This window comes from Pelobates fuscus, chromosome 7 (assembly GCF_036172605.1).
Source record: "Pelobates fuscus isolate aPelFus1 chromosome 7, aPelFus1.pri, whole genome shotgun sequence".
NCBI classification, from domain to species: Eukaryota; Metazoa; Chordata; class Amphibia; order Anura; family Pelobatidae; genus Pelobates; species Pelobates fuscus.
The window spans coordinates 10,950,723-11,094,901 of record NC_086323.1 but is presented as its reverse complement, the minus strand read 5'-3'; the positions used below and the strand labels follow the sequence as shown (position 1 = coordinate 11,094,901).

The 144,179-nt window shown below is 42.0% G+C and overlaps 1 protein-coding gene across 1 annotated transcript; it reads left to right on the top strand.

The window, feature by feature from the left end:
- The first annotated feature begins 33,300 nt into the window (after positions 1–33,300).
- On the top strand, positions 33,301–84,419 carry LOC134568517 (G-protein coupled receptor 54-like). The gene is made up of 5 exons (XM_063427149.1): positions 33,301–33,580; positions 77,295–77,419; positions 78,221–78,356; positions 80,454–80,692; positions 83,338–84,419. Exons 1-5 carry the CDS (start codon positions 33,331–33,333, stop codon positions 83,710–83,712), a joined length of 1,125 nt encoding a protein of 374 aa, XP_063283219.1. The 5' UTR covers positions 33,301–33,330; the 3' UTR covers positions 83,713–84,419.
- The last annotated feature ends 59,760 nt before the right edge of the window (positions 84,420–144,179 follow it).

Below are 144,179 nucleotides of genomic sequence, written 5' to 3'. Positions count from 1 at the left end.
TGCTCAACACCAGGGGGCGTGTGGTTACCCTGCACCAGACCCTGTTTGTTTCCACGCTGAGACTCCTATCTTCATCATTAGGCATACAGGGGTCCCGGTCTTCAGACTGCCACCTGTTACAAACAGCAGCAACAGGGAGGAAGAGGAGGAGACTGAATGGAGCACATGGGTGGTTAAACTTCTGCTACCAGTTATTGTGTTAGTCTGGGAGGGTGGGTCTGTCCATCTATTGCTCTGCTGTGTGCTTAGTAATAACACACTCTGAGAGACTGCATGTTCATACAAACGCTATAAACCCTGGGCTGCTGTCACCCACTACCAGCTGGCTCAGGGTACATAGGGAATTGTAGTCTAGCTAAGCTGGAGAGTCAAGGCTGACCGCTTGTGAGTACAAAACTTACCAGTAACTGAAATGGCACAACTTGCAGAGATGCCACATTGGACAACAAATCAATTAACTAGCGGTCATTTACAAGCTGGATCACGTTTGCAGCTGGACCGCACATTCTTCAATGCAGGACCTCCTTGGTGGCCTGAGGTTGGGAGCTGGTATCTTGGAGGTCGGTAATGGCAAACTGACCTTTAATAGGGAATTGGTATAAAGAACAAAGTCAGAGGTATTACTTACCTCCCAACTCTGGGTGGAACAGTGACTGGTTCTGCCTAAAGGGGATCCACCCGAATTGCTGGCAAGTCAGCCTGGCGTGAATGCATCATGAACCACAGTATAATCCAGTTCGGTGTCTCGTGTCCTTGAACGTTATACAGCATAGTCCCAAAATATTAAAGTCTTATTTATACCTATTTAACCCATTTTCTCAACCTCTTGATCCTCTTCAATCTGAGTTTTAATTTATACCTTAAATAAACTCTATAGTGACGAACTATAGGTTCCTAAAGTCACCCCCTCCCGCAGTGCTGAACGGGTTAAAAGCCCTCTATTCACTTACCTGAATCCACTGTCAATGTCCCTCAGTGCTGGGTCAGGCTCCACCCAAGCCCCTCCCCCACCGACATTGGCAATGGGCGTGCATGCATTAGGATTTCACCACAGGAAAGCATTAATCAATGCTTTCTTATGGGGATTCCCGCGACGCTGGAAGTCCTCATGCATTGCGTGAGGACATCCAGAGTCATTTGGATGACCAAAAGTCGTGTAAGCACCCGGACGTCCCTCTAGTGGCTGTCTGGTAGACCGCCACTAGAGGAGGAGTTAACCCTAGCAGGTAATTATTGCAGTTTCTCAGAAAGTGTAAGGGACAAGGGACATTGCACCCAGACCCACTCAATGAGCTGAAGGGGTCTGGGTCCCTACAGTGTCCCTTTAATGGCTCTTAATAAAGTTACCGATGGCTTAATGATGACTAATCCAAAATGCACTAATCCCTACTAATTCTTAATCCCTCTCCTTATTTTGACACTTTTTTTGATCTCTGTATGCCTGTTCTTTTCTGGTTCTCGTTCTCTTTCTGCTCCTTCAGAGAGTTTCTTATTCAGGTAGTATCTTCTGCCCTTGACTTGTGTCACTGGGCGTTCCTCAAGACTCCATTCTTGGTCCCCTTCTGTTTTCTCTCCATAATGCCTCTCTAGGCAAGCATTTTACTTCCTTTGGATTTCAGTTTTCTTCTGTCTTCCCACTGGTGTCTCCGAAGCCCATACAGCGACAATCCTGTCCTTAGTGAATGGTGCTGCCAGACTTTTCTTCTTCACCTGGTCTTCCTCTCACAAATCAACCTTCTGCCAATCCTTACATTGGTTTCCACTTACCTGTAAAGCTAATAAAAACTCTAACTCCTTGAGCAGACCCCACTTTAAAGGGTTGCTCCAAACACAATGCCCATGTCCGTTATTTGAAGTGGTCATGGTGCCTGGAGTTTGTATGTGGAGCATTTCGCTATGAATTGCTGCACATAGAGAGATTAACCACTGCAGCAGTAATACTAGTAAATTGGAAATTACAATCTGATAACCGAATGTAGGAAGAGGAGATCCTCACCCGTCAGTCCCCGAAGGTCCGGGAAACAAGGTTGACTCTGTCACAGTGGGATGGTCAAGGTGTTGTTATTCGCTGAACAGCAAGACGATGGAGAATTTTCACGATCGTTGCAAAGGGAGGAAAAGCATACGTCCCCTGAAGAGGCCCAGTAGGACGGAGTGTGATCACCATTGTGATCACCATTGTGCACCATCGTGCATTGTGCCAATTGAAGAACACTGCATTCTGGCGGTCCCTCCAATATGTGTCTCCCCATATGAAAGATACCTTTCATGATGTCTGATAGAAGACGGGAGTTGGTTCCGTCCTGGCGATTGGTATACCTGACTGTCGACGCTCTGTCCATCCGGAGTAGGATGCCACCAATTGAATATCCACTAATACGACATTATTTCAAAACACATAGATGTGTTTCTAAAAAGGAGAAAAAGAAGTTGGGGAGGAGGGGGGATGTGTGGAATGCATAACCCCATCCTTGTTACACTCATGAGAGATCAATGTCGGTGAAATTAAACTCTGCACTTACTGACATGTGAATAGTGTAGCAAATGGCACCACTGCCAAAAAACATGTTTATATTGAAATAACCTATTGTGTGCTACAAACAGCATTACAAGCTGTGTCTAAATAAATGTAAGGCTCACAAAGAGTGACTTCACAAAGAATCTCTGTGTAAATAGCAGTGTTAGGTGGGCGTTTACACACGTATCTGGGGGGAGAGAGAAATTAACACAGCGTAGCCATCATGGAGTTCACATAATTAATGAGGATAATGTAACGCGTACCAACTGACTCATAGTTACAACCGAGTCTTACAAAAGGTGTTTAGACTGCCTTTGATATCCACATAAAGCTCAGGGATCCTCTGACATTTCCGTTAAACATATATTGAATCACTAGCTGACAAAATCTAAAAATAGCCATTTTACCAAGTTAAGTAAAATTACCAAACCAGGTTATCTGGATATTTCTCCTTTAATGAGACATATGGTTCAATAAAATACTTACAGTTAAAGAAAAATAAAACTTTATTTCTAACCATGGGCGTCCGCAGAAATTTTTCCAGGGGGGGTGGGGGTGGGGGTGGGGATATTTTAATGACATCCATGATTGGCCCCTTTTTGACAGTGTCATTATTATTATTATTTTATTATTTATATAGCGCCGTCAAGTTCCGTAGCTCTGTACAATGGGTGGACTAACAGACATGTAATTGTAACCAGACAACTGGACGTACAGGAACAGAGAGGTGGGGGGCTCTGCTCAATGAGCTTACATTCTAGAGGGAAATGAAGGGGAGGGGCATAGTCATTATCACAGAGTAAATAGCGTTTTCACAACTATTTTGTCAGTTATACATGTATGTATTCCTGACACTACAGTGTTCCTGTAATCAAATTAAAGGAACATTCTGGTCACCATAACCACTTCATCTAAATTAAAATGCTATGATGCCAGAAGGCCCCTGGCTGCTCTCTTTCCTTTAAGGGGTTAAACCTCTCTCAAATGGTTTAACCCCAAAGACTTCCTTCAACTCCAGGTTGCTCAGTGGTATTCGGCTTCTGAAATGGAGTGTCAGGAAGTGCAGATTGACGTCAGGCATGGGTGGCACTGATTGGCTAGAGTCAGCTAACTCTAAGTCAATCACTAGTTCCCGGTTCATAAAAATGTTTTACTTATTTATGAATGGGGAGCTACTGATAGGCTTAGAGTGCAAGCTGACCGCTCTAGCCAATCAGTGACACCCCTCCCCAGCGGCCTTCTGTGCTTCCTGACACTCAGTAAATAAAAGTGAACACATTAACGCTGATATTTTTTTACCTGGGGAGATGAGAAGGTCCAAAGTTTCCCTGCCAGGCCCAGGTATCAAAGCCTTATGAAGTGGTGTCTAGAATTAAGCGGAGGAATCACTTCACTTGTCCTTTTTGCTCCAATCTTTTCATTTGACACAGTCTTCTTTTTCTTCTGACACTGTCTTCTCTTATCCTTGGCTTCTTCTACTCCTTTACCTTTCTGCTACTTTCTGCTTCTTTTGCGCCCTTCTGCTCCTTTCCCTTTCTGATCCTTCTCTGCTCCTTGCAGACCATTTCTGCTCCTTCTCCTACTTTACCTTTGTGCTCCTTCTGCCCCTTTCTGCTCCTTGCTGTCCCTTCCTGCTCATTTCTGTTCCTTCTCCTACTTTACCTTCCTGCTCCTTGCTGCCCTTTCTGCTCATTGCTGTTCTTTTCCCCTCCTTTACCTTTGTGCTCCTTCTAATTCTTTCTGCTCCTTGCAGACATTTTATGCTCCTTGCTGACCCTTCCTGCTCATTTCTTTTCCTTTTTGCTCATTCTCCTACTTTACCTTTGCACTCCGTCTGCCCCTTCCAGCTCATTACTGCCCCTTTCTACTACTTGCTGTCCTTTCCTGCTCCTTGTTGGCCCTTTCTGCTCTTTCTTCTACTTTACCTTTGTGCTCCTTCTGATTCATTCTGCTTCACCTTTGTGCTTTTTCTGTCCCTTCCTGCCCCTCCTTCTCCTTGCAGACCCTCCCTGCTCCTTGCTGTCCCGTTCTGCACCTTCTCCTCCTTTACTGCTGTGCTCCTTCTGCCCCTTCCTGCTCTTTGCAGACCCTTCCTGCTCCTTGCTGCTCATTTGTGTTCCTTCTTCTTTCTGCTCCTTCTCCTACTTTACCTTCCTGCTCCTTGTTGTCCCTTCCTGTATGCTGCCCCCACCCCTCACTTACCTGATCTGTAGGCTACCGCCCGTGCCTCACTTACTGGATCGGTATGCTGCCCCATCACTCTCTTACCTGATTTGTAGTCTTCCCCATGCCTCACTTACCCAATATGTAGACTGCCCCCCATGCCTCACTTACTTGATCTGTAGGCTGCCCCCCGGTTCCCCCCGCCTCACTTCCCTGATCTGTAGGCTGTCTCCCAATCCCTCACTTCTCTGATCTGTAGGCTGTCTCCCAATCCCTCACTTCTCTGATCTGTAGGCTGTCTCCCAATCCCTCACTTCTCTGATCTGTAGGCTGTCTCCCTCCTTCCCTCACTTACCTGATCTGTAGGCTGCCCCCATCCCTCACTTACCTGATCTGTAGGCTGCCCTCCATACCTCACTTACCTGATCTGTAGGCTGCTTCCCCCCCATCCCTCATTTACCTGATCTGTAGGCTGCTTTCCCCCCATCCCTCATTTACCTGATCTGTATGCTTCCCCCCATCCCTCCCTTACCTGATCTGTAGGCTGCCGCCCATGCCTCACTTACCTGATCTGTAGGCTGCCGCCCATGCCTCACTTACCTGATCTGTAGGCTGCCGCCCATGCCTCACTTACCTGATCTGTAGGCTGTCTCCCCCCCCCCGTCCCTCACCTAACTGATCTGTAGGCTGCCACTCCATCCCTCACTTACCTAAACTGTAGGCTGCCCCCCCCCATCCCTCACTTACCTGATCTGTAGGCTGCCCCCCCATCGCTCACTTACCTGATCTGTAGGCTGTCTCCCCCCCCATCCCTCACCTAACTGATCTATAGGCTGCCACCCAATCCCTCACTTACCTTATCTGTAGGCTGCCCCCATACCTCACTTACCTGATCTGTAGGCTGCTTCCCCCCCCATCCATCACTTACCTGAGCTGTAGGCTGTCTCTGCTGTCTGGGAGTTGCTGGCTGCACTCTGTGCTGCTCTCCTGCGGATTCAATCAGGAGAGAGAAGCAGGGATAAGATGTAGTTTCCTATCCTGGTCTTTCTCCATACCGGCACCGGTATTGCAGTGTATTTTGAATCTCAAAAGAAAAATACCGGCACAAGCTGAAAAATCTAACACTAAATGCTAGAAAATAACTTCATAGGACATTTTAATCAACGAAAAATGACATTTCATTTGCACAATCTAGTTTTCCTTTGCTGCCTCTAAGCTGTGGTCTTATGAAGACATTTAGTGATAGCAACACTCCTATAACTACATTGTTAACATTATTTTTCAATTCATTGTCATGGAGCCTGTGATACTTTGTGACATTAGTACATTATATTTTATTAGGCATGGCAATACATGACTGGGCCACACATTTCACAATTATACAGGATTTTGCTGATTAGTCTGTCTATTTTCTAACCCCACATGGACAATTGAACTCCAGCCATTCTTTCTTCCCATTCACCCCATCACTATTAAAGGACCACTATAGGCACCCAGACCACTTCAGCTTAATGAAGTGGTCTGGGTGCCTGGTCCCGCTAGGTTTAACCCATTGTTCTATAAACATAGCAGTTTCAGAGAAACCGCTATGTTTCTAATAGGGTTAATCCAGCCTCTAGTGGCGGTCTCATTGACAGCCGCTAGAGGCGCTTCCGCACTTCTCATTGTGATTTTCCCAGTGAGAAGACGCCTGCGTCCATAGGAAAGTATTGAGAATGCTTTCCTATGGACTGGCTGAATGCACGCGCGGCTCCTGCATTCAGCCGAGGAGGAGGAGAGGTGGAAAAAGAGGTAAATTTAACCCCCTAAAGCCCGGCCGGAGGGGGACCCTGAGGGTGGGGGCACCCTCAGGGCACTATAGTGCCAGGAAAACGAGTATGTTTACCTGGCACTATAGTGGTCCTTTAACCCCTTCAGGACCGCTGACGGTTCAGGACCGTCAGCGGCAAAACGTGCGTTTGGACCGCTGACGGTCCTGAACCGTCATAACGGTTTTGGGCTACTTACCTGATCGCCGTCGGTCCCACGGCGGCGATCAGCTCTCCTCCCGGTCCAGGGGGACTGCCTGTCTGCCCGGGCAGTCCCCCCTCGGCAGATCAGGACCCCACGGCCATGTGATCACTCGATCACATGACCGCAATAGGGGTCTTTGTATCTGCCTGCAGGGGGACTGTCTGTGCTGACAGGCAGTCTCCCTGCAAGTGTAAAATAAAAAAATAAAGTGAAAAAAAAAACAATCAGTGTAAAAAAAATAATAATATGTGTATATATATATGATATATATACATGTATTATATCTATATATATAATATATGTATATATATCATATATATAATGTCACACTAAGTGTATTTTTATATTTATATATACGTATATTAATATAAAAATACACTTATATTTAAATTACACACGAATATATACAATATATATAATAACTATATATATGGTATATATATTATTATAAAATACAAATAATATGTTAATAAAAATAAATAACAAAAAATAAAAATAATTTTTAATAATTAAAAAAAAATTATATATATATATTCAATTTTATTCTAACAGTATTTTGATATTGATATATATATATTTATATCAAAATACACTTAGAATGTAATGATATATATATCTATGTATAAATAAATAAATAAAAATAATACAAAATATACATATGTCCACATACAAAATTACATTAATAATTTCATAAATATACACGTAGACGTCAAATATATAAATATGTATATATATTAAAATTCTACGTGCATATTTATGTAATATTTGTACCTAATTAAGTAATTTTAATGATTGCAATTTGAGGGACCTGCCTGCCAACCCAGGCCAAAAGTCCAGATAATTTAATTTGCTAGCACTGTGCTTAACCCTGTAACTTTCTATGACACCCTAAATCCTGTACATGGGGGTACTGTTTTACTCGGGAGACTTCGCTGAACACAAATATTAGTGTTTCAAAACAGTAAAACATATCACAGCGATGATATTGTCAGTGAAAGTGAAGTTTTTTGCATTTTTCACACACAAACAGCTCTTTCACTGAGGATATTATTGCTGTGATATATTTTACTGTTCTGATACACTAATATTTGTGTTCAGCGAAGTCTCCTGAGTATAACAGTACCCCACATGTAGAGGTTTTATAGTGTTTGTGAAAGTTACAGGGTCAAATATAAGGCTTGATTTTACTTTTTTTTTTTTTATTGAAATTTGTCAGATTGGTTAGGTTGCCTTTGACAGCGTATGGTAGCCAAGGAATGAGAATTAGCCCCATGATGGCATACCATTTACAAAAGAAGACAACCCAAGGTATTGCAAATGGGGTATGTTCAGCCTTTTTTAGTCGCCACTTAGTCACAAACACTGGCCAAAGTTAGCGGTTTTTGCATTTTTAACACACAAACAAATATAAATGCTAACTTTGGCCAGTGTTTGTGACTAGGTGGCTACTAAAAAAAACTGGACATACCCCATTTTGAATACCCTGGGTTGTCTACTTTAAAAAATATGTACATGTTAGGTGTGTTTCGGGGATTTATGACAGATAACGGTGTAACAATGTCACTATTGATACATTTAAAATATATATATATTGAAACAGCAATTTCCTACTTGTATTTATAGGCCTATAACTTGCAAAAAAAAGCAATAAAGCATGTAAACACTGGGTATTTTTAAACTCGGGACAAAATTTTGAATCTATTTAGCAGTTTTTTTCATTAGCTTTTGTAGATAAGTAAAAGATTTTTCAAGTAAAAGTCCAAAAACATGTTTTTTTTTTTATTTTTCACCATATTTCATTATTTTTTTTAAATACAATATATGACATAATATAAATACTGGTATGTAAAGAAAGCCCTTCTTGTCGTGAAAAAAACAATATATAACTTGTATGGGAACCGTAAATGAGAGAGCGGAAAATTACAGCTAAACACAAACACCACAAAAGTGTTAAAACTGCTCTGGTCCTTAACGTACAAACATCGCAAAAACAGGCCGGTCCTGAAGGGGTTAACAGAATGCAGAAATCACTACTTCAATGTTCCAAGAAATGTTTACTCAGAATTGCAGACTGAGACATCGGCAGGAGGAGGCGATGGGAGAGCAGCAGTAACTCAGCCAAGAAATGTCAAACAAAACAAAAACAAATTATTCACTATTCAGAAAGTATCGAATAATTGGTAACAATAAAATATTCAGGACATTGCAGCAGGCAGGACAAACAGACTTTGGAAGGCATGTCACAATTCATTCTGATCCTGTGGTGTAGCCGGATCAAACGGGTTATTGGATTTGGGGAAAGATTTGATAAAAACGGCCTCACAAGACACAAAAACAGAACAAATGTTTGCCCTTAAGGACAGAGGCAATTGTACACATTGTGATCAAAACAAAACCTAGAATGTGAGCTGTATGTCTATTCCACTATAAATGACCTCTATCATTACCTGCACTTATTTTATATCATGTTATTCAAGACAAACAGGGCTTTCATTTTACATCAAATATTTATATATGAAACATCATTTTATATGAATAGAATCTAACAAAAAAGTGTGAGATATGACATTTTATTATTACTGCATGTCATTTCAACTGTGAATGCGATAAAGATTGGTAGCTATTACTGCAATAAAATACCCATGTATGGGTATATGGTATCTTCGAGAGTTACAGGGTTAAATAAAATCAAGATTGCAAACATATACAGGTAGAATAAAAATATATATATATAAAATTGCATTATTGGTGTGATATAAAAATATACATATTTATTTGTTAGTATGATCACATGGCCAGGGACGGCCAGAATTGCTGGAGGTTGTCAGGCAGTCCCTTTAAATGGATCGCTGGGGTAGGTAAGTACCCATCAGCTCAGGGTTTTAAAGCCGTTACGGCATTCTATGTCATAGTAATTGCGTTTAAGCCCACTTAATGTGGAATAGAACGCCGTAACGGCATTAAGGGTTTAATCTTGGAGATTTCTACATGTCATCTTTTGTCATGAAAAATACAGTTTTGGAAATGAACCCAGTTTTTCCAGAAGCCTTTATAATTCATGAAAGGACATTTCAAAAAGTTGTGAATTACTTAAATCTAAAGGAAATTCAAAATATTCCATTTGTGACTGAATGCGAAAAAATGAATTCTTAATGCTGCAAACAATGTGGCACCATCGACTTCACTTGTTTTATGTGGAAATCACAATTTGAAAGATATTGAGTATTGAGTGAAATCTGTCAAGAAAAAAAACGATGATATAAAGGTATGGAAAGAGCATGTGGAACTGCTTAAAAATTCTAAAATTGCAGAAGAACGGAGGAATAAATATGAAGAGTATAGAATGTTGTGGTCATACTCGTTTACTGAATATTTAGAAAATTATTCGCATGAACAGATGTTCAAATTTGCAAGCCGGTTTTATACAAAGAAGTTTCCAGCATTTCAGAATAGGTCGCCAATGAATAATGCTAATGAAAGAGTGAACAAAATACTGACAAATGCTACAGAGTGGAATGAATTGTCTATGGAAAGCTGTCTCCTGTGTTTACTCCATTTCCAATTGTTTTGCCTGTGTGAGTTCCTTAGGGCTTACTATAGCCTTGGGATGTACACATTGAAAGAAACATTCAATAAGCTGCAGAACGTCCCAAATGAGTACACACACTTCCCATTATATCAATCAGCTGAGAAAATTGTGAAGGTGTAATCGGAAAATCCCACAATGGTTTCTAGACTTAAACAATGATCTGTTCACAGAATGACAGCAATTGCAAATTTGGCTTCTCTGCATGGACAACTGCAGGAGTTTTTTCAAAATCTATTTAAAAATGAGAGGGACATTCAGTGTGATTGTCAGGGGCGGGCTGGGACGAGGGGACGATTGCCCCCGAGGCCGCCCTAAATCCAGGGCCGTCCGCATTCAGCAAAAAAAGGAAAAATCTGAATCCTCTATCTCTGGCTCTGGCTCTACCTCTGGCCCTTGATCTGGCTCTGGCTCTCTCCCTGTCTCTGGCCATGTCTCTTGCTCTCTCCCTGTAACTGGCCCTGGCTCTGGCTCTCTCCCTGCCTCTGGCCCTGGCTCTGGCTCTCTCCCTGTCTCTGGCCTTGGCTCTGGCCCTCCCTCTGGCCCTGCCTCTGCCTCTCTCCCTGCCTCTGGCTCTGGCTCTCTACCTGGCTCTGGCCCTGGCTCTGGCTCTCTCCCTGCCTCTGGCCCTGGCTCTGGCTCTGGCTCTCTCCCTGTCTCTGGCCCTGGCTCTGGCTCTGTCCCTGTCTCTGGCCTTGGCTCTGGCCCTCCCTCTGGCCCTGCCTCTGCCTCTCTCCCTGCCTCTGGCTCTCTACCTGGCTCTGCCCCTGGCTCTGGCTCTGGCCCTCCCTCTGGCTCTGGTCCTTCCTGTGAGTGCCAAATGCCCGAAACCGACTGGACTTGGATTGTGAGTGCCAACTGCCCGAAACAGACTATACTTGGATTGCGACTGACGAAACTGACTGGACTTGGATTGTGAGTGCCGACTGCCCAAAACAAAGTAAGTCTTATGATTGTGGAGTGCATGTCATCATAAATTTGTACATTTTATGTAAAGTATTAAGGGATCACTATAGGGTCTGGAACACAAACATGTATTCAGTGTGATTGTCAGGGGCGGGCTGGGACGAGGGGATGATTGCCCCCCAGGCCGCCCTAAGTCCAGGGCCGTCCGCATCCAGCAAAAAAAGGAAAAATCTGAATCCTCTATCTCTGGCAGTGGCTCTATCTTTGGCCCTGGATCTGGCTCTGACTCTCTCCCTGTCTCTGGCCATGTCTCTGGCTCTCTCCCTGCCTCTGGCCCTGGCTCTGGCAATCACAGTGCTTCCCCATAGGATTGGCTGAGACTGACAAGGAGGCAGATCAGGGGCAGAGCCAGCACGATTCAAACACAGCCCTGGCCAATCAGCTTCTCCTTATAGAGATGAATTGAATCAATGAATCTCTATGAGGAAAGTTCAGTGTCTGCATGCAGAGGGAGGAGATACTGAATGTTTGGATGCATTTTAGGCAGCCATGACCAAGGAAGCACCTCTGGCAGCCATCTGAGGAGTGGCCAGTGACGTTATCACTAGGCTGTAATGTAAACACTGCATTTTCTCTGAAAAGACCGTGTTTACAGCAAAAAGCCTGAAGGTAATGATTCTACTCACCAGAACAAATTCAATAAGCTGTAGGTGTTCTGGTGGCTATAGTGTCCCTTTAAATTCATTTAGAGTTTTGACAGCAATACAGTTAGACAGCAGATACAGCAGGATTCATAACAAATTATCCAAAACGTGTGAGAAGAAGGGCACTTAATAATTATCAAACTAATAATTCAATAAGAAGCAGCTATATTGACTATTTTTTCCAATTATTTCTATATAATTTACTACGATTCCATCATACAACTGTATATATATATCAGCAAGTGAACAGTTAAACATCTGAAAAGACTTTTTGCAACTTAGTACCAATCACTGCAAAATACATTTTGAGTTACAACAGAGTCATTACCATGTATGTGTGTAAAAAGTATACTGACACCTAGTGATAATGCTGAGCATTGCAGCCAATCATCCCATCATCCCCATGTTCTGTTTTGTATGTCCCTTTTTTAATTTTTAACGTTTTCTGCAGTGGGTATAGTGCAATTGGCGAGTCCAATTACTTTTTGACATCAGACGTTTTCCTTGAGAAAGGTTACTAGCTGAAATGTTGTGGCTGTGGTCTCCACTGTCTTGCTACAATTTTCTGAAGGTAACACGGACATTTAAAGGACCACTATAGGCACCCAGGCCATTTCAGCTCAATGAAGTGGTCTGGGTGCCAGGTGCCAGGTCCCTCTAGAGTTAACCCTGCCTGCTGTAAACATAGCAGTTTCAGAGAGAAACTGCTATGTTTACATTAGGGTTAATCCAGCCTCTAGTGGCTGTCTCATTGATAGCCGCTAGAGGCGCTTCCGCGCTTCTCAAAGTGAAAATCACAGTGAGAAGATGCTGTCGTCCATAGGAAAGCATTGAGAATGACGTCCGATGGAGTAGGAGAGTCCCCAGCGCCGAGGGAGCCCAGCGCTGGCGAAAGGTAAGAGATTAACCCCTTCCTCCCCCTTCAGCCCGGCGGGAGGGGGTCCCTGAGGGTAGGGGGGACCTATTAATACTATAGTGCCTATAGTGGTCCTTTAAGTGTGTGTTTGTTTATCATCATAACATTTATTTTTGTTCTTAGATGTACAACGTATTAGTTAATTTTAATATCGATTAAGTGTATTTATATTGTATATTTATTTTGTACTAATAAAGAACTGTGTGGATAGAAGAGGTGTATTCAGACCACATTTATTAAAAATGTAATATAAATGTATATAAATATTCTGCTGCATGATAATATATACTGTATTGGAAGATAAAGGCTAATACAATACCAGATATTATCTATTCATATTACGCTTATTAATGAATGATAGTTGATATTCGTTATTCATTGTTGAGTGAGGTTAATAATGCCAACATCCTGATGGTTTATTCACTAAACATCGATTTGTCACAGTCAACAGAATTAAACAAATTGTCCAATGAAAGAGAATTAAATGTATCCAACGTGTCTATAGTGGCCGCTCACTGCACCTCACTGGCTAATAGATAGAGCCCGTGGTTATTAACATTTATACAGAATAAGGACTAAAAATACACACAGCGGACATCAATTTCCTTATTATCTGCTCGAGAAATAAATCCCGTAAATGAATCTATTGTTCACTAATAGCAGAAACTGCAAACTATCAGCACTGTTACATTTATATTTTCTTCTAATAATTTATCTTTTCAATCTTAATTTGTCATTAAACTCTGAACATACAAATCGTTATCACCTTGCTTTGCCCACAGATTACCTCTCCATGGGTGCATATTACGTAAAATGTATAAAATTAGCCAGTAATTCCAGGTTTTGTTAATAAACGAGATATTTCGAACACTCCGTCGATGATTGCCTACAAGGATGTTCGAGACATAGCTAGTATTAGAATATCGATCAATGCTGCGTCCCCTGACGTGTTGTTAAACGAGTAATGATGCAGTATTGTGGGGCGTTTTATAATGTAGCAACAAAGTACGGAGTTTATTCAATAATCAGTAATTGTTGGAAATGTTTTTTTACATTGTCACGGAAACAGGATCTTCGGACCAAAACCACTTCATTAGGGTGACGCACCTTTTAGTGCTCACACCATTGGTTTTCACGCTTCAATCAGATCTAAATTCCCAAGGCACACCTATTGTATTGCATTTATTGGCAGCTTAACGTTATAAGATTTACTTCAAGCCTTACTGGAAAGATGCATGCCTCTACAGAAATTAACGTATTAGTTTTAATTAATTGCTAGATCAGAATCCCAATTTTAATGCTGATACGTATTAAAAAACAGATTAAATAGTATGTACTAACCGGTTTAAAATTCTCCTTTAATAACATTAAATCTAGACACTATTGCTATATGAATATTATTATTGATAAGACCCTGTAAGATCTAGGAGTATCTAATCACAAGGATACGAGAGACAATGACACGTTTTGGATGTTTCCATTTTATCTGTTAGTGCCGTGCTGGTATCACCACATATAATTCATTCTGTGAATGCTGCATCCGTCCCTTTAATTCTCCTATCATTCCAAACTGGAATCCATACTTTATTTATCTGCAAATTAAATGCATTAAAACATACAAAATAAAAAAGGCTTTCTAGTGCAAAGTCCCCTGATATACTGATCAAGACACACACACTGATCCAGACAGACACACACTGATCCAAGCAGACACACACACACATCGATCCAGATACACACACACACTGACCCAAGCAGACACACAAACACACTGATTAACACACACACACCGACTCAAGCAGACACACACACACACTGATCCACACACACACACTGACTCAAGCAGACACACACAAACACACTGATACACACACACACACACTGACCCGAGCACACACACACTGACCCAAGCACACAGAACATACTGACTGAAACAGACTAACACACACCATGAAGTCCCCCTCTTGCCTTCATTTCATGTTAGCTCTCTGTGGGACCCAGTCCAAGCCTGGATGACTTCTTAGCTCTGCCCCGCGATCCTCCCACCCATGGGACCCCGAGTACAGGGGAAGGGACGGGAGCGATGGTAGGATGCACTCATGCACTGCCGGGATAGGAGATATGTAGGGGGCGGCGGCTCTCAACGCTCTTTGCGTGCTGAGGTTGATGGCACCGGGCGCTAGTTTGCCCCTATGTAAGTGCTCCCTAGCGCCCGGAATGCAATACTGAATGTGTCCCACATAGAGGCAGCGGCCCAAACCAGCAGTAAAGCAGCTGCCAGCGCCCCCCCTTTAATCGGCCTATAGGGCCCTGTTCAAGCAGCCGAACCTAATAAACATTCGGCAGCAGAAATAAATGTGCATTGGAACTCCTTTATCAGCCTTTTTAAATGACCAGCCCTGTTAGTAATTCAAATTATGTAAATAAAAAGCTGGGGAGGGGGGCAATATGCAGCATGGTTTCTCGATTTGAACCGATAATATCAGATTCCGATAAGCCTTTAACACAGGTAATTTAATTAATCAGCACCAATACATTGCTGATCGGGAGCTGCGGAACGCGATGAGCTCTTATGTAAATTGTTACAATGTGAGACAAACATGCTGTCAGGGTAATTTACTAAAACTTATAGGGCAAAATAATAACGTCGGCTATGCTTTCATTTCGACTACTCTGGCCCTAAATGTGAAATTGACTTTGAGTTGTCACTTTATTGAATAACCCTGCGTGTTATCGGTCAGATCCATTACATCGGAGTGTGTGTGGGGTGCAGGTTAATAATGATTTACCAGACTTCCCGAGGCTGTTTGTAACCGGAATTACCCAGTGTGTTAAATGAATGTAACCTTTACTTCTCAATGTCAAATGAAATGAAATCAAATCAAATTGTGTTTACCTGGATGTAATCTCTTCCTTTTAGCAAAGCATGCTGGGGTGGGAGACAGACAGACAGACAGACAGATCGATCTCCATTCGTGGGTTTATTTAGCAGACATTGCTTTCATAATAAATGGAAAACCATATCTGCAAGCTATTTCCAAATGGATGATTTACACACCTCCGTGATGTTGGCCTTAATCTTGCAAATTTCTTTCAGTTTAATTGAAACTCCCAGTCTGACGTAAAATCTTAGGAAAAGACAGTTCTACAAATTACCACTAACATATGGAATGTGGGAGAGCGCTAGAATTGAAATGCGTTGGGCTATATGTACCGTGAATGTGTGATTCATTCTAACAGGAGAAATATTGCGTGTAATTCATCATGCTTGAAGTCAATTCAAAGGCTGGGTGCTCTGGGAAGTAAAAAAATAAAAAATAAAGACAAAAATAAGAAGCATTTATATTGTTCATGAATAATCCAATTATTTTATGTAAATAGGTTCAATTTTTTGAATTTTTTTGTTTTTTTTGTTTAATAATCATGTAATCAAAAAGTCAAAGTTCGGTAAAAACAAAAGGGGAAAAAAAAACCTAAAGTGAAAAACAGAGAAATGCAATCAGCAACACACAATATGTAAAGCGAATTGTGTGACATCAAAGCGAAGCAATCAGCGGCGGCTGGTGAAGGATTAAGATGGTTGGACGCCAGACTCCTCCCCCAGAGTTATACTCCTAACTATACAGTACTGAGATCCTATACAGAGAGCGTAATACAAAGACACTCATACAATACAGAGAGCGTAATACAAAGACACTCATACAATACAGAGAGCGTAATACAGAGACACTCATACAATACAGAGAGCGTAATACAGAGACACTCATACAATACAGAGAGCGTAATACAAAGACACTCATACAATACAGAGAGCGTAATACAGAGACACTCATACAATACAGAGAGCGTAATACAGAGAAACTCATACAATACAGAGAGCGTAATACAGAGACACTCATACAATACAGAGAGCGTAATACAGAGACACTCATACAATACAGAGAGCGTAATACAGAGACACTCATACAATACAGAGAGCGTAATACAGAGACACTCATACAATACAGAGAGCGTAATACAGAGACACTCATACAATACAGAGAGCGTAATACAGAGACACTCATACAATACAGAGAGCGCAATACAGAGACACTCATACAATACAGAGAGTATAATACAGAGACACTCATACAATACAGAGAGCGTAATACAGAGACACTCATACAATACAGAGAGCGTAATACAGAGACACTCATACAATACAGAGAGCGTAATACAGAGACACTCATACAATACAGAGAGTGTAATACAGAGACACTCATACAATACAGAGAGCGTAATACAGAGACACTCATACAATACAGAGAGCGTAATACAGAGACACTCATACAATACAGAGAGCGTAATACAGAGACACTCATACAATACAAAGAGTGTAATACAGAGACACTCATACAATACAGAGAGCGTAATACAGAGACACTCATACAATACAGAGAGCGTAATACAGAGACACTCATACAATACAGAGAGTGTAATACAGAGACACTCATACAATACAGAGAGCGTAATACAGAGTATAATACAGAGACACTCATACAATACAGAGAGCGTAATACAGAGACACTCATACAATACAGAGAGCGTAATACAGAGACACTCATACAATACAGAGAGCGTAATACAAAGACACTCATACAATACATAGAGTATAATACAGAGACACTCATACAATACAGAGAGCGTAATACAGAGACACTCATACAATACAGAGAGCGTAATACAGAGACACTCATACAATACAGAGAGCGCAATACAGAGACACTCATACAATACAGAGAGTATAATACAGAGAGCGTAATACAGAGAGTATAATACAGAGACACTCATACAATACAGAGAGCGTAATACAGAGACACTCATACAATACAGAGAGCGTAATACAGAGACACTCATACAATACATAGAGTATAATACAGAGACACTCATACAATACAGAGAGCGTAATACAGAGACACTCATACAATACAGAGAGCGTAATACAGAGACACTCATACAATACAGAGAGCGCAATACAGAGACACTCATACAATACAGAGAGTATAATACAGAGAGCGTAATACAGAGCCACTCATACAATACAGAGAGCGTAATACAGAGAGTATAATACAGAGACACTCATACAATACAGAGAGTATAATTCAGAGATATTCATATAATACAGAGAGCGTAATACAGAGACACTCATACAATACAGAGAGCGTAATACAGAGACACTCATACAATACAGAGAGCGTAATACAGAGACACTCATACAATACAGAGAGTGTAATACAGAGACACTCATACAATACAGAGAGCGTAATACAGAGACACTCATACAATACAGAGAGCGTAATACAGAGACACTCATACAATACAGAGAGCGTAATACAGAGACACTCATACAATACAGAGAGTGTAATACAGAGACACTCATACAATACAGAGAGCGTAATACAGAGACACTCATACAATACAGAGAGCGTAATACAGAGACACTCATACAATACAGAGAGCGTAATACAGAGACACTCATACAATACAAAGAGTGTAATACAGAGACACTCATACAATACAGAGAGCGTAATACAGAGACACTCATACAATACAGAGAGCGTAATACAGAGACACTCATACAATACAGAGAGCGTAATACAGAGACACTCATACAATACAGAGAGCGTAATACAGAGACACTCATACAATACAGAGCGTAATACAGAGACACTCATGCAATACAGAGAGCGTAATACAGAGACACTCATACAATACAGAGAGCGTAATACAGAGACACTCATACAATACAGAGAGCGTAATGCAAAGACACTCATACACTACAGAGAGCGTAATACAGAGACACTCATACAATACAGAGAGCGTAATACAGAGACACTCATACAATACAGAGAGCGTAATACAGAGATACTAATACAATACAGAGAGCGTAATACAGAGACACTCATACAATACAGAGATCGTAATACAGAGACACTCATACAATACAGAGAGCGTAATACAGAGACACTCATACAATACAGAGAGTATAATACAGAGACACTCATACAATACAGAGATACTCATACAATACAGAGAGTATAATACAGAGACACTCATACAATACAGAGAGCGTAATACAGAGATACTGTTACAATACAGAGAGCTGAGTATAATACAGAGATATTCATACAATACAGAGAGCGTAATACGTAGTGGGCATTGGATAGCATTCCCTTCATCCCCCATAAAACCATAACTTACCCCTTCAAATAACGACAGACAACTTCTTGGAGAAAACAGGCCACAGCATTTATTAACACAACCAAATACTGTATAACTCCTTTTAACATATAACGAAATAATAAATGTCATAAATTAACACAAACAATTTGCATATAGTCATACAGTAACCAAATAAACCGTCCTTGCCAAACTAACTTCCCCAAGGCTCTCACTTCCCCCCCTCGGCATAATAAAAACATCTTCCTTTTCAGGGCTCCCCACCAACTCGGTGGGGCCAACCATAATGCTACCCACTGGTCAACTTACAACCCAGTGGGGGCACGTCCAACCTGGTACCTCCTCCAGGTTCACCATAAGAGACAGGGGGAGGATGAGACCAGGCCATTATCCCCCTTTTTCATCTAATCTACCAAACCATCCCTTATTTGGCAAGGACACACCCCCCGGGCCCAAAGCAGCAAAGGGAGGGTGGGCGGGAAACTTGTTGCTGGCCCGGCTCCTAAGTGGCACTGAGGTCAGTCTGATCTGTCACCACCCACTTCCTCACATCTCACACTCCCACATGTAGCATATAGCCAATCATGCATCATCCATCCCACACTCAACATGTGCCCCTGTCCGCTAAGCTGCGCACTCTCCCTGTGGCATTGTATGTACGTAGTGGGCATTGGATAGCATTCCCTTCATCCCCCATAAAACCATAACTTACCCCTTCAAATAACGTCAGACAACTTCCTGGAGAAAACAGACCACAGCATTTATTAACACAACCAAATACTGTACAACTCCTTTAACATATAACGAAATAATAAATATCATAAATTAACATAAACAATTTGCATATAGTCATACAGTAACCAAAGAAACCGTCCTTGCCAATCTAACTTCCCCAAGGCTCTCACCTCTCCCCCTCGGCATAATAAAAACATCTTCCTTTTCAGGGCTCCCCACAAACTCGGTGGGGCCCAACCATAATGCTCCCCACAGGTCGACTTACAACCCAGTGGGGACACGTCCAACCTGGTACCTCCTCCAGGTTCACCATAAGAGACAGGGGGAGGATGAGACCCAGCCATTATCCCCCTTTTTCATCTAATCTACCAAACCATCCCTTATTTGGCAAGGACACACCCCCGCCACAACCCCGCTGTTTTAAGCCTAAAATCCCCCAAACAAACCAACCATGGCCTGTTCCACCGTCTCTCGAATGGCCAGTTTAAAATGGTTGAGCCAGACCTCAGTCAAATGAACCCCATCCGGCCGCAACAAATCAGTCACCTCCTTCTCAACACCTGATGAAATGGGCTTCCCTCAAAACCCCTATAACGAACCGCGAAACGGTTGAACCCTTCGCGGCAGCGCTCCAACGCACTCCAGATGTGTGCTTGCCGCAAATAGTTCCTCGCCACAACCTCCGACCACACCATGCAAAAAAAACCCGGAAATGACATAAGGATCTGGGACAAGTCCCGCTTCCCTATGTCCACCAAGTCTCCCAGCGGCACCGTCCCCAGGTCAGTACTCCCCCAGGGGGAATGACCAGAACCAATGACACCCCCCCGCAAGCGAGAGAACCTGACCACTTCAGGGAGAAGCCAGACCCACTTCATGTCCCCCCGGCGCTGAACCACCGAACCTCCACCGTCAAGTGCTCAATCAAGTGCCCCGAGAAGGAAAAACAAACGGAGCAAACCAGCATCCCGCACACCGGAACAAATCTCCTAGAGTCCCACCTTCCTATCCTCCACACATCCCGATTCAGCATACCCAGCCAAGAGGCCTTCGTCGCAGCGCCAATGCGGAAAGAACAACCGCCAAAAAAATTGAAAAAAGGGAGAGGACGTTCCCCTCCTCGTATACCATGATCGGGCCAGCCAGGTACGGGCCAGACAGGCGTCCAATACTGGGACCGCTGCCAGCGGGACCCACCTACCCTTGCAAAGGATGTCGGTCTTGTATGGACAAGTCTTGAAGGACACAAGGTCCTGACCATCCCGGACATCCGCAAAAAGAATCCTCCCCTACCGGCTGACCAGTTCGGACCCACCAATACCCCAATTCACATGGCCCCAAAGAAATAAAGAAATGACGAGGCATACTTCTGGGAGCACCTGGCACAATTGTGCCCATAGGCCCCCAAAACCGGCCTCTTTGGATGCACAGAAACCGACCCCTGCACGGGCCCTACACCGCATGCCATACAAAAAACTCCGTGGTGACAGCCACCAAACCCTGGGACTTAACCAGAAAACTAAACTGGACACGCGCAAGGACACCCAGGAGGGCGACATATCCGCCGAAACCCAACGCTCCAACAGTCACAGGGGGCCCTACTCACCACTGCCGGCCAAGAGGGGAGGGATGCCGCCCGGGTTGATTGCCGAGCTTCCGCCCCCCCCATCACATCCAGGAAGGACCACATGGTCCAGGCGCGCGGCCCAGTTGAAGACTCGGGCCTGGGCTGCAGATCCTGCCCGAGGAGGAGAGTTGGGGCGCACAGAGCCCAGGGAGGGAGCCAGGGAGCCTTTACTCGATTGTGCAAAAGGAAGTAATGGCATGTCTGGCACACAGTGTTGGGGCAAGGGTCCATCTGACCACTGATACCTGGTCTGCAAAGCATGGTCAGGGCAGGTATATCACCTACACTGCGCATTGGGTAAACCTGCTGATGGCTGCCAAGCGTGGAATGCGTGGCTCTGCAGAGGAGTTGGTGACACCGCCATGACTTGCAGGCAGGCCTGCTGCCACCTCCTCTACTCCTCCTACTCCATCCTCTTCCATAACCTCCTCGGCTGAGTCCTCTTCTGCTGCTGAGTCTTGCTCCACATCAACGGCACCCCCCCAGCTCCCCAGGTACTATTCCACATCCCGGATACGGCAGTGTCACGCCGTCTTGGGTTTGACTTGCTTGAAAGCAGAGAGTCACACCGGACAAGCACTCCTGTCCGCCCTGAACGCACAGGTGGAAAAGTGGCTGACTCCGCAGCAACTGGATATCGGCAAAGTGGTTTGTGACAACGGAACAAATTTGTTGGTGGCATTGAAGTTGGGCAAGTTGACACATGTGCCGTGCACGGCACATGTGTGTAATCTGATCGTACAACGCTTTTTGCATAAGTACACAGGCTTACAGGACGTCCTGAAGCAGGCCAGGAAGGTGTGTGGCCATTTCAGGCGTTCCTACACGGCCATGGCGCACTTTGCAGATTTCCAGCAGCGAAACAACATGCCAGTGAGGCGCTTGATTTGCGACAGCCCGACACGTTGGAATTCAACACTCCTAATGTTCGACTGCCTGCTCCAACAAGAAAAAGCCGTTAATGAATATTTGTATGACCGGGGTGCTAGGACAGCCTCTGGGGAGCTGGGAATTTTTTTGCAACGTTACTGGACGCTCATGCGCAATGCCTGTAGGCTCATGCGTCCTTTTGAGGAGGTGACAAACCTAGTCAGTCGCACCGATGGCACCATCAGCGACATCATACCATTTGTTTTCTTCCTGGAGCGTGCCCTACGAAGAGTGCTGGATCAGGCCGTAGATGAGCGTGAAGAGGAAAAGGAAGAGTTGTGGTCACCATCACCACCAGAAACAGCCTTATCAGCATCGCTTGCTGGACCTGTGGCAACGCTGGAAGAGGATTGTGAGGAAGAGGAGTCAGAGGAGGAATGTGGCTTTGAGGAGGAGGAGGAAGACCAACCACAACAGGCATCCCAGGGTGCTCGTTGTCACCTATCTGGTACCCGTGGTGTTGTACGTGGCTGGGGGGAAGAACATACCTTCATTGAGATCACTGAGGAGGAGGAACGGGAAATGAGTAGCTCGGCATCTAACCTTGTGCAAATGGGGTCTTTCATGCTGTCGTGCCTGTTGAGGGACCCTCGTATAAAAAGGCTGAAGGAGAACGACCTGTACTGGGTGTCCACGCTACTAGACCCCCGGTATAAGCAGAAAGTGGCTGAAATGTTACCAAATTACAACAAGTCGGAAAGGATGCAGCATTTGCAAAATAAATTAAAAAGTATGCTTTGCACAGCGTATAAGGGTGATGTCACAGCACAACGGGAATCTAACTGGGGAAGAGGTGAAAGTAATCCTCTTCCTCCCACGACCATGCCGGCAAGGACAGGACGCTTTAAAGACGTGTTGTTGATGGAGGACATGCAGAGCTTTTTAAGTCCTACGCATCGCCACAGCCCTTCGGGATCCACCCTCAGAGAACGACTCGACCGACAGGTAGCAGACTACCTCGCCTTAACTGCAGATATCGACACTCTGAGGAGCGATGAACCCTTTGACTACTGGGTATGCAGGCTTGACCTGTGGCCTGAGCTATCCCAATTTGCGATAGAACTTCTGGCCTGCCCCGCTTCAAGTGTCCTGTCAGAAAGGACCTTCAGTGCAGCAGGAGGTATTGTCACTGAGAAGAGAAGTCGCCTAGGTCAAAAAAGTCTAGATTACCTCACCTTTATTAAGATGAATGAGGGATGGATCCCGAACGGACTGACAGTGGGCGATACATTCGAATAAAAAAGGCCTGATGAGATGAGCTGCCTTGGGCTAGAAATGGTGACCTTATGTAGGAGGAACAGTCCCTATTCTGCTCTGTGTCAGTGTGTATCAGGGTCCCTGAGGACAGGTGTCAATCCATATCTGCCAAGTGACCCTATGTAGGGTGAACAGTCCCTATTCTGCTCTGTGTCAGTGTGTTTCAGGGTCCCTGAGGACAGGTGTCAATCCATATCTGCCAAGTGACCCTATGTAGGGGGAACAGTCCCTATTCTGCTCTGTGTCAGTGTGTATCAGGGATCCTTAGGTTAGCTGTCAATCCATATCTGCCAAGTGACCCTATGTAGGGGGAACAGTCCCTATTCTGCTCTGTGTCCGTGTGTATCAGGGTCCCTGAGGACAGGTGTCAATCCATATCTGCCAAGTGACACTATGTAGGGGGAACAGTCCCTATTCTGCTCTGTGTCAGTGTGTATCAGGGATCCTTAGGATAGGTGTCAATCCATATCTGCCAAGTGACCCTATGTAGGGGGAACAGTCCCTATTCTGCTCTGTGTCAGTGTGTATCAGGGATCCTTGGGAAAGGTTTCAGTCCATATCTGCCAAGTGACCCTATGTAGGGGGAACAGTCCCTATTCTGCTCTGTGTCAGTGTGTATCAGGGTCTCTGTGGACAGGTGTCAATCCATATCTGCCAAGTGACCCTATGTAGGGGGAACAGTCCCTATTCTGCTCTGTGTCAGTGTGTATCAGGGTCCCTGAGGACAGGTGTCAATCCATATCTGCCAAGTGACCCTATGTAGGGGGAACAGTCCCTATTCTGCTCTGTGTCAGTGTGTATCAGGGTCTCTGAGGACAGGTGTCAGTCCATATCTGCCAAGTGACCCTATGTAGGGGGAACAGTCCCTATTCTGCTCTGTGTCAGTGTGTATCAGGGTCCCTGAGGACAGGTGTCAATCCATATCTGCCAAGTGACCCTATGTAGGGGGAACAGTCCCTATTCTGCTCTGTGTCAGTGTGTATCAATGTCTCTGAGGACAGGTGTCAATCCATATGTCAAGGTGTCAATATGTCATATGTCAGATGTCAATCCATATCCATTGTGATTTAGGAATGTTAGGTGATTTATGCCCTTTATGGATTAAAACCAGACTCTGCATCAACTGTGTAATTTTCCATGGGAGTTTTGCCATGGATCCCCCTCCGGCATGCCACAGTCCAGGTGTTAGTCCCCTTGAAACAACTTTTCCATCACTATTGTGGCCAGAAAGAGTCCCTGTGGGTTTTAAAATTCGCCTGCCCATTGAAGTCTATGGCGGTTCGACCGGTTCGCCGGTTCGCGAACGTTTGCGGAAGTTCGCGTTCGCCGTTCGCGAACCGAAAATTTTATGTTCGCGACATCACTACTAATCAGTAATAGAAACTATTGATCCACATACCTGAGGTGTGAAACCCAACATTAAATCGCCGGTATAGAAGCAGATTAGCTACTGCTGGCCTGTGTTACAAACTAACCGTCTAATCTGCTTAACCCCTTAAGGACACATGACATGTGTGACATGTCATGATTCCCTTTTATTCCAGAAGTTTGGTCCTTAAGGGGTTTACTAGAGGCCTCCTTATGCAAACCAAGTACCATTGTCATCTCCCCCAGGAGAGGTCAGACCCCCGGTCACTATAAGGGGTACACCCTGGGAGTCACAATGTATAGCTGCTGTTTACTGGGTCCGGCCGGGACAAGAGACCGAACCCTGGTCGAACCTTCAAAATATTGGCCAGATGATCATCGAATACAATTTAGGAAGTTAAAGCAGGCTCTTTCCTAACTGCTGGAGGAGAGGGGGAAAAAGGTCGTCTTCAGAAGGAGGGGATGTATTAGGATTTATTAATTGATACGTCCTGTCCTGACTGCTCAGGGGGCATTCAACCCATTAGTGATTCTGCCATGTTGGCCAGGAAAGTCTTCTATGAATAAAACTACTTGTGAAAAACTAAATAAAATATTCCTGGATGGTGAATATGCCTGTGTGATAGAGGAATCCCTTGTTAGGAGGCCAGCAGTTAGGGAGAGTCTCCCAGTGAATTATACAATGCTTGTATCAATATCTATCAGATTCTAGCTGAGTAATTATAATATGACAGTCCAGAATGAATGCCTCCGGCTCCGGGTGAAGGCTTCTGACTGTATTATTTCACTGTAAAATGATTAGTTTCAGTTATAACATGTACTAGACTCGTTACGAGGAAAGAACAATCCTGATTAAAAAACGGCTGTTTAATGCTATGTACATACATGTACGTGTTGATCACCCACACACACCCTGGATATCTAGGGCAAAGAAAGACAATTAAAGAAATACAGAAAAAATACAATTATCGCTTGAAAAGAAAATATCGGTTGGAAATATTTATGTTACTTAATAAACAATAATAAAAAATTATTGTAGAGTTCCAGTCATTGCATTTCTTCCCAGCCTTCCATAACAAGACAATAAAAAGACTTCGAAAATATCTAAAAGTATTGAAATGTTTCCAGGTCAGTAGCAATGGTGGCACTAACCATTTCATGATCAGGGAAAGTGAAATGCGACCATGGATCACGTTACTGGGGTGTGCATAGATTGCAAGCTTATTGACCAGGGCCTTCTTCACCTCTGTTACATTGTGTATCAATTAATTGTTAAATATCACCTTTTATAATTGTACAGCACTGCAGAATATGTTGGCGCTATATAAAAGCTAATAATTATAATATTGGTAGCATTGGCATCTTGACAGTAGAGCCTGGATTTCTTTTGACAAGCAGGGACCACTTTCCTGGAGCACCTGGGAAATTTATTGGCACCAGTGGCCACCATACTGAAGTTCCGGGACTCTTATTTGCAACCTGGTGTTCTTAGGTAGTTATCGGTAAGCAAGGGGCCACTTTCTGAGCATGCCTGGCTGTTTATTGCCGAGCAGCAGAGGCGTAGCGTGGGGGGTGCAGGGGGGGCCGGCCGCACCGGGCGCAACATCTGGGGGGGCACGGACTGGCCCACCGGGACACCAGGAAATTTCCCGGTGGGCCGGCACACTAGGGGGCCGGTGCGCGGCCGCCTAGTGTGCACCAGCCCCGGCAGCAATTACAGGGTGACCGGCAGGAGGGGAAGCGCTCCCCTCCTGCCGGTCACAGAATGTAGCGTGGCCGAGCAGGCAGACCGGGTAGGGGAGCTTCTGATCCCCTACCCGGTGTAACAGGAAGCAGTAAGCGAGCCGAGAATGCTCCTCCCGCGAGCAGGCAGGTTGGAGCGTTGCCGTGCATTACCATGGCAACGCTCCGACCTGCCTGCTGTTCTCGCGGGAGGAGAGCGAAGTCAGCCTGCAGCCAGAGGAGCTGCAGGCTGAACAGCACGCGCCACCACTGGACCACCAGGGATTGAATTGAAGCTGTTCCCCCTCTCCCCTGGGCCCTGACCAAAGGTAAGGGGGGAGGGGAGTAATACAAAAGTTATTATTTTTTTTTTTTTTTAATATAAATATATCAATGCTTTAACCCCCCCCCCCCCATACACACACTACACTCCTCCCCCTCACCAACAGCACCCCCACACACACACAGAACCCCTCCACACACAGAACCCCCCCCACACACAGAACCCCCCCACACACACAGAACCCCCCACACACACAGAACCCCCCACGCACACAGCACCCCTCCACGCACACAGCACCCCTCCACGCACAAACGGCACTCTCTCCACGCACAAACGGCACTCTCTCCACGCACTATGCTAAAATCCACGGGTTAGGGGGCGCAAATTACTTGCCTTGCCCCGGGTGCTGATTGCAAGAAAAATAAGGTGCGCTATGACTTTAAATAACTTAATAGTGTACAATACAATAATAATTCTTAATATTATTGTTGAAAGTGCATGTGCAATGTGCAACACGTGAAGAAAAATGGGGTAGCAAATCCACACTCACAATTTTAACGCCACTGGCGTGGATCACCCCTCAGGGCTATGCAAATATGTAAAACAAACACAAAAAGACAGAGATCATAGGGTAATATGTCTTTAAAACTCAAAGTATATGTAAGGGGAAATATTCACACTTACAAAAGTAGAGCAGTAAAAGTCTGCTCTAACTATGATGGCAGAAGTCCTCTTATCTCAGGACTCAGAGACCTTTAGTATTCAGGACAGCAGACAAATCCTTCTGAAGCACTTTATTTGAAAAGAATTGTAAAAAAGTAATTCACACAAAGTGATAAAATGTATAAAAATCTTCTAAGTCACCAGTCCAAATGATTCTCCTCGTCCAGCGGTCACGATATGTGCTGTTTGTATCCGCCGGTTGATAGATATTACCACCTCGAGTCAATACTTCCGGGTTCCGGAGCGATCACGTGGTGACGTCGTGCGTGATGACGCGTTTCGCCAGATTGGCTTCCTCAGATCACATGTTGGATCCTGCTGTCCTGTTGGTTTTATGACGATCTTTCTGGGCGTGGATTTCTTAAGAGGAAAGTCTATTGGTTCTGGGTCACCTGATGACTCCATAATTAAAACGTCCAGTCTCTATTGTTTTGGGCATATCGCCTAAACGGCACTTTTAGGTTAAGAAATGAAGAAATATAAACGCTAGTAATACTAGCACTTTCACACTTGCCTATATAGGAAATTTAAAACATTTTAATATGCAAGAATATTATAAACACAAGCTAAGTACAAGTAAATGTAAAATAACTACATATATTGTTATTTTATATATAATACCATTAAATAGAAAATGTCATACCAGATGTAGTAGCAGCTATATTGTAATGTCCCACATCCTACTAATAGAGTAAAATAGATTAAAAACATTGTAGACAGAAAAAGTACAGGTAATTGTAAAGTTCAGAAACATCATAAAAAAATCTTTTATAAAAAATTAATCCTTTATAAAAAATTAAAAAGATCAAATTCAATGTTAAGACCCATTGGTTCCAGGGTTCCCAATTTATGGACCCATTTCATTTCCTCTCTACCTATGTGCTGTATATGGTCACCTCCTCGCCAGGATTTTTTAACTTCTTGTATCCCTACAAAGGTAAGACCGCTCGGATCTTTATTGTGATATTTTTTAAAATGTGCGGACACACTATGTAGCTCAAATCCCTTGCGTATGTTGTTAACATGTTCGTAAATCCTTTTGTGTAGCGGACGGATCGTTCTCCCTACATACTGCAATCCGCAGGGGCAAATCAGCAAATATATAATATTTTTGCTAAAACAAGTGATAAAATCCCTAACATTAAACTCGTATTTAGAATGTTTGCTTTTAAATTTGTTAATTCCTTTAAGGGTCCTATTTGCACTACATTTACAGCCCACACATGTCCCGCATGAATAAAAACCTTTCTTATTATTACTTAAAAAAGTTTCTGGCACTTCTCTTTTGGGGTGATTGAACGTGAGTATTTGTTTTAAATTAGTAGCCCCTCTAAAAGTGATAAATGGTTTTTGTGGAATAATATTATTTAGTTCTTTATCCTTTCTTAGTAGATGCCAGTGTTTGTTTACAATGCATTTGAGTTTTTGTGAGTCTTTGTTGAAATCTAAAACTAGTGGTTGAAGAGTATTGTCTCCACTCTTTTTATTACTATTTTTATGAATTAAAACATCCTGATCTAATTTATTGACCTCCTCATAGGCTTTGAGTAATAATTCATTTGGGTATTCTTTTTGGGAAAATTTCTTTATTACAGTTTTCGCTTGTTCTTCAAAAATATTTTTATCTGTGCAGTTTCTTCGTATCCGTTGCAATTGCCCTTTGGGAATATTATTAAGCCACGGGGTGTAGTGTCCACTGTTATACAGTACGTAGCTATTTGCATCTACTTTTTTTTAAAAATTCTTTGTTTTTAAAACCCCTTCCTCAACATAAATCTCCAGGTCTAAAAAGTTGATGTTCCGTGTACTAAAATTACTCGTTAGTTGTATGCCCCAGGAATTCTGATTAATTTCTTCTAAAAAAATTTCCAAATCATTTTGGGAACCTCTCCATATAAAAAACAGGTCGTCAATATATCTCTTATAGGAGACCTGGTTCGTCCCCCACGATCCATGAGAGTAGATGGCTTCTTCTTCCCACCCTGACATAAATAAATTCGCGTAGCTAGGGGCGAACCTGGTCCCCATAGACGTAACCTGTAGTTGCAAATAAAATTTTGAATTGAATAAAAAGTAATTATTTTCTAAAATCCACTTGATGCTATCTACAATAAAAACAACATGTTCATTAGACAGTGTCTTCGATTTTTCTAAACATTTGCGTACTGTATCACAGCCTAAAATGTGAGGAATTGATGTATATAAAGCGGATACATCTGAAGTAACCAGGATATACCCTTCTGTCCACTGTATATTTTTTTAAAGTTTTTATCATGTCTGTCGTGTCTTTCAAATATGAGGGCATATCTTTCACTATATTTTGCAGCCATATATCTACATATTTGGAAAGGTTAGATGAAATAGAACCTATCCCAGACACAATCGGTCTTCCAGGGGGATAGTCTAGGTCTTTGTGCACTTTCGGTAGAGTGTAGAAAACGGGTATTCTCGGAGATTCTATTTTGATAAATTTGTACTCTTTTTCATTTAAAATTCCTTCTTCTTTTCCTCTGTCTAATAAAATGTCAAGAGATGATTTAATATCTGTCGTGGGGTCTTTCTTAAGTTCCATGTATATTCTTTTATCTCCTAATTGACGGCAACATTCTTTTAGATAGTCTGATGTATTTTGAATGACTATACTCCCTCCTTTATCCGCTGGTTTTATAATAATTTCTTTATTGTTTCTCAATTGTTGTAATGCTCTATATTCCCTGGGATTTAAATTGTCTTGAGATTTTTTCTTACAATTGTCTTTATTTAATTTTTCAAAATCTTCAATGACAGATTTCTCAAACATGTCGATAGCACTGGTTCTATAGTTCTTTGGATAAAATTGTGACCTATTTTTTAACATGGTATGGTTATTGCTTTTTTTAGTATCTGCAAATTTATTTATTTCAAAAAATCTTTTTGTTGTGAGAGTTCTGGAGTATTTGAGTATATCTATGTATGCAGAGAAGGAGTTAAAGTTTCTACTGGGGGCAAATTTTAAACCTTTATTAAGAATTTGAATTTCGTCTTTATTAGGTACAAATTGTGATAAGTTAATCACTCCCTCCAGTTTGACGTTCTTCCTCTTTTTCCGTCGTTGTAACCTAATTCCTCCTCTGCATCCTCTCTGTCTCTCCTCCTCTTTTGGGGAGAGAAAGAGACTTTCCCTCTCGGTTTCTCTAAAAAAATATCCTGCCTTTGGGCCTGAGCCAATGGATCATACCTATTACGTAATTCTATCTCTTTGTTTCTAGGGGAATTTCTATTTTTATACGGTCTGAAATTGCGTTTATTCTGGGGTTCCACTTTTGTCCATTCATTTCTTCTATTACTTTCTGGTGTTTTCCATTTGGGGGTATTAAAATCTGTATAAGATTGATTAACATTCCTTTTTCTATCATAGGTATTTGTACGATACCTGGAGTGGTCTTTTCTGACATACCTATGTTCTCCTGTTGGTTTATGGAAATTTCTAACTTTATTGTATTTGTAATCGTCCATGTCTCTTTTGTATTTTTAATATTTATTTTGCTTAACTTGTTCTTCTAATCTATTTAGATTTTCTCTGGTTTGTTTCGTTAGTTCCTCATAGTCCCTGGTTTCCACTGTTGGTTCTAATATTTTTTGAATGTCCTTAACCTCTTTGTCTATGTCGTTTAACGCTTCACTTCTACAAAGTATCACAATATTCATCATCTCTCTTGAGAATCTTTCTAGAGCTTCATTCCACATTGTGACATATTTTTGATTTTTTTCATTCTCAAAGGTCGGGGTTTTAGAGAATCTCAAACCTCTTGGTGTAATTTTATCTTGTAAGTATCTTTCTAGAGTGGCTATCTCCCATTTATATTTAATTTCTTTTGTCAAAATCTTTTCCGAATCATTAAATGTAATTTCAATATCATCATTCTTGGAATTATGTATATTGTCATACTGTGCATTATCAATATCATCAAATCCACATCTCATTTTATCTCTATATTCAAAAAGTGACATGATTTAAAAGCAGCCTTGCCTGTTAAGAGCTATATAAAGAACACAGTATAAAAGAAATATTTACAGGCAAATAGTAGGCGCTATATATTTAGTGATAGTGAATACAAATATTTATTTATTCCAAGTGAAACAATCTTAAAAAAGCTGCACCTTAAAGTGTAAAATAGCTCAGAAAAACACCACTATACAATTGCAAGAAAAATAAGGTGCGCTATGACTTTAAATAACTTAATAGTGTACAATACAATAATAATTCTTAATATTATTGTTGAAAGTGCATGTGCAATGTGCAACACGGGTGCTGACAACCCACGCTACGCCACTGCCGAGCAGGGCCAACTTTCAGGGGTGTCTTTTGGTGAAAAGGGGCCTTTCTCTTAGGGAAATGCCAGGCTGCCTGGGTGCCAGTTTCTTAGGGAAATGACTTTGAAATCTGAAAGAAAATACAAACCGAAACTGTAAGAAACATGCAAAACGATTTGCCCGAATACTAGATAGGGAACAGGCGTTCCTGGGCAAATGGTGTTTTAAAGGTCAAAGCGTTCTCCGTGAAATGACTATTTGCCCACCGCACATATATATAGAGACGGACGGTTTACTAACAAGAAACAATGATAGGTCAGAAGATGAAGTGGAACTGGGCAGCAAACAGCCTAAAACGTGAGCACCCCTCTCTCTTCACAGATACGGGAAAATGTAAAAAGAACAGGGGGGGTAGCGGTGCCAAAAAAGTCCTAAAATAATGACAAGCAGTATACAGCCAAATAAGATAACTTGTGGGTAGACGTACCACCATGCATACCTAACAATGAGAGTACACGGAGACACCGTCCTTTAATGAAGAGCTTGACATATTGTCTACACCGTTTTCTTTGCAAAAAGTCTTTTTCATTTACAGAGTTACTTATTGTAACATGAAATGACAACAGAAGCGAAACTGGTAGTGTAACACAGTTTTGCTGGAATAGTTTGTCTTGTTGTACCTATTGTACAGCGCTGCAGAATATGTCGGCTCTATATAAATAATTGTAATTGTACTGCCCTCGATGCAAACTGTGCAACCTGGCAGGATATGAGAGATTCTCATAATAAAGGATATTATCAGCGATTAGGATAATGACAAAGATGTAATGTCACAGGTTTTGGGGTTGTTTTTTAAGGTCTTGTTGAGACTGAAACAATAGGCTTTAACCATGTGTTTTCAGGAGCCTGGCTGCTCGGCTCTGGCTGATGACAATGAGAGCGGAGAAATATATTCTATTGAAGGATGATGGGACGTGCTTTGTTGCATGGCAACTATATACGAGGGTCTGTCTCGCTTCGCTGTTTCCACGTGTCTCTCACTATAAAAAAGAAGAGAAGAATTATCAGTCACCTCTCTCTCTGTCTGGGGGGGAGAGACGCAGCTCCGGATCTGTGAGCACTCTGTGATTTCCAAGATAAAGGAGCAATTACAATTATTTATATAGTGCCAACATAGTCTGCAGCGCTGGATATGGACAGAAGCATCGCAGCTCAAGGTGACAGAGTCCTGTGGGATCAGCAGCGGTGGGAGTTATTTAGCTGTGCGTCCCTGCAGATTTGGTGATGGTTTTTATTTATTAAAACTTATTGGGGTTCAAAGTATAAAGCAAAGTTTATTTTTCCCGGTGAATGCCGATTGATCGTTGATGGCTCTGGCTAACGAAATGCTGGACGAGTCATGGGAGGCTTTGAACTTCAGTGTGCTGGGAAACTGGAGTCAGACTAACGAGTCCCTAAACAGGACAGAAACTGGACCCCCACCTTTCCTGACCGACGCCTGGCTTGTACCCCTGTTTTTTGCCCTCATCATGCTCGTAGGGCTGATTGGAAATTCTCTGGTTATATATGTTATCTCAAAGCACAGACAAATGAGGACTGCCACCAACTTTTACATAGGTAAGCATGGACCTCCACTTGTCCTCAATCATTAAAGGGGTTTATTGAGGAAGCATTTAAATGTGTATATATATATATATGTGTGTGTGTGTGTGTGTGTGTATTTCTATAATTTTTTTATATAAATGTGCTATTGTTACCTACATTTTTGCTATTTGATTGTCAGTGTATCACAACTCACTGTTTAGCAAATAAATGTTCTGTTAAAGACCTAACACGTAATACAATTTACAATATCACATTATTAGCTGTCCAAACATTGGACGTTCTAAGAATGAATACAGTTATGGCTACTAACGTTATTATCCAGTAAAAAAACTACTTTATAAGTTAAACTATGCGGTAACAAAACCAAGAAACGAGAAAAACAAATATTTATTCATCTGAATCCTCAATGAACGTTATTTAATTTATTTCAAGAACCGTCCATCTGTCTGTCTGTCTGTCTGTCTAATATATATATTAGTGGAGTTGTATAAGTAGATAAATTATGAGTTTAAATCGGCCCCCCCCCTCACAATATTTAGAGCCAATTTTTCTTTTTTACATCGGACACTAAACAATTGGCATTAAATATCAAATCTGTCTGAATTAACCTTCCGGGTTAACAAACCATGTAGATTCCTACCAGACTAGTTTTGGTTCTAACTAACCCAAGTGATACTAGAATCTTTTCAGTTCTAACCCTGGTGGGTCCTATCTGAATAGCTATTAAACTGATCTGGGTGATTCCTTTTGGACTCACCTTCCCTAGTTATTCCTACCATACTAGTTATAATTGTAAATGGCAAATCCTACCAGACTAGCTGTTGGTCCAACTAACCTGACTAGCAGTTAAACTAAATAACCCTTTAGATTCTGAACAGACTAGTTTTGATCCTAACTAACCTGGTGATTTATTTTAGACTGGCTTTATATATAACAGACTTTGTTGATTCCTACCAGACTAGTTTGGCTTTAACTAGCTGTGATTCTAACTACCTCTGGCAATTCCTACTATACTAGCTGTTGGGCTAACTAATCCTGTAATTACTAGTATACCAGATTTGGTTTTAATTAACTCAGTGGATAATTACCATACTAATTGTGGTTATATTAATCATGGTGATTTTTACCAGGCTAGTTTGCTTGATTTCCCTTTTTCCTATAAGTATAAACTTTATTTCAATTCTTTTTTACCATAATATTCCCAAAACAGGAATGAGTTTCTAATTGTTATTAAGTATCTTTTACCATTGAGCTGTGTTGCTGCCATTGTGGAGTTGTGTTGCTGCCATGGTGGGGGCTGTATATCAGCCATGGTAGAGACTATATTGCTGTCATGGTGGACTGTGTGTTTGTTGTAATGGTGAGCTTGTATTGCTGTCATGGTGGGGGCTGTATTGCTGTTATGGTGGGGGCTGTATTGCTGTCACAATGGAGGTTCTATTGCTGTCATGGTGGGGGCTGTATTGCTGTCACGATGGAGGTTCTATTGCTGTCACGATGGAGGTTCTATTACTGTCACAATGGAGGTTCTATTGCTGTCACGATGGAGGTTCTATTGCTGTCACGATGGAGGTTCTATTGCTGTCACGATGGAGGGTCTATTGCTGTCACGATGGAGGGTCTATTGCTGTCATGGTGGAGGTTCTCTTGCTGTCATGGTGGGGGTGCGGCGGTAATGCTATTATGGTGGACTGTTTATTGGCTTGTAATGGTGAGTTTGTATTGCTGACATGGTTGGGGCTGTATTGCTGTTATAGTGGACTGGATATTGTAATTGTGAGCTTGTATTGCTGTCATGGTGGTGGTGGCGGGACTATATGGCTGCCATGGTGGAGGTATATTGCGGTCATAGTGGGGCTGTATTGCTGACATGGTGGAGGCATATTGCTGCCATGGTGGGGTTGTATGGCTGCCATGGTGGAGGTATATTACTGCCATGGTGGAGGCATATTGCTGCCATGGTGGAGGTATATTGCTGCCATGGTGGGGTTGTATTGCTGCCATGGTGGAGGTATATTGCTGCCATGGTAGGGGCTGTATTGCTGCCATGGTGGGATTATATGGCTGCCATGGTGGGACTATATGGCTGCCATGGTGGAGGTATATTGCTGCCATGGTGGGGTTGTATTGCTGCCATGGTGGGGTTGTATTGCTGCCATGCTGAAGGTATTTTGCTGCCATGGTGAGGTTATATTGCTGTAGTAGTGGGCTGTATTGCTGCCATGGTGAGGTTATATTGCTGTAGTAGTGGGCTGTATTGCTGCCATGGTGAGGTTATATTGGTGTAGTAGTGGGCTGTATTGCTGCCATGGTGAGGTTATATTGCTGTAGTAGTGGGCTGTATTGCTGCCATGGTGAGGTTATATTGCTGTAGTAGTGGGCTGTATTGTTGCCATGGTGAGGTTATATTGCTGTAGTAGTGGGGATGTATTGCTGCCATGGTGAGGTTATATTGCTGTAGTAGTGGGATGTATTGCTGCCATGGTGAGGTTATATTGCTGTAGTAGTGGGATGTATTGCTGCCATGGTGAGGTTATATTGCTGTAGTAGTGGGCTGTATTGCTGCCATGGTGAGGTTATATTGCTGTAGTAGTGGGCTGTATTGCTGCCATGGTGAGGTTATATTGCTGTAGTAGTGGGCTGTATTGCTGCCATGGTGAGGTTATATTGCTGTAGTAGTGGGCTGTATTGCTGCCATGGTGAGGTTATATTGCTTTAGTAGTGGGGATGTATTGCTGCCATGGTGAGGTTATATTGCTGTAGTAGTGGGATTTATTGCCGCCATTGGGAGGTTATATTGCTGTAGTAGTGGGGATGTATTGCTGCCATGGTGAGGATATATTGCTGTAGTAGTGGGGATGTATTGCTGCCATGGTGAGGTTATATTGCTGTAGTAGTGGGATGTATTGCTGCCATGGTGAGGTTATATTGCTGTAGTAGTGGGATGTATTGCTGCCATGGTGAGGTTATATTGCTGTAGTAGTGGGATGTATTGCTGCCATGGTGAGGTTATATTGCTGTAGTAGTGGGGCTGTATTGCTGCCATGGTGAGGTTATATTGCTGTAGTAGTGGGATGTTTTGCTGCCATGGTGAGGTTATATTGCTGTAGTAGTGGGATGTATTGCCGCCATGGTGAGGTTATATTGCTGTAGTAGTGGGATGTAATGCTGCCATGGTGAGGTTATATTGCTGTAGTAGTGGGATGTATTGCTGCCATGGTGAGGTTATATTGCTGTAGTAGTGGGATGTATTGCTGCCATGGTGAGGTTATATTGCTGTAGTAGTGGGATGTATTGCTGCCATGGTGAGGTTATATTGCTGTAGTAGTGGGATGTATTGCTGCCATGGTGAGGTTATATTGCTGTAGTAGTGGGATGTATTGCCGCCATGGTGAGGTTATATTGCTGTAGTAGTGGGATGTATTGCTGCCATGGTGAGGTTATATTGCTGTAGTAGTGGGATGTATTGCCGCCATGGTGAGGTTATATTGCTGTAGTAGTGGGCTGTATTGCTGCCATGGTGAGGTTATATTGCTGTAGTAGTGGGATGTATTGCTGCCATGGTGAGGTTATATTGCTGTAGTAGTGGGATGTATTGCTGCCATGGTGAGGTTATATTGCTGTAGTAGTGGGATGTATTGCTGCCATGGTGAGGTTATATTGCTGTAGTAGTGGGATGTATTGCCGCCATGGTGAGGTTATATTGCTGTAGTAGTGGGCTGTATTGCTGCCATGGTGAGGTTATATTGCTGTAGTAGTGGGATGTATTGCCGCCATGGTGAGGTTATATTGCTGTAGTAGTGGGCTGTATTGCTGCCATGGTGAGGTTATATTGCTGTAGTAGTGGGATGTATTGCTGCCATGGTTAGGTTATATTGCTGTAGTAGTGGGATGTATTGCTGCCATGGTGAGGTTATATTGCTGTAGTAGTGGGGATGTATTGCCACCATTGTGAGGTTATATTGCTGTAGTAGTGGGGATGTATTGCTGCCATGGTGAGGTTATATTGCTGTAGTAGTGGGATGTATTGCTGCCATGGTGAGGTTATATTGCTGTAGTAGTGGGATGTATTGCTGCCATGGTGAGGTTATATTGCTGTAGTAGTGAGATGTATTGCCGCCATTGTGAGGTTATATTGCTGTAGTAGTGGGGATGTATTGCTGCCATGATGAGGTTATATTGCTGTAGTAGTGGGGATGTATTGCTGCCATGATGAGGTTATATTGCTGTAGTAGTGGGATGTATTGTTGCCATGGTGAGGTTATATTGCTGTAGTAGTGGGATGTAATGCTGCCATGGTGAGGTTATATTGCTGTAGTAGTGGGATGTAATGCTGCCATGGTGAGGTTATATTGCTGTAGTAGTGGGATGTATTGCTGCCATGGTGAGGTTATATTGCTGTAGTAGTGGGGATGTATTGCTGCCATGGTGAGGTTATATTGCTGTAGTAGTGGGGATGTATTGCTGCCATGATGAGGTTATATTGCTGTAGTAGTGGGATGTATTGCTTTCATGGTGAGGTTATATTGCTGTAGTAGTGGGATGTATTGCCTCCATGGTGAGGTTATATTGCTGTAGTAGTGGGATGTATTGCCGCCATTGTGAGGTTATATTGCTGTAGTAGTGGAATGTATTGCCGCCATGGTGAGGTTATATTGCTGTAGTAGTGGGATGTATTGCCGCCATTGTGAGGTTATATTGCTGTAGTAGTGGGATGTATTGCCTCCATGGTGAGGTTATATTGCTGTAGTAGTGGGATGTATTGCCGCCATTGTGAGGTTATATTGCTGTAGTAGTGGAATGTATTGCCGCCATGGTGAGGTTATATTGCTGTAGTAGTGGGATGTATTGCCTCCATGGTGAGGTTATATTGCTGTAGTAGTGGGATGTATTGCCGCCATTGTGAGGTTATATTGCTGTAGTAGTGGAATGTATTGCCGCCATGGTGAGGTTATATTGCTGTAGTAGTGGGATGTATTGCCGCCATGGTGAGGTTATATTGCTGTAGTAGTGGGATGTATTGCCGCCATTGTGAGGTTATATTGCTGTAGTAGTGGAATGTATTGCCGCCATGGTGAGGTTATATTGCTGTAGTAGTGGGATGTATTGCCGCCATTGTGAGGTTATATTGCTGTAGTAGTGGGATGTATTGCCGCCATTGTGAGGTTATATTGCTGTAGTAGTGGGATGTATTGCTGCCATGGTGAGGTTATATTGCTGTAGTAGTGGGATGTAATGCTGCCATGGTGAGGTTATATTGCTGTAGTAGTGGGATGTAATGCTGCCATGGTGAGGTTATATTGCTGTAGTAGTGGGATGTATTGCTGCCATGGTGAGGTTATATTGCTGTAGTAGTGGGGATGTATTGCTGCCATGATGAGGTTATATTGCTGTAGTAGTGGGATGTATTGCTTTCATGGTGAGGTTATATTGCTGTAGTAGTGGGATGTATTGCCTCCATGGTGAGGTTATATTGCTGTAGTAGTGGAATGTATTGCCGCCATGGTGAGGTTATATTGCTGTAGTAGTGGGATGTATTGCCGCCATTGTGAGGTTATATTGCTGTAGTAGTGGGATGTATTGCTGCCATGGTGAGGTTATATTGCTGTAGTAGTGGGATGTATTGCTGCCATGGTGAGGTTATATTGCTGTAGTAGTGGGATGTATTGCCGCCATTGTGAGGTTATATTGCTGTAGTAGTGGGATGTATTGTTGCCATGGTGAGGTTATATTGCTGTAGTAGTGGGATGTATTGCTGTCATGGTGAGGTTATATTGCTGAAGTAGTGGGATGTATTGCCGCCATGGTGAGGTTATATTGCTGTAGTAGTGGGATGTATTGCCGTCATGGTGAGGTTATATTGCTGTAGTAGTGGGATGTATTGCTGCCATGGTGAGGTTATATTGCTGTAGTAGTGAGATGTATTGCCGCCATGGTGTGGTTATATTGCTGTAGTAGTGGGATGTATTGCCGCCATTGTGAGGTTATATTGCTGTAGTAGTGGGGATGTATTGCTGCCATGGTGAGGTTATATTGCTGTAGTAGTGGGATGTATTGCTGTCATGGTGAGGTTATATTGCTGAAGTAGTGGGATGTATTGCCGCCATGGTGAGGTTATATTGCTGTAGTAGTGGGATGTATTGCTGCCATGGTGAGGTTATATTGCTGTAGTAGTGGGATGTATTGCTGCCATGGTGAGGTTATATTGCTGTAGTAGTGAGATGTATTGCCGCCATGGTGAGGTTATATTGCTGTAGTAGTGGGATGTATTGCCACCATTGTGAGGTTATATTGCTGTAGTAGTGGGATGTATTGCCGCCATTGTGAGGTTATATTGCTGTAGTAGTGGGATGTATTGCTGCCATGGTGAGGTTATATTGCTGTAGTAGTGAGATGTATTGCCGCCATGGTGAGGTTATATTGCTGTAGTAGTGGGATGTATTGCCACCATTGTGAGATTATATTGCTGTAGTAGTGGGCTGTATTGCCGCCATGGTGAGGTTATATTGCTGTAGTAGTGGGATGTATTGCTGCCATGGTGAGGTTATATTGCTGTAGTAGTGGGATGTATTGCTGCCATGGTGAGGTTATATTGCTGTAGTAGTGGGATGTATTGCCGCCATGATGAGGTTATATTGCTGTAGTAGTGGGGTTGTATTGCCACCATTGTGAGGTTATATTGCTGTAGTAGTTGGATGTATTGCTGCCATGGTGAGGTTATATTGCTGTAGTAGTGGGATGTATTGCCGCCATGATGAGGTTATATTGCTGTAGTAGTGGGATGTAATGCTGCCATGGTGAGGTTATATTGCTGTAGTAGTGGGATGTATTGCTGCCATGGTGAGGTTATATTGCTGTAGTAGTGGGATGTATTGCTGCCATGGTGAGGTTATATTGCTGTAGTAGTGGGCTGTATTGCTGCCATGGTGAGGTTATATTGCTGTAGTAGTGAGATGTATTGCCGCCATGGTGAGGTTATATTGCTGTAGTAGTGGGATGTATTGCCACCATTGTGAGGTTATATTGCTGTAGTAGTGGGATGTATTGCCGCCATTGTGAGGTTATATTGCTGTAGTAGTGGGATGTAATGTTGCCATGGTGAGGTTATATTGCTGTAGTAGTGGGATGTATTGCTGCCATGGTGAGGTTATATTACTGTAGTAGTGGGATGTATTGCTGCCATGGTGAGGTTATATTGCTGTAGTAGTGGGATGTATTGCTGCCATGGTGAGGTTATATTGCTGTAGTAGTGGGATGTATTGCCGCCATGGTGAGGTTATATTGCTGTAGTAGTGGGATGTATTGCCGCCATGGTGAGGTTATATTGCTGTAGTAGTGGGATGTATTGCCGCCATTGTGAGGTTATATTGCTGTAGTAGTGGGATGTATTGCTGCCATGGTGAGGTTATATTGCTGTAGTAGTGGGATGTATTGCTGCCATGGTGAGGTTATATTGCTGTAGTAGTGGGGCTGTATTGCTGCCATGGTGAGGTTATATTGCTGTAGTAGTGGGGATGTATTGCTGCCATGGTGAGGTTATATTGCTGTAGTAGTGGGGATGTATTGTTGCCATGGTGAGGTTATATTGCTGTAGTAGTGGGATGTATTGCCGCCATTGTGAGGTTATATTGCTGTAGTAGTGGGATGTATTGCTGCCATGGTGAGGTTATATTGCTGTAGTAGTGAGATGTATTGCCGCCATGGTGAGGTTATATTGCTGTAGTAGTGGGATGTATTGCCACCATTGTGAGATTATATTGCTGTAGTAGTGGGCTGTATTGCTGCCATGGTGAGGTTATATTGCTGTAGTAGTGGGATGTATTGCTGCCATGGTGAGGTTATATTGCTGTAGTAGTGGGATGTATTGCTGCCATGGTGAGGTTATATTGCTGTAGTAGTGGGATGTATTGCCGCCATGATGAGGTTATATTGCTGTAGTAGTGGGGATGTATTGCCACCATTGTGAGGTTATATTGCTGTAGTAGTTGGATGTATTGCTGCCATGGTGAGGTTATATTGCTGTAGTAGTGGGATGTATTGCCGCCATGATGAGGTTATATTGCTGTAGTAGTGGGATGTAATGCTGCCATGGTGAGGTTATATTGCTGTAGTAGTGGGATGTATTGCTGCCATGGTGAGGTTATATTGCTGTAGTAGTGGGATGTATTGCTGCCATGGTGAGGTTATATTGCTGTAGTAGTGGGCTGTATTGCTGCCATGGTGAGGTTATATTGCTGTAGTAGTGAGATGTATTGCCGCCATGGTGAGGTTATATTGCTGTAGTAGTGGGATGTATTGCCGCCATTGTGAGGTTATATTGCTGTAGTAGTGGGATGTATTGCCGCCATTGTGAGGTTATATTGCTGTAGTAGTGGGATGTAATGTTGCCATGGTGAGGTTATATTGCTGTAGTAGTGGGATGTATTGCTGCCATGGTGAGGTTATATTACTGTAGTAGTGGGATGTAATGCTGCCATGGTGAGGTTATATTGCTGTAGTAGTGGGATGTATTGCTGCCATGGTGAGGTTATATTGCTGTAGTAGTGGGATGTATTGCTGCCATGGTGAGGTTATATTGCTGTAGTAGTGGGATGTATTGCCGCCATGGTGAGGTTATATTGCTGTAGTAGTGGGATGTATTGCCGCCATTGTGAGGTTATATTGCTGTAGTAGTGGGATGTATTGCTGCCATGGTGAGGTTATATTGCTGTAGTAGTGGGATGTATTGCTGCCATGGTGAGGTTATATTGCTGTAGTAGTGGGGATGTATTGCTGCCATGGTGAGGTTATATTGCTGTATTGCTGCCATGGTGAGGTTATATTGCTGTAGTAGTGGGGATGTATTGCTGCCATGGTGAGGTTATATTGCTGTAGTAGTGGGGATGTATTGTTGCCATGGTGAGGTTATATTGCTGTAGTAGTGGGATGTATTGCTGCCATGGTGAGGTTATATTGCTGTAGTAGTGGGATGTATTGCATGGAGCAGTAGGTCAGTAATGCGTTGTACGTAAGTCCCACATGAAGCCAGGGTTGACATATTAAAGACTGTGCAGCGTGTGTGGGCAGACATTAAAATATGGAAAATTTGTACAAATATCTGAGTGGGAACATACTCTCAAAATGGAATACATGGAACTGTCAGCAGGATGTAATAGATTTGTTTTGTTTTTCATGGAAAAACTTTTGTTTCTTTGTACATATGCACACATTATACTTCACATGGTTTTAATATATTCTCCAAAAATGTCTGAAAGTAACATATACAGTCATTGTGTGATTTACTGTATTGACAGTGATTAATAAATCTTACTTTGTGGACATGAGACATGAACACTTTGTATATCTTGGTGTCAGATCTGTTTAATATTTATTTCAGTATTTTTATTGCAACAAATGAAAGAATCAAACTTAAATATGGGGTCCGGAGGTGGCATAGATTGCAGCTACTAATTTAATTTGCCACAAACCATCCTACAGGAAAGCAGGATTTAGCATTGAATCCTTTACATTAGGAATTTTCTGTGCTTTTCTTGTCCAGTTTCGATATAAACGGCGTAGATTTTGTTATAACATATATATATATATATATATCTTTTTTATTATTGAATATAATTTGTCCTGCAGGTGGCAATAGGAGAATTGCTTTAAAGTATAATAATTATCGTTATAGGTAACAGGAGCTGTATGAATGTTCTCTAAATCCCCCCGATGTCACCGCTGCCCTAGGGAGGTCCAATTAAATGCTTCTCTATTGCACTATTATCACCGACTCGCAGCGCACAGGATAAGTAATAATGCCAGGAAGTGACAGTGAAGTCCTTTTAAAGTGGACCTGTCCGCCATGATTGAGGATTGTTTGTCTGCACGCGTGGCGTGTTAAACATGGGGTACATGTGGGTATCCCACATATGTTATAGGATTGCTTTATTTACATGTATTAACCCTTCCTACGAGGGGGGGCTTTGTGCAGTTTTCTCGCTAGAACAAAGTGCTGTGTTTTTATATAAATATTATATTTTATATAAATGGCGAATATCATCACTCAGTCTGTGGAGGAGGGGCTCTCATTGCAGCAGTGTGTAGCGTGGAGGGGGACGATATATTTTGGAAGACGGTCATCCACACAACAGCTGGAAAGATGCTGAACAATGGGGACATTTAGCAATGTGCTGCTAGCGGAAAAAGGAGGACAACGTCTTAAAAGTGAAGAAAAAACATTTAATTGGCTTCCATGGCTATTGCTTTACGTTTTTTTGTTGTCCGATTTCCCCCCTGATAATTTTCTGGAGTGGAGAAGTTTGTTTGGATACTGTAGAGATTTCTCATTGTCTTGTGGTAGCAGAGAATCCAGACGGTGAGTGAAGGGAGTGAGGGACTACACCCAAACACTGCGTGTACCATAACCACTACAGTGAGCTGTACTGATACAATGAGCTGTAATGATACAATGAGCTGTAATGATACAATGAGCTGTAATGATACAAGGAGCTGTAATAATACAATGAGCTGTAATGATACAAGGAGCTGTAATAATACAATGAGCTGTAATGATACAATGAGCTGTAATGATACAATGAGCTGTAATAGTATAATGAGCAGTCATGATACAATGAGCAGTAATGATACAGTGAGCTGTAATTATACAATAAGCTGTAATGATACAATGAGGTGTAATGATACAATGAGGTGTAATGATACAATGAGCTGTAATGATACAATGAGCTGTAATGATACAATGAGCTGTAATAGTACAATGAGCTGTAATGATACAATAAGCTGTAATGATACAATGACCGTAATGATGCAATGAGGTGTAATAATACAATGACTTGTAATGATACAATGAGGTGTAATGATACAATGAGCTGTAATGATACAATAAGCTGTAATGATACAATGAGGTGTAATGATACAATGAGCTGTAATGATACAATGACCGTAATGATGCAATGAGGTGTAATAATACAATGACTTGTAATGATACAATGAGGTGTAATGATACAATGAGCTGTAATGATACAATAAGCTGTAATGATACAATGAGGTGTAATGATACAATGAGCTGTAATGATACAATGACCGTAATGATGCAATGAGGTGTAATAATATAATGACCTGTAATGATACAATAAGCTGTAATGATACAATGAGCTGTAATAGTACAATGAGCTGTAATGAAACAATAAGCTGTAATGATACAATGACCGTAATGATGCAATGAGGTGTAATAATACAATGACCTGTAATGATACAATAAGCTGTAATGATACAATGAGCTGTGATATTTATGGAGCTATTTCTTCCTGTTACTCTGCACAGCTCGTTTCCCTTGTTTGGTCACTTTATGAAGAAGATATTTAAATCCTGCACTGCGACTAGTTGTGCTTGATGTAGGTGGTCACCTACAGAGGAAAATGCTGAGAGTGAAAACTTGTATTTATTTCATGTAACGAGCAGCATTGTTAGTGCCCATTGAGTAAAAAGTGCCCATCTTGCCCTTTATTATTAAAATATAAACATTTCCTTTGCTGGCTAAGTGTGTGCTATCTGCTCCTGTAAAGAGACAGTTAAGGAATTTCACAAGCTGTTATATTTGTCACCAGAAGATGGCACTCTACTCTAACATACAGCGCCACGTTAACACATTGCTTGGCATAGCACAGGACACCTTGGGACTCACATGGTTAATGTATAAACAAACTTTTTATCCTTGAAGGAACTCCCGTGAACGATTTAAATTGTGAGCTCCTGTGGCTATTTTACATATATAAACCGAGCTTTAAGATCCTGATTTGCAATGCAGTAGGGGCAATAATAAAGAGGAATTGGAACTTGATGTTTAAAACGTATTACTACATTTTTCCTAACTTTGCATTGATAGGAATTTACTAATCAAATAACAAAGCAATATTACATTTTGTAACTGTACAAATATATGTTCGTTGTTACCATGTTAAATAATATACTGCAATGTGTTTTTTGCACACACTGTTTAAGCTATTTTCATAACAACTTAGCAGATATACCCCCAACAAAAACATACATTCATTTAATTATGTATTTTTTATTGGGTATATCTATAAATAGCTTGCATAAGCTGCAAATCTCTTTCTGCTTCCTTTGCAAGCCCTCCCCTTCTAACCCCGCCCAGACTTTCTGTGGCTGTCCAATCACAGACTTCCCAATGCAGCTCAATGAAAAGTCTTTGTAAGGCAGGTGCTCTGGGCAGTTGCTGCCCCTTGAGTTTATCTCCACTGAGCTAAACAAACCAGGAAGTAACAGGACCGGTTATCTGATTGACAGCAAGGGAGGTGTAACAAGGTTAATTTATAAAACTGCCAATTTCTCTTGAAATCTTTACTTTCTGTAAAATGAAAAAAAAAGAGGACACACTCTTTACACATAGGGCTTTTCAGTAAGCTAACGTGATTTGTGTGTGCAGTTTCCTTTTAAGGGTTTAGCAAGTAGTTCAATTATATTTCTTATTTTCGGTAGTCAAAGCACTCATTCCTTATTGTCACAGATTTGCTTTGTATTTGGTTATCTGTTCTCTATCTGTATCTCTATCGCTTTAGTTTTTGCACAGACCTCTTTAACCCCTTAAGGACCAAACTTCTGGAATAAAAGGGAATCATGACATGTCACACACGTCATGTGTCCTTAAGGGGTTAAAGCACCTACTGACCAATCACCCTGTGGTGTCGTGTGGAATTACTATTTTTGCCACAAAGTAAAAGGGAAGAATCTTTTTGGAAAGAATGAGATACTCTCTTTAAAGCAGGTCAGAAAATAGTATAATAAAACAAACTGTAATTCAGAGAGTCAGCGATTGGACGATGGAGAATTGTAAAATTGCTGGCAGCTGCGACTTTGTTAGTCACACTTCCGGCCACTGATGGTCCATCGTGGCTACTGCTAGAACTGGTACCAGAATCGGAATAGTAACGGAATTCCAGCAGTATCTTGCAGCAATGTAGGTGAGATAGAGGAGGTGGATATAATCTCCTTCTCTGCTGAATTCTGCATTTCATTCTAACCTGCGCAAGATTATTTATATCTCACCCCAGCTTGCTATTTAGTGAATATACCCCAGTGATTATAAATGTGATTATCTCACGCTTACCAATATTGTACCGTTTGATTGACAGCCCTGTCTGCTCTAAATTTGTGCTGAATGGCGAGATACGAAGTTATTTAACCCCTTAAGGACACATGATGTGTGACATGTCATGATTCCCTTTTATTCCAGAAGTTTGGTCCTTAAGGGGTTAATGTACTGGAAGGATCATAATAGCAGAGCTGGATAAAATGTCTAATGGAGTTATTTATTTATTTATTCATTTTTTTATTTTAACTATTTTGAATGTGATGGCTGGCTAGCAAGCCCTTGAAGTGCCAAGAGTTTTTAACCATTTACCTGCTGGCTGCTAGTGCTGACAATGAGCAGATAGTTCAGATTTCTGATTTGCATAATTTGGACATTGTTGAACAGCATAATTAATTCTAAGATTTTGCGGTCCCTGTGCGCAGCTGGATGGTTTTGCCCCAATCGGTTTCGGGCCTTTCTGACTTTAGCAGAAAATCTGCTTCTGAATTGTGAAATATGATGAGCTGGACGGATTTTAGTGATTTAAAGATTAACAAGGCTGGACTGCCCAGTATCCATCATTTAATCCATAATAGCTGCGTTGGATAAAATGTCTGGCTTAGTTTGGTGTGAAATGTGCAATCTCATTGCCGCACAATATATCTGTATAACGTTATCATATCCCCTCTGAGACGCCTTTTCCCTAAAGTAGGCAAGTGCAACTTTTCTCGATTTTCTTAATAACTAAGGTCCAGGACTCTCTTCACACATATAATGACACCGATAAACAACCCGCAGGAATCAAGCTGTTTGTTGGACGGTAACTCCTACTAACTATTTACCTGGTTCTGTGTAATGGGTGTCAGGGTATTTATATCGGTAGACATTTTATGCTATGATAGAAATACAAAGTGTATACTCTGAAGTCATTGTTGAACAGACAAGACTCCATTTTGTTAGTTTCAAGCTAACAAAAGAGACACAGAATTTCTATCCTTTCTCTAAAACTGACCGCTTTGCCCGAGCTGAATGGAATGTCTTGTATATAAACAAACCAAATAGATAAGACATTGAGAATGGGGGTGGACAGACTGTCTAATTGCAAATGGAATATAATAAATTCTAAAAACCCAGACCTGGGTGACAGAGGATTAAATAATTAAATTTTACTTTCGATGTTGTACAACATTATAGTTTAAGGTAAAACTTAGTTCACAAACTATCAATTTTAGGAATTATAGCAGAAAATGGAGACGCATAGTCTGAAGAAAACTCAAGAAAACTGTGTGATCTGACAGAAGATTTGAGTTAGGGCAAACATAGAGATAACGTAAATGACGTCAAAAATAGCCACCAGGAAAAGTTAACTCTTTCCTGGATAGGTATGTGTAGTGGAACAATACTGTGTCAAAGGCCTTTGCAAAATCAAGGAAAATAGCTCCAGTTAGGTCTCCTTGTTCCATGCCAGTTTGGATGTCATTGCAAACTTTTAAGAGGGCAGTTGTAGTGGAGTGATTCTGGCGAAAGCCCGATTGTTCAGGGGTCAGATAGTTATATTGTTGGTAATACTCACATAGTTGCGTATGTACGCATTGTTCTAAGATTTCTGACAATACTGGGAGCAATGATATTGGGCGATAGTTAGAAACCTATCACCACTTTTATGGATAGGCACTACTCTCGCAGTATTCCAAAGTTTGGGTATCTATCCAGACACCAAGGATTCGTTAATTAGGGTTGTGACACAGGTTTAGCAATTGCCGGCACCAGTGGTGTATCCTGGTTTTGTGCTGCCCTAGGCAGGACAAAACTCAGGCGCCCCCCCTCCCTCTGCGCCACCCCCACCCAACCTTTCCCCCCGCCCCGCATTCTAAATACACACACACACATTCACTGACAGATACGCATACACTAGCTAACAGAAACACACACTCGCTAACAGAAACACACACACACACTAACAGACACACTCACACTCAGTAACAGACAAACACTCACTAACAGACACACACTAACAGACACACACTCACTCACTAGCAGACACAAACTAGCACACACACACACTCACCAACATACACACACACACACACACTCACAGGCAAACACACACTAACAGACACACACAGTCAGACACACACACAGTCAGACACACACACAGTCAGACACACACACACTAACAGACACACTAACAGACACACACACACACACTAACAGACACAGACAGAAACACTAACAGACACACACTAACAGACACAAACACTAACAGACACACTAACAGACACACACACACACACTAACAGACACACACACTGACACACACACACACACACTAACAGACACAGACACACACTCACCCACCCACATTAACACATTTTTTTTTTTTTTTTTTTTTAACACATTTTTTTTTATTTTTTTTAAATTTATTTTTCACACATTTTTTTTTATTCCCCCCCCCCCCCCAGCCTCCTTACCTTTGGGAATGCTGGGGAGGGGGGGTGTCTCTTCCTCCCTGGTGGTCCAGTGGCTGCTGGGTGATCGGGCGGCACTACCTGGCGGCCGGCCGGCGAGGGAGCACTTCCCCTGAGCTGTCTGTTCAGCTCCCTCGCGCGCCTCAGAGTGAGGCTGGGAGCCGGAATATGACGTCATATTGCGGCTCCGCCTCCCAGCCTCACTCTGTGGCTGGCGAGGGAGCTGAACAGACAGCTCAGGGGAAGTGCTCCCTCGCCGGCCGCCCGCCCGCCCACCAGGCAGTGCCGCCCGATCGCCCAGCAGCCCGCCGGCATGTCTGTTAGCCGCAAGGCTAACAAGACATTTGCCTTGGGCATTTGGGGGCGGCTTTTTTGCCGCCCCCTGGAAAATGCCGCCCAAGGCAAATGCCTTGTTTGCCTCGCGGCTAATACGCCCCTGGCCGGCGCACTGAGCTTCAACAGCATTGCTGGGATTTGATCAGGTCCAGACTGGTTTTTCATTTTTAGTTTAATGTGTTTCTTAATGACACTAATAGGTACAGGTCTAAAATTTAACTTGTCTAAATGCAAATTTAGTGGGGCCTGATCCACATTTGTAGTTTCAAGATGCGTGTCATTTATTAGCTTGGCAATCAGGGTGGTGGAGCATCTGACAACATCATTGTTAAAGGCATTTGCTACATCTTAGGCGGGTTGCAGGGTTTGGTTGTCCACTTTGATAGTGGAGGGTTGGGAGTGGATTGGGGGAGTTTGTAAGTTATTTATGACTTTCCAAAAGTTTCTAAGGTTTTGAAAGGTTATTGTTCAGATTTTCACAGAAATATTGGGCCTTGGCCAATTTTGTTTGTTTTGTGCGTATATTTGGCCATTGTCTATATGCACAGTGAGCATTCATAGAGCCAGTACGCTTGAAATTTGACCACAATGAGTCCCAAAACTGGTACATTTGGATGAGGTCAGCTGCGATCCAGTTCATATGTGCTCCTTTTACTCTGGCCTTTTGCAGCGCCTTTAACCTGGACATAATCAACTGCATACAACGATTAGCGAACATTGGCAGATGAGACACCAGCCATTTTAGGCCATTTTGGAGAATTTAGAAAGCTTCAGGTAAGTATATTTTCTGCATTATACTGGTGAAATCACAAGGTATAAGTTACATGGCTTCCTAAAGCCAGCTTGGCTTTGCCCATGTTTTGTAGATGAACGGGTTACTTTAAATCTCGAACAAAGAAAAAAACAGGTGAGTAATAGGTAAGTAGCACTCCACAGGGTTAGGTCATGGCCCGGAATCCAGGGGTGCGGAGTTTTACTAAAAGTGGTGACATTAGGAAAACTATAAAACTGTCCGTAAAATAAACTAAAATAGTTGTGTGTCTGGGAGGAACGAAGATAAAAGACGGTTATGATTAGATTCAAGCGATCCATTCACTGCGAGAGGTTACAGGCTATGTTCTACATCTTGCACTTATTTAACCAACAGGAAAAGAGAATAATGTGTCACATAATGTTGTAAAAAGAATTATGGACTATGGAGGTTTCCGCAGGGCCTCACACAAATATTTTTGTGAAATGGTTAAATCCACCGATAATAATTTTGAAGCGTTTTGTTTCCTGCCGTTAAATGCTTATCAGAAGCTGATAAATAACACTTTTTAAAAATATTACATTTTAAATAATATAGAAAAACTGATATTATACCCACCCTGCACCCATCTGACTAAAATAATACGGTAAAATCACCACTGGAGGTCGCTAAAAGTGCATTTTGAGCTTTAAAGGAACACGAAATTCCCTGATTAATTAATACAAATCTAATTTAGTACTAATTACGCATTGCTTTAGCCTTCACTCATTGACTCTGTAAAGGCACAAGCGGTTATTAGTAAACATTTGTTGAATTAATTAGAATTTATTAATTAATAAAATCCCAACATATTATCGCTGTAATCAATGTATTGACATGTGAGGAAGCTCCCGGCGCAGTATTGGTGATTTTACGAATGATACATTATAATTATTGGTTCTTACCCTGAAACGTCTAGTAATTACCATTTTACTCCTATTTGGAGATCGGGCTGCCCGCATCCTGACGTCTTATCCACAATGGCTGCTTGACGTGTCAGGATGATGCAGTGTTTCATGTGCCAACGTGCGCTCGGGGGTCAGACGTATGGAACGAGATTTATGGGGTTATTTATCAATGCTGCCATATTGCGTAGCGACAGATCACAGAAAACAAACGACCGCTGCGAATCAGAACAATCTCTTTCAGGAAGCTTCCACTGAAAACAGGAAACCTTCAGATAAATGACACAATGGAAAGATGAGACATATAACTGATGAAGAAAAAAGGAGAGAAAGTGAAGCGAATATTATATTTGTCTTCTTTTTAGAGATTTAATTGTGTGATACGGCAAATGAAACCTTTCTGTTTCCCTGTTAGAAAAACGTGATTTGTGACTCGTCTCGCCTCTCAGACTGACCCAGAATGTGCTCACATACGCCATATCCTGGCACAGAGCTGCAAAGAAGGGGTGAAAGGACATTCTCAGAGCAGGGAGCCAGAGTTACCCCAGGGGTAACTAGACAACTAGCAATCACCCCAAAACAGGAGAAAACTCCTAATGAAAATACTGAAATAAAACTGAAATAGTGCCGGCCAGCTGAAACCACCTGTATGTATCTATCGTATGTATGTATGTATCTGTCTATCGTATGTATGTATGTATCTGTCTATCGTATGTATGTATGTATCTGTCTATCGTATGTATGTATGTATCTGTCTATCGTATGTATGTATCTATCGTATGTATGTATGTATCTGTCTATCGTATGTATGTATCTATCGTATGTATGTATGTATCTATTGTATGTATGTATGTATCTATCGTATGTATGTATGTATCTGTCTATCGTATGTATGTATCTATCGTATGTATGTATGTATCTATTGTATGTATGTATGTATCTATCGTATGTATGTATGTATCTGTCTATCGTATGTATGTATCTATCGTATGTATGTATGTATCTATTGTATGTATGTATGTATCTATCGTATGTATGTATGTATCTGTCTATCGTATGTACCATATATACTCGAGTATAAGCCGAGTTTTTCAGCACATTTTTTGTGCTGAAAAACCCCAACTCGGCTTATACTCGAGTCAATAGTCTGTATTATGGCAATTTGCATTGCCATAATACAGACTGGGTTTGTGGGGGCTGTGAGAGAGCGTTACTTACCTCTCCTGCAGCTCCTGTCAGCTCTCTCCTCCTCCGCGCCGGTCCGTTCAGCACCTCGGTCAGCTCCCAGTGTAAGTCTTGCGAGAGCCGCGGCTCTCGCGAGACTTACACTGGGAGCTGACAGAGGGAGCTGCACGGACGGCGCGGAGGAGGAGAGAGCTGACAGGAGCTGCAGGACAGGTAAGTTACAGCTCTGCCAGCCCCCCTCTCCCCCACTGAACTACCAATGCTGGACCACCAGGGAAGGAGAGCCCCCCTCCCTGCCATGGATCAAGCAGGGAGGGGGGATGAAAAAAAAAATTATAATAATAATACAATATTAAAAATAATTAAAGGTAAGCTCACAGGATTCGTTAGGTTTATCCAGTATCACATTAGATCTGATTAGCAGTCTGTTGTATCTGTGGACCAAATTCTTGGTCTTATAACATCCTGTGAAAAGTAAAAGTTAAGCCATATACTAGATTTAGGAGTTTGAGAGCTTACCTTTAATTATATATGTGCAGTGTTAATACGCTTTTGTTTTTTCCTTTCTCTGTTAGTAACTAAACTGTTCATGAAACTCTTACTGATATCTGAACACCATCATGATATCTCTCTTATTCAAATTGTACTTTTTTATATGTTTAAACTGTATAACAATTGTTATATTATTCTTCTTGGAAAATGTTGAAACTGAATACTTAGCAACATGTTAACTCGCTATCTCATATTGTGACATCAAGATTTATAAACTTTAAAACAATAAAAAGATTAAATATTAAAAAAAATAATAAAATAAAAATATATAAGGCCTTATCCAAACAAATGAAACCATATCAATTCTGGGACAGTGGTTTTGTGTCGCCCAGTAAATAAAAGTTTTGATAAGAAAAAAAAAAAAAAAAAAAAAAAAAATATTAAAAATAATAATAAAAAAAATAATATAAAAAAATATTAAAATAATAATTACTATACAATAAATAATATTATAACAAAACATGATCAAAATAATAATAAAATAACAACTGCATATATACACACACTGCACTCACACACACACTGCACTCACTCACACACACACTGCACTCATACACACACTGCATTCACACACACACTGCATTCACACACACACTGCATTCACACACACTGCATTCACACACACTGCATTCATACACACACTGCACTCATACACACACTGCATTCACACACACACTGCACTCATACACACACTGCACACACACTGCACTCATACACACACACTGCATTCATACACACACACTGCATTCATTATATACACACACTGTAAATAAATATTCAATTAATATAATTTTTTTAGGATCTAATTTTATTTAGAAATTTACCAGTAGCTGCTGCATTTCCCGCCCTAGTCTTATACTCGAGTCAATAAGTTTTCCCAGTTTTTTGGGGTAGAATTAGGGGCCTCGGCTTATATTCGGGTCGGCTTATACTCGAGTATATACGGTATGTATCTGTCTATCGTATGTATGTATCTATTGTATGTATGTATCTGTCTATCGTATGTATGTATCTATTGTATGTATCTGTCTATCGTATGTATGTATCTATCGTATGTATGTATGTATCTGTCTATCGTATGTATGTATCTATCGTATGTATGTATGTATCTATCGTATGTATGTATGTATCTATTGTATGTATGTATGTATCTGTCAATCGCATGTATGTATCTATCGTATGTATGTATCTATCGTATGTATGTATCTATCGTATGTATGTATCTATCGTATGTATGTATGTATCTGTCTATCGTATGTATGTATCTATCGTATGTATGTATGTATCTGTCAATCGCATGTATGTATCTATCGTATGTATGTATGTATCTGTTAATCGTATGTATGTATCTATCGTATGTATGTATGTATCTGTCTATCGTATGTATGTATCTATCGTATGTATGTATGTGTCTATCGTATGTATGTGTCTATCGTATGTATGTGTCTATCGTATGTATGTATGTATCTGTCTATCGTATGCATGTATCTATCGTATGTATGTATGTATCTGTCTATCGTCTGTATGTATCTATCGTATGTATGTATCTATCGTATGTATGTATCTATCTATCGTATGTATGTATCTATTGTATGTATGTATGTATCGTATGTATGTATCTGTCTATTGTATGTATGTATCTATCGTGTGTATGTATGTATCTGTCTATCGTATGTATGTATCTATTGTATGTATGTATGTATCTGTATATCGTATGTATGTATGTATCTGTCTATCGTATGTATGTATCTATTGTATGTATGTATCTATTGTATGTATGTATGTATCTGTCTATCGTATGTATGTATCTATCGTATGTATGTATCTATCGTATGTATGTATCTGTCTATCGTATGTATGTATGTATCTGTCTATCGTATGTATGTATCTATTGTATGTATGTATGTATCTGTCAATCGCATGTATGTATCTATCGTATGTATGTATGTATCTGTCTATCGTATGTATGTATGTATGTATCTGTCTATCGTATGTATGTATCTATTGTATGTATGTATGTATCTGTCAATCGCATGTATGTATCTATCGTATGTATGTATGTATCTGTCTATCGTATGTATTTATCTATCGTATGTATGTATCGCATGTATGTATGTATGTATGTATGTATCTATCGTGTGTATGTATTTTATGTGTGTGTATGTAATGTATCTATCTATCTTGTGTGTGTGTGTGTGTATGTAATGTATGTATGTATTGCATTGTTTGTATTGTTTGTATGTATGTGTGTGTGTATGTATTGTATGTATAGAGAAGGACATACTGTATGCACTTGCTACATTTTTTAAGGTTAGGTTTAGGGTTTAAGTTTGGGCTGGGATTGGGGTTAGGCCTAAGGTTAGGGCTCGGTTAGCAGAAACCATGTCTCAATTCCTTCACACTATTTAAATCTGAAAATGGAAGATGGAGGGATATATGATGTAATTTCTCGTATGATGTCAACTTACAGAGAAAGAAAACAGAGACACAGGGCCTGGGCCGGCGCTTCCTATAGGTCAACTTTACTTCGGCTTTACTGCTCTGCTCGTTTTGCCACCCCTCTATGTTTGAATAATTATACAAATCATGCCACCGGCCATGTTACCAGGGGCGTATTTGCCGCGAGGCAAACAAGGCATTTGCCTTGGGCGGCATTTTCCAGGGGGCGGCAAAAAAAGCCGCCCCCAAACGCCCAGGGCAAATGCCTTGTTAGCCTTGCGGCTAACAGACATCCTGGGCTGGTGGCTGCTGGGCTGGTTGCTGGGCGGGCGGGCGGCTGGCGAGGGAGCACTTCCTCTGAGCTGTCTGCTCAGCTCCCTCGCGCGCCGCAGAGTGAGGCTGGGAGCCGGAATATGACGTCATATTCCGGCTCCGCCTCCCAGCCTCACTCTGCGGCGCGCGAGGGAGCTGAGCAGACAGCTCAGAGGAAGTGCTCCCTCGCCAGCCGCCCGCCCAGCAACCAGCCCAGCAGCCCGACCGGCAGCCCCACTAGACCCCAGGGAGAGGGAGAACCCCCCCAGCATTCCCAAAGGTAAGGAGGCTGGGGGGGTAAATTAAAAAAAAAATGAGTTAATGTGAGTGAGTGTGTCTGTTAGTGTGTGTGTGTGTGTGTGTGTGTGTGTCTGTTAGTGTGTGTGTGTGTGTGTCTGTTAGTGTGTGTGTGTGTGTGTCTGTTAGTGTCTGTTAGTGTGTGTGTCTGTTAGTGTGTGTCTGTTAGTGTGTGTGAGTGTGTCTGTTAGTGTGTGTGAGTGTGTCTGTTAGTGTGTGTGTGTCTGTTAGTGAGTGTGAGAGTGTGTGTGAGTGTGTCTGACTGTGTGTGTCTGTTAGTGTGTGAGTGTGTCTGTTAGTGTGTGTGAGTGTGTCTGCTAGTGTGTGTCTGTTAGTGAGTGTGAGTGTGTCTGTTTGTCTGTTAGAGTGTGTGTGTGTGTGTGAGAGTGTGTCTGTTAGAGTGTGTGTGTGTGTCTGACTGTGTGTGTCTGTTAGTGTGTGTATGTCAGTGTGTGTGAGTGTGTCTGTTAGTGAGTGTGTGAGTGTGTCTGTTAGCAACTAACAGACACACTCACTAACAGACACTCACACACACTGACATACACACACTAACAGACACACACACTAACAGACACACTCACTAACAGACACACTCACTAACAGACACACTCACTAACAGACACACTCACTAACAGACACACTCACTAACAGACACACTCACTAACAGACACACTCACACACAGACACACTCACACACTCATACACTCACACACACACTGACAGATACGCATCCATTAGCTAACAGTTAGCTAATGGATGCGTATCTGTCAGTGTGTGTGTATTTAGAAGGCGGGGGAAGGGTTGGGTGGGGGGGGTGAGGGGGGCATCTGAGTTTTGTCCTGCCTAGGGCAGCACAAAACCAGGATACACCCCTGCATGTTACCGGGTGCTAGGGAGCACTTACATGGCTGCTGACTAGCGCCGAGTGTAACAATGGTCCGGCGGCATCCACTTCAGCCTGCTCAGCCAGGACCCCCACAAAGACTTTCATTGACGCAGCAGTGCAAGGGCGCTTCAATTCCTCGCTCCCGCCCCTTACCCTGATCATGGGGACAAGTGGGCGGGAGCATACCGGGAGGGGGGGGCTGAGACGGAGTGAAGGTGGCCAGGCACTAGAAAGCTGCCAGGAACACATGAAAAACAGTCAAATATGAAAAAAGGTAATTGGGTCAATGGAACATCACAATATGTATTTGTGAAGAATTTGTGTTTGTGTATTTCAGTCTGTATGGGTCAGTGTGTGCCTGCATGAGTCAGTGTGTGTCTGTATAAGTCAGTGTGTGTCTGTATAGGTCAGTGTGTGTGTGTCTGTATGTGTGTGTATGGGTCTGCATGGGTTAGTGTGTGTCTGCATGGGTCAGTGTGTCGGCATGGGTTAGTGTGTGTCTGTATGTGTCTGCATGGGTCAGTGTGTGTCGGCATGGGTTAGTGTGTGTCTGTATGTGTGTGCATGGGTCAGTGTGTGTCTGCATGGGTTAGTGTGTATCTACATGGGTGAGTGTGTGTCAGCATGGGTCAGAGTGTGTCTACAGTATGGGTCAGCGTGTGTCTGCATGTATCAGTGTATCTGTCTGCATGTATCAGTGTGTGTCAGTGTATGTGTCTGCATTGTCCAGTATGTGTGTCTGCATGAGACACTGTGTATGTGTGTGTCTGCATGGGTCAGTGTGTGTGTGTGTGTGTGTGTGTGTGCGCGTCAGTCTGTATTCATCAGTGTGTATGTGTCAATTTTCATTTGTCAGTGTTTGTGCATCAGTCTGCATGGGTCAGTGTGTGTGCGTCAGTCTGTGTGTGTCAGTGAGTATGCGTCAGTCTGCGTGGGTCAGTGTGTGCGTCAGTCTGCTTGGGTCAGTGTATGCCAATCTGCATGAGTGGGTGGAGCAAATGGGGCGGCAATTTTTTTTTGCCTAGGGCGGCAAAAATCCTTGCTCCAGCCCTGGAAGTGACCAGTTCTCTGAGAATATCAACTAGATTGCAGCTGAGATAATACCCGTCAATGCAAGGAAAGATAATAGGATGCATTTCGGCTCAGTTAATGGTAAATATATATTATGGTGTATGTAGAGCAAAGAATGCATAGGCACTCACTATAGTATACAATGGGTGGCAGCAGTAAATCGACAAGAATTCCCAAAAACCTTGTGTAAAGACACAATATATGTTACAACAATTAGTTATAAACCGCGGCTAGTGGTGAAACTCGGTGACATGATATAGAATACCTTTTGTAGTGTGGTATACAGATGTGAAACGGTGTGTTTTACTTTGTTTTACGCCTGAGATTGACATACTACGCCATCAAAGTTTCCTCTTCTGTTTTATTGTTTATATATTGGAACACTGCGTACACCATCTGGATGATCTTTATACATTCTGAGATGTCCAAGCGGAAAAAAAAAAAAAGCAGAGCTCTAAGTAGCTCAGAAAAGTGTGAGTTAGTCCTCTTAAACATTTATATAGGATACGCACTTACAGTGACATATTGCATATGCTTTATTTGGTTTTTTTTCTTGAGGATTTATTCACTGAATATATTATGGTGTGGCCGAGTCAGTGTGACTGTGTGAGACTGCCTGTGTGAGTGTGACTGCCTGTGTGAGTGTGACTGCCTGTGTAAGTGAGACTGCCTGTGTGAGTGTGACTGCCTGTGTGAGTGTGACTGCCTGTGTGAGTGTGACTGCCTGTGTGAGTGTGACTGCCTGTGTGAGTGTGACTGCCTGTGTGAGTGTGACTGCCTGTGTGAGTGTGACTGCCTGTGTAAGTGAGACTGCCTGTGTGAGTGTGACTGCCTGTGTAAGTGAGACTGCCTGTGTGAGTGTGAGTGCATGACTGAGTGAGACTGCCTGTGTGAGTGTGAGTGCATGACTGAGTGAGACTGAATGTGTGTGTGTGTGAGTATATGAGTGTGTCTAAGTGTGACTGAGTATGTGAGTGTGACTGAGTGAGACTGAATGTGTGTGTGTGTGACTGAGTATATGAGTGTGTCTAAGTGTGACTGAGTATGTGAGTGTGACTGAGTGAGACTGAATGTGTGTGTGTGACTGAGTATATGAGTGTGTCTAAGTGTGACTGAGTATGTGAGTGTGACTGAGTGTGTGATATTAAATTATATAATATTATGATGGACTGACGGACACTGGGAGCGTCATGTCACCCTTTTGAAGGGCTAGGCTCGACCCTAAATTTCCACATCCTGTGATGTCCAATACTTTCAGTAACGAAGTGTCGCTATAAGCTAATTGTCACGGGGATTTGTGTCCCTGTTACTGAATATGATATAAGAGATCAGGTACAGAATGTTCTTAAATACTGGCAATGCTTTATGTAACCAAACCCCACCCTTGGTTCTACGAGGCTGAATGATAATCCCAGGAAGATTCCATCACGCAACGATAAATGTTTCACTAGATCACCTGATTAAACATGGAAATACTAAACTGCTTTGCAAACTATCAATAATGCAGGGAGGAGAGATAAAAAGCTCAGACAGCTCCAGTGACCGCCGTTAGAAAGAATATAACTTCCTCCTAAATCACCGTCCATGCATGCAGTGCTTATAGTACGACAGGAAAGAGTACAAACACCCCTTCATGGCCTGCCACATTATCCAAGTGGCTATTGTGACAGGAGGGGGCATAGCTGTGTTAGGGTAGTGCCAGTCAAACAATGTCTCAAAATCTCTGGCCTGGTGTATAATAAGCCCGTTTAATGCCATGCTCATGCTCCCTTTAAAGATTATTTTTTTCAGGGCACTATAGAAAAAGCAAAGATGGCAGGACTGTTGTTACAAATTTAGGACTGTTGGGCAGGGTGTTGCATTTTGAATTTTAAAAACACCTTATTGCACTGTATAGATAATAGTGTCCTTATATAAATGTATATAGTGTGATGACTATGGGCATTATTGAATATTTTATCACCAATGCAATAATAATGCTGACTCTACCAAATCTATACATGCCCCCAGTACCTTGTCTGCCAGAGTGCCCACCAGCTTACCATCTGCCCATTTGCCCATGCTGGTGTTTGTGAGTTCTATACGTAACCATGGCGATGTTCTATGGAGATCCCAATACAGTCTGCTCCCGACTGACTGAAATTAAAACCACCACAACTATTATTATTAACAGACACTGTAGCAAACATAAATAACTGTAACGGGACATGTGTAAACCATAAAAAACTTTAACGGTAGACTGGCGTACTTTGTATTTAGTGACTATATATATATAGGAGATACTCCCCTAGGATTGTCTTAATAGCTGTCTTTATTTAACTATGCTGTCTTCTGTATGTTGTATGTTACTATATGTTTAATAAAGATAACATTTTATGACATAACACACAGGTAAAGCTATCCATATATTCAGATTCAGACACAATACGTTTTGGTGTTTGGTGAATAGATCCCTAAATGTAAAGTTCTATGAGGCTTGTATTTGTTTTATGAGTGTTCCTTCAAATTGCAGTTTTTTTGAGATGGTTGGCCAGGCTGTAAACCCTTCACAATATCGATAAAAGTCATCATTAGATTATTCTCGACTTGCCGGTGATGGGAATCTATGACTGACTAACACATGAGAAAATAGGACAATTGTGTGATATCTGAAGCTCTGCGGGATAGATGCTATTCAAACAGATCTTGAGGTTATGTCACAGTTAATAATATTTCCCTATTCACTGCTTGGTTTGGAATCTATTTAAGGGCTATTTTTGGACTCAGTAATGTGAAGATGTGGTCCCACGCAAGGAGAAGAATTTCGGCCTTTGCATTTCCACTATAATCAAAAGGAAGAAAATATTGCAATTTACTTGAAAGCCGGCTGTGTCCCACCATGGAAGCGCAGGAAATAGTTTCTTCATGGGTAAATTGATGTAATGTACCGTACCTCAAACACGGACTTAAAAAGATACTCGCAGGCAAATTTACTAATGGTCTAAATTCTTTTATACTCCGTCCTTTATCCTGGCTATCACACAGAACAAAGGAATGATGCTCACATGGTCTTAACCCTGCAATGTAAGCATTGCAGTATCTGAAAAACATGTTTCATATTGCAGGGCTGAGGGGGGGACAGGGACACTGCAACCAGACTGCGTCAATGAGAGGAAGTGATCTGGGTGACTATAGTGTCCCTTTAAAGACATATAACTGCAAGTATTAATGTTAGACACTCCAACAATATGAAGCGCCTCGAAAAGAGCCACAGAGGGATTTGGACCCAAATAGGGACTGCACCTCCTAAATAGGGAACATTGGGAGGTATACAATGCTGAAGAATTAGTACAATTGGTTTAAAACTTCCAGATTGCATTATTCATAGCCAGCAATTAATCTCCTTCTTCTGAGCTTGATAAACTTAGTACCATTGAGTTAACTATGAAAACATGCGCTCACCATTTTGTGTCTTCCTTGGAAACAAAAAAAACATTGGAAACAAATATTATTTCTATTAATTTGCCACAGATGCCAAGTTGGTATTAAAGGGACACTATAGTCACCTGAACAACTTTAACTTAATGAAGCAGTTTTGGTGTATAGAACATGCCCCTGCAGCCTCACTGCTCAATCCTCTGCCATTTAGGAGTTAAACCCCTTTGTTTATGAACCCTAGTCACACCTCCCTGCATGTGCCTTGCACAGCCTTCCATAAACACTTCCTGTAAAGAGAGCCCTATTTAGGCTTTCTTTATTGCAAGTTCTGTTTAATTAAGATTTTCTTATCCCCTGCTATGTTAATTGCTTGCTAGACCCTGCAAGAGCCTCCTGTATGTGATTAAAGTTCAATTTAGAGATTGAGATACAATTATTTAAAGGGAAACTCCAGTGCCAGGAAAACGATCCGTTTTCCTGGCACTGGAGGGTCCCTCTCCCTCTCACCCACCAATCCCCGGTTACTGAAGGGGTGAAACCCCTTCAGTCACTTACCTGAGGCAGCGGCGATGTCCCTCGCCGCTGTCTCCTCCTCGGCGACGCTCCTCCCTGTTCTTCCATCGGCCGGTGGGCGAGACTGATCCCGCCCACCGGCCGAGGAGACCTAATGCGCATGCGCGGCAATGCCGCGCATGCGCATTACGTCTCCCCATAGGAAAGCATTAAAAAATCATTTCAATGCTTTCCTATGGGGATTTGAGCGACGCTGGAGGTCCTCACACAGCGTGAGGATGTCCAGCGACGCTCTAGCACAGGTTTCCTGTGCTATAGAGCAGGAAGTTCCCTCTAGTGTCTAATAGACAGCCACTAGAGGTGGAGTTAACCCTGCAAGGTAATTATTGCAGTTTATAAAAAACTGCAATAATTACACTTGCAGGGTTAGGAGTAATGGGAGTTGGCACCCAGACCACTCCAATGAGCAGAAGTGGTCTGGGTGCCTGGAGTGTCCCTTTAAGGTAAATTACATCTGTTTGAAAGTGAAACCAGTTTTTTTTTTCATGCAGGCTCTGTCAATCATAGCCAGGGGAGGTGTGGCTAGGGCTGCATAAACAGAAACAAAGTGATTTAACTCCTAAATGACTTGAGCAGTGAAATTACATGGGGAATGATCTATACACTAAAACTGCTTTATTTAGCTAAAGTAATTTAGGTGACTATAGTGTTCCTTTAAAAACATTTATTTATATGGTAATATTAATACATTTTGTGAAAGTGGTATTGTTTTTTTATTGCAACATGAATATATTATTTATTGAAATAATGTCACATTCTCTTTGCCTCATAAGCACCTGAATAAAAGCAGGATTTTTTTCCTGAACAATATTAGATTAAAACAGGACGTATCACTAATTATGGAAATATGTGGCTGGGGTTGTTTTAAAAAGAAAACAAAAAAAACCTCCCCTCCTCCTATAACTGAATTAGTAAAAAAAAAATATATGAGCAAATTTTAGTTTTTTAAATTTTTTTAGTGTTTGTAATTTAACCAAGCAGCGAGTTATTAGGAAATGTCATAACTTTGCAAATATGTTCACATATTAGTTCTATTGCAGCATGTTAGCGGCTCACTCTAATAATGCACAGTAAAGGCAGAGATTTAGCAAGACTAAACCAAGCGTTAATGAGTAATCACTATGGCAACTGATGGAAAGTCTCTCAGCATTGATCAATTTGCCCTAAATGACCTCTGTTTTGCTATTAAACCATTCACCGTTCTGAGCAGGAGATATTTACTGTCGTCATGTCTATTCTCTTTATATACATTAATGCAACTTGTTACATTGATTTTTAAAGATACATTTGAAAATGAATCTATTATTATTGCTCGCTCTTGGAGCGTCCTACCCGCCCTATGTAATATATCTTACTTGAGACCAGGGGCGGACTGACCACTCGGGCACATCGGTCATGGACCGAGGGCCCGAGGCAGTCAGGGGCCCGGATGCACTGATATGGTCTAGATGGGAGATCGGCATAATTGTAGTGTCCTTTGCAGGCCTCTGCTGGTGTAGAGCCTGTGTTCTAATTGCTATACACTTTTCAAACTCCTCCCACCAGGGGCCCGGTCGAGCACTGTATCTGCACATCAGACTGGGCCCCTTTCCCCCTGCAGTTCCCCTGCGTGGCAGCTGAATTGGGAGGAAGTGATTACACTTCACTCACACTTCACTTCCTCCCATCGCATAGAGAGCCTCAAGTGGAGGATTGAAAGATGGAAGCCCCTGGCAGCCCATTCCTATCATCCCCAGCAAGCTCCAGCCCCCCACTGGACCCAGAGAAGCCATCCTCCTCCTACACCAAAAAGGTATGGGGACATGAGGGTGGCTAAGAATATGGTATACTAATTTATTTGTGTGTATATGTTTCTATGTGCATCTGGCTGTGTGTGTCACATTGTGTATATGATCTGATTGTGTGTGCCACTGAATGTATATCTGTGTGTATATTATCTGACTGTGTGTCACTGTGTGTATATTATCTGACTGTGTCACTGTATGTATATCTGTGTGTATATTATATGACTGTGTGTGTCACTGAATGTATATCTGTGTGTATATTATCTGACTGTGTGTCACTGTGTGTATATTATCTGACTGTGTCACTGTATGTATATCTGTGTGTATATTATCTGTGTGTGTGTGTGTGTGTCACTGTATGTATATGATCTGACTGTGTGTTCCACTGTATGTATATATGTGTGTATATGATCTGACTGTGTGTCATACTGTGTATATGATCTGACTGTGTGTCATACTGTGTATATGATCTGACTGTGTGTCATACTGTGTATATGATCTGACTGTGTGTCATACTGTGTATATGATCTGACTGTGTGTCATACTGTGTATATGATCTGACTGTGTGTCATACTGTGTATATGATCTGACTGTGTGTCATACTGTGTATATGATCTGACTGTGTGTCATACTGTGTATATGATCTGACTGTGTGTCATACTGTGTATATGATCTGACTGTGTGTCATACTGTGTATATGATCTGACTGTGTGTCATACTGTGTATATGATCTGACTGTGTGTGTCACTGTATGTATATCTGTGTGTATATTATATAACTGCTCATATTCACACACAAACACTCTATCCCTGCATCAATACACAGACTGTCCACATTAATACAGACAGACATTCACACACCAGCCGTCTCCTTCATTTACACACACAGCTTCTTCAACACAAATGCATTTTATATCCCTTCCTTTACTTAGACACAAGCACTGCACACAAATACACTCCTACACACACTGATACTTTAAACACATATACTCCTGTATTCACACAACAAAATTCCATAAAAATACACATATTGGCATTCTACAAACACATATGCATCCATAATAGTCCAATATGCAAAAGTGTCCATTGACGATGATTTTAAACATGCAATTTAAACATGATTTGCAAACATGCAATCATAATCAACATTATAAGCAACAAAGGTAATACCCAACATTATATGAAACTTATATTTAAAATGTATCTAATACATATATATTGGCCTTCAAAGGGCCCAGGACCTAATTTCGCCCGGGGGCCCAAATGGCTGTCAGTCCGTCCCTGCTTGAGACGGAGTGTGGCAGGGAGGGCCCAAGCAGGGCACACTCTAATACTATTAAAAATCATTAATAAAAATAATCTCCTGAGTCTAAACCCAATCGTCCCAATTACGATATCATCCTTCCAGCTGTATCGGCGGCTCCCACTGGACCTGTTTAAAGGAACACTCCCTGCAGCTTGTCTGGAGTCTGTCATATTGTGACAGTTTATAAAAGTGACGATCGTCTAATGCCGTTAGCGTCACAGAGCTAATTCGCACCTTCCTTCCTCTCTTGTCAATGAGCGGTATTACTGAGAGGCAGAGGGAAGCGACAATCCCGTGTGCACACTCGCAGCTCTCATTGAGAAACCTGTGATTGTGTATGGGAAAAAGGGAAAGGCTGCAGACAGCAGATCTGCAGTTTTTGCAAGCAGTTTTTTTTTTTTTTTTCATATACCCCAAAGAAAACATCAGAAACTATACATGCATGTCTTCTATTTTAAACATGTTAAAGAAAAAAAATATTTTCAAAGGAGTATTCTTTTGGTGACGATTCTCAAAACATTCTTCGATATGGCATATTTCACACATAACTCCAAACTCACAATGCTATATACAGACATTGTTCATGCTATTTAACAATGTCCGAATCATGTAATTTAGTCCGGGTTTCAGCCAGTCCCAATGTTAGCTTGCCGCCTTAAAGGTACAGAGGCAAACACATTTAGAGCCTGCCCGAAAAAAGGCTCTTTAAAACGTGAGTGTTACAATAACTACGTCCTTTTTTTAAATATATTAACTTTTTTCAATATTAGAATATTTTCTTATTTTTTCTTATTATTATTTATTTAGTGCCAACAAATTTCGCAGCGCTTTACAATGGGTGGACGAACAAACACGTAATTGTAACCAGACAAGTTGGACACACAGGAAGGGGTTGAGGGCCCTGCTCATTAAGCTTACATGCTAGAGGGAGTGGGGTAAAGTGACACAAAAGGTAAGGGAAGTATTGGAGAAGTAATGACAGTTGCAAGAGAGGAATCAGTTGGGAGCTATTAACAGTTTAGTTGATACGCTTTTATGAAGAAGTGGATTTTTAATAATTTTTTGAAGGAGTGGAGACTGGGTGAGCATCTAACGGAAAAGGGAAGCAAGTTCCACAGGAACGGTGCAGCCCTTGAGAAGTCTTGAAGGCGAGCATCAGTGGTGGGAGTATGGACAAAAGATAGACGTAAGTCTTCAGCAGATCGTAAGGGCCTAGACGGGACATACTTGTGTATCAGGGAGGATAGATAGGTTGGGAGCAGCATTCTTTTCTTTTTTTTTACCCAAATATTCACTTGAAATACTAGGCATGTGCATGGGGAAAATTTTCGGTTCGGCATTCCCAAATTCTGGATTTTCGCAATTCGGGACTTCGGCAATTCGGCACTTCAAGACTTCGGAACTTCGGAAATTCGGCAACTTTGGCACTTTGACACTTCAGAACATCGAAATTTCGGAACTTCGGCATTTCGGGACTTCGGCCCCTTGTGACTTCTATTGCAGCCACTTAGTAGATAACTCCCTAATTCCCATGGTGTTAGGGAGTTATCTACCAAAAGGGTGAAAGACCTAAATTGGTCTTTCAGCCAAATTGACTAATACTAAGTAAAAATTACTTAGTATTAGTAAATTTTGCCTCTACTCGCTATACCGCGAGTAGGGGCATGTCTAGTAAACAGTGAGCAGCATGTGGCCCCTCCCCGGCCCCCACCCCTGAGTGGCGGGTGGAGGCCCTAAAGTAAAATGATGGGGGGGACCTATTGTCCTCCCCCTTGGCCCCCACCCCTGAGCAGCAGGTGGGGGCCCTAAATACTAATAAGGGGGGGGGCTAATGTCCTCCCCCCTGGCCCCTACCCCTGAGCAGTGGGTGGGGGCCCTAAACTAGAATAAGGGGGGACGTTATGTCCTCCCCCCTGGCCCCCACACCTGAGCAGTGGGTGGGGGCTCTAAACAAGAATAAGGGGGGGGACCTAATGTCCTCCCCCCTGGGCCCCGCCCCTGAGCGTCGGGTGGGGGCACTAAATACTAATAAGGTGGGCGGACCTAATGTCCTCCCCCCTGGCCCTCACCCCTGAGCAGTGGGTGGGGGCCCTAATGTAAAATAATGGGGGGGACCTATTGTCCTCGCCCTGAGTCCCCACCCGTAAGCGGTGGGTAGGGGCCCTAAATCAGAATAAGGGGAGGGGACCTAATGTACTCCCCCTGGCCCCCACCCCTGAGCGGTGGGTGGGGGCCCTAAATTATAATAAGGGGGGCCTAATGTCCTCCACCCTGGCCCCCACCCCTGAGCAGTGGGTGGGGGCCCTACAGTAAAATAAGGGGGGTACCTAATGTCCTCCCCTCTGGCCCCCACCCCTGAGCAGTGGGTGGGGGCCCTAAATTATAATAAGGGGGGGCCTAATGTCCTCCCCCCTGGCCCCCACCCTTGAGCAGTGGGTGGGGGCCCTACAGTAAAATAAGGGGGGGAACCTAATGTCCTCCCCCCTGGCCCCCACCCCTGAGCGGTGGGTGGGGGCCCTAAATACCAATAGGGGAGGGACCTATTGTCCTCCCCCCGCCCCCACCCCTGAGTGGCAGGTGGGGGCCCTAAAAAAAATGTTAACCCCCCTCCCAGGTGACTAGGGGTCCCCAAACCCCTAGTCACCCCCCCCCCCCCCAATAAAAATTATCCCCCTACCTACCCCCCTCACCCTAAAAATAATGAGGGGGGGGACCTTTAACCAAGTACCTGTCAAAAAAAATAAAACTTACCATTCGATGTTTTCTTTCTGTTTACTAGACATGCCCCTACTCGCGGTATAGCGAGTAGGGGCAAAATTTACCAATACTAAGTAATTTCTACTTAGTATTAGTCAATTTGGCTGAAAGACCAATTTAGGTCTTTCAGCCTTTTAGTAGATAACTCCCTAATACCGTGGGAATTAGGGAGTTATCTACTAAGCGGCTGCAATAGAAGTCACAAGGTGCCGAAGTCCCGAAATTCCGAAATTCTGATGTTCCGTGTTGAAGTGCCGAAGTTGACGAATTTCCGAACTGTCGAAGTGCCGAAGTTGCCAAATTTCCGAAGTGCTGAAGTGCTGAAGTGCTGAAGTGCTGAAGTGCTGAAGTGCTGAAGTGCTGAAGTGCTGAAGTGCTGAAGTGCTGAAGTGCTGAAGTGCTGAAGTGCTGAAGTGCTGAAGTGCTGAAGTGCTGAAGTGCTGAAGTGCTGAAGTGCTGAAGTGCTGAAGTTCTGAAGTGCTGAAGTGCCGAAGTTCCGAAGTTGCCGAAGTAAAGAATTCCCGAATTGCGAAAATCACGAATCACCGAAAATTTTCCCCATGCACATGCCTATATATTAGTACTTAGGCAATACTGTGCTTCGGAACGTCGGCACTTTGACACTTCAGAACTTCGGCAACTTCGGCACTTCAACACTTCAGAAATTCGGTAATTTCGGAACTTCGGAACCTCTGCAATTCGGCACATCGGCAATTAGGACATTCGGAAGTACCCAAATGTCTGAATTGCCCGAAATTCGGCCGAATTCATATGCGGACCAAAACGAATTGCACATGTCTATGAAATACCCAGAACGCTGTGGGGTAAGTTACTACACTGTGTATCATTCTTGTTTGTAATCGCTTCACTCAGAACTCTGGAATTTTAGGTGTAGGTATGGGTTTATCTTCTAAAGACTATTTTTGTGAAATAGTTAAATAACCCTCGGTGGCATGAGGGTTAATTATGTGGCAGCTGGCCAGTGCTTGCTATCAAGCCATCTCAATCAAAAAGTTTTCAAAAGAATAATTAAATAAATAAAAAGGGATGTATTTCACCCCTCTATGCCCCCACATGCCATGCGTCAGGTGGGAGCATATCTCCCAAATGTCTAAACCTGGCAACTAAGCAGTCACTATATAGGCCCCATCCCATAGCCCCTCTTCCCCCACCCATCAGGGGGAGATTATAAAGAATAATAAGGGGCTGGACAGATCACTCTCAGCCCCCATGTCCACACCCACGGTCAGCAGGTGGTAAAATTCACAAAAATAAACAAAGGGTATATCCTTATGTCCCCTGTCCCCACCTATAGTCAGCGGGTGGGGTATTAATTATTAAGAGAGGAGAACCTAGTGTACCTTCCAGCCCCCACCCATAAGCGTGAAGGGTGAAGGCTCTTAGTAGTAGAGCAAGGGGGGGCTGGCTATGCTATTTTCTGCCCACTGAATATTGGTATGTACACACCCCACTCCTCCACCCAGCTAGCCCCCCAGTCCCCTAGCCATCCCCCATTAAAAATAAATTAATTAATTAACATACTTCCCCCCCCCCTCACCCTAGTAATAGTGAGGGGGAAGCAATAAATCTAATATCTGTGAAAAAAATAAATATATACTTACCTATCTAAAGTCTTCGTTCTTTCGAAAGAATAACAAATCCATAAATCCCAATTTTACTAATGAAAATATATTTTTTAAAAACTCCCAAAATATTCAAAATGCGTTCCAAAAAAACAATGAATCCCTCTTCACCCAATGAGGTCACATTATCAAAGTGCTCTGACAGCCAATCTCACGTGAAGTGGCTTGTACCTCTGCCAGTGGGTTAATATTATTAGGTTATTATATGGAATTGCCTATTCCAGTTGTTTTCTTATAACATCAATTAACGTAGAAGTACAACTTGATGACTGCCGACCAAACAGTATTCGCAGGGAGAGATCGTCACATGCTGAAGCCAGACATTCTACCAGAGTAGATTAGGCTGTGAAAACATAAAGAACAGGAACCCCAGGGTTAAATCGGTACTTGAGACTGGCATCCAGGCCAGACGGAGCAAGGTCCCACCAATATCTGCAGAGAACGTATGAGGAACCAGTCTGAAGTAGAATTCCCGAAGAGGAAGAGGTTCTATTTCAACTGTCAAAAGTAAAGACAAATAAGTCAATGGGACCTGATGGAATACACCCAAAGCTATTAAAAGAGCTTAGTGGTGTACTAGCAAAACCATTAACAGATTTATTTAACCAATCATTGTTAACAGGAGTAGTCCCAGAAGATTGGAAGTTAGCGAATGTTGTGCCCATTCACAAGAAAGGTAATGGGGAGGAGTCGGGCAACTATAGGCCAGTAAGCCTTACTTCAGTAGTGGGGAAAATGATGGAAACCATGTTAAAGGATAGGATTGTTGAACATCTAAAAACACATGGATTTCAAGATCAGAGACAATATGGGTTTACTTCAGGGAGATCATGCCAAACTAATCTTATTGATTTTTTTGATTGGGTAACTAAAATTATAGATCAGGGTGGTGCAGTAGACATTGCTTACCTACATTTCAGTAAGGGTTTTGACACTGTTGCACATAGAAGGCTTATCAATAAACTACAATCTTTGAGTTTGGATTCCAATATTGTTGAATGGGTAAGGCAGTGGCTGAGTGACAGGCAACAGAGGGTTGTAGTCAATGGAGTATATTCGAAGCTTGGGCTTGTCACCAGTGGGGTACCTCAGGGATCTGTACTTGGACCCATTCTCTCTAATATTTTTATTAGTGATATTGCAGAAGGTCTTGATGGTAAGGTGTGTCTTTTTGCGGATGATACTAAGATATGTAACAGGGTTGATGTTCCAGGAGGGATAAGCCAAATGGCAAATGATTTAGGTAAACTAGAAATATGGTCAGAGTTGTGGCAACTGACATTTAATGTGGATAAGTGCAAGATAATGCATCTTGGATGTAAAAACCCAAGGGAAGAGTACAGAATATTTGATTGAGTCCTAACCTCAACATCTGAGGAAAGGGATTTAGGGGTGATTATTTCTGATGGCTTAAAGGTAGGCAGACAATGTAATAGAGCAGCAGGAAATGCTAGCAGAATGCTTGGTTGTATGGGGAGAGGTATTAGCAGTAGAAAGAGGGAAGTGCTCATGCCATTGTACAGAACAGTGGTGAGACCTCACTTGGAGTACTGTACACAGTACTGGAGACCATATCTTCAGAAGGATATTGATACCTTAGAGAGAGTTCAAAGAAGGGCTACTAAACTGGTTCATGGATTGCAGGATAAAACTTACCAGGAAAGGTTAAAGGATCTTAACATGTATAGCTTGGTGGAAAGACGAGACAGGGGGGATATGATAGATGGGCCGAATGGTTCTTATCTGCCGTCACATTCTATGTTTCTATGTTTCTATGAAGCAACCAGAGAGACCCAAATTTACATAATTACAAAGTCAAATCCCTTCCAACACAGATCCCACTTACCGTACCAATCAAACGATACGTGTCACCTATATATAGAAATAAACTGGGGGGGGGGGAACAAACAAGTCATAACCTGAGTAGTATAAAAATGGGTGGGACAATACTCGCCTCCGTGTCTTTAATAAAATCATGACTTTTCATCATGTAATAGCAAAATCATGCAATTTTATGACAAAACACGGGAGACAAGACACAGCTGATCGACTACCGCCGCGAACGTATGAGGAACCGGTCTGAAGTAGAATTCCTGAAAAACGATTCCCTCGACCAGTCGGCCATCTTCATGAGGACCTCCAGGCGCGCGCCCAAAGCCATCATTGAAGATGCCGAGGCCCCACTGATCGAATGGGCGCCGAAAATCGCAGTGTCAATACCGGCTTGAGAGAGTAGCCATTTAACCCAGCGAGACAAAGTGGTGCTAGTTACGGGTTGAAACGGCGGACGGGTAGATAGAAATAGATGGGGGAAGGATGCGGAATGGTGTAGTTTGGTGCGCTCCTCATAAGCGTGTAGGCAAGCCACGGGGCACAGCGCCGGTGTAGTGGGGAAACTCGGATAAGATACTGACCTAATAGACGTTTTGGTGCGTCTGCAGATATTGAAGGTCACTCCTTCTGTGGTGTATGATCTGGCGTTAAAGTCCAGTGCTCGGACATCCGAGACCCTCTTACAGGAGACGAAACAAAGCAAACAGACCAGTTTGGCTGATAGTTGTCTGAGGGAGAGCACGGAATTAGTGGGCCAAGAAGCGAGGAAGGATAACACCACCGATACATCCCAGGTCGCGGTGTAGCGCGGTCTGGGCGGCCGAGAGAGGCGAGAACCTTTAAGGAGTCGGCACACCAAGGGGTGCTGGCCCGCCGGGCAGCCGTCGTAACCCTGGTGTGTAGAGGAGATGGCTGAGCGATATAGGTTGATGGTCCTGTATGCCTTACCTGATTCAAAGAGGGAAGTCAGGAACTGAAGGACCGCAGTTACAGGAGCTGAAACGGGATCCATGTCCCGAGCCAGGCACCAACCAGCCCAAGCTCACCAAGCTGAACCATATGCCCGTCTAGTGCCGGGAGCCCATGCCGCTGCCAGTAGGCATCTAGTAGTGTCTGAAACTCCCTGGACCTCCCAGGGTCCCGGGAAATCTGCCATGCCAGCAGCGGGAGGGAGCCCTCCAACCGGAGAGGGTGGCAACACCCTATCGGGTCCAGTAGAAGTTCCTGGGAGGGTGGCAACAGCCTGGGATAATCTACCGTCATCCCGAGAAGTTGAGGGAACCATGATTGTGTTTTCCAGAACGGGGTCACCAGGACCAGTTCGGCCTGATATCTGCAAGAGTGTAGGAGGGTGCGAGGGATCATGGAGAACGGGGGAAAGGCATATAGGAGGTCCCCGCTCCAAACCTGCAGGAAGGCGTCCACTGCCTCCGCCGCCGGATCCAGCCTCCAGCTGAAGAATCGTGGGAGCTGGGTGTTGAGCCGGGAGGTGAATAGGTCTATAGCAAAAGGTTCCCAAAGAGACGATATACTGGAGAACACGTCCGTGTCCAATTTCCAGTCGCTGGCATCCGATAGATATCGTGAGCTCCAATCCGCCTGGACGTTGTGTAGTCCTGGCAGGTATTCCGCCTGAACCACAAGGTCCCTGGCTAAGCAAAAATCCCCAAAGTATTTCGCCAATCTGGCCAGGACCGCAGATTGAGTACCGCCCAAGTGGTTGACATACCTGACCGCTGATACATTGTCCATGCGGAGGCGGATGCATGTATGGGCTTGGTCCCTCACGAAGCTGCGGATTGCGAAGGAGCCTGCCAAGAGCTCCAATGCGTTGATGTGGAGTCGGGATTCGGATTCCGACCAGCGACCCCCTGTCGCCACACCCTCGCAATGAGCCCCCCAGCCATGGAGGCATGGTGAACTCCGGCATGGAGCCTGAAGATTGCCCTGCCATTCCAATCAGATAGGTTGAGGATCCACCATCGCAATTCGTCTTTTGTCTCCTTGTCCAGCGATACCAGGTCTGCGTAGGATGCGCCGGACCTCAGGTGAGCTATTTTCAAGCGTTGCATCGCCCGGTAATGGAGCGGACCCGGGAACACTGCCTGAATAGAGGCTGCTAGGAGGCCGATGAGGCGTGCCAGTTGCCTCAAGGTAAGGTGAGGTCGTATGAGAGCCTTGCGGAGCTCCTTGCGTATTGAACGAGTCTTGCACCCCGGAAGGCTCAAAGTGGCTGCTTCCGTATCCACTAGGAATCCCAAGAATTCCATACGAGTGGCGGGGGTCTTCCTGGTTAATAATGAAACCCAGGCGGGAGAGCAGGTTCATTTCCAGCCGCAGGTGTGTCAGGAGTATGTCGCGATCCTGGGCCATGAGCAGGATGTCGTCTAGGTATATGATTAGACCAATGCCTCGACTGCGTAGCCAGGCCATAGCTGGGTGCAGCAGTTTTGTGAAGCACCAAGGTGCTGATGATAGGCCAAAGGGCAGGCATGTGAAACACCAAGTCCCTGTCTGCCAGTGGAAACGCAGGAGATCTCGGGATTCTTCGGCTATAGGCACGGTGAGATATGCATCCTTGAGATCCAGCTTTACCAATTAATCTCCCTGAAGGAGTAGATCTCTCAACAGATGGATACCTTCTGTTCCATCTCAAGGAAATCGGTCTCGATGAAAATGCTTGTTCTTGGGTAGAACATTGGCTTAAAAACAGAATACAAAGAGTTGTCGTTAATGGTAAATTTTCAAGCTGGACAGAGGTGGCAAGTGGTGTCCCTCAGGGGTCTGTTCTGGGACCCCTTCTATTTAACATTTTTATAAATGATCTTGAAGACAGCATTGAAAGTCATGTTTCAGTGTTTGCAGATGACACAAAACTTTGTAAAATAATACAATGTGAGCAAGATATTACTTTGCTGCAGAATGATTTAGATAGACTGGAGGACTGGGCACTCAAATGGCAGATGAAATTTAATGTTGAAAAATGCAAAGTTATGCACTTCGGCGTAAAGAATACACAAGCAACGTATACCCTTAATGGAAGTGAATTAGGGATAACAACACACGAAAAGGACTTGGGAATTGTTATAGACAACAAACTATGCAACAATGTGCAATGTCAATCAGCAGTGGCCAAGGCCAGTAAGGTATTGTCATGCATGAAAAAGGGCATTCATTCTCGGGACGAGAATATCATTTTGCCTCTTTATAAATCACTGGTAAGACCACATATTGAATATGCTGTGCAATTTTGGGCACCTGTTCTAAAGAAGGATATTATGGCACTAGAAAAAGTGCAGAGGCGGGCTACAAAATTAATAAAAGGAATGGAACATATCAGCTATGAAGAAAGGTTAACAAATTTAAACCTATTTAGTTTAGAAAAACGTCGCCTGAGAGGGGATATGATAACATTATACAAATATATTCTGGGCCAATACAAACCATTGTGTGGAAATAGCCCTTTGGACCCAACCACGGAGGTCTTCTGGGTCAACCATATGGTTTCCAGCTCTGGCATATTCCGCCAGTTCGAAAAGTTTCTCCAGTGGTCCAAATATGTCTAAATGTTTATCCTGGCATGCCTTCAGGGCAGAGTCTAGGCCCTTACGTGGGCCCATTTTAGTTAGGAACTGGGTCATCTTTTTTTAATTTTTTTATTCTTTATTTTGTTGTGCAGGTAGGTACAGTTTAGCGTCAAACGCCACAACATATATATACGTTAATAGGATTGACAGTGGCATGAGTAGTTGCACATTTTTATAATTAGGTATACAAGCGTAATGTAACATGTGATGCTTCAAGATAAAGTTAAATATGCCTAGGACAGAAGAAGGTATTACAAAAGTATTAAATAATTCAAGCAGGCAAGATTCCTAGCATATAGCGCATATAAGCAAGGTTGTTGAACTGTGTCAGATTGAAATCAGCTATATGTCTGAGATTTTATAATGTTGAAATCAGGCTAGACTATAATGGTAAACTATAGTGTTAAACTGGTGAGCTGTAAAACCACCCGGCAAGCACGTTAATAGGGGGGAGATCTCACCCAACCGTACATTTCTACATTAGCTAGCATGCTGGTAGCCTGGGCTGGTATTTCTGGCTGATATCAAGTTAAGTAATGCCATGCAATTAGCCAGCATAGATAGATCTGTACAATTAAGTAATAGAAAAAAAAAAAAAAGGGAAGAAAAAATGAAATTGACAACACTGCTTCTCTCTGGAACAAGCTTGTGGCAGGACAAAATCACCCACACAAGCCAGCATTATGCATGAGAGCGGAGACTCGTGATCGTCAGGTGGGGCAGTTAATGTTCAGGGTGTAGTGGCTGCTTGTGAGTACGGCTCTCAGCAGTCATGTTGTCCCAGAGTAGGTCTGATCCTCAGCCTATTCCCAGTCTGGGAGAGCGCAGCAGGTCCGTGTCGAGGGGCTGCTGGGCAGCAAGGGATGGGCCTTGTCACTGGGTCAGGTGCCCCCATGCTTGTGTGTGTGCTGGCATTTTTAAGTCACAGACCTGGGGACGTGTCGGTGCCGGATCTGTTCTCCTCCGGGGGTAGGCGGTGGAACCTGGTAGCGTCTGACTCTGGTTGCGGTTGGTCTGCGTCCGGCGTAGGTGAGGCGGTGAGGTGGTACCTCTTGGAGCGCTCTGCCCAGGTTGAGTTGTAGAAGAGGGTCGGGCTGCTTGTGGTGTCGAGTATTCTTGAGGTGGTTTACCCTTCTCCTGTTTAGGTAGTGGTGCTCGTGGTCTATCCTTCGATTGCCGCCCGGCCTGCTTACATGGGGAGGGCCTGGGCAGTCTCAGGGTGCGTGTTCATGCAATGCCGCGCTTGTGTGAAGCATGCCTTCTTTTCTGTCGCCGCTTGGGTCCCCCTGCTGCTTGTGGTGTTGCAGGCTGTGGTAGAGGGCTATTACGTATCTGAGGTGATGCGGGTGGACAGAGCTTGTGCTCAAGTTGCTGCCAGAACTTGTGAAAGTGTCTGTCCAGCCGAGTGAGTATGTCGCTGGAGTATGGGAGCCATGCTTCCTCCGCCATTTTAAAAGGGTCGCGGTTTGGTAAGCCTGTGTTTTCAGGTTGCCCCAGCTCACCAGGTGGGGACCGGGATATCCCCTACCAGTCCAAAGGGGGGAGTAATGGGGTTGTGGTGAGGCTTCTGCCAGACGTGCTCTCCGGTCATAAAATCCTGTGTTCAGTGAATAACCCAGTAATAAAACCATTTGAATGAACAAATTAGGTTCAGCATAGAGTTTTGTAGTGCAGGACACATATTACGTAACACATTTTACCCCACGAGAGCAGGTTTGGGGGGGCAGGACGAAATGTTGAAATGTTGCTTTGTTTAAATGAGGCTCCATCCGCCTTAGAATATTTAGAATTATACGATCATAACTAGTGATGTCCCGAACTGTTCGCGAACTGTCCGCCGGCGAACAATAGCGTGTTCGCATTGGGCGAACATATGCGATTTCCGGTCCACCCCCTATTCGTCATCATTGATTAAACTTTGGCCTGGAACCTCATAGTCAGCAGACACATTCCAGCCAATCAGCAGCAGACCCTCCCTCCCAGAATGTGTCTGCTGACTGTGAGTTTCCGGGTCAAAGTTTAATCAATGATGACGAATAGGGGGCGGACCGGAAATCGCATATGTTCCCCCAACGCGAACACGCTATTGTTTGCTGGCGGACAGTTCGCGAACAGTTCGGCATACAGTTCGGGACATCACTAATCATAACCATTTACACTTTGCAACTTGTCTATTGATGTTGAACAGCTCAATATAAATTATTTGCAAATAAAATATAAATGATTGTCACTGGAATCTAATATTTGAGACCTGCTCAGTTAGTGTCAGAACATGACGGTGTATAGTGTTGCAGTTGGTGAGTAGCTCCATAGCAGCTATTAAGGGGTTAATATGTGGATGAGGATCAGCTGATTTATTAAGGGGTTAATATGTGGATGAGGATCAGCTGATTTATTAAGGGGTTAATATGTGGATGAGGATCAGAATCAGCTGATTTATTGAGGTCTTTTTCTACCTCTTAACGTCCTCTGTAACAATCTCGTTCTCTGTATCCGCAGCTAACCTGGCGTCTACGGACATTATGTTCTTAGTGTGCTGTGTGCCCTTTACTGCCACACTGTATCCGATGCCCAGCTGGGTATTTGGCGACTTCATGTGCAAATTCGTGGCCTACTCTCAGCAGGTAAGTTACTAACTCTGTCCTTTAATAAAACAGAACAGGAGATATTTAATCAAAATAATTCCTGGTCAAACAGCATGGGCGAGGGGAAGAGATTAAACGGGCCGACATGTTAGCAAACACGTAAAGTCCATTATTATTACAGTGGACGGATGAAACAAAGTGACATTTGTAGCAAATATCAGGATATGCTATTTTATGACTATAAAGCGACTCTGTCACCTTCTGGGGTCGCTCTATATTTTGCAAAGACCCCCAATGGTGCATTAATTTACTAACACCCTTTAAAGGGCCAGGACTCATAACGCCTATATGTATATTGCAGAATTAGGGGTTTAGTAACTTTATCTCCTCACTTACTTACCCATGGGAGTAGCCCTATAGGGCTAGTTCGGTATTTATTATTATTTGTTAATACTTTCTGTTACTTCAGATATATCGTGGTCTCCCTCTGGTTACATTGTTCCATACCACTGGATGCTTCGGTGCCTACGTCTTTATCTCTAGTCAGCATTATATTCAGTTTGTGAATTTTGGCTTCTTTGTTTCTGTGTCTCTGGGACTCCCCTGGGCATTCGTGGCCAATTCCGTGTAATGTAGACAATTCTGAGATGGACTAAGAGACTCAGAATAGCAAATTAGACGAGTATTCTCTGAATATCTGCTTCTGAAATTTTTCGTTTTTTTGTAAAAAGACTATTTAATATCTGCAAGATTCTTGTCAGCTTCTACAGCTACATTTGGGGCATAAAATTGGATCAAACAATAAATACCCTACAGTAACCGTGTACCTTCTATATCTAGGTGACAGTGCAGGCCACATGTATCACTCTAACAGCAATGAGCGCAGACCGCTGCTACGCCACGTTGTACCCCCTGAGGTCACTGCGGCATCGCACCCCAAGGGTGGCCATGATTGTCAGTATCTGTATATGGATAGGTATGTATCTGTATGTATGGACAGGAATGAGTAAAATGGGCACATTGTGAGCCATAAAAATAAAAAATAAAAAAAAATGAGCTGTAATAATACAATGGCCTGTCATATACAAAGAGCTGTAGTACTAGTGACACGTTAAGCTGTAATAATACAATGTGCTGTAATGATACAGTGTGCTGTAAGGATACAATGAGCTGTCACAATACAATACGCTGTAATAATACAATAAGCTGTAATAATACAATAAGCTGTAATGATACAAAGAGCTGTAATAATACAATAAGCTGTAATAATACAAAGAGCTGTAATAATACAAAGAGCTGTAATAATACAGTGAGCTGTAATAATACAACAAGCTGTAATAATACAATACGTTGTAATAATACAATGAGCTGTTATAATACACAGAGCTGTAATAATCCAATGAGCTGTAATAATACAATAAGCTGTAATAATACAATACGTTGTATTGGATATGGTAGTCGGAGTTCTACCATAGCAGAGCTGAGTCATGGAAGACAGACAGCTCAATGTGTAAAAGTATTTGTCTGATGCTTGTGGTAAAGTTCACACGACACGAATCACCGAGTGTCGTGTGTTCAGTGCATTATTATATATTTAATATGACACACTGGCGCACTGAGAATAATCTTCCCCAGGCTCTGTTTTCAGAATGGCGTTACACACAGAATCTTTTTAATTGGTGCAGGAAACAGGAAGTGGGAGGTGGCTTAACTTAATATCTGACAAGTCGCCAAGTTCAATGAGTTCCACGGTTGCTAGGCTAATATTTATTATTAAAATAATTTAAAATCTGACAGAATGTTTAAATTGAACACTGAGATTTTTTTTGGGGGGGGAACAGACATTGAAAACATAATAAAATAGACCCTTCGAGACAGATGTGGGATCTTGGCTCTCGTTTACTGGCCGAGAGCATCAGTCAATCACTCTCAGCCAATGAATAAGAATTGGCATTAGCCAATCACTCTCAGCCAATGAATAAGAATTGGCATTAGCCAATCACTCTCAGCCAATGAATAAGAATTGGCATTAGCTAATCACTCTCAGCCAATGAATAAGAATTGGCATTAGCTAATCACTCTCAGCCAATGAATAAGAATTGGCATTAGCCAATCACTCTCAGCCAATGGCTAAGAATTGGCATTAGCTAATCACTCTCAGCCAATGGATAAGAATTGGCATTAGCCAATCACTCTCAGCCAATGGATAAGAATTGGCATTAGCTAATCACTCTCAGCCAATGGGTAAGAATTGGCATTAGCTAATCACTCTCAGCCAATGGGTAAGAATTGGCATTAGCCAATCACTCTCAGCCAATGGGTAAGAATTGGCATTAGCCAATCACTCTCAGCCAATATTTAAGAATTGGCATTAGCTAATCACTCTCAGCCAATGGATTAGAATTGGCATCAGGAATTGATATTAGCTAATCACTCTCAGCCAATGGGTAAGAATTGGCATTAGCCAATCACTCTCAGCCAATGGGTAAGAATTGGCATTAGCCAGCCCAGAATGCTAGTTCCCCAATGACACTGCCAGGGTTTCCAGGAGCAAACGCATTAAACTCTGTATGTGCAGCATTTTATTGCAAAACGCCGCACTTACAGACTCCAGGCACCATCACCACTTCAAATCACTGCATTGATCATAGTGCTTGGAGTAGCCCATTTACACAATGGGGGGGGGATTTCTCACGGTTCTATTCTTAAAAGTGGATAAAAATGCACGAGGGTAGGAGTCACTAGGGGATACGGCTGCTGATTCCACTGGTTTCCATGGTGACTGCTCCACTGTTAGTAATTTAAAACACTGTTTTAGAACAGAACACTTGAGAGATCTCATCCTTTGTGTTTTGACATGAATGTAGCCACTGCCCTACAATAGTTCTAATTTATAAAATGTGTTTCCTGCTCTCGGTATGTTTTATAAGTTGCTAAACGCATACATTATAAAAAGTATTGCACTTTTCCAGTTCGTTTACTTTGGCCTTAAATTAGAAATTCACTTCGAACTCCCGACAATTCTCACTTTGATGAATAATCCTGATTGTGTGTTTTTGTCACTCCCCCACAGGATCCCTTCTCCTGTCCACACCTATCATACCGTACCAGCGGATCCAAAAAGGCTATTGGTACGGGCCGCGCACTTATTGCATAGAGCAGTTTCCCACCGATACGCTGAAGAAAGCGTGCATCCTCTATCAGTTTCTGGCGGTCTATCTTCTGCCGCTGCTGACAATATGCCTCTGTTATTCACTCATGTTGAAGAGAGTTGGGCAGCCGGTGGTAGAACCCATGGACAACAATTATCAGGTACAAAAACCGTGCTTCTCATCTTCCTTACAGGTTGGACAAATTTATAATCATTATAAAAACGTTGGTTATATGATTTTACTCAAGGACAAATAATGGTCCTTTCTTACATAGAATACGTTCCTATCTATATCTTATATTAAACTGTAAACCCATTTAAAGTGTTAGCAGAAGCACAATTAAAGAAACATTGAAGTGGTTATAGTGCCTGGCGTCCCCTGGCACTGTCCCTTCAATTAGTGTTAAACCGTTTCCGAGTAGTTTGACACTAAATAAGGGCCCTACTGGAGGCCCTACACTTCCTTCTAACCATACCGATTCATACCAGCAATGGGCGATGTGATAGGTTGAAAACAGTCAGCTGACACTCCCAGCGAATCACAGCCACCCATTGCGGCACAGGCTAATACTTCCTCATTAGTCCAAGCAGCACAGAGGGAATGGACTGCTGGGGACTCTTGCTTAGAATTTAAAAATTAATAATGGTTTAACGCTGAAAGGAAGGATGGTGCCAGTTTACTCGTCACACTATAACCACTTCAATAATATGAAGCAGGTACAGTCCTTACAGAGTCCATTTAATGTTTCCCAGAATCATAATGCCCCATGGACACTAAATTGGCGCTAGAGGAGAGCAGTATGATAGAGCTTGATTACTGATTTTATCACATCTAAAGATTGGAGGACAGCTGTGCTTAAATTATCTTTGTTTCTTCCTTGTGCCCGATCTTAGTATCTGGGCGCTGCCATATTGTTCTTCTCGGTCTGTGATGTTTGCAGTTGGCCTTCTGTGGGATTGATTTTACTGATGGATTGTGGGTAATTTGATTGGCAACCCAAACAGAGCCCTCCCTAGGCTCTGCCCATTGTCACGTTTTGTCCTTTTCATAACTATACATAATAAACTTTATTTTTTATGAAAATTATAGCGCTCAGGAAAAAATGTAAATAGTGAATCAGACACAGTGAGCTGTATAGCAGCAGATTAAAGAAAGTTTATTTTTGCCGACAGAGCCCCTCTTAAGGCAGTTATTTTTATTTTTTAACTTTAGGAAAACATTTATTGTAGTCAAAGCACAAGCGTGTAGTAAAGATTCGCTCACTTATTACAGTGTATCGGCAGGATTTGTAAAGGAGGAAAAAAAATCCCAAAAAACAAAGTTACAATTGTTCACGGTGAGTTATTGAACCTTTATCAGCTGAATTTGGACAGAAGGACGTTACATGTTTGTACACAGCATTAATGGAGGCTTTTTATATTTTACATACAGATCTTATCAATACCGTCTCACAGTCACTGCAAAAGTTGAGCATATAAGAGTTAAAGAATATTAAATTAAGTGATGTGTTTAGGCATCACAAAAGCTCTGATAGGGGTATTAAATATATTCTATCCATGTGTCAAATGGGACGTAACAGGCCAAAATGTAAAAAGTATCATAAATGTAAAAAGTATCATAAATGTAAAAATTTTTACAAATGTAAAACGTACAATGTACTCTCAACCAGTGTGCAATTCTTATGTAGGGCATTAGCACAAAAAACAGTGAGATCCATTTCAACATGTCGGGGGAAACCACACCACACCCACTTGCAAAATCGGCTACAAAAAGTAAAAGCACAAATACTATTCAATGAATCCCTTTCCTTTTGTTTTACATCAATACACTACTGCCATCACACATACATAATGGATTAGTAGAATTTGAACAGGTCAAACCATAGAAACATAGAAACATAGAATGTGACGGCAGATAAGAACCATTCGGCCCATCTAGTCTGCCCAGTTTTCTAAATACTTTCATTAGTCCCTGGCATTATCTTATAGTTAGGATAGCCTTATGCCTATCCCACGCATGCTTAAACTCCCTCGCTGTGTTAACCTCTACCACTTCAGCTGGAAGGATATTCAAAACTTCACACAGGCATCCCAAAACCTCCACTAGAAGAGCAGATTTAGCTGATTTTTATTGATGTTATGATACTGACGGAGGGCACAATATAGTAAAATTATATAAACTTTTTTCTTTAAACATTTATTTGGTCTAAGATTGTTATGGTCCGAAAGGAAGAAACCTTAGACTAGGTACACAAATAGAGGCTGAAACTGATTTCATTCTACAAAGCCCATAGCAGTAATATATTGCCATCACATTAGCCCAAAACTATTTAAAAACATGTCACATGAAGGAGGCATTAGAGTGACTGCATTAAACCGATTCTTTGCAAATTGTTGCATTTGCATTGTTGACCTCATTAGTGTGCGGTAAAGGAAGTAACAAGGGGACTAAACAAAAACACCTTGTGAAAACCTAATACTAACGTACATACAGGGGAGCTCAACTTTAAGATTAGCAACAAAATCCCACAACTAGACACCTTAACGAATATGTAAAAAAGGCATGCGTCTTAGCATGGACATGGCTTTATTCCATACAGGTGATGGGGAAAAAGATCATTAAACCCCAAATGGCAAAAAAAGGTTCACATTCTGTGAAATAAAAGTTGAGGATGATTTAATAGCAGCATTTTGGTCTCATTACGGTCCTTAACATGGTAGCATTATATTGCAAATCTTTTAGCATTTTTATATCTGCATTTCATATAAAATATTTTATCTCCTACCCTAATGTTTTCTGTACCAGGTGCAACTGCTGTCTGAACGAACAATTGCTATGAGGAGTAAAATTTCCAAGATGGTTATAGTGATCGTCCTTCTTTTTACAATTTGTTGGGGTCCAATTCAGATCTTCAGCCTCTTTCAGGGGTTCTACCCAGGCTTTCAAGCTAACTACGCAACCTACAAGATCAAAACCTGGGCTAACTGCATGTCCTATGCCAACTCCTCCATTAATCCTATTGTCTATGGTTTTATGGGAGCCAGCTTCCGAAAATCTTTCAAGAAAGCATTTCCTTTCATGTTTCGGAGTAAAATTAGGGATGGGAGTATCACTTCTGGAACAGTGAACAATGAAATGAAATTTGTAGCTATGGATGCACCCAATAATGGGCTGAACTAAGCTGAGTGACCTCTAATATCTCTTAATTTTAGCAGAGAGTTTCTGTGGAAGAAATGGAAAAAAGATGTTCTAAGTCCAATCAGATGTTCATAATGTGTCTATTACAAAAGGAAGATTTTCAACATGAATAGGAAATAAATTGAAAATGCAGTTAGGCAGTTACACATTTCAGAACAGCTCAAAGACTGTACACATAAAACGTAATATTCCTATACATATGTAGAAAAAGGATCATAATCTATTTTTTCAAAAGATCTCTCTGTGGAACATTCAGCTGCTTAGTGTGAGACATCTCTAAAACCATTTCAATGAGGTTGTGTTATGTTTGACCATTACAATATGTGTTTCTCCATGATGTGCCTTGCCTCGGTTTGCATCTTGTAATGACGAGAAAGGGAAAAAAAAAGAGAAAAAGTACAAATGAATCTAACCGGATGGCATATTGTGACCTGGAGACTGGTTCCTCTTGTTAGGATACTCAAATGTTGGGAGTCAGGTGGTCTTAGAAAACTCCAAGCATGCTTGGGGAGAAGAGGGGTCTGGTTCTACCTATAAACAGTGACCGGTGGACTCAGAAACAGATTGCAGCCTTGGCCTATACTGCCTTCATTAATTGACATGGTGTATGAGAAATGAGTGTGTCCTGTCTAAATAATGTACACATTGTAAAATAAATAATTATCATTGTTCAATGAATAGTAACTGTATTGTACAATCACTTTGCTGTAAAAATCTAATATTGAAAACATTAAACAAAACACATTTTTCTATTTGTCTTTTATCTCGGAAATGTATTTTTTTTTATTAAAGGGACACTATTGTCACCTAAATAAATTGAGCACAATCAATATGGGATAATAGATAATGCCTTGCAGTCTTACTGCTAAATTCTCTGCCATTTAGGAGGTAAATCACTTTGTTTATACAGCCCTAGTCACTCCTCCCTGCATGTGACTTACACAGCCTTCCAAAACACTTCCTGTAAAGAGAGATCTAATATTTCAACTTCCTTTGTTACACAGTCTGTTTAATTTTGAATTTCTTGTCTCCTACTGTTAATAGCCTCTAGCCCCTGCAGGGCCCTCCTGTACATGAATAAAGTACAATTTATAAAGCAGAGGATAAAAACTTCTAAAGTAAGTTAACATCTGCATCTGACTAAAAATGAACCAATTTTTTCCATACAGGCTGTGTGGGTCACAGCCAGGGGAGGTGGGGCTAGGGCTGCATAAACAGAAACAAAAGTTAACTCGTAAATAGAAGATACTTGAGCTGCAAGACTTCAGAGGCATGGTCTATACACTAAAACCATTTCTTTAAGCTAAAGTTGTTTCGGAGACTATCGTGTCCTTTCAGTTCATCATTTGGTGATTAGCTTAGTGAATATTTATAATAGTTTTATCTGGGCTAATGGATTCTGTATTTAAACACCCAGACAGTCGTTGACCCAATATTCAAAGTTTGTGAAACACGACATTCAGACTTTTATTTTGTGCTGACTTTGAAGATAAACGTTACAGTTAATTTAGAAAATAATACCAAAAAGTGTCTACTACTGACAAACCGCCTGACTCTTGGTAAAAGACCTAAAATGGTTGCATCTAGCTTTGGCAACGTTTGTGTGAGTCATGGTCCAAACGTCTGCTGGCTCTTCAGACATCTGCTCCTCGTTGGGTAGGTATTTTCTGCAGGCGAATGCAAGCCAAGGACAGCAAAAACATTGCAAGGTAGAGGTTTACTGGAAAGAACTTCATGGCGTTGATAATCCCTGCCGCAGAGGAAAGGCGGAACCCTGCTGAAAAATGACTCATTTGGATGAGTCACGGAGCAAACCGTACCCTTTTCTTATTAAAGGTTGGTATTTGTCTCCACAAAACAAATTATAATATGTGTGCTCCTACAGTATGCCCTCAGGGATAACTGGCTAATGCTCATCAATTGTAAAAGGTCATAACACGAAATGAAATTATTATCGATTTTTAGGTTTTAGGAGCCTCCGTACACAATCTGAAATAATTACTAACTTCTCACTTTGACGGGCAGTATGAGAACCCACCTGAATAAAGTCTTTTTTACACAGGAAATGGGCAGTAGAGACGGGCCAATAACGTCTTTAGAATATTGAATTCTGTATCGAGAGCACAATACGCGCATTGTTCAAGGTCAGAAGAGCAAATTGCTTGTCCTGATTCTCCGTGTGTATGTCTACACCTTCACCTTTATAAATTGCTCCAAGCAGGTCAGGACACAATACACAGATTTAACAAGCAGAATGGCTCAAAGGTTAGCTGAAACTTCAGCCCAAAGCACCTTTTGAAACCCTTGAACTCAAATGCACACTGCGTGTTCTGTTGAGAAACGTTATCCTCTGTAACAAGGTCTATCTAAGTATCGGTAAAGACTATAATACGAGCCCTTTATAGACTGATTGGTGACCTTCTAATACCTTTCATAAACTGACTACTACTTTGCAACCTCCAGTTAAATATCAAAAACTTTTTCCATTTTGAACCCAAATCATTTTTAATCCTGTCTGAAACAAATTCGAGAAGAGGAACATATTGTCCTTGGATTAAAACTGATTATTTTGATATGATTTAAGTGAGTCATAGGTAATCAGCGCTCTTTTTTTTATTTATTTATTTACTCCTTGTAGAAATGTTTGGATTTAAGAAACTTCAAAGGATAATAGGAAGACAATGATACATTTACTGCGAACACAAAAAATGTGTTATATGAGGTTATTTATTTTATTTTTCTTATAAAGAGCCTTGTTTGCATAATTTTCTTAGTGTTATCTTTGTCATTTAAAATGCTGTTGTTACGGAAATGTTTTTTGTAGGTATATTGAGGATATAATATATTTGCACAAGATTTTTCCAAAACTGACACAAATGTATAAATGAAGCTTTATTTATGACCGTAGCAATGCAAGGTACGGTGTTTGGATTGGAGGCGGCTGGAGCGAGGGAGATCGTTAGCGAGGTTTTTTGGAGATGGTTTGTGGGGCGTTTTGGGATAACCCGTTACATTGCTTTACTTTGCACATTGCTTGGCGGTAATGGGGTTAACTGGAGAGCTAGAGAAATACAATTTCAGATCACTTTTTTCCGGTTCCATCTGTTCCTTTTAGTAGCTCTTTATATAAATATATTTCCAGGTTTGTTTGTTTTTGCTGAGTGCCATTGTTTCTAAGGGGCTTATTTGTTAAACAGATTGTGGCTTTAGGGTTGGAAGTACAGCTGGCTCTTTTGTCCTTAATTCTGTGCTCAGTAATCATCATTCGAATCAAGGTTTAATGAATAAAGTAATGTTTCTTCTACACGTGAAGCAGCCATTAATAGGCACCAGAGAGAGAAAGAAAGAGAGATGCATGCTTGCTCGGCGCTAATGACGGGACTGTGGCCCTCACGTGTACACCGTGACCTCCTCTCAATCAATCTCTTTTATTGTTGAGTAATGGTTTCCATCAGGGCAATTAGAGCAAAGTAACACAATATCTGAGTTAGTTGTGAAGATTCTACCTTAATTACAGTAACATTGTTAAACCTGTTGGATACAGCAGCCTGGCTGTGTGCATGTCATATCTTTAAAGAGATGTCTATGGATTTAATGGACAGTCCCATCCTCTATAGCTCGAAAGTTTCTCAGAGTGCCTGCGCTACTTGCCAGCACCTCTCTGGACCTCCGGCTCTCCCAAAAACTGAGTTTGGGTGGATGACGAGCAAGAACGATTGGTATTGTGTCATGTGACGTTTCAGATTTTTCAATTCCAAGTACAGGGGTGGGCAACCTTCGGCACTCCAGATCTTGTGGACTACATCTCCCCTGATGCTTTGCCAGCACTATAGCTGTAAGAGCTTTATAGGAGATGTAGTTTTGGAGTACTGCAGGTTTCCTACCCCTTTCCTACTTCATCAATCACAGAATTCTGTACATAATACACCAAACACAACAAACACAGAATATTTGTCATTCCTTTTTTTGAAACCATTGTTTAAAGTTATTTAGAAACAGCTATCTCATATACAAAATATGGGGCTTTAATATTGATTTGAAGCCAATCACTTTTTACAGAGTACCCCAATATTGGTGGTCCTAACCAACATTTTAAAATGTTAATATTTGAATAATATATGGTGTTAAAGGAACACTATAGTGTTAGGAATACAAACATGTATTCTAGGGCCCCGTTCCGTTGTGAATAAATGGTTAATTGCTTACTTTAATCCAGCGCGGGGCTCCCTCGGCACTGGTGACCTCTCGTCCTCCATCGATGTCAGCTTCCAAGTGGAGCGGAATGCGCATTACTCAATGCTTTCCTATGGGGATCTTTTTTTAAACAGGACTCTGTGAGGGGGGGGGGGGAGTCGGAAAAATGCTTCTTCACCTGTGTACCCACAAATCCTTGCACCGGCCCTGCCAGGAAGGTCCAGAAAGCTCCACGTTGTAGCAATGGTATTTCAATGCAAGTAAGCTGTGTTTAATTGTTACTGTTCTAAATCTTACAGCCATACATAGTGATTAATTCATTAAGGATGAATTGTAGCAAATTGAAAAACAAATTGCAAAATGTGGTAAAAAAAAAAAAAAAAAAAGCGGATTTCAAACTAACAATTCTTACTCTTCTATTGTCACGGTTTGGTTATTGTATCCCATATTGCACATTTCAGCTTCAATTCTCTCGATATTTATTAGATCTATTATTAGGTCTATTTAAGATGCAGTACCACAAACATCCAGACGGTGGGCTCGTTGCTCTCATTTCACATTACCTGCAGTGTTTCAAGGTGAGGTCGCTGCGACTGACGGTTGTGGCCAGAATTATTTCATTTGAAATTTAAAATGCAAAACAGGAAACAGATTTTACACATTTTCTAAACAAAATAATTTGATGTTAACTGAATCTCCTATTGTGAGGAGCTCAAATGTTGTAATTTGGGAGCTGCGTGTCGTCCAACGCTGCTCCCTGGGAGAATGAGTCTAAATTCTGCATTAACCTGCGTTTATTAATATTTATAACTTGTGTTCTCCACTCTCAATAAACAGGGTTTATTTACTCCACAATCCCCCGTCTAACAAATCACTCCTCTGTATGACCCCCCGCAGGTAAAATGTAACCCTACAAGCTACCCATCATGTGTTCCATTAGTAAGTTACCACGATTTAATGATTGATTTAATATCATTTAATGTACAGTGCACATAAAGGCTTTTTAGTAAATTCAATATTCACAGCGAGTCAGTTTGTCCAATTTAAAATGTATCATATTTATAGGACTTCCATTAAAAACGGGGGCTGCTTCAAACCCATAGTGTCTCTATAAAATATTGTAATAAATATGTATTTGCTAATTGGAGTATGTTATGTTTATATCTTCTTATATTAATGGTTCCCTTTAATATACTTCTATATCCGTCCAGTTGCCTGGTTACAATTACCGGTACATGTATGTTAGTCCACCCATTGTACAGGGCTACGTTTATAGTTAAATCACCCCTCTAATAATATTGTAAAGCGCTACGGAATCTGTTGGCGCTATATAAATGGCGATAATAATAATATCACCCAGAAATACCAACACGCAATCTGACTTTCGTTATACATTTATTCTACTCACAATGTAGCGCTGACAACCTGGTTAAATACTTTGTTATTATTATATACATAACCTGGTTAAATACTTTGTTATTATTATGTACCCAACCTGGTTAAATACTTTGTTGTTATTATGTACCTAACCTGGTTAAATACTTTGTTGTTATTATGTACCTAACCTGGTTAAATACGTTGTTGTTATTATTATGTACCTAACCTGGTTAAATACTTTGTTATTATTATGTACCTAACCTGGTTAAATACTTTGTTATTATTATGTACCCAACCTGGTTAAATACTTTGTTGTTATTATGTACCTAACCTGGTTAAATACTTTGTTATTATTACGTACCTAACCTGGTTAAATACTTTGTTATTATTATGTACCCAACCTGGTTAAATACTTTGTTATTATTATGTACCCAACCTGGTTAAATACTTTGTTGTTATTATGTACCTAACCTGGTTAAATACTTTGTTGTTATTATGTACCTAACCTGGTTAAATACGTTGTTGTTATTATTATGTACCTAACCTGGTTAAATACTTTGTTATTATTATGTACCTAACTTGGTTAAATACTTTGTTATTATTATGTACCCAACCTGGTTAAATACTTTGTTATTATTATGTACCCAACCTGGTTAAATACTTTGTTGTTATTATGTACCTAACCTGGTTAAATACTTTGTTATTATTATGTACCTAACCTGGTTAAATACTTTGTTATTATTATATACATAGCCTGGTTAAATACTTTGTTATTATTATATACATAGCCTGGTTAAATACTTTGTTATTATTATATACATAACCTGGTTAAATACTTTGTTATTATTATGTACCTAACCTGGTTAAATACTTTGTTATTATTATATACATAGCCTGGTTAAATACTTTGTTATTATTATATACATAGCCTGGTTAAATACTTTGTTATTATTATATACATAACCTGGTTAAATACTTTGTTATTATTATATACATAGCCTGGTTAAATACTTTGTTATTATTATATACATAACCTGGTTAAATACTTTGTTATTATTATGTACATAGCCTGGTTAAATACTTTGTTATTATTATGTACCTAACCTGGTTAAATACTTTGTTATTATTATGTACATAACCTGGTTAAATACTTTGTTATTATTATGTACCTAACCTGGTTAAATACTTTGTTATTATTATGTACCTAACCTGGTTAAATACTTTGTTATTATTATATACATAGCCTGGTTAAATACTTTGTTATTATTATATACATAACCTGGTTAAATACTTTGTTGTTATTATGTACCTAACCTGGTTAAATACGTTGTTGTTATTATTATGTACCTAACCTGGTTAAATACTTTGTTATTATTATGTACCTAACCTGGTTAAATACGTTGTTGTTATTATGTACCTAACCTGGTTAAATACGTTGTTGTTATTATTATGTACCTAACCTGGTTAAATACTTTGTTATTATTATATACATAGCCTGGTTAAATACTTTGTTATTATTATATACATAACCTGGTTAAATACTTTGTTATTATTATATACATAGCCTGGTTAAATACTTTGTTATTATTATATACATAACCTGGTTAAATACTTTGTTGTTATGTACCTAACCTGGTTAAATACGTTGTTGTTATTATTATGTACCTAACCTGGTTAAATACTTTGTTATTATTATGTACCTAACCTGGTTAAATACTTTGTTATTATTATGTACCCAACCTGGTGAAATACTTTGTTGTTATTATGTACCTAACCTGGTTAAATACGTTGTTGTTATTATTATGTACCTAACCTGGTTAAATACTTTGTTATTATGTACCTTACCTGGTTAAATACGTTGTTATTATTATGTACATAGCCTGGTTAAATACTTTGTTATTATTATATACATAACCTGGTTAAATACTTTGTTATTATTATATACATAACCTGGTTAAATACTTTGTTATTATTATATACATAACCTGGTTAAATACGTTGTTGTTATTATTATGTACCTAACTTGGTTAAATACTTTGTTATTATTATGTACCCAACCTGGTTAAATACTTTGTTATTATTATGTACCCAACCTGGTTAAATACTTTGTTGTTATTATGTACCTAACCTGGTTAAATACTTTGTTATTATTATGTACCTAACCTGGTTAAATACTTTGTTATTATTATATACATAGCCTGGTTAAATACTTTGTTATTATTATATACATAGCCTGGTTAAATACTTTGTTATTATTATATACATAACCTGGTTAAATACTTTGTTATTATTATGTACATAGCCTGGTTAAATACTTTGTTATTATTATGTACCTAACCTGGTTAAATACTTTGTTATTATGTACATAACTTGGTTAAATACTTTGTTATTATTATGTACATAGCCTGGTTAAATACTTTGTTATTATTATATACATAACCTGGTTAAATACTTTGTTATTATTATATACATAGCCTGGTTAAATACTTTGTTATTATTATATACATAACCTGGTTAAATACTTTGTTATTATTATGTACATAGCCTGGTTAAATACTTTGTTATTATTATGTACCTAACCTGGTTAAATACTTTGTTATTATTATGTACATAACCTGGTTAAATACTTTGTTATTATTATGTACCTAACCTGGTTAAATACTTTGTTATTATTATGTACCTAACCTGGTTAAATACTTTGTTATTATTATATACATAGCCTGGTTAAATACTTTGTTATTATTATATACATAACCTGGTTAAATACTTTGTTGTTATTATGTACCTAACCTGGTTAAATACGTTGTTGTTATTATTATGTACCTAACCTGGTTAAATACTTTGTTATTATTATGTACCTAACCTGGTTAAATACTTTGTTGTTATTATGTACCTAACCTGGTTAAATACGTTGTTGTTATTATTATGTACCTAACCTGGTTAAATACTTTGTTATTATTATATACATAGCCTGGTTAAATACTTTGTTATTATTATATACATAACCTGGTTAAATACTTTGTTATTATTATATACATAGCCTGGTTAAATACTTTGTTATTATTATATACATAACCTGGTTAAATACTTTGTTGTTATGTACCTAACCTGGTTAAATACGTTGTTGTTATTATTATGTACCTAACCTGGTTAAATACTTTGTTATTATTATGTACCTAACCTGGTTAAATACTTTGTTATTATTATGTACCCAACCTGGTGAAATACTTTGTTGTTATTATGTACCTAACCTGGTTAAATACGTTGTTGTTATTATTATGTACCTAACCTGGTTAAATACTTTGTTATTATTATATACATAGCCTGGTTAAATACTTTGTTATTATTATATACATAACCTGGTTAAATACTTTGTTATTATTATATACATAACCTGGTTAAATACTTTGTTATTATTATATACATAACCTGGTTAAATACTTTTATTTTTATTTCTCATTAATGCCAAAGCAGGTGCCTGTAATTGTTGAACAATAACAGAGGCTGTTCATCACCATGTTTTTCAATATTTGATATAACCCTTTAAGGACAGAGCTTTGGAAGCTTGTCTTTCACTTTGTGACAACGGCATTTTTTGCATTTTTTGCTGTTTGCGTTCAACTGCAATTTGCATTTGACTAATTTATTGCACCGACGCATATTATATACCGTTTTTTAAAGGACAGAAAGGGCTTTCATTTGATGTAACATATATATATATACATGCTTATTTATTATAAAAAAAATACAGAAAAATGCAAAAAAAAATGAAAAAATTTGATTTTTTTTACAGTTTTTGCAATAATAATGTGTGCCTAATTAGTGCAGGTTAAGGAAAGTAATTAAAAATAAATTCATTTAGTTGTTCTGATTTACAGAATATATAATGTGTCTGGGATTTTCAGTTTTTTTTGGTAGTTACAGGTCACAAAGCACAAGGAGTAAAATAAACTTTTAATATGGAGCGATTTTAGAATTTGGTATGTTTGTCTTGTAAGCTTTATAGCCATAAAAGAAAACAAAATTGCCACACAAAAGTATATATTTATATAAAGTAGACACCACAGGCTATTTACCTAAGGTTGTTTTGACACTTTCTACGTAGCCATTTTACCGCCAACCTCTGCTAAATATTGGAGTAAAATTGTGTTTTTTGGGGGTTTTCGCACACAAACTTATAACAAAGAACTTCTCATGTGTATTTTGTAAAGTTGGTGTGTGCTATTCCTGTACAAAGTTTTATTATGTGTTCAGTTACTTCTGCTGAGTACAACGGTACCCCCATTGTATGTCTTTGGCACTATTTTGTGAAGCTACAGTGCCATATAGGAGACCTGTCCTTTTCAGTATTCACAGTAGAATTTTGAGAGACGGATTTAATGAGCCTATGCTTCCATTTGGGTTATTATAACAGTTTGACTGTTCAAAAAAAAACCACAAAGGCCTACCATTTGTAAAAGTAGACACCCCAGGGTATCTCATAAGGTGCATATTGTGCCTTAACATGCCCCCATTTTTTTACCATTACATGCCAAAGTATGTGGTAAAAAATAATTTTGTGCATTTTTTACATACGGATTGCATTTTTGCTGGGCATTTTGTATATTTCATATGTGCCATTAAGTTCAAACCCCCCAAATTATGCTCAGCTAAGTCTTCTGAGTAAAATGACACCCCCATTGTATGTCTATGGCACTATTTCGTGAAGCTACAGTGCCATATAGGAGACCAAGCCATATCAGTTTTTACCGAACTTTGAATTTTGACGCCGGGCCTAAGTGCAATTTCCAAGCATCTTCGCAGGTTTTAAATTCAAACTACCCCACAAAGGCCTACCATTTCTTAAAGTAGACACCCCAGGGTATTTCAAAAGGCATATTTTGAACCTTAGCGTGGGATCATTTTTCCGCTAGCTTGTACCAGGTGTAGTGGTAATAAGCGTTTTTTCTGCCTTTTTGACACACAAAGTGAGTTTGCACAGTATATTTTGCAAACCATATGTGTACTACCACTGTATAATACTTCATATGTTGCTCAGCTATGTCTGCTGAGTACAAAAATACCCCGTATGTACCTTTGCCAGGTATATGTGGACATCGGAGGGGCACATTTGGGACACAGCCATTCCATTTTTTTTTTCCAACTTTCAATTTTTACGCTGTGCCCATGTCCCATTTTAGAGTAGTTTACCAGGCTATATAATCCAAATACCCCATAAAGCCATACCATTTCTTAAATAAGACATCCCAGGGTATTTCAAAAGGCATATTTTGAACCTTAGCGTGGGATCATTTTTCCGCTAGCTTGTACCAGGTGTAGTGGTAATAAGCGTTTTTTCTGCCTTTTGACACACAAAGTGAGTTTGCACAGTATATTTTGCAAACCTTATGTGTACTACCACTGTATAATACTTCATATGTTGCTCAGCTATGTCTGCTGAGTACAAAAATACCCCCGTATGTACCTTTGCCAGGTATATGTGGACATCGGAGGGGCACATTTGGGACACAGCCATTCCATTTTTTTTCAAACTTTACATTTTTACGCTGTGCCCATGTCCCATTTTAGAATATTTTACCAGGCTATATAAACCAAATACCCCATAAAGCCATACCATTTCTTAAAGAAGACATCCCAGGGTATTTCAAAAGACATATTTTGAACCTTAGCGTGGGATCATTTTTCCGCTAGCTTGTACCAGGTGTAGTGGTAATGAGCGTTATTAAATGTATTTTTTTACTTTTTAAAACTTTTTTTACTTTTTAAAACTATTTTTTAAACTTTTGTTTTGCTTATTAATTTGCTGTCAGCATGCATGCTGTCAGAGCGGGCACATGTACTCTGACAGCCCGATCCGGTGCTCCCGGTCTGCCTCTAATGCAGAGGCAGACCGGAGCACCATTAACCCCACGATCGCCGCGATTGCGGCGATCTGGGGTTAATTTTAACGGGTGACGGACGAGGTCCGTCACTCGTCGTTAAGGCAATCCCCTGAGTGACGGACCTCGTCCGTCACTCGTCGTTAAGGGGTTAAAACTCTTTGAATGTGCAACCCTGTCCCCTCTATTAACCCTACAGTTTCCAAATCGTTTTACAGGAAAGATGCTGCCGTAGATACCACAATGTACACATAATACAGATTAAGTAACAGCGCACACATAAACATACAGTTTTAATATTATACGGCTATTTAGACACTACAAGACATGTGTTCCCTGTTTGATAGTTTATTTCCTCCAAACCAGTGATCTAATATTTAATAAATGTTCCTTACACTGAGGAAATGTAGTTGAAATTTTCCACTGGGAAATATTAAAATGCCAAACTATTGTCACAAATTAAAAAAAAAAGGCTTTGATCGAAAATGATTACATTGAAAGGGACCTGATAACTTAAAAACCTTATATTTATGCATTCTACCATTCTGGGAGAGAATACATTTACCTGAACATCTCCACATCTCTCGTGATGACTTGTCAATATTATACAACATTGATTGTTTCCACTATCACTGTAGGTAGGATTGTCTAAATAGAAAACAAACATTACTTCCGACCAATCCACCTTTCCTAGTACACCTCTGTGAATAACCTTTGGCGTTGTATGTGACATACTACCCAAAAACATTCCTTCCCTTCCATGTCATTACAGACTCAGGGGGTAAACTTATATGTGTACTACATGTTAATCTAAGTCTTTCCTTTCCTTTCTGGATATCTACAAGAATAGGCTTCTCCATAATATCTGACATAACATAATCAGTTACCAGAAACGCCTACGGTCAGCGATTCCTTAGATGCTCGTATTTCCCATATCCAAGGTAAGCCGGGAGTATTATTTTTAAAGAGCAATTCTGGCTCTAAATGTAGAAGCCAATATTGGATAGTATAAAGTATGCCACCACCTCGTCTTGTTACTGAAGTTTGTGCAACGTTCACATACAGATCACCTGACCAATTTACCATTTAATCTCCATTAACGACAATCATGATATATGCATTTGGTATTATGTTGAATTTCCGCAATCCCCTATTAACATCATCCTCTACAAATTAAACTTTTGTCCTAAATAAATCTTTAGGACCTTTCAATAACAATATTTCCTGCGAAATTAATTCATACATTGAATAGTTGTAGATAACCATTGCTTATCCCAAAACAAACATGACCTTTTAATACTTGTTCGTTGTCTCTTTTCTTTCTAACATTTCCGAAGAAATCATCTGATTCCTGATTAAATATCATTTTATTCATTTTGAATATAACCGCTACAAGAACTGTCGCTATGTGAGCAGGATGCGGACGAAAAATGTCTCTTCTACAAGATTGTCTTTGAGAATATATTTTCTTTCCCTGGCCAACTTTCTCCTGTAGGTCTGCTACAAATGATCTAAAATAAAAATAAAATAAAAAAAAACACAATATCAATATATTGTCACACATTATGTTTTAGGTTTATACAATTTACAGTGATATGCATGAACCCAAAAACTATTTTTCCTGTTTGTTCCGTGAACCATCAAGTGGTCGTTGCACTTGGACCATTGTATCTGTTATTTTGTAAGGACCTTCACAGTTTGCTTGCCATGGTCATATTTTCCTTTTATCATGACCATACCCGCCTTTAAAAAAAAAATCAGGAGGTGCCATTTTGTACATACGAATAACTGCATGTGGAATGATTTGCTCCCAAATTTGCTTGCACGACTTTCCCTGTGAAATGGGCACCTTTGTCTGATCCCCACCTTTAGAAAATGGGTCCATAATGCTTCAGCTATCCATTGGGAATCATCTCTTAAAAGACCACGATAGGCACCCAGACCACATCAGCTCAATTAAGTGGTCTGGGTGCCAGGTGCCTCTAGTTTTAACCCTGCAGCTGTAAACATATGTTTCACTGAGGGTTAATCCAGCCTCTAGTGGCTGTCTCATTGGCAGGCACTAGAGGAGCTTCCGCGATTCTCACTGTGAAAATCAGTGAGAAGACGCTGGCCATCCATCCTGTGGGCGGTTTGAATGAGCGCGCGTCTCTTGCCGTGCATGCACATTCGGATCTGACGTCGGCAGGAGGAGGAGAGTTCCCCAGCACAGAGGGAGCCCGGCGCTGGAGAAAGGTTGTGGCGAAACCAGCCTCAGCACTGGGCATTGGAGAAGACTGATTTCCAGCCTCCTGCCCTGTAACTATGGCCCCATGTTAAAATGCTTGATTTTCCCCTGCAAAGACCCGAAAGTCGGGTCATTCTGTACTTTCCCTATGTGAGCAGTGTTACCCCAGATAGCTATGCCATGGAGCCCATTCATATAACGAAAGACTATGTAAAAGACTTTGGCTCCATGGCAATTGAACTGTATGTATGTTATCTGAGCGCCATTCAGTCATAATGTGCACACAGATCTAAGCTATCTGGGGATATGTTGAATGTATATGTTTTATGCAATAGCTGCACAGTTATATATTTTTATGTATTTTATTGTATTTTGCTACCATGTGGCTAATGGAGTTTTGCCTCTGTCCTTGGAGATAATTGGATTACTTCCCAATTACCTCCAGGATAGAAGACTCTGTGAAACTGGTTTTGGGCAGAAAAGCCATGCTTCATTTGGTCAAATAGGACTTTCCCTTAACTTTTTAACCCCTGGATAGAATTGGCTGAATTTTGATGATGTTTATAATTAAAGTGTGCTGAGTTCGAATATGTGATCTTTATGTTTGTGGCATGTATATTTTGGAAGTTATAAATATTTGGTAAAAACTGTATTTCTCTTCCTGTGATAATTATATTAACCATTGTGTTCAGTAATCATATCACAGGCAGAGGGGAGGATTTTGTGTGGGAGTGTCTGTGTGTATTGTACGGATTGATTGGTTGTTCTGTAAAACCCTGTGGGTAGTACTAAGTTTGTGGATTGGGAATAAAAGAGGCCGTATGTGCCAGTACAGTCAGTTCTGCTTGACCCTCAAAACGAAGTGTTGTCTCGTTACTGGGGGAATCTGCTACAAAGGATTGCTATGCTAGTCATACTCCCTTGCTATCTCATGACTAAGCTCTTGTAAGAGCTTGTTCCTGTCTTGGTCTCTGGAGGAGTCTACAGTGGTTATGGTGTCGGCTGGAGTGCTTGGAGCACCTAGGAAGCGCTAGGAGCATCCTTCAACGGAGGTACCCAGTTGGGGTGCCAGGTGATCCGTTACAAAGGTAAGTGGCTGAAGGGGTTTTAACCCCTTCAACCCAGCAGGAGGGGGGCCCTGAGGGTTGGGGTGGGGGAGGAGGGGATCTAATGACCCTATAGTGCCAGGAAAACAAGTTTTCTTTCCTGGCACTGCTCCTTTAAAGGTAATAACGTACACCCACTTTGAGAATATGTCCACAACTACCAGCTCTTAATTTAATCTATTGTTACCTGCTGGTAATGGTCCAATGAAATCAATGGACTAAGGGCCATTTGCAGGGGATATATGTGAAAGGGATACCATAGGTGCCAGTGATATATAAAGCTGTATAAAGCCCCTTTATTTACTTACCTGATCCCAATACTGATGTCCCTCTGCACTGGGTCACAGCTCCTCCTCAGACGTCGCTCAATGGGGCTCTTGCATTAGACCTCCCCATAGGAAAGTATTAAATCAATGCTTTCCTGTGGGGAAATAGTGGATGTTGGATGAGAGGACGTCCAGCGTCAGTTACTGGATCAAACGTCTGTTAGCAGCCATTAAAGGACTACGGAATATAAATGGCGGCAATAATAATAATAATAATAATAATTATAATTAAGCGCCTTCAGCCACTGTGGGCATGTCTTCCATTTTATTCCGATAAAACTTCTGAGTACCTCCAACAGTTTCTGGTGTCCTATATGACCGAACGTTTTATGATTATATTATGAAAAAAAAAAACTAGTTTAGATATTCTGGCGTGACTGGACGCAGTTCTCCATTTTGGCCATCTGAGTTACCAAAGGCATCCATTGATGGGTTACATGGAGGAATATCATTGGTTATGGCCATCAGCTTTTCATTTATATTTTATAGCCTTGTCTCAAAGTTCTTCCTTGTAAATCAGACTGCGATGGCAATTCTGGTATTAAATTATGATCACTCCTTGTAATTATACTCAGTTTCACTTTGTTTCCAGGTTTACAAAAACCATATTTTCTTCCAAGTCACACACTTGCATGAAATCTATTACATCTCCAGATTTCTCGTTAATGCCCATTAGTGTATTTATTTTAAATCTTGCAAATCTAAAAAAGTCATGTTAAAGGTTTATACAAATATTAACACATTTCTAATCTTTGGTTTCTTTTTATTTAAACACAATTTATCAATTACTGCATTTCCTGCTTTATGTTAATGACACAATTCACAATCTGGATAGCTGCTATTAAAGGCAAACTGCAATTTACTTTTCTGTGCAATATCAGTAATGAAGTCCATTATTGCTCACCATACCAGATGCTTTAATATACGTCACTCATACAGCTGCGCTCAGTGGATTTTGTTTTGTGACGTTTCCCAATCGCCGCCATGCGCTTGCTTGTAGAATTCACGTTGTAACTTGCGCTTTTTTCTTAGTAACTCGGTTGCAGAAAATAACCTTGAACAGACTTTCTGGTCGGAAAAATCTTTCTGACAAACACCTTTATTTTCTAGATTCAAACTTTAATTCAAAGCGCATTGCAAAGGAGTCATTTAATCTCTCCTCTCGTTCTCTTTCGCCCCTTTTGAAGTGTGAAAAGATCTGAAGCCTGGCTAGGAGCTCCAAATATAATAAATACACTGTATGGACAAACGTATTGGGACATGCCTCTTAATAATTGAATTCAGGTGTTTCAATCAGACCCTTTGCCACAGGTGTATGAAATGAAGCACCGAGCCATGCAGTCTGCATTTACAAACATACCCAAGACAAAAAAAAGGGGGCGCACACCCGGAACATGCATTTTGCAAGAATGGTGCTGCCGTAGTGACCAAAATATATACATAATACAGACTAAGCACATAGAAAATAAATTTTCCCATTTTATAAAGCTATTTAAAATCACCTATCTCAGCGAACAAATATTGGGATTCATTTACGCTATATATAATTAATAATGAACGTGATAAACACAATTTTAAAAATGCTCTGTCAAAAATGAACTATTAAAGTGGTAGGGCTATGATGTATACACAATACCATAATATCTGCTCTATGGAAATTATAATTAAAGTCACATTACTATCCAAAACCTCCTCAAATATATACCTGTGGTCACCTCCTCGGGGCCCCTGAGGCTGGGGGGCTGGGTGGGGTGCTTAACCCCAAAGGGAATCAGGTCTGGATTCCAAGCTGTGATCGCTGCAAAAGGGGGCCAAACTACATAGTGATGTATTTAGAATGCAATGCCATAGAAGTTCCTGTTGGTGTCATTGTTCCAATACTTTGCCCTTAGTGTGTATGTGTATGGGTGATTGGAGAAAGTCTTTTTATGTATATATCTTCTTCTATTAATGGCGTAACATGTTAAGCTGTGCCATCTGTTAACATGGTTACGTATGTATTGCTGTTTGCATTGTGAGTAAAGTAAATGGTGGCTTTTTTTTTTGTAAAAATCAAATTGCGTTTTAATATTTTTAGCAATCCACCTGCCATCCTGGTTAACCGTGAAAGCATTAGCATGTGTAATTCCTCCATGGCGGTTTTTAATTTTGCTGCTTACTGGTTTTAGCTTAGGAAAGGATTGCTCCGGAATTATAAGGCATGTTATAAAAATACAAACTTATAAACTCCCACAACTCCTGGGCGGCAGCAACGACCATAGTACACATCAGCCCTCATACATAAAATAAAAACCAAAGAAAAGAGTTACCTGCGCTCTATCCCTAATCCCCTACGCACATTTCAATAAGTGGAGGGATTTTAGATTGTAAGCTCCCCTGCCACATCATACTTACATACTTATTAACCCTCAATATGGAACATACGTGGTTCCTATTAAGAAGGTCAGGCTGACAAACCTTTTCTTTGGGCAACCTGACAACTCTCCAAGTGGGCCAGCCCATTTTGGACTTTACCAGTGGTGCAAGTGATGTTAGTGGCCTGTCCCCATGGGCCTGTCCTCCCCAGTCCTTCTTTATCACCCATGAGGATGACCGTTACGGTGTTAATAAATGCTGGCACGTCATGCACCCACTAGGGGCAATTAATCAGATGGGAATGATCAAAAAATCGCGACTTTTCTAGTTTGATTATTTTGGAAGTTTGATTATTTTGCTATTTCTTGACAATACTCAAGTTTAGTGAATAAACCCCAAATTGGCTTAATGTACCTCTTCACCAGTATCCCCACTTTGCCTGGCCAGGTACCTGACTACAGGTAGGAGCAGGTAAGTGGGATGTGTGACATACCAGGTACCTGACTACAGGTAGGAGCAGGTAAGTAGGACGTGTGACCTACTAGGTACCTGACTACAGGTAGGAGCAGGTAAGTGGGATGTGTGACCTACCAGGTACCTGACTACAGGTAGGAGCAGGTAGTGGGACGTGGGACCTACCAGGTACCTGACTACAGGTAGGAGCAGGTAAGGGGGACGTGTGACCTACCAGGTACCTGACTACAGGTAGGAGCAGGTAAGTGGGACGTGTGACATACCAGGTACCTGACTACAGGTAGGAGCAGGTAAGTGGGACGTGTGACCTACCAGGTACCTGACTACAGGTAGGAGCAGGTAAGTGGGACGTGTAACCTACCAGGTACCTGACTACAGGTAGGAGCAGGTAAGTGGGATGTGTGACCTACCCTGCACTGTTTTTTCACTCTCCATTTGACCTACATTTTAAATAGTTTCCCACTGCCCACCCCATCCATTAGTTTCCTTCTCGTCCTTTTACAAATCCGCTCTCACCACATATTTTATTTCCTAGCTAAACAGACCTGTTTCAAATATTTTTCCCGTTGCTATGGTGATGATCCTATTTTGGGTGTGGATGCTGTCATGTCCTGGTAGGGTGTGTCGTGGCCAGAGACCACAGGGAGGAGCGTCAAAACACTCGCTGCCGGGATCTGTCCATTAATAGTGCACGTGAGACAGCTGTCTGTGCCTGTCTGTCATTCAATATCGGGCCCCAACGCCTCTCTCCCTGTCACATGTTAATCCTAGCAGATCCCACTTTAACAGGCGTCTCAGAACAGTCTGTGTGTAAAGCCTGTCACTCACAATAATATCCATCTCTTCACTTTATTAAACTGGGAACTATGGAGAATTGACAAAAGAACTAGAAATTATAGGCAAAAACAGGCATGTTAAAAAAAACAAGAAATTATTAGCTGCATTCCTTCTTATTTGGCCTAAAAAAATCCACAATTACCCTTTTATTTACTTAACCCCTAGCATCTGCAATGTCTTTACTTTGAACTTAGTTCTGGTAGCAAATGAGAACCTGTCCTGCCAACTGGGCAACCTGGGGGCTACGCAAGAGTCTTGGCATGCAGTATAATGGGACCAGAGGCGGTCCTTCTATGGTTACTTGCCAGGCATATTGGGACTGAAATAATGAGAGAAGGGGTACCTACCAGAGCTATTATTACTATGGTGGAGTGGTAAGGAAGGGGGGCTGCCCAGAGTATTTTTTACTGTGTTGGGGTGGTAAGGAAGGTATATTTTGGATTGGGGGCTCCTGAAGGAAGGAAGGGTGGCTGCCCAGAGTATTTTATAGCTTATAGCTGCAGTTATAATACACTGTGTGCTGGGAGACAGGGAACCTCCTTACACCATAACCTTATAGCTGTGTTATGGTACTTTTTAGCAGTAAACCAAAATGTTTAAATGTCTATCTGTTCCTGTCCAAATCAATAAAATTGAATTGCGTATATACGCTGAAGTAATTAAGTCTGACACACAAGGTTCAGGTTAAAATAACTTCGAGAAAGTTTATTGGCAAGTGATTAAAAAGCGGACGCGCAGGCCCTTTTAAGAGACATTTTACGTCATCATTGATTATTAGAATATCAGCAAATAAACATCATTAATTGGATTAATTGTTAAGTGTCAGGGTTAGTGTCCTCCTATCAATATTATTAATTGGCTCAAAAACTAAGTGGTTAGTCCCGTGCCCACCCACCAAGAGGTGGGATTGTTCTGGACACGGGTGGGGGACAAGGGGTCTTGAGCGTCATTTTACACGCTCGGTGATCTCAGGCCTCGTGGCCAGGTGCAAGGTCTCTTATGAATAGAACATTTCATTACTACTGTGTTCTCATGGCCTTCAAATTATACTATGTTGCAAATCTAAGGAAAAGTCAGCAATTCCTGTGTTAATCATGTCTTTATAGAAAATACAGTCTTTGTCTATTGTATTAGATGTGCTGGGAAATTCTGTCATGTAAGGTAGTTTTAAAATGAACAAGTTAGGTTATGAGGACAAAATGGAGGATTGAAGAAGTCAGGTTTAGGAGGACAAAATGGAGGTCAGGTTAGGAGGACAAAATGGAGGTTTGTCACAGTATGAAGTTAAAATGGAGTTAGTGCAATAATTCAATACAAGTACAATAATGATTTTTTAATAATCCCACATCAGTCCCCCCTATGAAATGTTAGATTCTAAGAGATAAAACTTTATTAAGTTAGTACCAGGAAGACGTGTTAACCCAAAGGCACAGAAACCCCGTGGCCGCTAGCTAGGTGTTAATGCAAAGTGCAAGGCTGCCCCTAGATCTGACCCTGATAGGCTAACTCATCCGTCAGTATGGCTCTCGAACACTTCACACCCATGGGTATCCCATGGCAGCTAATCCACCACTTCTCCAACACGGGGCCTTTACCATTCACTGACAGATGCTGTCCCTAAGTTAGTCCCTTCCTAGAATTCCTGCACTTTATCAACAAAAGGGATTGTTTGCAGCGGCAAACAGGGTGAGTTGATGTCTTGGAGTTCTTGGTTATCAACTTCGAGATGGGTGAAAGTGGGTGCCGCTTGGTCAACAGTCTTCAGGAGGGATTTTCTCAGACATGGGAGGATACAACAAAAGAGAAGAGCAAAGATAAAAAGAAAAATTAGTATAGCCATACCAATATGCATTAAAGCCTTTTGCCATCCTGTCATCCAACCAAACCATCTTTCCCAGGGATCTTGTATCCCAGAATTCCTTTTTAACTCTATAGACAGGTCATTTAATTTCTCTATGGCTAACGTAACTTTACCATTAGGGCCTGTGTTTTCTGGGATGTAGGTACAACAGGTCAAGGTGTCAGGTAAAATTTTACAAACCCCTCCTTTTTCGGCTAAGATCATATCTAGGGCCATTCTATTCTGGAAAGCCATTTGGGATGTGGCCTGTAACTGTTCGGCCAACCCCTGGAGGGCGTCTCTAGTATAATTAACAAAACGCTGTTGATTATAATAAATGTAATTGATCCAATTTAAATTCTTGTTTGTGGTAACTATGGCAAAAAGTGATTCAAATCCTGCAGCAACTTCATCTCTTGCTTTAAATTCATTGGGCACCCCCCTTGGCACCCCAATAGCATCAATATAAACATGAGGATCAAAACTTCCTTTCACTGGGGCGTCACGCTTAACCTTAGTGTGCCTGGACTCATGGGTGACGAGGTGTGTGTCAGAGATGATATGTATAGGCATAATAGCTTTAGCCAAAGTACACTCCCCCCACCATTCCTTGTCCATTCTGGATCTCAGCTGTAAATCCCCACACAACCAGTAGATATCTCCCAATGACCTGGTGTGAAACTGCAACAAGTTCATAGAGACACTCCTGTAGGTAGCACAATACCCCTTAGAGAAGTTACCCAATAATCTACCAATTCCATCATAATTAGCATAACAAGTGTAATTACCTTTATACACGGTAATACCATCTGGGGGTTTGACATCCTTGGTTAGGAGAGGATACTCCTTTGTCCATGCAATACATATGGACCTGTTAAAATCATAGTGATAGGCAAAAAGGCTTAAAACACATTCCTCTATATCTGCTGGCAGGATTAGAGGTACAGTACCCAGGTGAGGCCGGGCACCACCACACACATAGCATGCAGTCTTATTATGCTTATTAGCATTATATTTCATCCATTCTAACCATAAATTTACATCATTAAAACCTGTTTCAGCGGCCATGGTATCTTCAAAGGTGGGGTTAGCAATGGCCATCATGTCTTGAAAGGTCTGGATATGAGGTTTTAATGGGTTGGGGACCATATGGGTGGCCCCTTGCCACTCGGAAGAGTTGCACATATCTTTTAGGAAGAAATGCCCTAATTTACGGTAGGAACCCTTTTTCCAATACATTCCCATCACATACTGGTCTGCATCTGTTGGGCTTGGATGCTCAATGTTAAGGATTAATTTCATTGGTGTACCTCCCCCAGGCTTTCTCAAAGTCATTCTCTGGAGAAGGGACCTACCTTGATCATCTACTTTAGATAAGGCACTTTTTGGTTTGTAACCCCAGGCAGGCCCGGCATTCCATCCCGCCGCCCCCCAATGGTTACAATTGTGCCCCCATTGCTTGTCAACTACACAAACATATGGATCTTTTGAATGAGGGATATCTCTGTAAATACTCTGGATTTGTGATGTGGGGAACGGGCATTCTACAATATCACAAATATATTCGGGGCCAATACAAACCATTGTGTGGAAATCTATTCACAAACCGGACTTTACATAGGACACGAGGCCATGCGTTTAGACTGGAAGAAAGAAGATTTCGTCTAAGGCAAAGGAAAGGTTTTTTTACTGTAAGAACAATCAGGATGTGGAATTCTCTGCCTGAAGAAGTGGTTTTATCAGAGTCCATACAGATGTTCAAACAGCTACTAGATGCATACTTGCAAAGACAGAATATTCAAGGATATAATCTTTCAATGTAGGGTAATAACTGCTTGATTCAAGGATAAATCTGACTGCCATTCTGGGGTCAATAAGGAATTTTTTGTCCTAGCTTGTTGCAAAATTGTGCTTCAAACTGGGGTTTTTTTTTTTTTTTTTTTTTCTCTTTTGGATCAACAGCAAAAAACAGGTGTGAGGAAGGCTGAACTTGATGGACGCAAGTCTCTTTTCAGCTATCTAACTATGTAACTATGTAAGTAGCCACATGGGTGCATGATGAATTATACCAGAAGGTATACCCACTAATATCTTTGGTGATGGCTACTTGTTGGGCCTTTATGAGGCTAATTAAGGAGAAGATGTACCAGAGGTACATGCTTGTGCGGTATCTGCTTCCTCGGGGGTTGGAGATTTCTTGCAGTGGGAAGCGTGGATCCAATTTGGCCTACCGGCCAGTTTGACGGAAGTTGCGGTAATCAAGAGAACTTGGAATGGACCGTCAAATCTTGGTTCCAGGGTATTTTTCCGCACAAACTTCTTGACCAGAACCCAATCTCCAGGAAGCAGGTTATGGGTACCTGTATCCAATTCGGGATCTGGAATTGAAGAGAAAACTTGGGCATGTATTTTGTTTAAGGCACTTGCAAGTTCAGTTACATAATTTACTAAAACATCTGATTGGAGTTGTAACTGCTGGGGATAATAACAACCTAGTCTGGGTGCTGTCCCAAATAGAATCTCATATGGGGACAGTGAATGCTTCCCTCTAGGTGTGTGCCTAACACTAAATAAAGCTATTGACAGGCTTTCTGGCCAGGGCATTTTTGTTTCTTGTGACATTTTTAACATTCTGGCTTTTAGAGTGCCATTCATGCGCTCTACTTTACCACTACTTTGTGGGTGGTAAGGGGTGTGGAAGGCTAGGGTCACCCCTAGAGCAGTCCAAATTTCTTTAGTCACTGTTGCTGTAAAGGCTGGGCCTTGATCACTTTCAATGACTTCTGGGAGTCCGAACCTAACATACTATCTCTGTAAGTAGGCGTCTTGCGGTTGTTTTTGCAGTGATATTGGCCACTGGGTAGGCCTCTGGCCATCCTGAGAACATGTCCACTATGACTAGTGCATATTCATGGGGCCCACTCTTGGGCATTTGGATGTGGTCAATTTGAATTCGCTGGAAGGGGTACATGGGCTTTGCCAGGTGTTTTGCAGGCACCTTGATTGGTCTTCCTGGATTGCACTTTGCACAAATGACACAGGCCTTACAGAAGCTGCTGATTAATGTTGTGATTCCGGGTGCTTCATAATACTTCTGTATGAGGGCGGCCATCAATTCCTTTGACAGGTGTGCAGGCCCATGTGCCCATTGGACAACTGCTGGATATAATTTTTTTGGAAGACAAAATTTGAAGTTGTTGTAATATACTCCGTCCTTTTGGACAGCTCCTTTATTTTTCCATTTCTGGATTTCTTCAGGAGTGACTGCAGCTTGCTGTTCTCGCAAAATTCGCAAATCGGTAGGAAGAGTTTGCAGAGCAAAAATAGGGACTTCTTCTTCTTCTTCTTCTCCTTGTCCGGACACTTCTTCATCCACTTCCTGCAGATCCTTGGCTGCTAGCTTAGCAGCCTGATCAGCCAAATGGTTGCCCTTTGCTTCATCTGTATCCAATTTCCCATGGGCCTTTACCTTCAAAACGGCCACTTCTTCAGGGAGTAGGAGGGCATCCATTAGCTCCTTTATTGCAGTACTATGCTTTACTGGTGTACCGGCGGTGGTAAGAAATCCTCTTGTCTTCCAGATTAGGCCGAAGTCATGTGCCACGCCCAGGGCATATCTTGAATCTGTATAGATGTTGGCACGTTTTCCTTCGGAAATTTTGCATGCTGAAGTCAGAGCCTGTAATTCAGCTTCTTGCGCAGACATTGCTGGCGGTAGAGATGATGATTTGATAACTTCATCTGTTGTGGTTACGGCATATCCTGTATGATATCTTCCTTCTTCATCAGCATATCTTGAGCCGTCCACAAACAGGGTAAAATCTGGATCTTGTAATGGATTCTCATGCACAGTTGGTAGGTGCACTGTCTCCATTTTCATCTGTTCAAAACAGTCATGAGGTGTTTCGGGGTCATAATCATTCACTATGACCAGATCTTGAAATTCTTTTTCTAGGAAGTGGCGTGGCCACGCTTCCAGAAGGTCAGTTGTTGGGTATTTGGCAATACCATTTTCCTGTAGCTGTTCTTCATCCATGGTGGCCCATAGCTTTGCCATGGGTCCAAGATCATTCCATGACCTTGTCTTCAATTTGGTAACAGGAATATGTGGGATAGCAGTATCCCAATGGCGGTAGAGGTAGTTAAGTTGTTGAGGTAGTTGGACCAAGACCATGCTATTGCCTTCAGAATCACAATAGAAATCTTGAGCAGTGAGCTTCACATCAGTCCAGTGGTAAAGCTCATCTTCATAGCAAGGTTCGGGAGTAATGTCTGGTTTGTACCACATGGTACAGAAGGCGTAATCCGGGCCTTCACAGAGAGGCTTCTCATCTTCATAAAATGTCAAATGTGGATGCATGACTTTGTTGATACATCCACAAAGCAGGTAAATGTAGGTTTCATCTGTGATAAATCCATAATAGATACCCCCCTCAGGGAGTGGAAGAAGAGTGGATGGGTTAAGAACTTGACATCTTTGGATGGAAATGTTGTCAGGTAGAAGAAGATGGCACTGGAGGCGCAGGTGTCTGGCTGGAGACACGTGCTTGAGCTGGACTTGGTTGATGATGGCAGAAATATCATGAGGGGCCAAAACAACCAAAGGGTGGCCAAGGACCAGGTCTGAGGTTCTTTCAATGAGCTCTCGTGCGGCAAAAACAGCCCTGAGACAGGAAGGGGTCCCTCTGGCCACAATGTCCAGTTGACATGAAAAGTATCCAATAGGCCTCTGGCGGCCTCTTAAGTCATTAGTTTGGGTGAGAACTCCTGTCGCGTGGCCTTGTCTTTCAGAGACAAATAATTTGAAAGGTTTGGAGTAGTCAGGTAGGCCCAAGGCAGGAGCAGAAGCAATGGCACGTTTGAGAGCATTGAAATTGTCCAGAGCTTCATTAGTCAAACCGAAAGGGTCAGACTTAAGTGCGTCATAGAGAGGTTGCATGAGCAGGGAGGCTTCTGGGATCCATGCTCTGCAGTAGGAAATGAGGCCTAGGAAGGCATGGAGAGATTTTGAAGTCCTTGGAGTTGGAATATCCAGTACAGCTCTCACCCGGTCCCGGGTAAGATGTCTGGTACCTTGAGATAGGCAATGTCCAAGGAAAATTACTGAGGGTTGGCAGAACTGTAGCTTGATGAGCGAAGCTTTGCATCCTTGTTCTGCCAAATAACAAAGCAGACTGATTGAGCACTTTTCAGTAGTGGGTATATCATCTCCACAGAGCAGCAAATCATCCACATACTGGAGCAGGACAACTTCTGGGTGCTCAGCTTGCCATGGGTCAAGGATGGTGGCCATGGCCTTTGCAAATTGACTTGGTGAATTTTGTGCCCCTTGGGGCATGACAGTCCAGGTATACTGTTGCATCTCATGGGTGAAAGCAAACAGGTATTGGCAGGATGGGTCCAGTGGGACACTGAAAAAAGCATTTGCTAGGTCAATGACTGTGAAAAATTTTGCAGATGGTGGGACTCCAGAGAGCAGAGTATGGGGATTTGGTACGAGAGGGGTGTCCAGGACGGTAGCTTCATTGACAGCACGGAGATCCTGAACCATCCTGTACTTCTCTGGCTCACCTTTTGGAGTTTTCTTTTTCACAGGGAATAATGGGGTGTTGCATTCAGATTTACATTTCACCAGGGCACCCTTCTCCAAGAGTGCCTTGATGTGGGTAGAAATGGCAGCAGACTGTGCTGGTTTTAATGGATATTGTGGTTTTCTTGGTAATTTAGCTCCTGGAATAAGCTTTACCACCACAGGGGGAACATTTAGGTGACCTATGTCCTCTGGGCCTGAGGACCATAACTTGGCGGGCACCTGTGTTTTTAATGCCTCTGGGAAATTGGACCTTAATTCTGCTGCTTTCTCACGGGGTTTTTCTAAATGCAGCATTAGAGGCAAGGAGCACAAGGCTGAGGTGTCTGATTCAGATAGAGGTGTAAACATTTCTACCTGCCCATCCGGGGTGAAGGTGATGGATGCTTGCAGGCGTGAGAGAACATCAGCACCTAACAGGTTAATTGGGCATGTGGAGGATACCACAAAGCGAGCAAGCAGGCTAGAGCCAACTCGTAATGGAGTTGTTAAAGGGCTATGTCTTGGCTGGCCGTCATGGAGAGGGATTGCAGGGAGGAAATGGCAGATGAGATGTTAGGATTAGGCATAGAAGGGAGCGTGGGGATGGCTGAGGATGATGGGATTGTTAGGGAAGGGGAAGGGGTAAAGAAAGATCCATCAGAATTCAGGACCGGGCAGACAGGGGAGGAGATGGAGTGGGATTCGGGAGGATCGGGAGTGGGGAACATAGTCAGCTGGCTATCACCTATTGCTGACTGAACCTTGGGGATAGATATCCCCTGGGCGCCATTTTGGGGCGCTGGCTGAGGGAAAACCCCAGCAACACAATTTTTATGATACACAAACAATTTCACACCTTTGTGATTTACTTCTTCCTCAACCCAACCTTCCAACTGAATAGCCTTCGCTACTCTGTACCATGCTTCAGCAGTCTTTAATAAACCATTGTCTGTAAGCTTGCCTTTCATTTCTGCTAGTAACTAGCGCCAACTTTCTGGTTGCAATCTTCCACATGTCGGTACAGCAATTTTACATACTTTTGCAATCTTTTCAACACCTTTAACCATTTCTTCACCCTCTCTGTTCTCTACTAAATCACATGCTAACCAGCCCTTGCTGGGCTTATCTAAATCCTGTCCCATAATCCCTTTACCCCTATACCAGCGTCCTAGATATAGAGAGAGAGAAGGAAAATTGAACAAGAACGTCTACAATGCTCGACTGCCACCCGAGAATCGTGGGACTTTCTCAGGTGCGTCTTCCCAAAACGTAGACCAGTCACTGAATCCGCCTACCCGGGGTGGTAGACACGGATTGGAGCGAGGTGAGAAGTGTGTGACCAATCACTTCTCTATTTAGAGGAATGGGAGTGGATAGTATAATAATATAGAAAGCGTAGAAAAGATGAAAGGCAAGGAAAAATCCTTAGAGACAGACACAGGAGTACATGAGACTCCTCATTAAGCAAACAAGACAACAATACAGTTGAAATACAGTGCATGCATCACAGCTCAGATAAAATTAACAGTAATTCCTTTCCTTTACTCGTGTGCTTACTCCAAAGTCACCTCCCTCAACCCCGTAGTGCCCCTATAAAACCCACTTATAAGTCTCACTACCACAAATAAACAGAGAACTGGAATTCCACCAGCCCCAGCGCTCAGGGCTATGGTTACCAAAAGAAAACTGGAATCCCCCCAGCCGAAGCTGAGGTTTACCAAAACTGGAATCCCCCCAGCCTCAACACTCGGGGCAGTGGTTACCAAACTTGGAATTCCACTAGCCCCAATACTCGAAACTGTGGGTTACCACGTGCACAATGAGGCTAGCTGGGCTCTCAAAGTGTCACAAGAAGGATCACAGGAAATTATGAGTCTACACAAAATCCACAGTTCCAACAATCCTCTTTTTCCTTACAGCCACAGCCACGAGGCTCCTAAAAGAGGTAAACAGGCAAAGATGACCCCCAGGAACACATCCACAGGCCAACCCCCCTTTTTCCCTACAACCACAGCACCGTGGTTCCTAAAAGGAGTAAAACAGGCAACAGAAGACCCAGGCAAGTCCCCTCAGGTCCACCCCCCCTTTATCCCAAAAGGGGCAAAATACAAACAGATAGACAGATATACTGAAGACCCAGGCAAGTCCCCTCAGGTCCACCCCCCTTTATCCCAAAAAGGGGAAAACAAGCAAGACAGAACCCCAGGCAAATCCCCTGCAGGTCCACCCCCCCTTTATCTCAAAATGGGGAAACAGGCAAACAATTCAAACACACCCAGGCAACAGATAGACTAAAAATGCAGATAAACAAGTGAGTAACGAGACACCGGGCAAGATATTACCTGTCTTTGATGTCCTCCCGGGAAGCAGTCACAGACACGTGGACGGGTCAATCAAAGGGGCCGGAACATACCGGTGGCTCTGCAGAAGTCTCTACCGTGTACCTGGAGGTGATCAGTCTCCTTTCCTTCCCCCTGGATTCCTCCGTCCACCCTTGTCTTCCTTAGGACGGCTCACCGGCCGGACATAGCCCGATGCCCCACGTTGGGCGCCAAGTTGTTATGGTACTTTTTAGCAGTAAACCAAAATGTTTAAATGTCTATCTGTTCCTGTCCAAATCAATAAAATTGAATTGCGTATATACGCTGAAGTAATTAAGTCTGACACACAAGGTTCAGGTTAAAATAACTTCGAGAAAGTTTATTGGCAAGTGATTAAAAAGCGGACGCGCAGGCCCTTTTAAGAGACATTTTACGTCATCATTGATTATTAGAATATCAGCAAATAAACATCATTAATTGGATTAATTGTTAAGTGTCAGGGTTAGTGTCCTCCTATCAATATTATTAATTGGCTCAAAAACTAAGTGGTTAGTCCCGTGCCCACCCACCAAGAGGTGGGATTGTTCTGGACACGGGTGGGGGACAAGGGGTCTTGAGCGTCATTTTACACGCTCGGTGATCTCAGGCCTCGTGGCCAGGTGCAAGGTCTCTTATGAATAGAACATTTCATTACTACTGTGTTCTCATGGCCTTCAAATTATACTATGTTGCAAATCTAAGGAAAAGTCAGCAATTCCTGTGTTAATCATGTCTTTATAGAAAATACAGTCTTTGTCTATTGTATTAGATGTGCTGGGAAATTCTGTCATGTAAGGTAGTTTTAAAATGAACAAGTTAGGTTATGAGGACAAAATGGAGGATTGAAGAAGTCAGGTTTAGGAGGACAAAATGGAGGTCAGGTTAGGAGGACAAAATGGAGGTTTGTCACAGTATGAAGTTAAAATGGAGTTAGTGCAATAATTCAATACAAGTACAATAAGGATTTTTTAATAATCCCACATCAGCTGCAGTTATAAGACACCGTGTGCGGGGAGACAGAGAACCTCCTTACACCATAACCTTATAGCTGCAGTTATAAAACACTGTGTGCTGGGAGACAGGGGACCTCCTTACACCATAACCTTATAGCTGCAGTTATAATACACTGTGTGCTGGGAGACAGGGAACCTCCTTACACCATAACCTTATAGCTGCAGTTATAAGACACCGTGTGCGGGGAGACAGGGAACCTCCTTACACCATAACCTTATAACTGCAGTTTTAATACACTCTGTGCGGGTAGAGACAGGGGATCTTCTTACACCATAACCTTATAGCTGCAGTTATAATACACTGTGTGCATGGAGACAGGGGACCTCCTTACACCATAACCTTATAGCTGCAGTTATAATACACTGTGTGCGGGGAGACAGCGACCTCTTTACACCATAACCTTATATCTGCAGTTGTAATACACTGTGTGCAGAGAGACAGGGGACCTCCTTACACCATAATCTTATATCTGCAGTTATAATACACTGTGTGCTGGGAGACAGGGGACCTCCTTACACAATAACCTTATAGCTGCAGTTATAATACACTGTGTGCAGGGAGACAGGTGACCTCCTTACACCATAACCTTATAGCTGCAGTTATAATACACTATGTGCATTGAGACAGGGGACCTCCTTACACCATAACCTTATAGCTTCAGTTATAATACACTGTGTGCGGGGAGACAGGGGACCTCCTTACACCATAACCTTATAGCTGCAGTTATAATACACTGTGTGCGGGGAGACAGGGGACCTCCTTACACCATAACCTTATAGCTGCAGTAATAATACACTGTGTGCGGGGAGACAGGGGACCTCCTTACACCATAACCTTATAGCTGCAGTTATAATACACTGTGTGCGGGGAGACAGGAGACCTCCTTACACCATAACCTTATAGCTGCAGTTATAATACACTGTGTGCGGGAAGACAGGGGACTTCCTTACACCATAACCTTATAGCTGCAGTTATAATACACTGTGTGTGGGGAGACATACACCATAACCTTATAGCTGCAGTTATAACACACTGTGTGCGGGGAGACAGGGGACCTCCTTACACCATAACCTTATAGCTGCAGTTATAATACACTGTGTGCGGGGAGACAGGGGACCTCCTTACACCATAACCTTATAGCTGCAGTTATAATACACTGTGTGCGGGGAGACAGGGGACCTCCTTACACCATAACCTTATAGCTGCAGTTATAATACACTGTGTGCGGGGAGACAGGGTACCTCCTTACACCATAACCTTATAGCTGCAGTTATAATACACTGTGTGTGGGGAGACAGGGGACCTCCTTACACCATAACCTTATAGCTGCAGTTATAATACACTGTGTGCGGGGAGACAGGGGACCTCCTTACACCATAACCTTATAGCTGCAGTTATAATACACTGTGTGCGGGGAGACAGGGGACCTCCTTACACCATAACCTTATAGCTGCAGTTATAATACACTGTGTGCGGGGAGACAGGAGACCTCCTTACACCATAACCTTATAGCTGCAGTTATAATACACTGTGTGCGGGGAGACAGCGACCTATTTACACCATAACCTTATATCTGCAGTTGTACTACACTGTGTGCAGAGAGACAGGGGACCTCCTTACACCATAATCTTATATCTGCAGTTATAATACACTGTGTGCTGGGAGACAGGGGACCTCCTTACACAATAACCTTATAGCTGCAGTTATAATACACTGTGTGCATGGAGACAGGGGACCTCCTTACACCATAACCTTATAGCTGCAGTTATAATACACTGTGTGCGGGGAGACAGGGGACCTCCTTACACCATAACCTTATAGCTGCAGTTATAATACACTGTGTGCTGGGAGACAGGGGACCTCCTTACACCATAACCTTATAGCTGCAGTTATAATACACAGTGTGCATGGAGACAGGGGACCTCCTTACACCATAACCTTATAGCTGCAGTTATAATACACTGTGTGCGGGGAGACAGGGGACCTCCTTACACCATAACCTTATAGCTGCAGTAATAATACACTGTGTGCGGGGAGACAGGGGACCTCCTTACACCATAACCTTATAGCTGCAGTTATAATACACTGTGTGCGGGGAGACAGGGGACCTCCTTCCACCATAACCTTATAGCTGCAGTTATAATACACTGTGTGCGGGGAGACAGGGGACCTCCTTACACCATAACCTTATAGCTGCAGTTATAATACACTGTGTGCAGGGAGACAGGGGACCTCCTTACACCATAACCTTATAGCTGCAGTTATAACACACTGTGTGCGGGGAGACAGGGGACCTCCTTACACCATAACCTTATAGCTGCAGTTATAACACACTGTGTGCGGGGAGACAGGGGACCTCCTTACACCATAACCTTATAGCTGCAGTTATAATACACTGTGTGCGGGGAGACAGGGGACTTCCTTACACCATAACCTTATAGCTGCAGTTATAATACACTGTGTGCGGGGAGACAGGAGACCTCCTTACACCATAACCTTACAGCTGCAGTTATAATACACTGTGTGCGGGGAGACAGGGGACCTCCTTACACCATAACCTTATAGCTGCAGTTATAATACACTGTGTGCGGGGAGACAGGGGACTTCCTTACACCATAACCTTATAGCTGCAGTTATAATACACTGTGTGCGGGGAGACAGGAGACCTCCTTACACCATAACCTTACAGCTGCAGTTATAATACACTGTGTGCGGGGAGACAGGGGACCTCCTTACACCATAACCTTATAGCTGCAGTTATAATACACTGTGTGCAGGGAGACAGGGGACCTCCTTACACCATAACCTTATAGCTGCAGTTATAACACACTGTGTGCGGGGAGACAGGGGACCTCCTTACACCATAACCTTATAGCTGCAGTTATAACACACTGTGTGCGGGGAGACAGGGGACCTCCTTACACCATAACCTTATAGCTGCAGTTATAATACACTGTGTGCGGGGAGACAGGGGACTTCCTTACACCATAACCTTATAGCTGCAGTTATAATACACTGTGTGCGGGGAGACAGGAGACCTCCTTACACCATAACCTTACAGCTGCAGTTATAATACACTGTGTGCGGGGAGACAGGGGACCTCCTTACACCATAACCTTATAGCTGCAGTTATAATACACTGTGTGCGGGGAGACAGGGGACCTCCTTACACCATAACCTTATAGCTGCAGTTATAATACACTGTGTGCTGGGAGACAGGGGACCTCCTTACACCATAACCTTATAGCTGCAGTTATAATACACTGTGTGCTGGGAGACAGGGGACCTCATTACACCATAACCTTATAGCTGCAGTTATAATACACTGTGTGCGGGGAGACAGGGGACCTCCTTACACCATAACCTTATAGCTGCAGTTATAATACACTGTGTGCGGGGAGACAGGGGACCTCCTTACACCATAACCTTATAGCTGCAGTTATAATACACTGTGTGCTGGGAGACAGGGGACCTCCTTACACCATAACCTTATAGCTGCAGTTATAACACAGATTGTTATGGTTCTGGTGTTATCCATTTAATGGCATAAAATGCATGTTTTTGTTTAAAATACAGATTGTAGATAAGATGTGCTAAGAAGAGTTCATTCTCTGTAGTCAGAGAACATTTTGACCTCCACTTATTGCACTTTTTTAGTGCAGGTTTTTTTCTGATAACTCTCTCTAGTTAAGATACAATGATATAAAGGAATGTCCTGGTGTGAACTCCAGGAGATTCTCTCTAGCAAGTCTCCAGCGGCAGCTATAAAACACTTAATCAGATCAGTGTTTAGTGTCAGACACAGTTTTTTGTGGCTTATTCACTAAACAGGGATACGTGGTGAGTTGGTAAAAATCAGCACGGTGCCTTGGCTGCATTGGAGATTTCCAACTGGCTCTTCTTGTCGTCAGGTTTCCGATCACTGGTCATTAACGTCCTCTGCCTGCGTCACTACTTCAGTTCCCTGGTACAGAAAGGGTTACAGTGGGGATTATTTACCAAAGATTATTAGCCCTGGAGAAGGTTAGGGCACCATGCATCAGCGCTATACGTTTTTGCCCTTCACCTAATTCATAAACCATGGGGAGGATAAATCTATGCAGGTTTTGTCTGTAGCATGTCAGACACGCGTGTCTTTATTTTGCAATGCCTCTTCCATCTGCTGCTGAGAAACTATTATGATAATAAAATATAGAGGAAATAAGTACTTATTTGTAACTGTGCCATTAAATAAAATATTAAACATTTCCTGGAATTTTTGTTAACTTTCTATTTCAATGAGATGGTCTGTTTTCCTTAAAATGTATATAAAACCATTAGCCAATAGCATCGCAATCCAGTTCTGTTGAGGCACAGCCATGGCACACATTGCAAATGAGGAAGAGGGAGATCCTAAGGTGTCCTCGGTCTGTCTGTTTGTCTGAGGTACAATAAAGTTGTTGCCCCGCATCTTCCCCTGTTGAGTGTGGAGCCGTGAAGCGCTAAGCACATGTATTGTGTTCCTCTGGTATCCTCTGGTATCGTGTGCACTTCCACAGTTATCCTACCATCAGCATGCCGATGGCAGCAGGGTTTGGGCCCAGAAGGCATACTGGAAACCCATGGTGCAGACCATGCTTCCACGGAGATGAGAAGAACGATGAGTTCTTAGGACATCTGCGATTGATGAATCTCCATCGTGAGTGAATCAGATAATACCGATGATCAGAATAGATAAACGTAGGAATGAGGAAGCTTATACTGAGCTAATTCAATTCTTAGATGATAAAAGTCTGTCTTTAATAATGAGGGAGGCAGCTGATGATAAAAGGAAAGCACTTTGAATAATAACAGATTATTATGCAGGCAACTATAAAAAGCCCAGAATGGTCAGTTTATTTACTAAGTTAAAGTACATTACAGACCCTAAAAGCAAAAGTGTGTCCTCTTTTTTTTATTTTACAAAATGTTCAGATTTCAATAGAAATTGACACTTTTATAAATTGTACTGGTTACACCCCCCTGGCTGTCAATCAGACGACAGGGTCTGTTACTTCCTGGTTTGGTTAACTTATTTGCACTGAACTGAAGAGCAGAAATTGCCCAGAGCACGTGCCTTGAAAAAGCTTCTGATTGAGCTGCATGGGAAGTCTGTGATTGGACAGCCACAGAAAGTCTGGGCGGGGTTAAAAGGGGAGAACGTGTTAAGGCTGCAGACAAGAGATCTGTAGCTTTTGCAAACTGTTTAAAATATATTCACAAAGAAAAAATGCTTAATTTGATGCATATGCATATTTTCATTTGGGGTATTAGTGCCTTCTAAACAGCATTCCAGGCCCCCAGGCAAAACAGTGCACTGGGGCCCTGATTACACAACCATTCACAGAATGAAGCTGATATCAATCAATGTTTGAACATTAGAAAAGCATGCCGTAGAGCAGAGATTAAACGTTTAGGAGGTAGCAGACATGGATTGCTAAAAATATTAGGACAACTTTATTATAGCTTTATGGCTTCAGCATATACTGTGTGTTGATTTTGCCTTGCTTATGTACAATTAGTACGTGTACGTTGTTGCCATAAATACAACTAACTGACTAACTATCTTATGGGTGCATACAAAAACATTATTTGTGGAAAAAACGTCCACTATTTAGTTGTGGTGCAGCTAGAGTCTAAAATGTTCAAGGTTTACAAATTATGCAACAATATAGCTCTGCACACAAGTCGCCTTTCAAGTCTAATTTAAAAACATCTATCTCATATTCTAAATATGGGGTCCTAACCTACATTTGCCAATTTGACCATGTGGGTATACGGTGTGACATAATCCCCATATGTTGTATATGAGATAGATCAACGGTTGCCAAACTGGGGTGCCGTGGAATGTATGGTTATAGCACATTACTGCTGAACAGGGGCCCGGTTGGGTGCCGCGGACCTTTAAGACCATGACCGGGCACAAGTCGGCCGGCTGGGAGGAAGTGACAGCCACAGCATCACGCAGGGAGAAAGTTTACGAGGGAGGCAGCCGCGACGGGAGAGGAGCACTAGGAGCTGCTCCAGACTCACACCAGCCAGCAGGACTCCAAGTCACCCTCCTGGACACATAAGGTAAGATAACAGGAGGTAAGATAACTTGTTGGCACTTTATAAATAATAATAATAATTAGGCTGCAGTGGTTCTGATGCCTATAATGTCTCTTTAACGTTTCATTAGCTATTGGATTAGCAATTGGGCAAGCTTTCTCTTTAAAGAGCTACAATTTTACAATAGTCTACTTTTTCTATGAATGAGATGCCGTGCTAGGTTAAGTATGTGTGTGTGACATTTGATGTGTTTGTGAGCACACGTCTGATATTCTTATATTCCTCGCCCATAGACTTCATTTCTTCCAGTGAAAACAATGGGACATCAGGAATTAAATACATCAAATGGGGCAAACCCAGACGGGCCATGACTTGTAACAGACTTGTAGGGTTTATCAGCTCTGCCGACACACTTATACTATCACCGACCTGTTATGCATTATACTTCATTACATTAGCAGCCTCACAAAGAACAGCACAGAAAGCTTGAGATCGCTTCCAATTAAATAATAAATCATTTTATAAATACACACAGCAAGAGCCATGAGTAAACATGTCCTACCTCCGTAAATCAATCATTTTCTCCGAAAGAAACAGACTAATTCAAAGACAGATATCATTGGATTTCAGTGATTGAATTCATAATGACGAGAACTCACTCTGCTTGGAAGGAATTAACACACTAACCCCCTGCTTTCGGATCAAAGATTTGTAGACGATGTTAATGTGAAAATTCAACAGGCAGAGAAATGATAGGCAAGCAATGAGCACAAGGATGAAGTATAGATCTGACAATGCGTATTGCATGTAAATACCAGGATTCACTCATGGCTGCTGACCCATCTCTCCCTACTTTCCGTTGCCCCCAATAAGACGCCAAACACCTTTTCTGTGGATAAGGGCAATGGCCAAAACTTTATTAAACCTGTCAGCTTTTCCCAAGAGCCTCAACAGCCGGCACTTGCCCTCATCCCTTGTGCGGGCGGTCGTCCCCAATTAGACTCCACGTCTCCTTTGTTTTTTCCCAGTTGTGCTGTCCATGAATCCAGCAAAGCTGTTACAAAACAAGAACAGACAACGAGACACCAAACCACCAACAAACTCAAGGGTGGAAAATTCAGCAAGGTTCCCTCAACCGTTTCTGCTGACTGGTAAGTCTCCTCCCTCCTTCTCTCCATGAAACCTCTTGAATTTGCAACATAAGTATCCATTTTAAATCCAGTCCACAATAGATGGGCAGCAATCGTGCCCCCCCTTCCCAAGTTGTCCGGGAGGAAACTTTTTCAAAGTCGCAAATTTAAAATTTCAAAGTATAGTATAACATACCAAGATAAAACGGTAATTTTTTGCTCCAGATACAATTGCAAATTAGTTTTCTGTAACTGCATCTACCAGAACACATTTTGTGAGATTACTGAAAATATAATAGAATTAGAGAGACATACTGTGCTGCTTGAACCATAATGTTTGTTATAGATTATATAGCATCAAGCAGTGAGCTCTACACAGAATCCACTGCCGAGATTGGCTGACGCCCTTCTTTATTCCATTAATTTTAATAAGAAGAACGACGGGAATAGACAATAAAACTCTCAACAACAGCATTAATGGGAGTAAAATCACTGGTCAAGCAGATATCTATGACAGACACTTTCAGGGTTTTCACAAACAATAAATGGTTGAACACACTCCCATGCGTGCAATCCGTTATTTATGGAAAACTCAAAGAACTTGACAACTAAAGACTTGATAAAGATCATGGAGGTGATCAAAGTCGAACAAAGGTGGGCTCAACCACTTATTGCTTGCCGAGCTATTTGTGGACCGTGGATCTGGGGGTATGTAGTAACCTTGCAAAAAACAGTGAATGCTCGTCACATATTCATGGCAGGTGGACATAGCTCTTTCAAATGAGGGACTGCCTCTGTACCAATAATGGCCACCCTCCACAACTTCACCAACATGCCTCATATACCACCGCCTGCAAGTGGCACAGGTGCCCATCCTGGTGCTTGGTGGCATTTTTTCCGATACCCTATATGCATACGTACGACAGCACAGGATAATGACAAAAGCACAATTTTAGAGTTTTGCTTATGATAATTTCTACACAACTAGTGGTCCTGAAAGGTAAAATGACTCGTATATCAAAAATTTGTTTCGGTCCAAATATGAATTTGGACGAATTTCGGGAAATTCGGACATTCGGTACTTCCGAATGTCCGAATAGCCGAATTGCCGAAGAGCCGAATTGCCGAGGTCCCGAAGTTCCAAAATTACCGAATTTCCGAAGTGCCGAAGTTCCGAAGCACAGTATTGCCTAAGAACTAATATACTTACCTAGTGGAAAAATGAAGAATGTTACACTGTATACAATTTTAAATAAAAAATATGCAAACATAGCCAGGATTCAGCTGTAAGCATTTGCAACACTTACAACAATCAAGTAACATACATTCATATAAAATGTAAGTTACTTGGCCAGTCAATGTAATGACAGGAATGAATAAGTAGATAACTCCCTAATTCCCACAGTATTAGGGAGCTATCTACTAAAAGGCTGAAAGACCTAAATTGGTCTTTCAGCTAAATTTACTAATATTAAGTAAAGATTACTTTACCTTGGATAAAATAGGCTTATGGATAAAAAAGGCTCTCCCCTATGTTGTCGTTCACTACACACACTGCAACACATACACTGCATTTAAGCTGCACACTGTATCCACTATACAAAACAGACACCGTGTCCACTTCACAAACACTGACTCCACTGCACAAACACTGACTCCACTGCACAAACACAGACACTGCATTCACTGCATCACTACATACACTGCATTAACTACATACACGGCATTCACTACGAAAACAATTACACTGCATCCACTACACACACTGAATTTAGAGAAATGAGATCAAAATGCCCTATCCAAATAGGTTTCTTATAAGGTTTAAACATACCCTTTAATATGATTGATAAAACATAACATTTCATCAAACTTCTATTAAAAAGGTATACAAAAATATATAATAAAAAAAAGGAAAAGAAAAAATGGAGAAACTTGGGGGGCGAAGCCAGCGCCCGAGCAAGCCAGCCGCACATTGCTGCAGCTCCCAGTGTTAACTCGGAATCATCCGTCCGGAGCCGCAATACACTGTCCCACCGGGCTTCAAAGACGATACCCGGGCTCCCTGCACCATTGGGACCTGAAATCCCCAAGATGGCGTCTGAGACATATACCTTGCAGTCCTCGGAATAGGACAGCATCTATGCTGAGCCTAAAACGCTGAACTGGACGTGACAGACACCCGAGGGGCCAAAGTGAGAAGACTAAGAAGCTGACGCGCGTTTTGGTGCTAACAACGGCACCTTCGTTAGTCTCTGATGAAGGTGCCGTTGTTAGCACCGAAACGCAGGTTTCTTCTCACTTTGAGCACTTGCAGCACTATGCACTTTCAAGCACTTTAGGTTAAGGTTTTGGTTTTTCAAACTTGTGAGGGATTGGGGGGAGGACGGGTTTGCTCTGTGATTGAGCTTTTTAGCTGAGAACACCAATAAAGGTGTTATTAAGGGGTTAGCCCCTTTAGGCAGTGGCGTACCTACCAGGGCCGCAAGGGTCGCAGCTGCAACCGGGCCCCTCAGTCCACAACCCCTGTGACAGTGGGCCGCCTAGATGCCGCCCCCTCTGTGTTCCCCCTGTCATAGGGGGGCACAAGAGGTGGCCCACTGGCCACCTAATGGATCCCCCTGGCGGGAGGCAGAGTTCCTGTCAGACGCAGCGAAGGAGCTGTGTTCTCTCTGCTCTGCTCCTTCACGCGCAGTTTGCTGATGCAACACAAAAACTTCCTTAACCTCTGAAACCTCATTGCAAGCCAAGTCATTTATCCATAGATAAAATGTGTCCTTTCTCCTATACCATGCACATCTCTCCCAAGGGAGTAGAAACCAGTAATCATCCGTAAAGTGTTCCCCCACATCCCCCATCTAAAGCCTGAAATAATCTATATAAAAAGGAAATAACAAAAAACGTGTTAACTCAAAATGTAGTTTGATGGGCAGCCATACTCACCAGACGCATCTCGAGAGGGCTCCAAGCCCACCTGTGAAATAAATACTGAAAATTGCCTGAATAGGCACCGCAGTTGCGCTTTGGGTGTGCGCATTCACTTCCCTACATTATGGGGGGCAAAGGCAAAAAATACAGGGCGGATAAACCCCTATTGCCGCCAACGTAAGCAAACTACTTTGGAGGCCTCAGGCTACCATGCGGCTTGCCATGGTGCCACTGTCATATGGCCCTTCCCGCTCCTCCAGCAAGACATCCCTAGCCGATACTGCAGACAGAGAGCCAGAGAGCAGTCTTACCTCAGTGACAACCGATGGCTCACCGGTAATGGAAGGAACACGTTGCAGCTGATATTAACCTGTTTATAGAGGAAATTAATGAGGTGTCAGTGCGCCTTGATGATGCTGAGATAAACACTGCTGCTCACGAAGTTTGTCTCACCAGTCTAGAACAGGAGCTGACAACACTCAAGTGCGAACAAGTCCAGGTCCAGCACCGCATGGCGGCAATGGAGGACCGCAGGCGCTGGAAGAATGTGAAGATGCTTGGGCTGGCAGATACCGTCACTATGGCAGAAATTCTCACCTGATAAGGAGACTGCCTACAAGCCTTTTTTCACCCTTAACATGCAAAATCCATGTTGCTGAAAGACTGCAGCCAGCAGGGACGTCATCTTTTGATTCCCGTATGAACAGGCAAGTATTCATATCGGCAGTCCGCAATAAATCTCCATACAGAACACACATCTTTATCCCAGTCCCAGACCTGTCCAGGGCTACAATGGACTGGCGGAGGTTCCTGCGACCCTTAACTATGGAGCTCACCAAGCAGAAGGTTCCTTACAGGTGGGGTCCCTTGAGATGCCGCTTGATACCCAGCGAAACCAGGACTTTGAGAGTTAATGAGGCCTCTGAAATCAACAGCACTCTACAGAAAGTAGGGCTCTCAATCGCCACAGAATAATCACAATCCCCAGCGCACACACCACAGCAGACAGCTTTGGACCCAGCCAGAATTCACCCATTTGTGCCGTTCATACCTTTTATGTGTTGTAACGGCACCCCCAGGCATAAAAGGGGTTAACAGCCGTTTAGGAGATATTTCCTTCCAGATATACAGGCATCTACTGTAGACACCAATCCACCGAACCGGAGAAGCATACGAATGCTCTCAAACATACAAATGCTTTAAACAGCCGAATAGGAAAAACAATACGAATAGGTTTACACTCCTAGCAGTCGAACTGGAACAGCATACAATAAATCCACCCAAGAACGACACAAGGCCCCATTTTGAGGGTCAAGCAGGAATAGATTAACTGGGGCTACCTGCCCGGCTTTTATGCAGGTCTTCCACCTGGTGGACACTCCCCTAGGGGACCAGATGGAAGACTGGGAAACATATTGGACATTGACCAATCACAAGCTTACAATCCCACAATGCATTACAATCCCTCCTCTCTGTCCTGGAGATAATTGGGAAGTAATCCAATTATCTCCAAGGACAGAGGCAAAACTCCATTAACCACATGGCAGACAAAGGACAATAAAAGACATAAAAATACATACTGTTACATTTATCACATAGAACATACACATTCTACCTATCCCCAGATAGCTTAGATCTGAGTGCACAGTATTACTGAATGGTGCTCAGATCACACACATATAGTTCAATTGCCATGGAGCCAAAGTCTTTCCCATAGTCTTTCATTATACGAATGGGCTCCATGGCATAGCTATCTGTGGTATCACCGCTCAAACAGGGCAAGCACCGAATGACCCGGCTTTCATGTCTTTGCAGGGGAAAATCAAGCGTTTCAACATGGGGCCATAGTCTAAAGGCAGCAGGCGGGCAACCAGGGTCCTCCAATGCAATGTGGCGAGATGTCTCCTCTCCAAGGTGGTATCCACGTATGTCAGCCAGTAAAATTAAAATTTAAAAGTAAAATTGGTGTGGAGACATGCTGTCTTTACCTTGAAACATTGTGAGTGCAATATATATGATAAATTGTTACATTTTTTACAATCTACACTATCTATTTTTTTCCTTCTATTTTGAGTGGGCAAGAAGATTTGTTACTTTCTATCCAGAATTGCATCGCTGGAGGTCCCTCACACTTCATTAGTTCCCTAATATTAAGGGAGATACGCCTGAATTCATCTCAATCTTGCAAATTCTCTACCACCCCACGCTCTATATGTGTTAATGGTATTACACTATATATTTTTATATTTTTCCCTATAGATATATATCTAAGGCAATATACACCTACGTTATCTAGTTTGTATATTTTTTTATTATTATCACTTCGTGGTGGACAACACAGTTTTTTCCCTTTGTTTTTTTTCTTCTTTTTTCCTATTGTATTTTGAGTGTCTGTAAGGGAACACTTTAAGAACGTTGGGTACTCTGTGTAATACATAGCACCAATAGTTAACACTTTTTTTTTTGTAATGTTTTATTAGTGACCTCACTACAAGACTTGTGTATACAGAATGTCCCTGGCAAAGTGTCCAACTTTCCTATCTCCCGCTGGCAATTGGGGTTTACTTCCCAATATTCCCCTTTCCCCCTCCACCCACTCCCCCCAGTTGCAAATCTTTAGTTTTGGCCAAGTACTGTGTGTAATAACCTCTTGCCGTGTTTTTTCTCAGGTGCACAGCCTACTCAGAGTGCGCTCCCTTACGGGATATCTCCTTCAGTGGACACAGGCTCAGCTTCTGTTAATTTTGTCTATTTTTTTTACTATACTATTTACTACAAAAATCTGGATCCATATGTTTTTTTACTTTGCTATACTTGGCATGCTACGATTGTACTGCTTGTTGTTTCTGATTTATTCGTTGTGTGATGCCTGTACTACTTGTGGATTAAGAATAAAGAAAGATTGACAAAAAAAAAAATGTAGTTTGATTTTTGCAATGGCAAAAAAAAAAAAAAAAAAAGGCGCTCAGTTAATGACATTAAATCACGGCGGCCTCTTCTAGCCAAACTCTGATTTACTAAGCTTTGCCGTGGCTGTGATGGGGTTAAGGGGGAATGCATGCGTGTGTTCAGTAGCGTCGCGTCATGACTTGGCAGTTTTACCGATTCATTTCCTGCCGTTTGAAAAACTCAACCTTATTTCTAAGTTTAGCTCAGGGGAAAAAAAAAGCAGTCTTTAATTTACAACAAAATCAAAACCAGCCGACAGATGGGAGCTGACATCAGCACTCTGAATGGAGTCAACATGTCCGCAGGACCAATCTCCAGCCTCGGGTGCTCTCTGAGACCGTTTTCACCGCAGAAAGCAGAAAACAAAGACATTAAATGAGATGCAGCTTTAATGTACTAAACATGTTCATCGCGAGAACTCGTTAACCCAAACACACCGTCATTCCACGACGCCCTGCTTGTCTTTGTTTACAATATTTGTGGGATACATTTCTATTACCAAAACGGGACATTTTTTGACATTTATGACTCATGGGAAATGTGCAGGGACTGGAGAGATTTCCTAACTTTCCTCCTTCACCAAATGGCCTCCTTTTACCTCAGTATTTCTCTCCTGCAACGTCCTTCACAGTTCCCCATAAATTCCATATACGTGTGCGTGGTGAGGTCCGTTTCAGATCTGCTATGTTGGTAACCACCAAATTGTAGTAATCTGAAAACCAAACTCTAAAATTCAGGTTAAAATAGACAATTAAATAAACATGTCGGAGTGGTCAGGGTGCAGAAACGAGCCAGTAGATTGATGATAATATTAATTAACATTACTCTTTTAATTATCGTGAGCAGAGATTACTAGCACTAAATCCTGTGGAGCTACATGCATTAACCTCATTCCTGGCACAAAATGTGTTTTAATATGTGGGTGAGTTGCCTGTTACAATTAATCTGAAAAAACAATTGAAAGATTATAATTTATCCGTAAGGACGATTAAAGGCCTTTAGAGAGATAATATCTGCTTAAACCGTGGATTATCAATCTCAAAACGTAGAATAAAGCGTTCATGCAGCTCACAATGATCAGCAGGTAATCGATGATTGAGTGGGATTGTAACTTTATCACCCGAATATCTGAATGTTACACCAATACAAAACTCAAAGCATTATATATTCCAGGTTTTCATCCACTAAGACTTAAGGACAGGTGTCGTCACATTTCCCCTTTTTATTATTAAAAGTGAATTACATTTAATGGAAAGTAACAATATTTTGAAAATTATGTATATTGATGTTTTGTTTTTATAAAATGTCACTTTTTATGTGGCTGAGCGGCCATGTTGGGTCAGACTCTACTGTTATCTAACCGACTGCTGCTCGACCTAACTTGCTGAGATTGCTCTGTGTGAACCTGCAGCAGGGAGCAAGTTAGGTTTAGACGCAGCTGGTTACTTTTTCTGGAGACATTCAGCGTCTCAATGAGGCGGAATGCTCCCCATAGAGATGCATTGATCCAATGCACCAGGAGATGTGGATTGCTGCAGTGCTGCCTTTTTCTGCACATGCCCAATAGCCTTTCAATGGAAAGCATTGGATTGGCTGAGATCGCCAAGTAGGCGGAGCGAGCTGCGGTGACATCATTGCGTCAGTGGAGTCCTTTTAACTCCATTCTGCGGGGGGCCAGTCACCTAAACATCTATATTTTTCGGAATACATGTTTCTATTCCTACCACTATAGCTTTCTTTAACGTTTAGTTAAATGTAATAAACTTTGAAATCATGAGCAGTGATAATATGAGTTGTCCTTTGATTGACTGGAGTAAGCACAAGGAATCACAGTTCCGAGGAATTAAATATGATGAAATTTACACAATGTCTACATAACTTTACAGATATTCGGATTATACATTTACCAGGGTAAACAATATGTTTTAATGTGTTTAGTACCAGAGTACACATCCGTTAATGCTACAACCCAAGATTAGTCACAAAGAGATAGAAAGAAACAGGAATGCCGTCATAAAGACTGATTTCACTGCGTGTGTTTTTAATTAATTACTACATAATTGTATCAAATTAAATTATTTGTATTATTCGGCGGAAGCTATATGTTGCTATACAACTATTTTAATCTGGGACTTATAAAAGGTGGTTCGGGGTGAGAAATGTGCATTGAACCAAATACGGCCATTTTAAAAAGATTACAATTAATTAAAAAAGAAACCACATGTAAATCTAAATGGGTTTATTCATTGAACCAGGGCTTGTGGAGAATTGACAAGGGATTTGCAAATATTAGGAAAAAAGAAGCTTAGCTGAAAAATATACTGTTTTGGAGATTTGTTTTTCGAAATTGGCTAATTTTGTCCCCAAATTACCAATACCCCTGTCAGTTTTCTAAGACTCCAATTATCCTGCCAGTAATATGAATTGAACCAAGACAAAGCCCTATGTAAAATGACAGGTTCAAGGAGAGAAGTGATGGGACAGACTGTGAATATTAAAAAACAGCATCAGCGAAGGTCCAGAGGAGGAGGAACCTCTGTAAGTTGTCATCGAAGAATGGTGCGACGGACACAGCAAACCCGGTATATCTTCTCCATTCGCTGTAATAATTGGAAAGTCCTTAGATGGTCCTTAGGATATCAGTAGAACAAAGTCATAAAGGAAGGAAGTGACGGTTGTCAAAGCATTATGGGAAATGTAGTTTACAGACATCTAGGATGCAAGCATCATGGTTTCCATAGGCCAGATTTCTATAAAACTTTGAAAAATAGGTACTTGAACTCATTGGAAAAAGAAAAATACAAACTTTGTGAAAGAAAATAAAGCAGTCACTTAGCTTCAAGATAAATAGAGGTATTTATTTTGCATATTGTGACACTAGACCACCAGATTCTGGTCACCTAGGAGAGGACCACCACAGACACCAGGAAAGGAGAGTCGCTCTTAAAAGGTGCAATATCTAAAAATAAAATACATAAATAAAATGCTGTACGTACAATGCCATTCCTTAACCATCCAAAAAGGTCTAAACGTAAATATTATTCCATAGATTATTATTTCATAGACAAAACTAAGTTGGCAAAGTAAATATTTCATATACATCCCCTAATAACCAATTTCACCTCCATAATAATAAAAGACACTACTTAATCACTACTCACAGCTTTGATTCCCAGATTGGGAAACTTTTTATAAATATGTTCAAATGTTGGTGTCCTGCAGGGAAACCAGAAGGAATGAACTCATTATTATTTTATTTCATTTTAACTCTTGGTGTTATCTCTTGGTGTTATCTCTTGGTGCTATCGCATGGTAAAACTGGGAGGGAATGGAGGCGGTGTACTGAGGAAGGATGGATATATTATAGTGTATAATACATGCAATAACTGTGACAAACAGCCCCAGATACACACAGTATTTACAATGCAATATCTCCGCAGCGGATACAATGTTTGGAAAATAGAGACACAAAGTGTGAGCCTGTTACAAGGTGAAACAATTAACTTTAAAAACATAATCTCAAATGTGGCAGATCCACGTTAATAATTAATGGCATGGACTCTAGAAATCTAAACATACTACACACGCAGGCAGAATGCACGCCAAACATCAGCTGGAACTTAATGAACAGTTTATTTAATTATTTCGGTTTAGAGTTAACCCAAGCAGGAGGAATGAGAGAGGATGATTGGTTATGTGTGTGAGTATCTGGGTATGTGTGTGACTGTGTTTAAGTATATGGGTATGTATGTATTTCTGGCTATGTATGTGAGTGTCTGAGAATGTGTGTGAGTATTTGGGTATGTGTGTGTGAACGTCTGTGTGTGTGTGAGATTATCTGAGTATGTGTGCATTGTCTGGATATATGTGTGTCTGTGTCTGAGTGTCTGATTATGTGTGTAGTGTCTGGATATATGTGTGTGTCTGAGTGGGAGTGTCTTGGTATGTGTGTGTCTGTGTTTAAGTATTTGGGTATGTGTGTGAGTATCTGGGTATGTGTGTGTGAACGTCTGTGTGTGTGTGTGAGATTATCTGAGTATGTGTGTAGTGTCTGGATATGTGTGTGTCTGTGTGTCTGATTATGTGTGTAGTGTCTGGATATATGTGTGTGTCTGTGTGGGAGTGTCTTGGTATGTGTGTGTCTGTGTTTAAGTATTTGGGTATGTGTGTGAGTATCTGGGTATGTGTGTGTGAATGTCTGTGTGTGTGAGAGATTATCTGAGTATGTGTGTAGTGTCTGGATATGTGTGTGTCTGTGTCTGAGTGTCTGATTATGTGTGCAGTGTCTGGATATATGTGTGTGTCTGTGTGGGAGTGTCTTGGTATGTGTGTGTCTGTGTTTAAGTATTTGGGTATGTGTGTGAGTATTTGGTACTGGATGAGCATCTGGGGTGTGGGTGAGTGTCCGAGTGTATGGGTGATTGTATGGGCATGTAAGTACCTGGGTATGTTTATGAGTATCTTTGACTGTGAGAGTGTCTGGGTATGTGTGTGAGTGTCTCGGTATGTGAGTGATTGAGTTTATGGGTGACTGTCTGGGTGTGTTTGTGAGTGTTTGGTGATGTGGGTGAGTGACTGGTTGTATTTGAGTGTCTGGGTCTGCGTGTGAGTGTCTTGGTGTGTTTGATTGTCTGGGTGTGTGGGTGATTGTTTGGGTTTATGTGCGAGTGTCTGAGTTAGTCTGGTTGTTTGAGTTTGTGTGTGATTGTCTGGGCGGATGTGTGAGTTTCTGGGTATGTGTGTGGGAGTCTGTTTGGGTGTGTGTGTGAGTGTCTGTGTGTGTGTGAGTTTTCAGGCATGTGTGTGATTGTCTGCGTGGGTGTTTGAGTGTCTGGGTATGTTTGTGATTGTCTGGTTGGTTGGGTGTGTGAGTGTCTGGGTGAGTGTCTGGGACTGTGTGGGTCTGTGGGTGAGTGCCTGGGTTTGTGTGTATGTCTGAATGTCTGGGTAAGTGTGATTGTGTGTGTGTGTGAGTGAGTGTCTGGGTGTGTGGATGAGTGTCTGGTTATGTGTGAGAGTATCTAGGTATGTGTGAGAGTGTCTGGGTCTGTGTGCGAATATCTGAATATGTGTGTGAGTGTCTAGGTATGTCTGTGATTGTCTGGGTGCGTATGTGAGTATTTGTGTATGTGTGTGATTGTCTCTGTGTCAGATTGTCTGGTTGAGTGTGTAAGTGTCCTGGTATATGTGTAATTGTCTGGGTTAGTGTGTGAGTGTCTGTTTGAAGCAATATGCTGTGTTACTGAGGCCTTGTGTCTTTGTGGATGTCTGAGATGCTGGATGATTTGCACAATGTGATCTCTGTTGTTAGATCTAAATGAAAATGTAAGTCTTCAAGATTGAAGAGATCAATTTCCGAGTGACAGACTCTGCACGACCTCCTGTTCTGTACATACCCAGTGTGTTTAAGGTGTTAAAACAACTCATATTATTAATGCATTCCTGTTTTAAAATGTGCAGCAATTATCGGGGTATTCTAAACACCAAATCAGTTTAAGGTAGCAGTTTTGGTGTATAGATCATGCCCCTGTAGTCTCACTGCTCAATCCTCTGCCACTTAGGAGATAAATCAGTTTGTTTCTATTTATGCAGCCCTAGTCACACCTCCCTGGGCTGTGACTCCACTTGATAAAGCTCTTTATTGCTGGTGAAACGCGCTGTGAATTATTTTTCTTCTATTTTTAATCCATTCTCAATAAACTTTTGTAGTTCATTCAAAATTTGGACCAGTTAGATTTTTTTTATTATTATTTTACTTATTTTTTTAACCTTCTTCTGTTCCTGTCACACCCTGACACACAATAAATTGAAACCGTTGCTATCTGATTCTCGGTGGGAATTGTACCACCCATACGTTCAAAATAGAGCAATGTTATTGCTCTAAAATTGTGAGTACATTTCTATTTATTCTCATATGTACTTACATACAGAGAGCACTATATACTGTATGTTTAATCACATATGTGCAAGCACTGTTGAAGAATCTATTAAAGAGTTATATCCATGGTACTGCCTTATACAAAGAAACATAAAAACATAGAATGTGCCGGCAGATAAGAACCATTCGGCCCATCTAGTCTGCCCAATACCTGCAAATGTGAGCTCTAGTAAAAGCTGTACACTTGTGAGTGCAAATCCTATTTTAACCGATTTAGTCACTTTATTTTTTCAATACTGCACTATTGGATATTTGTTGTCTTTACATATTTCACTGTGACCCACGGGAGGAATCATAAATGTATCCATTTCCACTAGTGGGAATTGTACCACTACACACTGGTACTAACAGAGCTTGTTTGATGGCTCTAGTAAATGTGAGTGGGCAGTTTCACACTTTATGTTGTATGTCTTGTCTTGTTTGTGTTTCTTTCTCTTGTTTTCACTTTATGTGAACGGGTTCCTAAACATAGGATTTGAAATCATCAGAAGACAATTGGGACTATTTATTTGAGATTTTATCCTGGTTTGTCTGTTACTTTCATACCTGTTCCTTATAATTTGTTGTTTTATCTAGGGTAACCTATTTTCCTGTATCTGTTTATATAATCGCTCTGTTCTGGCACTGTCAGAGTTTAACATTTGGTAAACGCGCTTTACACAATGTTGATTAACAAGGATTGATCAATTAAAGGCTTAGTGCCTGGGAATTTCAATGTTAGATTTTTGTCTCTGCAATAAGACAATTCAAAGCCCTGGCTACAGGCGCCTCGCAAATATACATTAACGTAAACCCAGAATGAATGGATCCAAGCGCAGTCTTTCAGCATGTGTCATGTGTGAGTCATCGCTCAGAATTGTGTAACAAACTAAACGATTGGTTGATTTCTGTGAATATCTTGTGGCCGTTACATAAACAAGAAACCCAAGCTTTTTCATCAGAGTCTCTCGAAGCAAAGCATGGAGCTCCCAACTTATTAATTACAATGGATAATTCTTCCTGTGTTGTTTCTACATCTACAACATATTTTAAAAGCAGCTTAGTTAACATTCAAGTGTGAAAAGACACAATCCCATGGACAAAATATGGTGTTAATAAACAAGTGATTTTGCAACAGTTTAAAAATGTTTTTATTTTTTTAATCCGAACAGGCATTTCTGGTAATTGTGGGTAAGATGGTTTGCGGGGAGCACACTACGTGACCAAATGTTTCCACCAGCTAAAATCAGAGCAGGGAAGTTAAGCACGTCAGATTTCTAGAGGTCAGCATCCAGGAGGGGATCCTTTGGTCCATTGCAGATATTTTACATCTGGGGGGGTCGGGGTGTAAAGCTGCACAGATCTCTCCTTCTTGATCCCACTTCAGCACCCAACATCGGTAGATATAGTTAGTGGGGACATGAATGATAGACTATGTCTAAACACAGAATGCAACCGATGGAGCAGGGAAGCAAGTTCTATGCCAGTGGGGGGATCAGAGCTCATGCCCCATGCTAGACCTCCAGAAATACAAGGGGATACCCAGCTATTGGGTCTCATGTGCCCTGATACAGAGACAGAGAATATGTCTGTCTAAAAAGTTAGAAGGAAACTTTAATGTTTGAAATACAAACACATGATGTACTTTACTATCTATCTAACTCTTTGGCATTGCCGAGCTTAGCAAAGAGCTCCTTGGCTGTTCTCCTGCAGGACCTGTCCTCTCTATTATCTACCTGTCCATTCTACTGTCTACTATCTCACAAGGCATGTCCTCTCGATTATCTACTCTCTCTATTATCTACCTGTCCATTCTACTGTCTACTATCTCACATGTCCTCTCGATTATCTACTCTCTCCCAGGGCCTGTCCTCTCTATTGTGTACACTCCTGCAGCTCCTGTTCTCTCTATTGTCTATTCTCCCGCAGTTCCTGTTGTAATAGAGCTACAATACCTAGCATAGGTATCTCTGCTGTGTAGTTCTTATAGCTGAAATAAGCAGTAAAATCTCCCAACACACTTTACCCCAGTAACTGGACGACACACAGTTATGGGAGTCAACTGAGTTTATTTTGGCCACACACGGCTTTTTTGCACGGACCTCTACATGGGGTCTCTCACACAAAATTACAGGGCTTTTCCTCCCAAGATCCTCTGTGCCTGAGAGATACGTGAGAAAAACCTATATCTTAATTATTTCTCAGGTACAAAAAAAATCAGCAATAATTTCAAACACCTAAAAAATACATTTTAATATTTCAGAACCCCACGAAACATCACTCAGATCCCATTAGTAGTTCAGGAACGCCATTCAAATTAAGTTTTGACCAGTCTGCCACGAGGTGATGTCCCAAAACAGTTCCAGAGAAAATAAGGCAACGACCGGTCATCTTTCGGGGGTTCTCGCACGAACCACGATGAAGGCTTCCCCTGGATGTTAGTATATGAATGTTCCCCCTGTTCGATAGTTTATAGCTCACGAACGCCGTTCTCATAACTGTTTGGGAAGTTGGATGGGCAGCGGCACCAGTTTACCGGGTGTTTGCAGGGTCGTGTAGCCGAAAACAGTTTCATGCCATCGACGACCATGTGTCGCTACCTGCTTTTGGGCGATAAAATGGCCGCCATTTGTTTGCACACGTGCATTCGGTCATACGAACGGCGGCCACACAGGGGAAACACTTTCCTTAACAAGTAATCTGTGGTTAACAGCCAGGGCTGGTCAGTTGTTAGAAGGTGCGAACGAGGGGACCACACAACTGGGGGTTTGGTAAACGAACGGGGGGTACAGACAGCCGAACAAAGGGAATAAAAGTATATAAAAAGTATCCATTCTGCTACACCTGTCCTCTCTATTGTGTACACTCCTGCAGGTCCTGTCCTTTCTATTGTCTATTCTCTTGCAGGTCCTGTCCTCTATTTCTTCTACCCCTTTAGCACGGCCTGTCTTCTCTATTGTCTACTTTCTCTCGTGGTCCTGTCTTCTCCATTGTCCTCTCTTTTGCTGGGTCTGTCCTCTCTATTGTTTATTCTCTCACAAGGCCTGTCCTCTCTGTTGCCTACTCTCTCACATGGCCTGTCTTCTCTATTGTCTACTCTCTCTCAGGTCCTTTTCTCTCTATTGACAAGTATCTCACTGGCCCCGTCCTCACTATTATCTACTCTCTTGCACGGTCTGTCCTCCCTAATGTTGCAGGGCTTGTCCTCTCTATGGTTTACTCACTCGCAGGGCCTATGACATGTTATCAGGGCCTGCAGATTATGTTAATGCGTTCCTAATGATTGGAAGAGAGACGTCCTATCCACCAGGCATATCAGACGTCCTATCCACCAGGAAAAGTCTAATGAAAAGGTTTGGTAGAATTTAATATTTTACAGGTAAAGAATATTTTTACAGTAGAAAATGATTTAATTTCACCTAAAATGATTGTGAATAACTGAAGAAAGAAGGTTTCTGCGTTGGTAGAACGGGTTGTCAAGTTTGTTAGATGGCATACACGAGAAATCGTTAGCAATAGTGACAGTATTCACTGCGAGAAGAAAGTGTTTCCAATTGAAGGTAATCACGAGATTATCTGTCACGCAAAGGTGTGAAAGAAACAAAAGGCCTTTTATTCCACATACTTCTACATAATTCAGAGAATTTCAATTGCTAAAGAAAACATTAAATTTTCCCACGGGGTTTCTTTTAACTCTTTAAGTACCGTAGTAAGTATGAAGCAGTTTGCATATTAAAAAGTCTTCTACATGTGCTGTGTATCCACAATCTCCCCCAAAGAGACAGGCAGCTAAAGAGACAGCGTATTCTATAGACTGCTAAATAAACCTCTGACGGAGAAAGGTGTGACTGTTTCTCTAAGCCAGCAGCAGAATTGAGTGGGACGCAGACACTGCAAGTTGGCATGACTAGACATATTAACGCACGTTTCAATTTTCACTGACACTCTGCAAAAATAGCACGGGTCTACAGAGCATGTGCTTATTGTAGGACGTTCTTAGTATAGCCCAATGCCTCGTCGACTAGACAAGATGCAAGTCACTGGAAGATCCTCTCACGTGGTCAGTGATAATGAAAGCCATGCTCGCTGAGTCACAGCAAGTCCCATTCGTTGCACACCAGCTGATATAAGCTATAAATTAATATAAATTCTGTTTGGAGTGGACAATTACCTTGGATCTAACATGCAGGGTGTCTAATACAGAGCTTGTGGATTGAGAGTTCTGCCCGATCTCATTGACGTACAGGAGGACAGCCATAAAATGAGGGCAAGGTGTACTTTTCAATAACGTAATTTATTTGAAAGAAAGGCAGATAAAGAAGGTAGATACATCTTCATGGTAGCTAACATCAATTATGTTGTAGTCACTATTGCCAATATATACTCACCTAACAAGGTCTTTGTATTAGGCAAGCATCGCACCTCAAAAAACAATCCCCAAACCAGATGGAATGGACCCAGCGATTGCAGGAATTAAATAGTACGAATCAAGTCACACTAACTAAACAAACTAAAGATGAAATCCTACAAATTCAAGCAAAAATCTCCGAAGCCAACCTAAAACGCACAAGTTTCAATATGAGAAAATTAAAAATGTCCCACTATATACAGGGGAACTGGGCAGGGACAATTCTGTCAACAAAGCTTAAAGAACAGCGGACACAAACAAGGATTCCTTATCTTAGTTAGAGCACAAAAAAAAAGATTGCCCCCTCCGCTATCAGCAACGAGTTCGCCGAATACTATGGTGAACTCTACAATCTATCCAAAGATGGAAATCGTAATCATGCATCCATTGCCGAATCCACCGAGTATCTAGCCTCCATAGAGACTCCCACACTTTCACAATCCCAAAGGCGAAAGCCTAGAGGCCTACCTTACAGCCACAGAACTTACCTCCGCAATTGATAGCTTACCCCCTAACAAATCTCCAGGCCCCGACGGCCTCACCAATGCCTACTATAAACCACTCAAAACAACGCTTACCCCATACTCACTCTGACTTTTTAACAAGGCAATTAGCCAGTCTGAAATGCCCCTAGAAATGCTAGCGACCACAGTGGTGACCCTACCCAAACCAGGAAATCCCCCCAAGTGCTGTAAGAATTTCAGACCCATCTCATTACTCAATTCAGATGCCAAATTATTTGCCAAAATTCTTGCAAGCTGTATGACAGCGATACTTCCAGTATTAAATTATCCTGGTCAAGCAGGATTTGTAAAAGCAGACAGGGAACCGACAACAAAGGAAAGTGATAGACATCGTACACTCGATGGCCAGAGCTAAGACAGGAGGCGTCATGCTATCTCTCCACGCAGAGAAGGCCTTTCGCCCCTTCTATATGTACTGGCCTTAGAACCCCTTGCCATTTCAATCAGAAACAGCGCAAATATTCACGTGGTCCAGATAGGAACTACCACACACAAGATGAACATTTTCGCAGACGATGCCCTCACACTTACAAATCCTCAAGTTTCCCTGACTGCAATCCTACCGGTGTACAGTAAGTTCTCCTATTACAAACTTAATAAGACCAAAAAGCAAGCAATGCCTATACTCTTGCAAACATAGACCGCCCAAGCCCTAAAACAACAGTTCCTGTTTGACTGGAGGGTGGACTTCCTGGTTTATTTGGGGATTAGAATTACAAAAAATCTTACTGACCTTTTCAAAGCAAATTATATTAAACTAGCAGGGGAGCTTCGTTCCACCATCAATGGGTGTAGGGGCAAATTTATGTCTTGGATGCCAACGGTTTAGACATTAATGGCTGTGTGTAGTGGTGTCGCGAACATAAAATTTTCCGTTCGCGAATGGCGAACGCGAACTTCCGCAAATGTTCGCGAACGGGCGAACCTGGCGAACCGCCATAGACTTCAATGGGCAGGCGAATTTTAAAACCCACAGGGACTCTTTCTGGCCACAATAGTGATGGAAACGTTGTTTCAAGGGGACTAACACCTGGACTGTGGCATGCCGGAGGGGGATCCATGGCAAAACTCCCATGGAAAATTACATAGTTGATGCAGTCTGGTTTTAATCCATAAAGGGTATAAATCACCTAACATTCCTAAATCGTTTGGAATAACGTGCTTTAAAACATCAGGTATGATGTTGTATCGATCAGGTAGTGTAAGGGTTACGCCCGCTTCACAGTGACAGACCAAACTCCCCGTTTAACGCACCGCAAACAACCGCAAACAGTCCATTTGCACAACCGCAAACTCCCCATTTGCACAAGGTTAGATACCAAGCTAGCCATGTCCCGTTCCTTGTCCTCACTGATGTCATTGAAGGTCTCTTCCTCCACCCAGCCACATACAACACCAAGGGTCCCCGAAAGGTGACAACAAGCCCCCTGTATATTTTTTTTTAAATGTACACTACTGTTACACCAGACAGGGCCGGCCTTAGGCAAATAGGCGCCCTGTGCGGAAAGTCTTCATGGCGCCCCCCCACCACCCACCAAGTTGCCTGAATACAGTAACACACACAGGCACCAGGGACGTGTATATCGTGAGGCAAACAAGGCATCTGCCTTAGGTGGCACTTTGCAGGGGGTGGCAAAAAAGCCGCCCCAAACCCCCAGATCCCTTGCTTGCCTCACGTCCTGGGGGGGTCAAGAGCTGGCCGGCTGGCCATGTTTGAGCCCCCCCCCCCGAGGCTGGCAGCGGGCAGCGGGCAGCGGGCAGCGAAGGAGCATACTCACCTGAGCTCTTCCTGCTCAGCTCCCTCTGCGCCGCTTAATGAAGCCGGGAGCCGGAATATGACGTCAGTCCGGCTCCTGGCATCACTAAGAGCCGCCTACTCAGTCTGTGTGCCCCCTGCCTGCCCGCCCAGCAGCCACACTGGACTGCAGGCAAGAAATCCACTCCAGCTCTCCCATGGAGGCTGGGTGGATTTAAAATAAAATTAAAAAAATATTAGTTTGTGAGTGTTAGTGGAAATGTCTGTGTGTGTGTCTGTGAGTGTGTATGTCTAAGTGAATGTGTGTGTGTGTCTGTGAGTGAATGTGTGTGTGTGTGTCTGTAGGTGTCTGTAAGTGTGTGTGTGTGTCTGTGAGTGAATGTGTGTGTCAGTCAGTGAGTGTGTATGTGTCAGTGAGTGAGTGTGTATGTGTCGGTCAGTGGGGGCGTGCGTCTTTCAGTGAGTGCATGCATCTGTCAGTGTGTGTCCAAGTAATAGTGTGTGTGTGTATGTCATTGTTTGTCAGTGTATATGAGAGTGTGCGTCTGTCAGTGAGTGAGCGTCTGTCAGTCAAAGTGCGGCCTTGACAGGAAGGGGTGGGGGAAATTTAAACTTGGTTACAGGCATGTACACACACACACACACACTCAGTTAAAGGCAGTCACACATACAGGCACAGGCACACACAATGGCACAGCTACAGCGACACACACACACACAGACAGTCACACACACACACAGACAGTCACACACACAGACAGACAGTTATACACACACACAGGCAGTCACACACACACACAGGCAGTCACACACACACAGGCAGGCAATCACACACAGACAGTTACAGACAGACAGACAGTTACAAACAGACAGACACACACAGGCAGGCAGACAGTCACACACACAGGCAGGCAGTCACACACAGGCAGTCACACACACACACAGGCAGTCACACAGACAGACAGTCACACACACACACACACAGGCAGTCACACACACACACAGACAGGTAGTCACACACAGACAGACAGTCACACACAGGCAGTCACACAGACAGACAGTCACACACACACACACAGGCAGTCACACACACAGACAGGCAGTAACACACATACACAGACAGGCAGTCACACACACACACACACACAGTCACACAGCCACATGGGACATGTGGGGGGGCTATAGGGACACATGGGGGCTATAATGAGACACATGGGGCTGGGGAGGGGGCTACACATGGGGCTATAAGGACATATGAAGGGCTGGGAGGGGGTACAGGGACACATGGAGGGCTGGGGGGGCTATAGGGACACATGAAGGGCTGGAGGGGGGGGTATAGGAGCATATGAAGGGCTGGGAGGGGGGAATAGTGGGACACATAGAGGGCTGGAAAAGAGGGATAACAGGCAAACAGTCACACTTACCTCTATCCAGTGGATGCAGCTGGCTGATGGGGAAGCAGGGACTCCTTCCCTCTTCCTGTGCAGCAGGGGCTTCGGGAGGTATTAGCCCCGCCTCTGCCTCACGATAAGCCCCGCCCCGGCAGCTCGGTAAGCCCCGCCCCTCTGCCGCGATTTTTTTTTTTAAATAGACCCTGACACCGGCCATGTGCGGGCTGTGTCGGCTGTCAGGGCGCCCCCTGCTCCATGGCGCCCTGTGCGGCCGCACAGCTCGCACACCCCTAAGGCCGGCCCTGACACCAGATATGAGTTGCACTGGTGTGACACTGTGCCCTGGCAGGCCCTGAAACGCACACGTGTGAAGGAAACTGACTGCTATTATATTACAGTCAAAAAGTTTTGTTTTTTTTTTAATGCAAGCTATTGTGACACCAGATATGAGTGGTGGCACTGGGCAAGTGGGCACAGTATACGCTGTGAGCCTGACACACATGCTGGCAGGCAGGCAACTGCAAATAGATTACACAGGAAAAAAAAAAAGCAGACTGATGTTCTAGCCCTAAAAAAGGCTTTTTGGGGTGCTGTCCTTACAGCAGAGATCAGATGAGTCCTTCAGGACTGTAGTGGACACTGAATACACTAGCCTAGCTATCGATTTCCCTATTAAATCAGCAGCAGCTACACTGTCCCTCCTCTCACTAAGAATGCAGCTTCCGGGGGGGGGGGGCCTAGCTGTCATGGAGGAAAGACGCACTTCGTGTGAGCTCCCTCAATATCTCACTTTAAGCAACTATCAACAAGCGAATTTCACCCCAGAAGGGGATGACCCAGCAATGTTGCTCCTACCTGACCGACCCGACATGCTTAATAGCGGTCAGGTAGATGATAATCAGTCACACGGGCAAACAAGACAGGAAAGGGTTAAAGATAAATTCAGAGTCAAGAACAAAGCCATGGTCAATACCAAAATAAACAAAATAGATCAAGGAACGCACTAAAGGGTACTGACACAGAAACCCGATAGGACAAAGTGGATAGGGCTAGGGAAGTTTAAATATCCTTTAACATTTGATTGGCCCACGTCATGCCTACGCCCCCAAAACGTTCGTGTGTGGGGGTGCTGGAATGACGTGGGCCAATGGGAGCCTGAATCAACTTTTGGCTCCCACTGCCCCTTTAAGAGGGAGCTCGTGACTCGAGCCGTGCTCCTAGTGCCAGGCGGGCCACGTGACCGATCACTGCGGTCAGTGCATGTGGCTAAGTCAGAAGAGGAGATCAAGCCGCATGTGGCTCGTGTGGAGGCAGGAGTGATCCAGCCACGCGCGGCTCAAGCTTAGGAGCCAGGTCGGTCCCAGGATAAGGTAAATACAGCCACAACCACTTATCCCAATCACACACCTTTCCTAACGTCCTGTAATGCCTTAACTATGGTATCCTCTTAATTCCTGGTTCCACGGAGCCTAGCCACACCCCTGTATGACACGGTCTGCCTATTTAATCTGACTGCACCAGCTGATCAAGGCTGGATTATTGAACTACGTTCCTTACTCACAACCCGGCTACAACTTCATGGTGAAAGCCTCTGCTACCAGACCGGACTGAAAGACTCTGCAAAGTTCCCTTCACCTCTCCTCATCCACGACTAAAGATTAAACACTCTTCATACGCCTCTGAGGAGATCTCGGGAACCAGTGTTCTATGTGCCGGAAGCTAAGTAAAACCAATGTGATAAGAGTTTCATCTAAAAGCTGTTATTACCTGTCTCCAAAGTCCTTCGGTAAAAACAATCCCGTTACAGCTAACTTCAACTCATACTTCATATCAGTTATCTGCATCTGTCTTGCTTTGGTTAAAGTATGGAACAGCTATTGTAATTACTTATCACCTAAACCGTTAACTCTACTAAGAGACTCCTTATTGATTCAGTGTCTGCAATTTATTATCGTTTACTACTTAAAGCTACAGTGCCTGTAACTGTGGACTTCAGTTACCATTTACTACTTAAAGCTACAGTGCCTGTAACTGTGGACTTCAGTTATAATTTACTACTTAAAGCTACAGTGCCTGTAATTGTGGACTTCAATTATCGTTTACTACTTAAAGCTACAGTGCCTGTAACTGTGGACTTCAGTTATAATTTACTACTTAAAGCTACAGTGCCTGTAATTGTGGACTTCAGTTATCGTTTACTACTTAAAGCTACAGTACCTGTAAATTGGAATTAAAGTCTTTACCTTTTACTTTCTTTAATAAATATTCAAACTATACGAAATCTGCAGTTGTGTTCCTTCATAACAAATGTTTAGACGTGACACGTCCTATCCCATTAACAGCATATTAACGCGTATTTAATAAAACAGACCCCCTACTTCATCCAGGTTACCGATCGATGGTTCGATATTCTGAGCCCTCTCTTATTTACTGTACACGACTATTCGATATTCCCACAAATTTTATATAGCATTTTATGTTTGTTTGAGACCACCTTAAAAATATTGGATATCGCTAAAAATCATGATCACTATATACTTTCTCTACAAACCTCTAAAACGAACCAAACTACTCATCCATCCGCTATACCACTTTATCCCACCTAGAACTAGTGCCCAGTTAACATACTTGACTCTTACTTACCCACACTCAGTCATGCCACACACATTTCACCACTACTCTCACTGAATCCCTCTGACTACGGCTAAATTCATCTTCTACATCAGAACACTACTCCTAAGATTGGGTTGTATCCATGTCTCGGGTATTTCATTTAGAATAAGGGTAGCTTCGGTCTCCTTCAACACTGACACTCCAGTGTATATTATTAAAAGATTGGGCAGATGGAAATCCTCAGTCTACAACCGATATATTCCTCATCCCGAGAAAGAAATGAGGAAAGCTTTTAAAAGTTTGGCTTTGTAAATTTGATGCAATAAGTGTGTTTTTCTTTAATGAGGGAAAATAACTCTCTAGAAGAGTGGGAATACCAGGAGCTGGCTCGGTGACTAATGGCTAAAATACTACTAAATAGAGAATAAAAATATAAAAATATAAATATGTGGTACTATGCCTTTAAATCTGGAATAGACAAAGTATCCCTATAAATGTGCAAAAATGTGAATAAAGGTGCTATGAGTGGAGATCTCAAATAAACGTAATATCCCTTTAAATGTGCAAAAATACAAAGAAAATGCTGCTATACCTTTAAATATCCTTTAAGAATGTGCAAAGATGCAAAGCAGTGCTATATAGGGGGGTGATAAATAGAAAAAAATCATATATATATATATATATATATATATAAATAGATACAAAAATACAAAAAGGAAAAAATGAGAGACCAAATTCTCTGCTGGATGACCAACAAATATGTATGAAACTGGTGTCTATATCCCAAACAACATGAGGGATAAATGATACCTGTTGCAAATAATATACTTAGTAAAAGATAGAAGTAACAAATAAGCTATACAGTACAAGGAACTGTTAGCTTTAGGCAATAAAAATGGAAACAATATATCGCTGGAAAACTGAAGCATAAAACTGGATCACTTCATATAAAAAATGCCAGTTTATTGAATATATTAAAATAACTTGGAAAAAGTTAAATATAATAAAAATACAGGTCACACTAGATTCAGAAGTGCATTACCAGACTGATGCATAGAAAAATAACAGCAAGGACCTTCGGATTGTTAAGGATGGATACGAATTGTGATGATTCAATATACAGCTGCCGGTGAGGATGGCTTGTGTCTGTGAGCACGTCCCGAGCAGGAGCCTCACTTCAGGGGAAGTGCAGGACAGATGCCTCCG

What these genes read in the sequence shown, in the direction of transcription:
- LOC134568517 (XM_063427149.1), top strand. Translation starts at nt 33,331, where the DNA reads ATGGCTCTGGCTAACGAAATGCTGGACGAGTCATGGGAGGCTTTGAAC. An exon ending in TGCCACCAACTTTTACATAG is followed by an intron (nt 33,581 to 77,294) that starts GTAAGCATGGAC and finishes CTGTATCCGCAG; the next exon opens with CTAACCTGGCGTCTACGGAC. An exon ending in CCATGGACAACAATTATCAG is followed by an intron (nt 80,693 to 83,337) that starts GTACAAAAACCG and finishes TTTCTGTACCAG; the next exon opens with GTGCAACTGCTGTCTGAACG.